The sequence below is a fragment of the Oncorhynchus mykiss genome, chromosome 8 (genome assembly GCF_013265735.2).
Source record: "Oncorhynchus mykiss isolate Arlee chromosome 8, USDA_OmykA_1.1, whole genome shotgun sequence".
NCBI lineage: Eukaryota > Metazoa > Chordata > Actinopteri > Salmoniformes > Salmonidae > Oncorhynchus > Oncorhynchus mykiss.
In genome coordinates this window covers 20,591,533-20,735,711 of record NC_048572.1, presented here as the reverse complement: position 1 = coordinate 20,735,711, position 144,179 = coordinate 20,591,533, and the positions used below count along the sequence as shown (strand labels likewise).

The following is a 144,179-nucleotide window of genomic DNA, read 5'->3' as shown; positions in this document are numbered from 1 at the left end:
GTAAATGTGATTTTTCATTTTTTTTTATACATTTGCAAACATTTCTAAAAACCTGTTTTTGCTTTGTCATTATGGGGTGTTGTGTGTAGATTAATGAGGATTTGTATTTTATTTGATCCATTTTCAAATAAGGCTGTAACGTAACAAAATGTAGAAAAAGTGAAGGAGTCTGAATAATTTCTGAATGCACTGTAAGCAATCTGACATGATATTTTTACTTTTTCTTTTGACACTAAAGTATATTTAAAACCAAATACTTTTGACTTTAACTCAAGCACTACTTTACTGGGTGACTTTCACTTTTACTTTTTCATTTTCTATTAACCCAAAATAGTCTAAGCCATGTCTAAGGCGTGAAGGTGGGATTCTACTTAGCTATATGGAATTGTTTTAAGAAGGTCATACCAAAGATAAGTTAGATATTTGAATTTGAAAACCCCTTGAATCCCCCACAAAATACGCTAAAAACATTTTAACTGCTATTAGCCCATACAAATGCATTGAATAACAGATTCATAACGTGGAACAACATAGCGTTCCTGTCCTAGAAGTGCCTGTCCTATAGCTGAGAGATATAAGAAAGATCAGGATTTTTGTTTTTATATACATATATTTTAACTTGAATTTAACCCTATATTTTTGGCACTAAACTGTCTCCATATTTACAGTACTTCCATAAATGTTTTCAACTGGTACCGGGGGACCTTCAGAGGAATCTTGTGAGGCCTGTGGGCATCCTAGAGCAAAACATGTGCGTGTTCGTGAGAGTCTCACCTTTCGACAGAGGGGTCATATTAGTGTGTACCCAAACTGTTCGGACACTACAGACGATTTTGTGAGAAGACTGATTTTCGGGATGTCTCATTGTCTGACTAACACCGTCCTAGCTCTGTAACCTTTCACCGCAGATGCAGAAGTGTGACATCAGCAAATGTGGTAGATCGAAATGCAAACAGATATCTCTAGCTTAAAGTGGATTTTTTTAGGGGCACAGACATCGATTCTAGGGGGTTTAATGTATCTTTACTTTTACTCAAGTATAACAATTGGGTACATTTTCCACCACTGCTTTTGCTGTTTTGTAGCTTGAAGCAGTATCAGTGTTTGAGAGATTAGCGAGCATATTAATGACTTCTGCCTTGTTCCCTGTTTGGGTATACTGCATGGAAAATATGCTCCTCCTTCCACAGGGCTGGCGTTATTGGCGGGCCTTAGCGGGTCTGGCCCACCCTACTGTACCTCCTTGACCATCCAAATAAAATATAGAAATGTTGATCATTTATTTGACTGAGATGCTAGCAGACAGAAAGACTCATCAATCTCAGAGAAAGTATCTGAGTGAAATAACAGTCTCAGTACGTGTAGACCATGTACTGTATCTTATGCTGTTTGGACAAAAAGAGTATGGCATGATATTGGGCGTAACTCTCCAGAATGCATGCACTCGCCTCTCCAGAATGTGACCAGCTGTCTCCTGCCAATTCTTACACATTCGTTGTTTCATTGTGTAAATTATTTGCCATTTGATTGTTTATTTTTTATCAATTCTCCATTACATACAGTGCCTTGCGAAAGTATTCGGCCCCATTGAACTTTGCGACCTTTTGCCACATTTCAGGCTTCAAACATAAAGATATAAAACTGTATTTTTTTGTGAAGAATCAACAACAAGTGGGACACAATCATGAAGTGCAACGACATTTATTGGATATTTCAAACTTTTATAACAAATCAAAAACTGAAAAATTGGGCGTGCAAAATTATTCAGCCCCTTTACTTTCAGTGCAGCAAACTCTCTCCAGAAGTTCAGTGAGGATCTCTGAATGATCCAATGTTGACCTAAATGACTAATGATGATAAATACAATCCACCTGTGTGTAATCAAGTCTCCGTATAAATGCACCTGCACTGTGATAGTCTCAGAGGTCCGTTAAAAGCGCAGAGAGCATCATGAAGAACAAGGAACACACCAGGCAGGTCCGAGATACTGTTGTGAAGAAGTTTAAAGCCGGATTTGGATACAAAAAGATTTCCCAAGCTTTAAACATCCCAAGGAGCACTGTGCAAGCGATAATATTGAAATGGAAGGAGTATCAGACCACTGCAAATCTACCAAGACCTGGCCGTCCCTCTAAACTTTCAGCTCATACAAGGAGAAGACTGATCAGAGATGCAGCCAAGAGGCCCATGATCACTCTGGATGAACTGCAGAGATCTACAGCTGAGGTGGGAGACTCTGTCCATAGGACAACAATCAGTCGTATATTGCACAAATCTGGCCTTTATGGAAGAGTGGCAAGAAGAAAGCCATTTCTTAAAGATATCAATAAAAAGTGTTGTTTAAAGTTTGCCACAAGCCACCTGGGAGACACACCAAACATGTGGAAGAAGGTGCTCTGGTCAGATGAAACCAAAATCGAACTTTTTGGCAACAATGCAAAACGTTATGTTTGGCGTAAAAGCAACACAGCTGAACACACCATCCCCACTGTCAAACATGGTGGTGGCAGCATCATGGTTTGGGCCTGCTTTTCTTCAGCAGGGACAGGGAAGATGGTTAAAATTGATGGGAAGATGGATGGAGCCAAATACAGGACCATTCTGGAAGAAAACCTGATGGAGTCTGCAAAAGACCTGAGACTGGGACGGAGATTTGTCTTCCAACAAGACAATGATCCAAAACATAAAGCAAAATCTACAATGGAATGGTTCAAAAATAAACATATGTTAGAATGGCCAAGTCAAAGTCCAGACCTGAATCCAATCGAGAATCTGTGGAAAGAACTGAAAACTGCTGTTCACAAATGCTCTCCATCCAACCTCACTGAGCTCGAGCTGTTTTGCAAGGAGGAATGGGAAAAAATGTCAGTCTCTCGATGTGCAAAACTGATAGAGACATACCCCAAGCGACTTACAGCTGTAATCGCAGCAAAAGGTGGCGCTACAAAGTATTAACTTAAGGGGGCTGAATAATTTTGCACGCCCAATTTTTCAGTTTTTGATTTGTTAAAAAAGTTTGAAATATCCAATAAATGTCGTTCCACTTCATGATTGTGTCCCACTTGTTGTTGATTCTTCACAAAAAAATACAGTTTTATATCTTTATGTTTGAAGCCTGAAATGTGGCAAAAGGTCGCAAAGTTCAAGGGGGCCGAATACTTTCGCAAGGCACTGTATGTAAAAAGTAGTAAACGTACCCTTAATCCAGTCATGTGGTTACATTCATTTCTGTTTTAAAATCTAACCTTTATTTAACTAAGCAAGTCATTAAGAAAAAAATCTTATTTACAATGACGACCTACACCGGCCAAACCCGGACGACGGTGGGCCAATTGTGCGCCGCCCAATCACAGCCGGTTATGATACAGCCTGGATTCGAACCAGGGTGTCTGTAGTGACGCCTCTAGCACTGAGATGCAGTGTCTTAGACCGCTGTGATACAGCCTGGAATGAAACCAGGGTGTATGTAGTGACGCCTCTAGCACTGAGATGCAGTGTCTTAGACCGCTGTGATACAGCCTGGAATGAAACCAGGGTGTCTGTAGTGACTCCTTTAGCACTGAGATGCAGTGTCTTAGACTGCTGTGATACAGCCTGGAATGGAACCAGGGTGTCTGTAGTGACGCCTCTAGCACTGCGATGCAGTGTCTTAGACTGCTGTGATACAGCCTGGAATGAAACCAGGGTGTCTGTAGTGACTCCTCTAGCACTGAGATGCAGTGTCTTAGACTGCTGTGATACAGCCTGGAATGGAACCAGGGTGTCTGTAGTGACTCCTCTAGCACTGAGATGCAGTGTCTTAGACCGCTGTGATACAGCCTGGAATGAAACCAGGGTGTCTGTAGTGACTCCTCTAGCACTGAGATGCAGTGTCTTAGACCGCTGCACCACTTGGGGGCCATGTATTATTTCCAGTCATTTACCGTTCTCATTCTCGGAGTTGACAACCTGCTACACTTGTGAGAAACAAGTTTTGGTTTATTTCATAACCATCATTTACGAGTTTTGTCAATTTTGTCATTGTCTTTTGCTTGGAGGGCTCCATGCGACTAATGAGCATGTGTCTGGTCTCTCTGTACTGATAAAGTTGGGGGAGCACACATAGAAGAACCTGGCCTGCTGCGTGCATATGTAGGAAAGTGCCCATTTGGGGATGTCCGATTTCTGATTATCTTAACAAAGCACGTCCACCACTGCTTCTCAGTCATTTCTTCTTCACCTCACACAGTAAGTCAACAAGGTCAGTTTTTTTTAACATCTGATTGCGAATGATAATAGTTCCTCACAGTATTTGAAAAATCTTTCCAACATTCTACCGGCCTCGGTGTGAAAGAGCTAAATATCATGATCTGATGAGCCCATATATTCAGTGGACACGTCATCAAATACCTGAACCATTTTCCCTTGTGCAAAAACAGCTGTCTGTCCCAAGCTCACTGGTGTGGGAAACTGAGGGCAGGAAATAGACTACTTGATACATTACAAGCTCGCTAGACAGCTTGAGGCCAGACCCAGTTGATTGATTTGATACGTTGCACTTAACTAGCGATAGCTCAAGTCAAGACCGATAGAAAGGCAGTCAGACAGGCGGAGTAGAGAGATGAATGTGATTGAAAGAACCTGAATTTTCGTCTGGTTATTTTCTATTGTTTTCAAATTGTGTATGTTACTTAGTTGACAATGGAACTTATAGGCCTACAGCTGTATTAGCCTATAGGCTATCTCTGAGTTCCATGCTCTCATTTCTTTAGCCGCCATTGGATCACGGTGTAACAATGTGTCCATATGGCAGAGGATGCTGCTCTCGTATTAGTTGAATATTAATTTTTATTATTTTTATTCTAATTATGTTTAACCATGTGAAAATTATTTTGAGAAACAAAAATGCGCATATGAAAATCACAACTGGTGGAGTAGAGAGATGAATGTGATTGAAAGAACCTGAATTTTCGTCTGGTTATAAATTGTAAGCTTCTCCAAACTTGAAACTCACATGCCGCCTATGGTCTTTACTATAACACCGGGCGCATACATAGGAGGTCCCGTGACAAAACATCAGTAGAAAAAGTAGGATAAATTGTAAGCTTCTCCAAACTTGAAACTCATATGCCGCCTATGGTCTTTACTATAACACCGGGCGCATACATAGGAGGTCCCGTGACAAAAAATTTGCCCCTCTATGGAAATCAAATGCCTGTCCAACTGATTAATTCTGTCCCCAGCCCTGTCCATCCCATCTATAATGAATCACTTTATGCAAGCTGGTGGGCTAGCGCCTCATACAGTACATCATATTACATGTGCTAAAACTGGCTGTGGTTATGTGTGACTATGGAAACTGAGCTTTCTGATGTTGTTTACCCCAGCCAGGGGGTTAAGTAAAGTTTGTTTCTAAGTGAAGTCATGAATGAGAGAACGGTACATTTCACCTTTAAAGTCAATGACAAGAATATTTAATTACACTGGTGTGAATACAGCCACCATGGGTGTCTCAGGAAAGTGTTTACATCTTTTTAATAACAGGCATGCCAATCATTCTCTTTCCAACATAGACAGTATTGTCATTAAATATGTAATCACTTCTTCCAGGAGACAGCTAATTTTTTCCCTCATTTTCATCACCTCTCACTTCCTAATTAAGAACAAGTCAAGTCTGTGACTTCACCATACAGAGCTGGTACAAACAAACAAATAAACAAGCACAACCAACAGCAATACTGCTACAATTGTCTCAGCAGCCTCCAATATATGTATGTTTTGTGTACATACAGTACTTGTTATTTGTGGAGAAAATTGCCTGTAATATTGAATGCCAGACATGATGAGAACCTGTCCTAATTTTTTCTAACTATAATATGTATATAATTTTTTTTACAATAAAAAATTATACATTTCAGACATAAACAACAGTGTATAATCACACTTCTAGTCAGGAGTGCTAATTATCAGTCAGGTTTCACATTCATTCTTTCATTATTCTCTCTCCAACATTTATGCAGGGTTGCTGTGCTGGTTATCTTTCATTGTGGGCTAAAGAGTGGTTAGCTAGCTGAACAACACATCATGATTGACAAGCAGATCTCTCTCTCTCTCTCTTTCATTGAGGGGTACTGTAACTAATCCACTCCCCACAATTGTGATTTCACGCTGCAGCTTCACACAGATTTAGAGTATTACCGGCAATGGGATTTTATGGAGAAGTACCCTTTCAATCAAACAGCTATTCATTTTGTACGTACTGTATATTAGTATATGTGATAAACTGCAAATCAGGAAACATCTGAAAAACGTCACCAGTTTCAGTCACTGGATGTTTTGGTGAATAGGCTAGTTGTTTTGATAAATAGTCCATAATCCACAGAGGCAAAGGGCGAGTCAGCCACAATGGCACAGGGATGTTCCCATTTGTCTGAAACATACACTGTACATCTACAGCAATAGCTAAGTGAGCACACCCGGTTTGAAATTCAGAGTGTGACACATCTAAAATATAAACACAGCCCACATAACAGCGTCCTTTCCGTGACCTGTAAAGGTGACAATATGGCTCTGTATTGTGAATGTCAGTGTTTAACTATGTGACCAGGGAAAGCGGATCTACATGGTTCCCAAATAAGTGTCCTCTTAGGAGTCATGAACCCGAAAAATATTTCTCTACATCATGTGCTCTCCTTTCCCCAGGAGAATGACAAATCGTCCCCTCTCCCCTCTCTCTACGATTCAGCCATTCTGGCAGCCACGTATTGATGAATAGCTAAATGATAGGAATGCTCAGATCTGAAAGGTGCTTGCAAAAGGAACTGTTGGAGTGTGACTTCCTCCCTCTGTCTCTGGATGTCAGTGGTACCCTGAAGGATGCTGTAACACGGGCCACCTTACAATCACTGGATGATGAGAGCTGTACATATCTGGAGCTCTGATACCTGCCTGACACCTGCTGACTTAAAAAATATCCTAATCATTATATATGTAAGGCTAATGTCCTTACTGTTGTTTCACATCACTGCTAACATAGCTACATATTTCACCACAGTCACATTTCAGAGAGGAGATAATTATGTTAGAGGTTATGAGGCCTTACAGCAGTTACCTTGGAGATTGGCCCTCAGATTAATTTAGACACGGCACAGCCTGTATATCAAGCATGCCTGGGAACCCTGAACAGAGCCTGAATCCCTTGCAAATCTAACTGTGCCTCTTTAAGTGATGCAGCCCGGTGGGGAGAGGGATCCCAAGCAGGCCCACCCTGATGAGAGACTGCTGGTAGATGGCTCACGGCTTACATCCGCCTCAGAGGAAGCGTGAAAGATTCTCTGGGCTTACTGATAGAAAGCAGCAGAGCACACAGTAACATGGAGCCCAACTGAAAACCATTCAATTAAAAAATGAATTCAGATGACAGCACATCCCCAGTGCATGGCTGATTATTGCAATGACTCCATCAGTGGGTTGAAATCATCAGTCTCACCGTCTCAATTACTGAATTATTAATTGACGATATAATGAGGAAAATTGAATACATACTGTAAACAAGGACTGAAAGGTTTGCTTTCCCTCTAAGATTTTTTTTGTAGAAATGTCTATAAATAATGTTCCCGAATTACAGGATAAATGATTTTACACCAGGGGTTGGAACCGTTGTCAGTGAACAAAACCAGGAACGAAAGGGATCTATACTGTTCTGGAACAGAACCGTTATTTAAAATGCATGGGAAGAGGTTAATAACGTTCTTTTACTTCAGGCATTTTTTTCCAGTCCCACAAAAAAACGCAACAAAGAGCCGATGAAAGGCCCTCACTCTTGTCACCTAGAAATGTGTCTGCCTGACAGCTGGAAATCTTTGCCAGTGTATGTGCGTGTGTAGACTATCTGCCCCTCCCCTTTGAAGCATAGGCTACTGTAGTTTACTGACGTTACAAGCGTGATTCAGAAATTAGGGAGAGATTTTTTATCAGAGAATAATGGATTCACTTTTTCAATGCTAATGGATAATACTATAATCATCACGTTTCACATTGGATTTATTAACTACAAAAAGGTAAGACATGTTTTTATTTTAATTCTGGTGCCACTCTGCACACACAAGCTTGTTAGCTAGCTAGATAGCTCTGGTCCAACGTCAAGCCAACTCTTGGGAAGTTGAAAGATATTAGAAGTTCCTTCATAGAAGCCGCTCCTCCGTAGGTTTAATCCTGTGGGCCTAATTCAGATAATGTATGTCATAACAAGATGCCCAGTGCTTCAAGCCATGCCTCCTCCTTCGCTCTCTCTTGCTCTCTCCCCACCTGCAACATTTCAGTTGCATCTCGCGCCCTACACTTGTCTGTCCAATGCATGTAAACAACTATAGCTTGCCCGCTCCATAGCAAGCTGCTCTATCCACACTGATTGGTGAAGTAATTCATTAAATATTTCTGAGGTTTAAAAAGGAACCAATATAAACCGTTACTTTTTTTAGTTCTAACCAGTTAAGAACTTTATTTTGCAGGTTGGAACAGTGGAACGGAACAGTCGAACAAAACCCTTGGAAAATAATTTTGGCTCCAACCCGTTTTGCACACGGATCACTGAATATGCTTTTCAATACCAAGGGCTTTGGTATATGCTACATTTATCCTTAGATAAGCACATGCAATAAGATAGATTTTGTGTCATCATTCAGATGCAGTACTACAATTTGAAGTGTATCTCAAGGCTGTCAGAGTATAATTTAGAGTATATTTTAGAAATGTTTTAAAATCCCTGCGGTAAACAGTATCTCTCTCTGTTGTCGCCTTTGAAAGGCAATTTGAATCCAGGCTTATAGTGATTATGTATTTGTGTGTTAACTTTTTACACCACTGTATGTTGATTCAAATGTATTTTAATCAAGTAACATGCAACAAGTGGAATGCTTCCTATTTAAACATGGCCATTACTGTAGCTCTCCAGGAGCGTATAAATGTATTGTATTGTATTGTTTTGGTCAGCGTTTGTGATATGTTTTACTTGAAAAACACACCTCATTAGCTTGGAAAAGAAACATACTTTTAATATCATAATGCCCCCCTCTCCTCCCCCTCTCCCTGTATATGCCAGGGTTGAGGCCCATGTTTACTTCAATAATTAATGAGTGATTGGGGACACTGATCCAATGTACAGGAAGTGGGTCTGAGTTAAGTGGGAGCAAAGCAGGAGACTGGACATGAATACCCAATGAGCTGGGTTATCACTCTGAGAGCTAGCCTCAGTAATGAAGGAGAACTAGCTGGCTGACATGGACCTGTTGTTTTACCTGACACCAGCAATATGTTTGCTCCTCACATCTCACTGCAGGCAGAATTATGCTACAGCCAACAGGCACAGGTTTTCAAAGCATGCTGTGCTGTAGGATTTGCTGAAGTTGATGTAAGTAAATTCAAGTATGAACACATTTAACAGAGATTGCATCATTCATAGGGATATTTTGTTCAAAGTAACTAAACACATCATGATGGCCGCTACTGTCGATTAGTTTTTCCTGGAGGTGCATGTAAATTACCTTGAAAAATAGGTAAGTGAATGAAGTGGAGCCCATTTAACAAGCAGCAGCTCAGTTCACCCAGATGCAGACTGACACCACGATAACTCTGTGATCATGAGGCACAACAGGGGTCTATAGCTACCTGTCAGTCTCTTTAGCCACATTAACAAACTCATACTGGCTGGCCAATTAGTAGCAGACTCAGACAGAAATAAAATAATCTCCATATATTATAACTAACATGAACCTTCAACTTTTGGAGGTGAATCTAAAGACTCTCTCCCATGCCAGGAGAGTTATCTTGGCAGGAAATAAACAGAATAATGAATCAAATACACTACTCCTCCATCACCTCCCTCTACTGTGTTCTCAATGGCAAATAATTAGTCACTTCACTCATTTTGTACTACCACCAGGTTCCAATGATTGAGAAGATACATGGTCGATAGTTTCAAGTCTAAAGTTTTAATGTCGCATGCACAAGTACAGTGAAATGCCTTTCTTGCAAACTCAAACCAAACAATTAAATAATCAATAACAATGTAATACCAGAAAGAATATGAAGAACACCATAAGTAAGTAAGCATACTATATACAGGGTTAGTTCCAATACCATATTTACAATGTGCAGAAATACTGGAGTGATGGAGGTAGATATGTATAGGGGTTAGGTGACAAGGCATCAGGATGTATGATAAACAGAGAAGCAGCAGCTTGTATGTGAGTGGGCGTGCGTGTGTGTAGATTCAGTATTAATGTATGTGCATATTATCTGTGAGAGAGCAGAGTGCGTGTTTGTGTATGAGTGTGTAGGACCCAGTGAGTGTTTGTGTATAAGTGTGTAGGACCCAGTGAGTGTTTGTGTATGAGTGTGTAGGACCCAGTGAGTGTGCATAGAGCCAAAAAATGAAAGGTCAATAAAGATAAACGGTTAACTCAGCTAGTCCGTGTAGCTATTTTGTTAGCTATTTATCACGTATTGCTTGGGGATAGAAGCTGTTCAAGAGCCTGTTGGTGCCAGACTTGATGCACCGGTACCACTTGCTGTGCGGAAGCAGAGATAATAGTTTATGGCTTGGGTGGTTGGAGTTGATTGTCCAGGCCTTCCCAACACACCACCTGATATAGATGTCCTGTATGGCAGGGAGCTCGGCCCCAGTGATGTACTGGGTTGTCCTCATCACCCTCTGTAGCGCCATACGATCGAGGGCGGTATATTGCCATAGCAGGCAGTGATGCAGCCAGTCAAAATGCTCTTAATGGTACAGCTGTATACCTTTTTGAGGATTTGACGGCCCATGCCAAACTTTTTCAACCTCCTGAGGATGAAGAGGCAATGTCGCGCCTTCTTCACGACTGTGCGCCTGTGTTTGGACAATTTTAAGTCTTCTGATTTGGACAGAGAGGAATTTGAATCTCTCGACCTGCTCCACTGCAGCCGTGGAGATGTGGATTGGGGCGTTCCCAGCCCCCATTTCCTGTAGTCCATGATCAGCTCCTTGGTCTTACTGACGTTGAGGGAGAGGTTCTTGTTCTAGCACCCCACTACCAGGTCACTGACCTCCTCAATGTAGGCTGACTCACTGTCACCAATGATCATGTTGTGTCGTCAACAAACTTCATGATGGTGTTGGAGTCATGCGGAGTACAGGAGGGGACTAAGCACACAACCCTGTGGGGCCCCTGTGTTGAAGGTCAGTGTGGCGTAGGTGATGCTGCCTACCCTCACCACCTGGAGTTGGCCCATCAGGAAGTCCAAGTTGCAGAGGGAGTTGTTCAGACCCAGAATCCTAAGCTTGGTGATGAGCTTGGTTGGGACAATGATGTTGAATGCTAAGCTGTAGTCAATGAACAGGCATTCACATAGGTATTCTTCTTATCTAGATGGGGGAGGGCAGTGTGGAGAGCAATTGAGATTGCATAATCTATGGATCTGTTGAGGCAGTATGCAAATTGGAGTAGGTCTAGGGTATATGGGATGATGGAGTTAATGTGTGCTATAGCCAGCCTCTCAAAGCACTTCATGATTACAGAAGTGAGTGCTACAGTGCGGTAGTCATTGTGGCATGAAGCCTTAGAGTTCTTCGGGACAGGAATGATGGGGGTCATTTTAAAACAAATGGGGATTACAGACTGGGACAATGACAGGTTGAAAATTACTTTGAATATGCCTGCCAGCTGTTCTGCGCATGCTCTGAGAATGCACCCAGGAATACCGTCGGAAACACGCAGCCTTGCGGGTGTTGACCTGATTAAAGACCTTTCTGACGTCAGCCTCGGAGAGCGTGATCACTCAATCCTCTGGGTTGGTGACAGCCCTCACACCCGGTGCAATGTTGTTATTGTTAAAGTGTCCACAAAATGTATTGAGTTCATCTGGTCGAGAGGCATCGTTGAGCAGATCATGGCTGGGTCTTCCTTTGTAATCTGTAATTGACTGTAGCCCCTGCCAAATGCGACAGGCAGCGATGCCTGTGTAGTATGATTCCCCTTTGTTCCTATATTGTCCTTTTGCTCATTTGATTACTCTGCGGAGGTCATAGCGGGATTTCTTGTACATATTCCTCTTCTCAGCAGTAGCCTCAGGGATGTCTAATGAAAAGTATACTCACAGCGGGCACGAGATATGTAAGAAGATTATCCTCTATCCCCCTGCACCAGTTATGTAAGAAAAGTATCCTCACAGGGGGCACCAGTTACGTAATAAAGGTATCCTCACAGGGGGCACCAGTTATGTAAGAAAAGTATCCTCACAGGGGGCACCAGTTACGTAATAAAGGTATCCTCACAGGGGGCACAAGTTATGTAAGAAAAGTAACCTCACATTGGGTACCAGCTATGAAGAGTACCTTCTTTTTATGATTAATTTAGATTGGTGCATCCAGTGTGAGGATAATGTTAACAGCAGCATGTACCGATCTATCCATATCCCCACAGCAGGTGCTGGAAATGAAGCAATGGAATGGCGGGAACAAAGTGTATGAACTGCTTTGAGGAGGTTTTTATTTGTTTTTCCTAAATATGTTTGCGAGATTAAATAGATAGAAGGTTCTACTTTTTTCCTTAACCTCTTGAACCTCTGGGGGCAGTATTTCATTTTTGGATGAAAAACGTTCCCGTTTTAAACAAGATATTTTGTCACGAAAAGATGCTCGACTATGCATATAATTGACAGCTTTGGAAAGAAAACACTCTGACGTTTCCAAAACTGCAAAGATATTGTCTGTGAGTGCCACAGAACTAATGCAACAGGCGAAACCAAGATGAAATTTCAGACAGGAAGTGAGCCAGATTTTGAATGTGCTGTGTTCCAATGTCTCCTTATATGGCTGTGAATGCGCAAGGAAGGAGCCTACACTTTCTGTCGTTTCCCCAAGGTGTCTGCAGCATTGTGACGTATTTGTAGGCATATCATTGGAAAATTGACCATAAGAGACTACATTTACCAGGTGTCCGCTCGGTGTCCTCCGTCGAAACTATTGCGTAATCTCCAGGTGCGTGCATTTTTCAATTTGGTTCAGAGGAGAAACCAAACTGCCAAGAGTGATTTATCATCGAATAGATATGTGAAAACACCTTGAGGATTGATTCTAAACAACGTTTGCCATGTTTCTGTCGATATTATGGAGTTAATTTGGAAAAAAGTTTGCCGTAATGAACAAAACGGAGCGATTTCTCCTACACAAATAATATTTTTGGAAAAACTGAACATTTGCTATCTAACTGAGAGTCTCCTCATTGAAAACATCCGAAGTTCTTCAAAGGTAAATGATTTTATTTGAATGCTTTTCTTGTTTTTGTGAAAATGTTGCCTGCTGAATGCTAGGCTTAATGCTATGCTAGCTATCAATAATCTTACACAAATGCTTGTGTAGCTATGGTTGAAAAGCATTTTTTGAAAATCTGAGATGACAGTGTTGTTAACAAAAGGCTAAGCTTGTGAGCCAATATATTTATTTCATTTCATTTGCGATTTTCATGAATAGTCAACGTTGCGTTATGGTAATGAGCTTGAGACTATAATTACGCTCCCGGATACAGGTTTGCTCGTCGCAACAGGTTAACCTCTCTGGTACAAGTGGGACGGTAGCGTCCCACCTCGACAACAGCCAGCGAAATTGCAGGGCGCCAAATTTAAAACAACGAAATTCCTCAAACATACAAGTATTATACACCATTTTAAAGATAAACTTCTTGTAAATCCAACCACAGTGTCCAATTTCAAAAAGGTTTTACTGCGAAAGCCCACCATGCGATTATGTTAGGTCAGTGCATAGTCACAGAAAACAATACAGCCATTGTCCAGCCAAGGAGAGGGCTCACAAAAGTCAGAAATAGCGATTAAATTAATCACTAACCTTTGATGATCTTCATCAGATGCCACTCATAGGACTTCATGTTACACAATACATGTATGTTTCGTTCGATAAAGTTCATATTTATATCCAAAATTCTCAGTTTACATTGGCGCGTTATGTTCAGAAATGCATTGTCTCAAACAAATATCCGATGAAAGTGCAGAAAGCCACATCAAATAACATTAATACTCATTATAAACATTGATAAAAGATACAAGTGTTAAACATATGAATAAAGATAAACTTCTCCTTAATACAACCGCTGTGTCAGATTTCAAAAAGTTTTCTTTACGGCGAAAGCACACTTTGCGATTATGTTAGATCAGCTCCTAGCCACAGAAACCTATACAGCCATTTTCCAAACAAGGGGAGGTGTCACAAAAGTCCGAAATGGCATTAAAATTAATCACGTACCTTTTTATGATCTTCATCTGGTGGCACTCCCAGGTCTCCATGTTAGACAATGTTTGATTTGTTCGATAATGTCCCTCTTTATGACCAAAAACCTCCTTTTTGTTCACGCGTTTTGTCCAGTAATCTGAACGCACTAAGTAATCTGCATGCACTAAATCCAGATGAAAAGGTTTTAAAAAGTACAATAAAATTTAGTAGAAACATGCCAAACGATGTTTAAAATCAATCCTCTGGTTATTTTTTTCATAAATAATCAATAATATTTCAACCGGACAAAAGCTTCGTCAATAGGAAAGGAGAAACAAGAAAGGCCCTTTCCCGATTAGGCGCATGGCTGATGTCTGGAAATTTCCACTGTCCACTGATTGAAAGTGCTGTATCTCCCTCATTTTTCAGAGTAAAAGCCTGAAACAATGCCTAACGACCACATGTAGAGGAAGCCAAAGAGCTCGTGAACTGGGTCCTAAGTCTTTGTATGGTGGATAGGCAGCCTTTCAAAATAATAGTACCTCCTGGTTGGATATTCCTCGGGTTTTCGCCTGCCATATCAGTTCTGTTATACTCACAGACATTATTTTAACAGTTTTGGAATCTTTAGAGTGTTTCCCATCCAAATCCACTAATTATATGTATATATCAGGCTTCTGGGCCTGAGTAGCAGGCAGTTTAATTTGGGCAAGTTTTTCATCCAAAATTCCGAATGCTGCCCCCTACCCTAGTGAAGTTAAATACATATATTTGAGAAACATTTCAAACCCTTTGACCATTCTTCTGTCTTTCATAACTGTTTTGTCCCTTATGGACTATATGACACAGTGTTATTGTGGCATATATCTTTCGAGAATGATTGTCCAAAGTTGAGAGCTGCTCTCAGAGCTGATATGGAAATGTAATAGAAATCATCATAATTTTCCATCTCAATAAGGATGAATTAATCAAGAGGTTGACAGCTTCTTTTGTGTGTTTTGCTCGACAACCAGTTAATTTTCACAATAAAAATATGAATACTCTGCTGCTCTTGGCAACCGATCAGATCCGATGTTGCTCTTGAGAATATAGTCCAATGACTTGAGCCATCTTGGATTAATATTTAATTTGTGAGCAGATGCTTCAAAGGGGGAAAACAGATTAGACTGCGTACCCCTGGGATGACTTTCAAAGGAATCCCACAATGTATCTGCTCCAACAGGGTGCCCTTCTCCACTGGTCTGGGATCAGAAATGCCAACCCTTAGGATGCTGCTACAGTCTCTGTGGGTCACAGCAGGGTTACTCTGCGTCAGTGTGGTGAAGACCACAGGTAGAACCCCGTTGACATTTTATGCTATGTTTCTCCTCATCTCTTTTGTATTATTTTTTTGGCGGGTAATTTTCTCCAATGTCCCAAGCAAAGTTCATACAGAGTTTGTAGAGTATTTGTGTTCATTGCTTCCAAAAGTCCAGAATCCAGAAAGATCTCAGATCTTATACTTGTAGGAGTGAGGAGTGAGCAGAGTGGGCAGACTGCAGTGGGTCTTGGGCCTTGTTATTCTGTGCTGTAGTCCATATCTCTGTGACTGACAGTAAGGTCTCCATTACCTCAGTGAGTTAGAGACTGAGTTAGTGACTGGGCGAGGGTGAGTGCACTCAGGAGTCTAGTGTTGGAGTGGATGAGACATCTTCTATGGCCGTGGCTTTGACTTAATCTGGCCTGAAGTTTGTCTCTCTCCTCTAACTCTTCCCGGGAGAGCTCTTCTTAAATCAGACACACCATTGTGAAAATGATCCAAGGGAACCCAGGGAAGGGGAACCGACAGCCACATCTTCACTCTCCTATCCTTTGCCTGTCCATAATATATTCCTTGTCCTGCATCCTGACTGCAGAACAATACATTACTGGATATATGAGATGGACAATTTTACATTCCCCGAATGTGTTGTTGCAGGTGATGAGGGCTGCCAAGATGCAGGCTGCGTTTTGAGAGCTTGATCTTAGTTATCAGGGCACTTTAACATATTCGGAATGTCCCATGGTTATTTTTCTTACTATGATTTTAAATGAGTTGGGAATGTTTTGGTAATGTTTTTATAGACTCACAGTAACCACTTTTTGAATATTGTCAGATTTACTGATGGAACTCATAAAACATAAACTTGCCAATGAATATGTACACTTACCTGGTGAAACCACGGCAAAGAAAATACAGGTAACTGCCAAAATAAAGGAAACACCAACATAAAGAGTAAATGGCATTGGGTCACCATGAGCTGCCAGGACAGCTTCAATGCGCCTTGGCATAGATTTGACAAGTGTCTGGAACTTTATTGGAGGGATGCGACATCATTCTTCCACAATACATTTAATTATTTGGTTGTCGATGGTGGTGGAAAACGCTGTCTCAGGCGCCGCTCCAGAATCTCACATAAGTGTTTAATTGGGTTGAGATCTGGTGACACACACACATACACACACACTCTTAAAACCCCATTATACTAATTTGAGACCCCTCTTTCAAAGTCACTGAGATCTCTTCTTCTAGCTGTGGTAGCCAAAATAATGGTCAACTGGGCATTTTATACATGACCCTAAGCATGATGAGGATGTGAATTGCTTAATTAACTAACCTGCTTTCAGTATACTTTGTATCCCTCACTTACTCAAGTGTTTCCTTAATTTTGGCTGTTACCTGTATTTTTTTGTAAATGATTCAACATTTTTTCCAATTAGATGTGGGCAAATTCACAGGAGATGCAAGAAATAAAACTCTGCAATAGTCCTATTGATACTGCATTACATTAATGTAGCTACAAGGAATACGCTTTGCCACTACAAGTGCAATAATACACAATCTAAATCAGTGCAGGACATTACAACGTGATTGTTATAAAGGCATTGGGATATTATATTGAAACTGAAAGTAGAATATTGTCAACAATCTTACGCATAAACATCTGTATCATAAGGCATGAATCATTTATGTTGTATTTGAACAATTCCCACAACTTCATATATACATCTTGACATTAAAACCTATTGGGCTGCAATTACGTTTTGTTGTTGCCTTTAAACAGTACCTTTGATGCCTACATAAATAGCCTTTGGGGGAAATCCACCTTAGCCGTCGTTTCCCTAGTATTGGTCGCCTTATAGACCTCTGGAGAATTCTCATACTTTCTAGAACGTCTGTTACAAGAAATCCATGTCTATATTTAGATTACAAATTGGGGTCAGCATGTATAGGTGAGTATTTGATGTACGTAGCTATGTGTCTTTTACATTAGTTTATATTGCATACCTCTACAGTTTATAGTATGCAGAGGATGGGATTTCCCCATGGAGAGCCAAGAGTCAGAGGATGGCTTCAGTAAAACTCTCTCTCTCTTCGCCCCCCCCCCTGGGATTTACATGAGCTGGAGGCCTTAGTATGCTTTGTGATGCATTCAGGCCGGGAAGGTACTCTGTGCTTTGTGCTAACTAGGATTTCTTCATAAGCCTGTTGCTATGCCACAAACTACTACATTCTTTAATAGTTACCCTCCAGTGTTTACTACTTTTGGATCATGATATTGCACATATCATGAGTATTACAGAGTATTGCAGTATTGGTGGTATTTTCCAGATTTATTTAGCATAGTCTTTTTATAATACCTGTGCATTCTGTTTCAGTACATACTGTACATACAAGCTGTATGCTTCAATAGGCAATTTAAATGCCTAAAACACTTTTTTGTAAATTATTTTAGTACTGCTTGATCATACTTGATGTCATACCAGTGACTGTGGACTCCACTGCTTATCTAGAACTTTCTTGTTCCCCAACACTGAAAGGAAAGTGTTGACTAAGATGGGTCCCTACTGTGAGCGTAGAAAAATCTCCTCTTTAATGAGCTTCACCGGTAGAAAAACAATGCTCACCAAAAACGTAGCTTCTCAAAGTTTCGAAAGTTAGGATTTCTAAAATGGCATATCCTCCTTTGTGAACAGGATTATTTGACAGATTCCAGCACTCCATTAAAAGTCAAAATCCTGCAGTTTAACTGACGGTTATAACACGTCGTTATCATTTTATTGGGGCTGTCTGCTTCCTGTCCTCTAGTCCTAATCTTTGTATTTTAAATGAAAATGTTAAGAAAACAATCAAAGCGACTCTAGCAGTAAATGAAGGCGGCAATTATGCTGCTGTCCACTGTTGATATTTTTTATGGCATGGTAGTCTGTGGTGTCAGAATTTCATCTTGTTGATTAAGCTGTGGATATATGCTGCACGAGCTGAACGAACAGTGGGCACCAGCCTATCAGACTGTTTGAAGGAATCCATTAAAACAGGACAGACATTCCTCCTGGGAGTGTACTGTTTCAACAGCCTTCCACCATCCCTCTCTCGCTCTGACATAAAGATATGAAAGAGACAACAGACAAACAAAATGGATACACATTTTTCAAATGGCCTCTGTCGTTGGAAAGGTCTGATTTATTTAGAACCATTATTATTGATCAGTCAAACATGACCGTTGTATGATAAGTGGGGTGTCACTTTTCATGCTGAATATGGTTTGCGGGGACCCTGGCTATGTGTGACTGTATCTGCAATACGAACGAGAGGGGAGAGTGGAAAAACAGCAAGCGACAGTCAGTTTACTGCCACATTTCCTTCCTGTTCATTCTTGATAGAGTGAATTAAATGTTAACCTTTTCCTGAACAGTGAATTAATCCACTCACTTTGACAGTTGACGTTTGAAAACACTGAAGTCTTTATGGAGGTGCTATTTCAGATTTCTCTGAAAATAATGAGGCAGAGATTGCTTCCATCTAATGATTTGACAGGACATTTATATGACTTATGAGGCTGATTGAGCCTACAAATCCTCATGTTTTCTGCTTTACCTGGCGAGCAACAAGAGAACAGAAGAATAATTAACTGCTCAATACAGGAAGCTTGAATAGTAAAACACCTGGCCTCTCATTATTACATAATGTCTCTCTTCAATTCTGTTTCAGAGGATTATATCTATTTTTTTAAACATAAACCATGTCTAGACTTGTTGACTAATCAGTCTACTGGTACATTTTCAAAAATCGCCTGATGATCTATCATTTACGCCTTACAATTTAATCATGCCACACCTCCAGTATGAAGGGCCTTTTGTATTTGAGAAGGGATTTTTATGTCTAGATGGCCATCGTTAGCTAACAAATCCACAACCTATTCAGCTGAATACACAAATCTCTGCTCTGAGCTGCCATTTTTGTATTACAGAGAACTCTGTGTGAAACGACTCACACCAATGGAAATAATGGCGTCTGTTATGCTTCCTGCGGATACTGAAATAGCTGTTGTGTTTGTGATTATTGGTCTCTTTTTCAGAACGGTGATGAGACAAGTTCAAGCGGGGCTGTCAGCCGAAGACAAAAGCTGTCGGAATTATGCCAGTGCAAATGCCCGAAGCGTGCACGCGCACACACACACACACACACCTTCCCTCTCAGAGTACCAGACACATCAGAGGAGACAGAGTGGTGGTGCTAGGGGCCCGAGGCCCTTCAATGACTGTTTTAGCCTGGGCTGGCTGGGACCCTGTCTTCCGCCTGTAACTGGACTCTGGTCTCAGGCACATTTATTGGTCCATTACTGTCACCCAGATAAATGGGAGTAATGGAGATATTCTACTCCGCTACAATAACCAGGGAACAGGGACCACTGTGTCCCCATAACTGTCACTAGGAATATATATGGTGTCCAGAAAGCCCCAGACAATCAAAAAGTTGTTCTATTTCGCCCAGCTATATACACATTTATTGGGAGTGGGGAAAACTTTCCAAATAGAGGTTTGAGTGTGACAACAGCTATGTCAGAAACAAAGGTAGTTGACTCTTGCTCTAACCCCATTAAATGATACCCTTTCAAATGACACCCATTGTTCAGAAATAAAAACACATCCTTTGGCAGATATGACTGTTCTACTGCTGAGCAGAAGGACCCTAGGCACAGTAAGCTAAATCAAAGCCTCAAGGTGATATACATGCGGCCGTCAGAAGCAGCTCAGCCTTCACAAACCGCCCATCTAATCCAATGGACAGGCATGAGTGCACAAGATCGCCTCTCCATCTACAAAGACAAGTACCACTGTCAGATTAGGTGTTGAGGTGATCATCTCCTCCAGAACCTCCAGAGGAGAGAGATAGACAGAGAAGAGAGAGGGAGGATATCATAATCTGAGCTGTTCATGATGACCCCAAGGCAGATCAATTGTGGGTGTGAAAAAAACATAACTTCCTGATCTTTACTGTGCCCATAAACCACAAACACAAAGCCACTGTCCTCTCTCAGGACGAACATATTGTCATCATGAGCATGGTGCCGTGTTTAATTGCTCCGAGACCATGGAGACCATCTGTGCCTGTCTGCTTTTTCTACATTTGGACACAAGGCTTTCTGAAGTGACAATGAAAGTTCAAGAACAGGATGCGTTGATGAAAAGCTGAAGGTAAATGGATGAGATAAATAGACACAGTATCCTTGGCTGTTAATGGGCTCCCGAGTGGCGCAGTGGTCTAAGGCACTGCATCTCAGTGCTAGAGGCGTCACCTACAGACCATGGTTTGATTGTATCACAGCTGGCTGTGATTGAGAGTCCCATAGGACGGTGCACAATTGGCCCAGCGTTGTTAGGGTTTGGCCGGGGTAGGCCATCATTGTAAATAAGAACTTGTTCTTAAATTACTTGCCTAATTAAATATAAATAAATAATATAGTTCATTTCTGTTAACAATACAGCTACTGTTAACCATAAACAGATGTCTACAGTAGTATGACTCAGGGAAATTCACTAGCTCTACAGGGTTTCATCAAACTTTCAATCTACGTGTGCTTGGATTGAATCTCTGCTCTTGTATATTTCTAAAGAGAAACACAGTGGTTCTGTGAATGTGCTGAAAGGATGCTCGGTTTGAAGTCTGAATCTCTGACTGTATGTGTCATTCCGCATGGGAAAGGCTGAAATTATTACTGGCTTGCCGTACTCGCTCTCTCTGTAATTACTGATATTGTGCAGATGCAAATTTTGGGTGATGAATATGGAATTTAAGTCAGATGAATTGCACAGTTCTCAACAGGATGCTTGTTGAGGCCTTCTGTCTTTTTCTGTGATGATAATGTGTTGCAATCAATCCATAGTTTGGTGACGAACCCTCTTGAAAGGCCACTTTTGTTATATTCTTCTCCAGTATCTATTTACTGTGATCTGTCTGGAAGGTAGGAATCATATTCAAATTGTAGTGGCTGAGGTTATGCAAATTCTTATCTACAAAAAGCTCAGGTGGTAGGATCTATAAAATCATTACGTTTGTGTGATTGCACTCAATAATGAACATGAATTCCGCTTCACTTATCCAAGTTTATATGGGGGCAATGAAGGCATACTGTGTGTGTGTGTGTGTGCATACAGAGTGTGTGCGTGCTTGTATGTGCGCTCTGTCTGTAGATATGTGAGCTCAGTGGTTGTGGAGGGTCCAGGTCCACATTGTGAGGTTGTTGGTGAATGGAAAAATGCGGAGTCAGGCGCAGGACACAGATATGTTACGGTGCGTGAATGAGGACCCAAAAGCGAATCAACTTAAACAGAGCTTCTTTAATTACCAAACATAGGTAGGCTCAGATGGACCGGCAGATTCCGACAGGACAGGACAAGGTTACAGCAAACATGACGACAGTCTGGTTCAGGCATGAATGACACAAACAAACAAGAATCCGACAAGGACAGGAGCAGAAACAGAGAGAGATATAGGGACCTAATCAGAGGGAAAAAAGGGAACAGGTGGGGAACGGGGTGAATGGGTAGTTAGAGGAGACAAGGGACAGCTGGGGGAAAGCGGGGGAGAAAAGGTAACCTAACACGACCAGCAGAGGGAGACAGGGTGAAGGGAAAGGACAGAGACAAGACAACATGACAGTACATGACAGTACCCCCCCACTCACCGAGCGCCTCCTGGCGCACTCAAGGAGGAAACCTGGCGGCAACGGAGGAAATCATCAATCAGCGCACGGTCCAGCACGTCCCGAGAGGGAACCCAACTCCTCTCCTCAGGACCGTACCCCTCCCAGTCAACTAGGTACTGATGACCACGGCCCCGAGGACGCATGTCCAAGATTTTACGGACCCTGTAGATAGGTGCGCCCTCGACAAGGATGGGGGGGGGGGGGGGGGGAAGACGAGCGGGGGCGCGAAGAACGGGCTTAACACAGGAGACATGGAAGACCGGGTGGACGCGACGAAGATATCGCGGAAGAAGAAGTCGCACTGCGACAGGATTAATGACCTGAGAGATACGGAATGGACCAATGAACCGCGGGGTCAACTTGCGAGAAGCCGTCTTAAGGGGAAGGTTCTGAGTGGAGAGCCAAACTCTCTGACCGCGACAATATCTAGGGCTCTTAGTTCTACGCTTATTAGCAGCTCTCACAGTCTGCGCCCTATAACGGCAAAGTGCAGACCTGACCCTCTTCCAGGTGCGCTCGCAACGTTGGACAAAAGCCTGAGCGGAGGGGACGCTGGACTCGGCGAACTGAGATGAGAACAACGGAGGCTGGTACCCGAGGCTACTCTGAAAAGGAGATAGCCCGGTCGCAGACGAAGGAAGCGAGTTGTGGGCGTATTCTGCCCAGGGGAGCTGTTCTGACCAAGACGCAGGGTTGCGAAAAGAAAGACTGCGTAAGATGCGACCAATAGTCTGATTGGCCCGTTCTGCTTGACCGTTAGACTGGGGGTGAAAGCCGGAAGAGAGACTGACGGAAGCCCCAATCAAACGGCAAAACTCCCTCCAAAATTGAGACGTGAATTGCGGACCTCTGTCCGAAACGACGTCTGACGGAAGGCCATGAATTCTGAAAACATTCTCGATGATGATTTGTGCCGTCTCTTTAGCAGAAGGAAGCTTAGCAAGGGGAATGAAATGAGCCGCCTTAGAGAACCTATCGACAACCGTAAGAATAACAGTCTTCCCCGCTGACGAAGGCAGTCCGGTGACAAAATCTAAGGCGATGTGAGACCACGGTCGAGAGGGAATAGGAAGCGGCCTGAGACGGCCGGCAGGAGGAGAGTTACCGGACTTAGTCTGCGCGCAGACCGAACAAGCAGCCACGAAACGACGCGTGTCATGCTCCCGGGTGGGCCACCAGAAACGCTGGCGAATGGAAGCAAGCGTACCCCGAACGCCAGGGTGGCCGGCTAACTTGGCAGAGTGAGCCCACTGAAGAACGGCCAGACGAGTAGGAACGGGAACGAAAAGAAGGTTCCTAGGACAAGCGCGCGGCGACGGAGTTTGAGTGAGTGCTTGCTTTACCTGCCTCTCAATTCCCCAGACAGTCAACCCGACAACACGCCCCTCAGGGAGAATCCCCTCGGGGTCAGTGGAGGCTACTGAAGAACTGAAGAGACGAGACAAAGCATCAGGCTTGGTGTTCTTAGAGCCCGGACGATAAGAAATCACGAACTCGAAACGAGCGAAAAACAGCGCCCAACGCGCCTGACGCGCATTAAGTCGTTTGGCAGAACGGATGTACTCAAGGTTCCTATGGTCAGTCCAAACGACAAAAGGAACGGTCGCCCCCTCCAACCACTGTCGCCATTCGCCTAGGGCTAACCGGATGGCGAGCAGTTCGCGGTTACCCACATCATAGTTACGTTCCGACGGCGACAGGCGATGAGAAAAATACGCGCATGGGTGGACCTTGTCGTCAGAGAGGGAGCGCTGAGAAAGGATGGCTCCCACTCCCACCTCTGACGCGTCAACCTCGACAACGAACTGTCTAGAGACGTCAGGTGTAACAAGGATAGGAGCGGATGTAAAACGATTCTTGAGGAGATCAAAAGCTCCCTGGGCGGAAACGGACCACTTAAAGCACGTCTTGACAGAAGTAAGGGCTGTGAGAGGAGCTGCCACCTGACCGAAATTACGGATGAAACGACGATAGAAGTTCGCGAAGCCGAGAAAGCGCTGCAGCTCGACGCGTGACTTAGGGACGGGCCAATCAATGACAGCTTGGACCTTAGCGGGATCCATCTTAATGCCTTCAGCGGAAATAACAGAACCGAGAAATGTGACGGAGGAGGCATGAAAAGTGCACTTCTCAGCCTTCACAAAAAGACAATTCTCTAAAAGGCGCTGGAGGACACGTCGAACGTGCTGAACATGAATCTGGAGTGACGGTGAAAAAATCAGGATATCGTCAAGGTAAACGAAAACAAAGATGTTCAGCATGTCTCTCAGGACATCATTGACTAATGCCTGAAAGACAGCTGGAGCGTTAGCGAGGCCGAAAGGAAGAACCCGGTATTCAAAGTGCCCTAACGGAGTGTTAAACGCCGTCTTCCACTCGTCCCCCTCCCTGATGCGCACGAGATGGTAAGCGTTACGAAGGTCCAACTTAGTGAAAAACCTGGCTCCCTGCAGGATCTCGAAGGCTGAAGACATAAGAGGAAGCGGATAACGATTCTTCACTGTTATGTCATTCAGCCCTCGATAATCTATGCAGGGGCGCAGAGACCCGTCCTTCTTCTTGACAAAAAAAAACCCCGCTCCGGCGGGAGAGGAGGAGGGGACTATGGTACCGGCGTCAAGAGCTACAGACAAATAATCTTCGAGAGCCTTACGTTCGGGAGCCGACAGAGAGTATAGTCTACCCCGGGGGGGGGTGGTTCCCGGAAGGAGATCAATACTACAATCATACGACCGGTGTGGAGGAAGAGAGGTGGCCCTGGACCGACTGAACACCGTGCGCAGATCGTGATATTCCTCCGGCACCCCTGTCAAATCACCAGGCTCCTCCTGTGAAGAAGAGACAGAGGAAACAGGAGGGATAGCAGACATTAAACATTTCACATGACAAGAGACGTTCCAGGAGAGGATAGAATTACTAGACCAATTAATGGAAGGATTATGACAAACTAGCCAGGGATGGCCCAAAACAACAGGTGTAAAAGGTGAACGAAAAATTAAAAAAGAAATGGTTTCACTATGATTACCAGAAACAGTGAGGGTTAAAGGTAGCGTCTCACGCTGAATCCTGGGGAGAGGACTACCATCCAGGGCGAACAAGGCCGTGGGCTCCTTTAACTGTCTGAGAGGAATGTCATGTTCCCGAGCCCAGGTCTCGTCCATAAAACAGCCCTCCGCCCCAGAGTCTATTAAGGCACTGCAGGAAGCTGACGAACCGGTCCAGCGTAGATGGACCGACAAGGTAGTGCAGGATCTTGAAGGAGAGACAGGAGTAGTAGCGCTCACCAGTAGCCCTCCGCTTACTGACGAGCTCTGGCCTTTTACTGGACATGAAGTGACAAAATGACCAGCGGAACCGCAATAGAGACAGAGGCGGTTGGTGATTCTCCGTTCCCTCTCCTCAGTCGAGATGCGGATACCTCCCAGCTGCATGGGCTCAGCACCCGAGCCGGCAGAGGAAGATGGTAGTGATGCGGAGAGGGAGGCGACGGAGAGCGCGAGCTCCTTTCCACGAGCTCGGTGACGAAGATCAACCCGTCGCTCAATGCGAATAGCGAGTTCAATCAAGGAATCCACGCTGGAAGGAACCTCCCGGGAGAGAATCTCATCCTTTACCTCTGCGCGGAAACCCTCCAGAAGACGAGCGAGCAAGGCCGGCTCGTTCCAGCCACTGGAGACAGCAAGAGTGCGAAACTCAATAGAGTAGTCTGTTATGGATCGATTGCCTTGACATAGGGAAGACAGGGCCCTGGAAGCCTCCTCCCCAAAAACAGATCGATCAAAAACCCGTATCATCTCCTCCTTAAAGTCTTGATACTGGTTAGTACACTCAGCCCTTGCCTCCCAGATTGCCGTGCCCCACTCACGAGCCCGTCCAATAAGGAGAGATATGACGTAGGCGACACGAGCAGTGCTCCTGGAGTAAGTGTTGGGCTGGAGAGAAAACACAATATCACACTGGGTGAGGAACGAGCGGCATTCAGTGGGCTCCCCAGAGTAACACGGCGGGTTATTGATTCTGGGCTCCGGAGATTCGAAAGCCCTGGAAGTGGCCGGTGGATCGAGGCGGAGATGGTGAACCTGTTCTGTGAGGTTGGAGACTTGGGTGGCCAGGGTCTCAACGGCATGTCGAGCAGCAGACAATTCCTGCTTGTGTCTGCCTAGCATCGCTCCCTGGATCTCGACGGCTGAGTGGAGAGGATCCGAAGTCGCTGGGTCCATTCTTGGTCGGATTCTTCTGTTACGGTGCGTGAATGAGGACCCAAAAGCGAATCAACTTAAACAGAGCTTCTTTAATTACCAAACATAGGTAGGCTCAGATGGACCGGCAGATTCCGACAGGACAGGACAAGGTTACAGCAAACATGACGACAGTCTGGTTCAGGCATGAATGACACAAACAAACAAGAATCCGACAAGGACAGGAGCAGAAACAGAGAGAGATATAGGGACCTAATCAGAGGGAAAAAAGGGAACAGGTGGGGAACGGGGTGAATGGGTAGTTAGAGGAGACAAGGGACAGCTGGGGGAAAGCGGGGGAGAAAAGGTAACCTAACACGACCAGCAGAGGGAGACAGGGTGAAGGGAAAGGACAGAGACAAGACAACATGACAGTACATGACAAGATATGAGTAATAATCAGAATTTACTCCAAATGTAAGTAATGTTTCAACAAGGAAAAAACACAATATTCCAGAGCACAAAAGAACGAACCCACATGACAAACAATAACGCACAAAACAGAGAGGGAAGCCAGAGGGTTAAATAAGGAACATCAATTAATAGAATGGAAACCAGGTGTGTATGAATAAGACAAAACAAAACGAAAATGAAACATGGATTGGTGGTGACTAGAAAGCCAGTGACATCGACCACCGTACGCCGCCCATACAAGGAGAGGGACCAACTTCGGCAGAAGTCGTGACGCACATCATTAATTAGAGCTGGTATAATCTGTGCCCCACTCTGAACTTTGCAGGGATTCCAGGGCGAGTGCAGCTGCCACCAAATTAATGTCAAAGTCTTTGGATGTAAATGAGGGTCTTCTATTTTGAAGTGCTCTCACAGATGGCAGTGGCTCTAATGCTCATTTCACGGTTATTCAAGAAGTAAAGCAACACTGATTGGGTAACCAATAGCACAACTATGTAAATACTTTGTAACTACATAAGTAGAAACACACTGTACACAAGGTATAGATTTAGCATCATACGAATACAGTTATGGTTATTGATTTGATACAGTATAAAAACAAGGACAAACTTTTACTATGACAACAGATGGGTTACAAGTCTACCTACTGCTAATGAATCCGTCAAGAAAATTTAGCTTTCTGCTACCTAGCTCCTCTGTGTGTTGTGTGAGGGCAACACACAACTCTTCTGTCTCGTTAATGCTGGTCGTGCCGATGAGATCAATAGCGGCAGGACGAGTGTGAACTTTCCAGGGCCTAGTTAATTATGAGGAAATGGACAGGCTGCAATTACCATGCATGTCAGCATCTCCACTAAATAATGAATCCCTCCATCTCCTCGCCTCTATCTCCTCCTTCACTTCAAACCCATGTGTCATCCTGACTGACTGACCAGGAGACCTTTGCACACAACATTATTGGATGATTTAGGTAAAGTATGTTATAATATACAGCTCTGGAAAAAATTAAGAGACCACTGCAGAATTATCCGTTTCTCTGGTTTTACTATGTCTAGGTATGTGTTTGGGTAAAATGAAAATGTTTGTTTTATTCTATAAACTACTGACAACATTTCTCCCAAATTCCAAATAAAAATATTGTAATTTAGAGCATTTATTTGCAGAAAAGGACAACTGGTCAAAATAACAAAAAAAGATGCTGTGCTGTCAGACCTTGAATAATGCAAAGAAAATAAGTTCATATTCATTTTTAACAACACAATGCTAATGTTTTAACTTAGGAAGAGTTCAGAAATCAATATTTGGTGGAATAACCCAGATTTTTAATCACAGCTTTCATGCGTCTTGGCATGCTCTCCACCAGTCTTTCACATTGATGTTGGGTGACTTTATGCCACTCCTGGCGCAAAAATTCAAGCAGCTTGGCTTTGTTTGATGGCTTGTGACCATCTATCTTCCTCTTGATCACATTCCAGAGGTTTTCAATGGGGTTCAGGTCTGGAGACTGGGCTGGCCATGACAGGGTCTTGATCTGGTGTTCCTCCATCCACACATTGATTGACCTGGCTGTGTGGCATTGAGCATTGCCCTGCTGGAAAAAGCAATCCTCAGAGTTGGGGAACATTGTCAGAGCAGAAGGAAGCAAGTTTTCTTCCAGGACAACCTTGTACGTGGCTTGATTCATGCATCCAGATCATCACCGATCCTCCACCACAGTGGGTGCGAGACCTGGAGAGGCCTACAAGCCACAGTGTCTCACATCCACTGTGAGATTTGGTGGAGGATCAAGAGGAAGATGGATGGTCACAAGCCATGAAACAAAGCCGAGCTCCTTGAATTTTTGCGGCAGTTGTCATTTTCTGCAAATAAATGCTCTAAATGACAATATTTTTATTTGGAATTTGGGAGAAATATGGGCAGTAGTTTATAGAATATAACAAACATGTTAATATTACCCAAACACATATCTAGAAATAGTCAATCCAGAGAAACTGATCATTTTGCAGTGGTCTCTTCATTTTTTTCCAGAGCTGTATATTAGTTCAAATGCATTGTCTGCAGGATGGTGCCAGGGGTAATTGCAGGACTTCCTTTTACAGGTATAGAGTTATCTCTTTTGTAATCAGCAGATGAGATGCTGTTGGCCGTCCGTCTGTGGTGTAAGGTCTAGCTAATAAAGCTCATGTTAATTGCATCACTGTCTGGCTCACACCAGCCCGGCTGATGTGATGACTCCCATCTCGCTCACTAACCTGTCATCTCTTCTGCCACAAGGAGGACTTCTGCACATCCCCAGGCCAAACTAATTTACTGCTGGAGTTTCATCACACCCACACACTCAAAGTAACTGCCAAACCTCACCGCTGCTCATATCCAAAGGTGAATTATCAAGCCAGTGTACAAGATGCCATGGGAAAACGCCATGGATTAGCCTTCATAGCTGTTAATATGATTACATAATTATCTGCTTTTCTTTAGCTTTAGAGATCGCCTGCCGAAGAGCTTTCAATTCAGATTTTTAGTGAGTCTGCAAAGCCTTGTCATTATCAATCTAATTTCTTTGCATGACTTGCAGAGTGGACCACTTTTGACTGGGAGCTTGCAGAGTGCACTCCCGTGACATATTATGATTAATGTTTGACTGGAACTGTCCACTGGTATATTGTCTCCAACGCCCTGAGGGGCCTGTATTGATAAATGGAGAGCACTAAGTTCAGCTTATTTAATCTGCTCAGTCAAGGCTATACAACAGAGTTGTATGCCATTTAATTTGCCTCATTTCTTTCACCCGATGTTGTTCGTCACATCCCCATCAAACCTTGTGTTTATTTCTACTGCCTTATTTCACTGGAATAAATCATGAGTCATGGAGACCAGTAAGCAAACGTTTATCTGTGATCACAATGCTATTGTATGGACACACCTGTTGGAGGATAACACAATGTTCAGTGTACACAAAGGTTTGGTTTTTATTAAACAATGAGTGACATCTGGCCCTGACCTTTAAAGGACGCACACGTGGAGCCATTGTTAGCCATCTCCCCTAACAGCAGCCGTTGACTGGTTCTAGAGTGCTCCGTTCCAAACAGCGTCTCTGGAGTTGTGACATTCAACAGCACAGAGCAGACATCACTGTTGTGAACACTCTGACACTAGCATGACATTTCCTCTCATCAGCACAAGCTGTCAGAGACAGGGCTTTCAGCTGTACACTCATTTGAACTCAAAACACTGGAGCAACAGGTCCATAATACGGAGAGTTAAGACTATGCTTTCTGCAGAGTTAGTTAACCTTTATTTTAACAGGGAGTCATGCTTAGATCTTTTTTACAGATAAGCCCTGTAATTACCAAAATATACACATCAATACAATATGAAAAGCAAAACAAAGATACTGTGCAAAACACAGTCATAGAAAACAAACACATTCTTCATTTAAAAGGCCCTCAATCTGCTATCTGAAATGTCCTAGAGGCACCAATTCATCAAATTTGAGAGTTTTGGAGATTATTCCACAAGTACTATAAGGTGCAAAAAGAATAAAAGCTGATTTACTTAACTCTGTACCCTGAAGGAATTTCCAGAGTTATCCATCCCTGAGACCCTTGTACATCCCTTGTACATCTAAAAGTTATTTTGATGCTAGGTACAGCAGAAGGTTTTGTAAAATAGCTTTATAAACAAAAAGAGAGCAATGCATCGATCTACGAGACTTCAAAGGGCCAACCTTCTTTCTGATACAGAGTGTAGTGACGTGTATTGATCTGCTTCCTACTATTAAGCTAGAGGCATGACATATATTTTTTTTATATAAAAAAATATTCAAAATTGCCCCAATTTTTGATCTTGTCTCATCGCTGCAACTCTCCAACAGGCTCAGGAGAGGCGAAGGTGGAGTCATGCGTCCTCCAAAACATGACCCACCTAACCACGCACCTTAACACCCGCCAGCTTAACTCGGAAGTCAGCCGCAACAATGTGTCAGAGGAAACACCGTTCAACTGGTGACCGACATCGGCCCGCCCACCACAAGGAGTCATTAGAGCGCAATGAGCCAAGTAAAGACCCACCGGCCAAACCCTCCCCTAATCGGGACGACGTTGGACCAATTGTGCGCCGTCCTATGGGATACCCGGCCAGGGCTGGTTGTGGCACCGCTCGGGAATGAACCCGGGTCTGTAGTAACGCCTCCAGCACTGCGATGCAGTGCCTTCGCCATTCAGGAGGTCCTACATGATCTATTTCTATAGAAGAAGCGCAGAAACAGCAGGGGTTCAAACTTTAGAACCCAGTTCCTACATTTTAATATGAACATTTATTTTATCAAAGACAACTATGCTACATTTTATCTCCAGGACTGTCAAGATGACAAATCAGAACAAGATTACTGAATGTAAGTACATTATTTACCTTCAGAGGTGAATGTATCAAACCAGTAGCTGTGAGAAAAGTTTTTTGTTGTTGTGCACTCTCCTCAAACAATAGCATGGTATTTTTTCACCGTAATAGCTACTGTAAATTGCCATTACTTACAACAAGAATTGAAGCTTTCTGTCCATATAAGACATGTCTGTGTCCGGGGAATTGTTCTTGTTACTTACAACGTCATGCTAATCACATTAGCACACATTAGCTCAACCGTCACGGTGGAGGGACACCGATCCCGTAGAAGTTTACCAGGCTTCAATACTGACCATTAAAATGAAGGATGAGGTGTTGAGAGCTCATGTCAAAATGAGAGCATCTAATCCTTATAGTCCAGTCCATGCACGCAATATGTGGAAGCAGCCTGCTGTAAGGCCCTTCTAATGATGTGTCTCAAGTGACCTTTCTCTTTGAGACGTCAGGAAGCATGTCTGAGACGTCTGCTATCATGTTGCTGTGATGTATGGTGGGGAGCTGCTCTCACTTATTACCCTTCACTCATGTAACACAGTGCCAGATAGTCAAGTACTGCCCCTTCATTTAACGGATGCCCCTGGCACAATACACCCTCTCTAGCTTCTCTAACTCTGCCACCCTCTTTATGTGGCTGATTTGGAGCTTGATTTCCTGTTTCATTGTTTTGTATGGATCAGTGCTCCTTGAGTGTGTACTGGAGACCTAGTGTTTGCGAGTGTGTGTGTGCGTGCAGTAGAGTGAGAATGTGTGTGCGCTCTTATTAGTGTGAGTTCCTCTCTGTATTGCAGTCAGGTCTGTGTTTCTTTGCCATTCCTCATCCATTCTCGCAGGGCTCTTGTTCAGTATTCTAACAGGACACACAGACAGACAACACACCAGTGCACATTGTGTGTTCTTTGAAAAGATGTGCTTCAACTGCAGGAGTATTCCAGGGGATATAACCATAGGTACTGAGAATGTTTTTGCATGCGCTACAGATGGCTATATCGGTCCGCTAATACAAGATTAGTCAAGGCCCAGTCCACTACTTTTGTGGGAAATACAGTATATACTGTATACACTGTATATACAAAAGTATGTGGACACCCCTTCAAATGAGTGGATTCGGCTATTTTAGCCCCAACCATTGCTGACAGGTGTATAAAACCGAGCACACAGCCATGTCATTTCCATAGACAAACATTGGAAGTAGAATGGCCTTACTGAAGAGCTCAGGCCCTTTCCTGTGTCAGCATGACAATGCTTCGTGCACAAAGCGAGGCCTGCACAGTAATGGTTTGTTGAGATCGGTGTGGAAGAACATGACTGGCCTGCACATAGCCCTGACCTCAACCCCATCAAACACCTTTGGGATGAATTGGAACGACTGCGAGCCAGGCCTAATCGTCCAACATCAGTTCCCGAACTGACTAAGGCTCTTGTGGCTGAATGGAAGCCCCCCAGAAGTCCCCCAGCAATGTTCTAGTGTATATATAGAGTATATTTTTACAAATATATATATATATATTTTTTTTTACCCTCAGCACCCCTACTTCCTGTGGCTATGCTTCCAGATACAACAGAGTGCAACACACTCTGGGATCGTGCGTTAAGAGTTTTAAAAATGTGCAGGTTCTGTGGCAGCATGTTTTGTGTGTGGAAGGGGAGTAATAAGAGCAAGGTAGCATGGGCGATTAATGTGCTATCGATCCACTCACCTCTCCGCCCAAAGGCAAGGAGTCTCCAAGCAATCCACAGGTCAATTTACAGTTCTCCTCCACAAGGTCTCCCAAAGGTTCAGAGTGCACCGGCTTAGATGACACGCCATGCTGCACACAGAACGAAAACCCCCTTGCAAAGCTTATTTCTCTGCTAGCCAGGGGCCACAGTTGCGCCTCTGGTCCTATCTATTTCAGTCCTCCTCCACTGACCTGGGACTTGTGAGTGGAATAAGTCCAGCGCTGTGGGAGCGTGCATCGGTTACAACTCTGACAGACACTTAGAGTGGGTGTGTTCGGTTGGGTTCTCATTTAACGTTCAGTCATCAGCTTCTATTCTTAAACCATTCTCCTCTCCCATGAGCTCTCTGTGCAAATCTCCGTACAAATGTCTACAGCTGCCTTTTCAAATAGCAACAAACAAAAATGTGGATTAACAGTAATGAAATCGAAGTGACTGTGGACTAATACAATCATGAAAGGTTAGATCATGGAGGCATTAGATTAGACGTAGAGAAAAGCATAGAGCATCCAGAGCCAACCATTTAGCCACTAAGTTGGGGACAGCAATGTCATTACAATCTTAAAAGGCCAAGCAAAATGTTGCCTCGTGAGTGTCTACCAATTCAGAGCCTGTGCCCATGAAAAATAATGTAAAGAGCGCTATCTAGAAACGTAATATCTTTCTTCAATACTTTTTTCACGTCTTCCTCCCTTCCACCTAATTGATCTCCCTATTATATTGTCCTTTACATCCTATTCCTTCTTCCACCTCTGTCCAACGAAGGGAATGGATTGTATTATTCTCTCCATCATTATATTCTCTCACAGAAGAGAAAACTGCCAAGCTAGGGGTTAAAGCAAGCAGGGTTTAGGCTGTGACTGTGGGAGTCTACCTCTTGCATTTTAATCAACATCAGTCCATTTCAAATTAAAGGAGAAGCAGCAATGGAATGGAGAGACATGCTGTGAAGTTTCTACTGCTGCTTGATGCACTTTTGGATCACTAAACAATTCGGCATTTCCATAGTCATTTCTATTGTCATTTCTATAATCAGCAAAGAGGTGGTTGTAAAATGCTAAGTTCAGATCGCTTCTTCATCTGAGATGGATCCAATGACTATACTGTGAGCTGGCTGGCCATCAATATTTATTGATGTATTGGTGTGAGGTATTGAGCCGTTATTCCCAAACCAAACTGCTCCACACGCATGCAAGGTGAACATTATACAGCACCAAAGGGACATTAGTGACCACTGACATGCTGGTGAGGAAATTCAGCCACAAGAGAATTAGTTCAGCCACAAGACATCCATTCAGCCACAAGATAATTAGTGAGGTTGGGCACTGATGTTGGGCGATTAGGCCTGGCTCACAGTTGGCATTCCAATTCATCCCAAAGGTGTTCGAAGGGGTTGAGGTCAGGGCTCAGTTCAGGCCAGTCAAGTTCCTTCACACCAATCTCGACAAACAATTTCTGTATGGACCTTGCATTGTGCACAGGGGCATTGTCATGCTGACATAGTAAAGGGCCTTCCTCAAACTGTACAGTTAGCACTATGCATTGGGGCAAGTATCGTTCTCCAGAGTCCAATGGTGGCAAGCTTTACACCACTCCAGCTGACGTTTGGCATTGTGCATGAGGATCTTAGGCTTGTGCATGGCTGCTCCATCATGGAAACCCATTTCATAAAGCTCCCGATGAACAGCTCTTGTGCTGAAGTTGCTTGGAACTCGGTAGTGAGTGTTGCAACCGAGGATGAGCTATTTTTACATGCTATGCGCTTTAGCACTCGGCGGTCCCGTTCTGTGAGCTTGTTGCTCCTAGAAGTTTCCACTTTACAATAACAGCACTTACAGTTGACCAGGGCAGCTCTAGCAAGGCAGAAATTTGACGAACTGACTTGTTGGAAAGGTGGGATCGGTACCACGTTGAAAGTCACTAAGCTCTTCAGTAAGGCCATTCTACTGCCAATGTTTGTCTATGGAGATTGCATGGCTGTGTGGACGATTTTACACACCTGTCAGCAACGGGTGTGGCTGAAATAGCCAAAATCCACTAATTTTAAGGGGTGTCCACATACTTTTGTATATTTATAATAGAAAGCCTACACAGTCTACAGTATAGGGAATCTGCTCGCTTTGCAAGGATCATGTAGCGTTGCACAGTAGCTTTATTACCACATAATCAGTGTAATTATAAGTGATTAGCCAATTGAAATTCCTTCCTGTCATTTAAAGTCTATCATTCATTTGAAATATTAGATTGATCATTACTGTAAAGGTTGCTGTTGTTATTTCTAAAATGTAATCTAACAGCAATCTCCAGAAGACGCAGCAGTGTTGGCTGATAATGCAATTTTTAACGTAATTGAAATAAACAGCTCATTAGACAAAAATGTAATGGTTTAGTACAATGACTGCACGAGTCATACCAATAAAGAAAAGGGAATGTCAGACAATCAAACTTAGAAGGTTCAATTTGATTTAACTCATGGAGATCAAAGATAAAGAAATACAAGTCTAATGACTTTTAAACCTTGCTCGAAGTGCTTACCAGGTAAACATTTTGTGGCACTGATTTCTATCACTTCTATCCACCTCTGCCCTATGTAGATGGTAAACAGTATATAATATTTAACAGCTGTTGTGTTGGAGAAACCAAAGGCTTTAATGATCTCATTAATTATTCAGAGGTTTTCATATCAGATGGTTCAGCTGAAGGAGAGAGAGGGGATGTTTATTAATGAAGGTTTTTCACAACAACAAAGCCGCCTCTCCATGGTCATCATCAACCCTCTCTATGAGGAGAGTGGTCCTGCAAGATAGAGCTACTTGGTAAGCTACACTGGTGGCACATACACAGACCCTATACTGCTCATAACGATTTGGAGCTGAAGATGTGTAATGCATTTCTGAGTAGAATTGTAATTAAAAGGGCATTACCAAACAATCATCATATTGTCTAGTGTAGGTATTAGTAGTGGTCATATCGGATAGGAGAGGTCAGTAGGTTTACAAGTAAATATTATATGCCCTTAGAGTTGTATAACTATAATGCATCCTCATAACCCTACAGAAGATCCATGAAGATGTAAAAGGCAGTACATCAAGTAGAAGTTCCTTATTATGTACACTGAACAAAAATATAAACGCAACATGTAAAGTGTTGGACCCAAGTTTTATGAGCTGAAATAAAAGATCCCAGAATTGTTACATACTGTACACACAAAAAGCTTATTTCTCTCAAATTGTGTTTACATCTCTTAGTGAACATTTCTCCTTTGCCAAAAAAAATGCATCCACCTGACGTGTGGCATATCAAGAAGCTGATTAAACAGCATGATCATTACACAGGTGCACCTTGTGCTGGGGACAATAAAAGGACACTGATAAAATGTGCAGTTTTGTCACACAACACAATGCCACATATGTCTCATGCTTTGAGGGGTTGTGGAATTGGCATGCTGACTGCAGGAATGTCCATCAGAGCTGGTGCCAGAAATTTGAATGTTAATTTCTCTACCATAAGCCAACTCCAATGTTGTTTTAAAGATTTGGCAGTATCTCCAACCGGCCTCCCAACTGCAGACTACGTGTATGGTGTCCTGTGGCGAGCGATTTACTGATGTCAATGTTGTAAACAGAGTGCCCCATGGTGGCGGTTGGGTTATGGTATGGGTAGGCATAAGCTACGGACAAAGAACACAATTACATCTTATCGATGGCAATTTGAATGTACAGGGATACTGTGACGAGATCCTGAGGCCAATTGTCGTGCCATTCAACTGTCGCCGTCACCTAATGTTTCAGCATGATAATGCACAGCCCCATGTTGCAAGGATCTGTACACAATTCCTGGAATCTTAAAAATGTCCCAGTTCTTCCAAGGCCTGCATACTTACCAGACATGTCACCCACTGAGCATGTTTGGGATGCTCTGGATCGACGTGTCTGACAGCGTGTTCCAGTTCCCACCAATATACAGCAACTCTGCACAGCCATTGAAGAGGAGTGGGACAACATTCCACAGGCCACAGTCAAAAATCTGATCAACTTTATGCGAAGAAGATGTGTCACGCTGCATGAGGCAAATGATTGTCACACCAGATACTGACTGGTTTTCTGATCCACACCCCTAACTTTTTTAAAAGGTATCTGTGACCAACAGTCATTCTCAGTCGTGAAATCCATAGATTAGGGCCTAATTTATTTATTTCAATTGCCGGATTACCTTACATGAAATGTAAATCTTTGAAATTATTGTATGCTGTGTTAATATTTTTGTTCAGTATATTTCATAACATTATTCATATCTGCTATTTAATATTTCATACATCTCTACCACTGTACATCTTTAAATATGTAGAACAATACTGACAGATCTTAGAGGTATAAACAACATTTACAGAGAGCATACACAGTATCAAACCTTTCCTCAATCCAAACAACAGGTAGTATGAGACTCCCCAGGTACACACACTGGTTAATCCTGTCACGAGAAGCCTTTACCTTGTTATTACCAGTCCCAGTCCCAGTGCAGCCTGGGGAGTGATGGCTGTGGTGTGTCAGCACTGCTAGCTGATTCTCTAAGAGATATTTTTCATGTCTGTCAGTACCATTGTTCTGTAACTGTGCTCCAGACCCTCCATGTACTCCAGGTAATGACTCACTCTGTAGCTCCTCCTGATGGGAAATGAGAGGAGAGAACACAACAACTCTGGTTAGTCTTCCAGTCCAGCCCTCTATGGGCATGTTGTGTGTGTGTGTGTTTGGTGAGGGGGTTGACATAGCAATATACAACCAACAACAACGTGGACTTTAACAACCTGTAATAGTACAGCCAGTGTGTGGGATGGCCTAATGTGCAATGACATTTTAACAACTTCAATTGGATCGAGGCCAAATTGCAAGGACAAAATACAATTTAATTTGGGCAATTTGTACAGTCAGCAATTTCATTTAAGGCGAGATAATTACTCTCGGAGTGATACATATTTTATGGTGATTCTCAAGTACACAGACAATACAAAATGAAAAACAGAGGAAATAAACTTTTATGGGTTCATTGGAAAGTCGATGTGTGCAGTGCAAGCGTATTCTGTTTGCTACCGACAGTACACAGCACCCAAAGGGGCGATACCTTAGCCAATGACACAGAACAACCCTGAGCAAACAAGTGCAATGCAAATGCCCTTATATTCACACTTTAAATTATGTAGTGGCAGGGGTTAAAGCCCCCAAAAATTACCTGATTGAAACTTAAGTCGATCTCAGATCAATTACCTGGGGCCAAGTAAACCTCCTTTTTATGTAAGAAAGTCATGACCATCATGCTTTTAGGGAAAGAGGATAGTTTTGTACATGTATTAAACCGTGAGTTTGACCAATTCCAGTCCCCTTGATTAGGGGGTCCGGGTCCTCTCTGGGATAATTTTTATGGAGAAGGACTGAAAGGCTGAGTTCTGGTGACTTTGTACTTTCTTTTTTTTTCTGTTATTTTTTTTCCTCCCCAATTTTGTGGTATCCAATTGGTAGTTACAGTCTTGTCCCATCGCTGCAACTACCGTATGGACTCGGGAGAGGCGAAGGTCGAGAGCCATGCGTCCTCTGGAACATGACCCTGCCAAGCTGCACTGCTTCTTGACACACTGCTTGCTTAACCCGGAAGCCAGGCGTACCAATGTGTTGGAGGAAACACCGTACCAACTGGCGACCGAAGTCAGCATCCGGCCCACCACAAGGACTCACTAGAGCGCGATGGGACAAGGACATCCCAGCCGGCCAAACCCTTCCCTAACCCGGATGACGCTGGGCCAATTGTGCGCCACCTCATGGGTCTCCCGGTCGCGGCAGGCTGCGACACAGCCCGGGATTAAACCCGGATCTGTAGTGTCGCCTCTAGCAATGCGATGCTATACCTTAGACCGCTGCGCCACTCGGGAGGTTGTTTACTTTTTAAAAAGGACATTCTAAAAAAAACATAATGAAAATAAAATTATGCTGACGCCATCTAAAATATAATTTCCACCTCCAGAAATGGTCGCAATAACATATTGGTGAAAATGATTGGACCATCAGTAGTGTAGTGCTATGTTTTATACAGGCGAGGGATCGTATTTTTATTTTTTTGACTTCATAACTACTAAAAGTTTGTACCGACAGATTGAATATCATAAAAAAATAGGTGCATAAAATGCATCCTCCAATTGCAACGTTTGCCTATATGCCCTCACATCTTGTCTTAAGAATGATTCATATTTTTAATACCCCCAAACACCAAGTTAGGCATACCTAATTTCAAAATAGGCCATTATCACTGTCAATAATGAATGATAATTCTTCACGTTTTACCAGTGAAATGTCCAAACTGCGTCCCCATTATTTGATCTCAAGCAGTTTCATGGGAACATGTATTTAGATCTTCTTGAATAACTGTTTCATGAGCGAATTAAAGCTGGTGTTAACAAACTATTAGCAGTTCTTGTAGGCCTATTTTGTTTCAACCAAAGCATGCGGTGCGCGCCGTTGAGTTTTGGCCGCATGAGGATTTTTTTTTGACTATTCAGCTTCAGATAAGAAATGACTGAGGAGGTGTTTTTGGTGTAACATATTATAGGTCTACTATGCTACAGTAGACTTATATGGTATTATATTACAATCTGTTAGGTAAAATACTAATGAATCATTATGTGATCTTGCGAGACATTTACTCAGCTTTATCTAACTTTACTAAACTAGCACCATTGTGAGAAGTGACATTTGTAATATAATATTAATAATAAGTGATGAGTTGGACTATTAGGCATAGGCAACATCTTGATGAGGGTGATTATAAGCGTTTTGAGCGCCCTTCGTATCGCGGTGCTAAAAGGACGGCAGTGGTCACGTATTGTTCTGGGTTCCACTACAGGGTGTCCGATGATTGTTATGAACATCAAGGCAGACACCTGGTGAATTTGGATGCTAGATCTCATTGGTGTGATGATAAGGTTCGTGCGTGTATCAGCTTGTCTTCATATGCAATAGAGGTGGTACGTTTCTGTAAACTAAGCACTCGGACAGTAGGGCGAGTTCAAGTGGGTCGTATAAGATCGTTTTGAGGACAAAAGTTTTAGCAACCCCTGGTGGAGTTTTCGGTCTGTGGCTGTTCTTGTTTCATCAGAAATAATTTTACCATGCAGCTATGTGTATTCTCAAATTGAAAAAGTGAGGTAGCGCTACATCACTGTGAACCATGTTTATAGCCTATGCGTGGTCAATATTATCAGATGTGCTATTAGCAATAAGCATTTTCACCTGTAGCCCGACTGATGCAGCATAGTGGCTATAAAATGTACCTAGGCTGAAGCAGGGGTTTGGCCATCTGCATTTTCCATTACAAAGTATGTAATTGCCCTTTAAAAACAACAATGCCCCTTTAAAAGTTCTGTTGCAACTGTCTATCTAAGCCAACTTTAGGCAACAGCTCTTACAGTGCTTTGCCCATTCATTACAACTGGTGATTAGAGATGGACTAAATAAAACCAAAAACATAAACAGTGTGATTGCTAAGGTAACTAAACTTTGCAGCTTACTACATACTACCTGTGGTCTGAACGAAGCATTTGAAGCCGAGTTCGGAGCCAATCGTAGTATCCCTGATGCTGTGTCTACCAGATGGAATTCCATCCTCCAGCTTGTTAAAGCAGTCACCAATCTGAATCAACAAAGCCTCAATACTCTACTTGAGGCCTAAGGACACAAGGAGCTCTGCTTATCACCAGGGGAATGGAGACAGCTATTGGAGCTAGTGGACATTTTGGACCCTTTTGTCCGGGCCACTGCCCTTACTCAGGGGGAGAAAGTGGTGACTCAGTGCTGTCCTTCCTTGTGTACTGTCACTCAACTATCATCTGCAAAGTATACTGAGCACAAGTCGTCACCTAGTCAGTCTAGGAAAAGCACTGCAGGAGTCACTCAAATGCTGATTCCAGGGGGTGTTTGTGAATGTCAGAATGGAGCACTTGGATGAACAGGCAACAAAACCTCCATTTGGTAAGAATGTATACATAATGGCTGCACTGCTGGACCCATATTTCTGCCTGTTCTGGCTTGATCATGATGTCCTCATACCACATGAAGATAAAGCTCAATTGAAGGAGATTCTGATTGGTCGGTACAATGCATTGCAACATGCAATGTTTTCTATGTCACTTGCATTCAAATAATACCTTTTTTTTCATATACAATGTATACTGTTATAGTCTTGATCATATACATACATCATATACATTTTTTTCAGACCTTGTTTTGGCTGAGGCACGGAAAGTCACCGTTACGGAGGGCAGTAGTGGAGAAGAAGAACAACCACCACCTGCCAAAACCTCCAGACTGTTCTCTGTCAACCGCTACAAGATCAGCAAGAAGAAAGGAGACAAAGCCAGGTCAGAGCAGAGATTATTCGCTACATTCAAGTATCTTCTGATGAAAATGAAGTTGATTGCTTGGATTTTTGGAGAATCCATGCAAAAGACTTTCCAAGGCTGCCACCAGTGCCCCAGTGGAGAGAGTGTTTAGTCATGGAGGCCTCATCATGCGCCCTCATCGTGCCAGGCTCAGTGCAAGAACGCTGACAAACTTCATCTTTCTGAAATGTAACCTGTCTGCAACATAAATGTTCTCTGTCTTAGGGCACAGGATGTAATTTGCTACTTGTTACAGGAAATTGTATTTCTGTTGTTAAGTGTCCAGGTCAGTAAGTATATTTTAGGGATAAAGGTCATTACGTTTGATATATAGGATACTTTAGTAGTGCAATTACTGAACAGTTGTCAGTCATTTTGGTTTACATTCATACTTGTCATTTATCTTCCCTCACCTACAGATTTTTTGTTTGTGTGACAGAATGAAGTGAAATATAGGCTGTCTGCCACAAACTACCATGCACTTTAAAATGTTATGTTTGCTTTTTTCCATGTCCGGTACAATTACTTTTATTAATGTAAACTGTCTACATTTTTAAAGGAAATGTATTTTGATTTATATAGTGCCTGATGTGCTTTCTTTCATAGAAGTATAGACTAATGAACAAGGGAGTCTCTTCAAATAATTTACAAGGTTTATAGACCTAACCCACAGCAGGCAGAAAGCCATTGCCAAAAGCGATTTGAGACTTGGCCCTAAAAGAGTTGAGACTTGACTCTGCATAGAAAACACAACAAGTCGACTAGGTAAATAGGTAAACCATTATAACATGGTGTTGTCTGATTTTGTTTTAATAACAACATTACATGGAAAAAATAGTAGTTCTGGAAAGTTACGTCCTGAGGGATGAAGTAAATGCTTTGAATTACTTTACCAGCAGCTACGAAAGGCAATACACCCCTGTCTGAATTGAGTGCTGCGGCGCATTATAGACTATTTCATTCCTTTAATTTGAACATCGGAGTGTCAGAAACCATCATGCATGTCAGTTCAGTGCATACAGCGTAAAAGAGAAAATAAAATATTTGAGAATACATTTATTTTAGAATTTCATAGACCAGACATGCTTCTATCTGTAATGGGCTAGGTCATATCCAAACCAGCGCCCCCAGCACCCTGCTCTAAGGCAGACCTGTTATCTATACGAGCACATTCACTTACTTGCCCTGTCAAAACAAGGAAGTGCTCTGGTGATAAATGTGGGATTAGAATGAAGAACATTGTACTTAATGGAGTGACATTTCTTCCTGCTCCTTCCTGTTCCAAGTTGATAATGGCAATCTTTGTATGAAAAGCCACCCAAATGACCAATATAATTTTCCTGATTCTTTATCACTTGTCACCCAGAAAAGAGCTGTAAACACCATCAAATGTGCAAAAAGTGAAGAGTGAACAGATAAGAATTCATACAACAAGTTAGGTATACCAACTGTACTGTAGCCTTGCTCCTATTGTTACTGTTAGAGAGAAGCAGGGACAAGAGAAAACATTTAGGAATGCACTTTAGAAAATATCTCAGAGCAGATAGTTGGCTGAGAACCTATGGCAGCATTGTGTAGTGACAGGCAATTTCTTTTGAATTTTGAGTAACAAAGAGAGGCTTTACTTACCATTTGATTCATGTAGCATTTGAGTCACCGGCAATGCTTTTTTACACTCTGTCTTCCACCTCATCGAGCTGCAGACTGACATCCAGAACAATTGTAACAAGTCATTTCCATTTAAATGTTTAATTGAGATGAAATATAGATGTACTAAGCAGCTGTGGATACTTACAAAACCCAACAAACCCATCTGTCTGTCTAAAACGGATCCCCTATTGTTCAAAGTCTGAACCTCAATGAACATTTACAAAGTAGCATGTTTCACACTGTCCAACTTGAACCAAGGACAATGAGGAAATTGCGTAAGCATGTTTCTGTCTAGCTGTATTTGAGGTAAAATGCAAGCTACAATTCATCACAAGAATATCTCCAGATAAGACCATGATATAATATTTTAGTCAAACTACTAACAATCTGTTGATGGAGCTGGGACTCAGTTGTTATCTCTCGTGGACAAATTCACTAGCTCTAGCTGTATGAATATGACTGTACTCTATGGAGAGTGACTCAGTGTGTCAGGGCTTTGCGGTGCCGCAGGTAGTGTGACTGACAGCCAGCCAGACTCACCTTAAGGAAGACCCGAAGGTCCTGGGTCTGCGTGTGCTGCAGGTGTTCCAGCACGGCCACACACATGTACACCTGGTAGGTCAGCCGCATCACCACACAGGTGGACACGTAGTGGCAGATCTCAGACCAATCCAGGTAGTTCCAGAAACACTGGCACGGCCAGTGCAGACACATCTGGAAAAACACCTACCCACATTAAGAATGTAAACCAGAAAATGACACAGATGAAGGGATGATATTAAGGGTTATGAATGTTTTAATCCAATCCACATGACTTGGAGAAATAAGTACTGAGTCTTTGAGACAGTGGTGTTGTGGAGCATGCTGAGTGGTTGTATGACGTCTATCATGTGCTTTACCTACTGGCGCTACAAAATTAACTGGAGAGCTTGACTCTAACCATAATTAACTGTCTTGTTTCTCTACCCAAGATACTGAACCACACAGAGGACAATCATTATTTTCAATGCATAATGTATTGTGATCAAGCTCCTATCTTGCCTAAATTAAAACAATGACAACTTCTAATTTGTTTTTGTAAGAACAGATTCATCCTTAAAGTCAACAGTACACTTGACACCCTTTATAGGTCTTTCTAACTGTCTTTTCAAGGTCTTCTCAATAACAGTATTTTGAAGGGAAAGAAGTGACATTCAACTTGAACTATTCAGTCAGACAGAGCTAAGGCCAGTCCCAGACTGTTCTGCTAGCTCCTCCACCCACTCACTCCACACTGCAATTTACTCTGTATGTTTACCACAGGAGGCTGGTGAAGGGAGGATGGCTCATAGTAATGACTGGAATTAAGTGAATTGAATCAAGGAAACCTTGTGTTTGATGTGTTGAGACCATTACATTTATTCCATTACAGCCATTACTATGAGCCTGTCCTCCTGAATTAAGGTGCCACCAGCTGCCTGTGATGTTTACAGTCTCTGAATATCTCTCCTAGCAACCCCAGATGATGTGGCATAGCTGCAGGTGCACAATAATATATTGCCATTCCTGATGGAGGTGACCTCACCTGAAGGTCAATTTCATTAGTGATTCCTGCTTTGTCATGTTATCAAAACGTATTATGTCATAATTTCATTCATGGCAAGAACATACTGGATTGATATATAGAGGTGTGATTGGGAAGGTGGATGCAATAGTTTGCACCCAAGGACTTTAAATCTATATTGTAAACTCTTTAGCTTTAAGATACTCAGTCCCTGTTGATACATACGAGATGACAGTCGGCCTGGAACACTGAGCCAAAAGAAGATGAGATCAAAAATAAGACTTTCAAGGTGAACTCTTTGTTCGGACATGAACGTTTACGTCAAGGGAATCAAGTGTGGCAAGCCGAACAGCAGAGGGATTCTGCAACCTCAGTTCTGAGCTTCTTTATAGAGAATATGTGTGGCTGTGACCTTGTAGAAAACGTATTACACTGTTTCATGAAAAATAATTTCTATTCCATTTCAATGGTTGAAACCAAGGTCAAAATAGTAATTACGGGTATCCATTTGATTATAATATAATCCTGTGAAAACAGTGGAAAGTGAAAGGACATAGGGTGATATTGTACCTGGGAGGGGCTAAAAACCGGACATCCTGAATCCTGTGAAAACAGTGGAAAGTGAAAGGACATAGGGTGATATTGTACCTGGGAGGGGCTAAAACCGGACATCCTGAATCCTGTGAAAACAGTGGAAAGTGAAAGGACATAGGGTGATATTGTACCTGGGAGGGGCTAAAACCGGACATCCTGAATCCTGTGAAAACAGTGGAAAGTGAAAGGACATAGGGTGATATTGTACCTGGGAGGGGCTAAAAACCGGACATCCTGAATCCTGTGAAAACAGTGGAAAGTGAAAGGACATAGGGTGATATTGTACCTGGGAGGGGCTAAAAACCGGACATCCTGAATCCTGTGAAAACAGTGGAAAGTGAAAGGACATAGGGTGATATTGTACCTGGGAGGGGCTAAAACCGGACATCCTGAAGGTAGAGAAGACCAGTGGCATTTCAGGCTTCAGCAGCATCTCTACATAGTGTGTTATACATAAGTAGACTGGATAGATGCCAGACTCAGCAATCTCCATGTGGAGGTGAACCTAAAAGGCAAATTAAATAAAACATGTACAGAGCAGAGAACTTTAACTACAAAAGCCCAGCTCTGTTGGTTAATAGGTAAACCTGTGAAAATTCAGACAGACAGCTGCTTTGTCTGATTTTCACTCCTCATTTCCCTCAAAACAACAGAATTGTCAGAGCCTGAATGCGTTCGAAGAATGCAGTATGTGTGTGTGTGTGTATGTTCACTGGGAACACAGTCAATTTGCTACTACTACTTAATTACTTGTCCCTGTTTTCTGAGGTATTGACAGGATCAATCGCATCAAATTTACAGAGGATTTATTCCAGCGCTGTTTAGAAATTCTCCTTCATTGGCAACATGGTGTGCATACTCCCATCTGTCTGCATACATCCTGATTTGCATGCACTGCTGCTCGGATGGCAGAGCTATGAAGAACTATAATCATTTGTGTAAACTAGTCCACGGTAGCATTACCATTTTCAAGACATATTCTTACCCCTGAAACTCTATTAACTTCAGAGTATTCACCAGCATCTGCAGAGAGAGATTGCCGTTTCCACATTTTATGGGGACAATAGTAATGACTATGCCACCATAATCTCATCATATTCACCATTTCCATCAAGAAAACATGAGGCATTAAGAATCCCTAGTCTGCAAAGATACAAATGATAACATAACTCAAAACGTGTATGATTTGGCTCATGTTGCATAAATTGGGGCGAGAATATTTAGTATTAAAATGCAACTCCTCTTACCAATGCACAGCCATACAAACGACAGTATTTCATAATAATCCAATTGCAGCAGGATTCAGGTCCCACCAAATGAAAGAAATGTTTATCTCCTTACATACTTTTCACATCCTCTTTCTTGATTACTCCTTAAGCTGCATGCAAATGGAAGGCAGAGAGAGACAGAGGAGAGACAGCAGAGACAACTAAGTTATATTTGTCAGACTGGAGGCCTCTTGGTATTCAGTCCCTTCCTGGGAGAGCGAGGGGTGGGCTGCTGGACTCATCGATCCGTGGAGCCTAGCAGGCCAGAGGAAGGCCAATGTGAGCAGGGTTGTAATTTCTTATTCAACTAGGCAAGTCAGTTAAGAACAAATTGTTATTTACAATGACGGCCTACCAAAAGGCCTCCATCGGGGACGGGGGCTGGGAATAAAAAATAAAATATAGGACAAAACACACATCCACGACAAGGGCGACACCACAACACTACATAAAGAGAGACCTAAGACAACATAGCATGGTAGCAACACAACATGACAACAACATGGTAGCAACACAACATGGCAGTAGCACAACATGGTAGCAGCACAAAACATTGTACAAACATTATTGGGCTCAGACAACAGCACAAAGGGCAAGAAGGTAGAGACAACAATACATCACGCGAAGCAGCCACAACTGTCTGTAAGAGTGTCCATGATTGAGTCTTTGAATGAGAGATGGAGATAAAACTGTCAGTTTGAGTGTTTGTTGCAGTTCGTTCCAGTCGCTAGCTGCAGCGAACTGAAAAGAGGAGCGACCCAGGGATGTGTGCGCTTTGGGGACCTTTAACAGAACGTGACTGGCAGAACGGGTGTTGTTTGTGGAGGATGAGGGCTCCAGTAGATATCTCAGATAGGGGGGAGTGAGGCCTAAGAGGGTTTTATAAATAAGCAGCAACCAGTGGGTCTTGCGACGGGTATACAGGGAGGACCAGTTTACAGAGGAGTATAGAGTGCAGTGATGTGTCCTATAAGGAGCATTGGTAGCAAATCTGATGGCCGAATGGTAAAGAACATCTAGCCGCTCGAGAGCACCCTTACAATTCAGGACAGGTCACTTCACTGAGCAGCCATTACGAACACAGGCTGTAAAACAGTGATCACTAAGGTCGTTACAGAAAACCCCAGACTGATACATATCAGGATTATTTGTGAGAATAACATCAAGGAGACATCAAGTAGCCTTTGCTGGGTGTTTGGAGTCATACCTTGTGGGATTGGTAATAATCTGAGAAAGATTTAGGGAGTCCCCTTGCTTTAGGACTTGGTCAGGAGGTTTAAGCATGTCCCTGTTTAGGTCACCTAGCAGGACAAATTCAGACTTAGTGTAAGGGGCCAGGAGAGAGCTTAGGGCAGGTACGGTACAGGCCGGTGCAGATGGAGGACGATAACACCCAGCAACAGTCAAAAAATAGCTATTTGAAAGTTTAATGCGTAAAACCAGCAAATCAAATTGTTTGGGGACAGACTTGGTGAAGACAACCGAGCACGGAAGGTTTTCCTTGGTAAAGATTGCTATACCCACCACCTTTGAAAGATCTGTTTAGCAGAAAAAGGTTATAACCAGAAAGGTTAACATCAGGGTTCAAAACACCCTTCCTCAACCACATCTCAGTAATGACCAACACATCTGAACTGATCCATTTTAGGTAATAAACTTCTAGTATTAATGTGCAGAAATCAGGCTTTTACGAGAGCAGAAATCAGTGAAGCTGATATCAGAGAACAAGTCAAAATTGGGGTTAGCAACACTAGATGGGCCAGGGTGCACATGTACATTTCCAGATACCATCAGCAGTAATACAATCAGGGCACGGCAGAGGACAAGGAGAGCTCTGCAGTGTTGATTTATGACATTTGAATGTGCATTAGATGGCAACAAGCAGAAAATGCCAGGGGATGGTCTCTGAACAGCAGGAGGGGGCTTCAAAGGCCTCTGGATTTAGGTGGGGTAGGCTGTGAGAATCTCCTGACATTTTTGGGCTCAAAGGATTTGACACCTCTCACTTCAGACCTCAGTGCTAATTGAAGTTGTATCTGTTCTGTCGTAGCAAGCTCGGTAGCCTTAACTTAGCATTCAGTCCTTATAAAGTAAAATATATCATTGTAATGCATTTTTCTTCTTGGCTCTCAAAATAGCTTCAGACTAAACATTACTCACTCAGTTCCAGATTGGATGGTGTTTCAGGTTTATGTTGCTTGTTTGCCAGAGTATATGCTGTGTAGCTTGGAAATAGGAATCTTTGGTTGTAGGGATCTTTCCAGGTAATTTTGTCGAAAATCAGGTTGTAGGTTTGGAGTTTTGATTTGGAGTGAAGGTTATGTTGTGGAGGGTAGTATCCTGCATATGTCCTTGCCAAAAAATCCAAGTCTATCTAACTCTAAATCTATCTTTTTGAAAAAACATGCAGAAAATTATCTCTCTTTCCATTTCTCCAGCCATGAGTCAAACCAGTCGTGGCAGGGTTAGGCTCCCTGCAGAGTGTCTGGTGGGGGGTGTCAAAGAGAAGCTCTAACAAAGTGCAACATCTGGGCCTGTCTGACTGCCCCCCCCCCCCCCCCCTCTAATGTTAGGGAGAGGTCCACTACAACAACCACAGCATCGTACCTAGCTCACCACAGGTCAGTCTCAGTAGGCAGCAGGAGAGAGGGGTTACAGATTGAGGGGGCTGAGGCTGGACCCAGTGGGCCTTCTCAATGTGATTGACAGGCACGTACTACAGGGGAGTGGAAGCGGCCAGTCATGATGCTAAACAGAGAAGTATGAATCAGAATTTAAAACAGAGCATAACCATGAGAGGTTCTTACCAGGGAATAAAGAGAGGAGTCTCGGCAGAACTACAGGTGTCACTCTGTTAAGGAAAAGGTCAGTTTCTAAAAGCCTGAGTGTTCATGATGAGTCCTTGAAAAAAGACATATCTCTTCTACTTCTGAGGGAGAATAATAGAGTTATCACTTTACTGACCCTGGAATTGTCTGTGGAGGCTAAGTCAGTCCCTTTGTGATTCGTGCGGGTGTCAAACATAGATAGCTGATAAGGATACAAAGCTCCGATGTGAGTTTAGCTCTCTGTTGAGAGAGGAGCTCTTGGTAAAGCTTCACCAAAAGACAAAGGTCCTGCTCGAATTCATTACTCAATAACTTCAGATATCTCCCATACCTACAAACAAACACAAACTGACACAAATTCGACAGGGCTCTACTGATCTTATGGTGGCCGATGCCACAAAGACATCACAAAGTACGTTAGAAAATATTCAGGATTCTAGATCACACTTTGACTCATTTATTCAACAAATTATGAGGTGTGCAATCAGAACAATTAGGGAAAATGGAAGGATATAATTAGCACAAATGAGCCTTGTTTTAATGCTCTTCTGTTCATTAGCATATTGCCCAAAGACAGTATGACCTATCTTAAAGGAGTTCATAGAAAGTTGAATTATTGTTCTAGAATGTCTCTGTAATACCGCTGATCACCGTATAATTCTGTAATCATTTTAGTTATGTTTATTGGTCGCTGAGTACCCTCTCTGAGAAAATGGCTGGTGCTTACTGGGGGGATTGAAACAAAGCTGCAAGGTTCAGTTAGACTTTGAGGATGCAGACGGCGTACCTGAGAGAGGTCTGAATCCCCAGCTGGTCCACAGATGACAGGCTGCCAGCCTTTACGCCGCTCTCCGATGCTATAAAACAAGGCAATAAAGGGATGGGAAATTACCAGGGGTTTACACAATCGTGCTCCCCAGCCATGAATAAAAATTTAAATTCAATGACTGCGGCAAAGCAAAGAGAACGTGGCTTTGCCAAAGCTCGTTCATCTGGCGAAATGACACGAACCCTAATCACACCTCTATGTGATACACTGCAGAAACGATCAGACGAGAGATCTGTATTCATCATAGAAACCAATGCATGCTTTAATTGAGAAAATGACCTTGATGAGAGTGAAGTAAACCCAGACTGACTGCTGCAGTTCTGTGGAAACTACTCTCCCCTCCGTATTAATGTCAGCGAACCCCACTTCCTGATTGCAATTACAATCTAATGGAGATGAATGACTTCTCTCTCCTGTCTGCCATTGTTGCCTCTTGATAGATGAGCCTGTGAGAAATGCCTGGGAGAGATGTGGAGGAGCTCACAGGGTTAAGGCTCCAGAAAATGGCTCTGCTCCGCACAATGGCAGCCCCTGAACTTGAGCAAATCTCTGAGCCTATTGTTGATGTCAATCACAAGCCATGACAAGAGAGGGAAAGAGAGTCAAACCACACTGGCTATGACAGCTGCTCCCCTGATGGACCATTTTGTGAGAGGAATAACTTGACAGAGGAAAGGAGAAAACAGGGCATGGGAGCGTGTGTGACTGAGGGGGAGATGGAGAGTTTTTTTCCCTTTCTCTATGATTCACCGTCCATTGTGAGCTACAGCCCAAGAGTACAGCTCCGTTCTGATGAGCATATCTCACACAGAGACTCCAGTGTTCGTTTGGCCTGAGTTAAGCAAGCGAAGCGGGGAAAGAATACATTCTGAACATATATGGTATTGATCCAGACGTCAGGACTAAAACACCTACAGGTCTCAATTAAACACGGACTGACCTCTACACCTACAGTATGTTACCAAGTCAACCATGTATTATTTCACATTGACTAACAGAATTGTACAGGAACACATAAAGGAACACACATAAGGGAAGGGGTCTCACAGGTTATAATGGTATGCTATTAGCCTTTAGGTTTCAGGGAACCATAAAACTAAGCTCCACAAAAACATGAAAACAAAGATTTTAAAATCAACACCAATGCCTTAGAAATGCCAGACCATCATTGACTGGACTGAAGTTACTGAAGCAAGCTCCCATCAATAAATAATGGGCAACATTGAGGTCTCGGTGGACCCTGGAAACATTAGTGTGTGTTGATAGCATTATGAGGCCAGTTCGGATGAAAGAGCACCAATGCACTGAGGATCCTTTGAGCTTCAAGGGAAAGTTAAATACTGTAACTAGTGATGAGATGGAGAGAATGCGCTTACAATTTTCCTGAGTGAGGCCTCCACTGAACAGTAAATAACCTGCCTTTGGATTTCTGGACAAACAGCCAGATGTCATGATGGAGCACTTTGTACAAGATAAATAATACATGCAAAATGATTATAACACTGGGTAAAATAACAATATTTGAGTTGCATTTAAAAGGTTTGGTTCTATTTAAGTGGTGGATGCTGATTTGTCCTGTCATTAGATGTCCACACAGATGAGCGACTCATCACTAATTAAAACACAGTTAATTATAGATAACAAAGCTGTGAAAGTGACGGGGATGGAAGCGTTTGTTCTATCATTTGCTCTTTACTTGTAATTAATAAAAGTGTCACCACTGGAATAACTTCAAGACAAAATTCATACAAATTTAAGATGTGATGAATTTTTAAGCAGTTTATGAATAATGAACAAGAAGTCTGCATGAAGGACTGGGAGGTCTACCGACATTTCAGTAAGGCACTTTGGGTGGGAGACTGGGAGTGGCTGTCAGGGTAATATCTCCATTGTCATTCCTTTACAAGATAAAAGGGCCCGGCGCAGGACACACACCTTTCCACATCAATTAAATGTAAAGGTCAGAGGGAGATCGTTTTCTGACATGGTATGGAAGCATGTCGACGTCATAGGGCTGCAGCATGTTCCTGCCAGGCCTGTCTTTCCTCTATGTTCCACAGACACGCCCCATGGCAGACAGTCTCTCTCTCTCTCTCTCGCCCACTAGGCCCAGGTAGACCCTGAGGGGCTGGGAGGGAGACAGTAAGCTCCTCAGCTCACCCTATCCTTTGTATTGTGCAGGGGGGAAGAAATGCTCTGACAGCAAAGCAGAGAGGTGCCTTCTCCAGTAGATCAGCCAGGACTGGTGAGGAGACAGGAAACACACAGTAGATCAGCCAGGACTGGGGCGGAGACAGGAAACACACAGTAAATCCGTCAGGACTGGGGCAGAGACAGGAAACACACAGTAAATCAGCCAGGACTGGGGCGGAGACAGGAAACACACAGTGGATCAGCCAGGACTGAGGTGGAGACAGGAAACACACAGTGGATCAGCCAGGACTGAGGTGGAGACAGGAAACACACAGTGGATCAGCCAGGACTGAGGCGGAGACAGGAAACACACAGTAAATCAGCCAGGACTGGGGCGGAGACAGGAAACACACAGTGGGTTTTAGGAACATCACAGAGGCCTTGGTAAAGCCATTTATCTTCAATGCTACATCAGGCAAGTACAAATTGTGCTGCCTTTATTATACACACAGCAGGGAAAATAGTAAGGTAATCAAGCATCTTGTTTATCTATTATATAAAGAAAGGAAGCTCTGTGTAGACATTTTTTCTTATTTCTAAGATACATCAAAAGCCTTCGTCCTGGGTGCTTATTTGTCTCTGAATGAAATAAGCAATCAGGAAGTCTCTTACTCTGTACACCGCAATCCCTTCACAACCAATAACTCAGAATGGAACTCTTTGAAGTGACATTCAGAGGAAGCAATTGAACACACAATGACATGAATAGCAACCAATCAATGACATAAACACCCTCAGAGAGTGCAACAGTACAGTACATGTTACAGTAAATTAAAATCTTATGTGGGTAAATTAGTCATCTTTACCGTCATTTACTGTTACCCAGGCAAAGTGATCATCTATACATTTGCAGTTGTAGGCAGAAAGATATTGGTTCTTCATTATATAGTAGTCTAGCAGCAAACCCAATATGGGCCTATCATTTCATCCACTGACAAATGTATCATCCATTTATTCATGGGAATGTAATGGACTATCAAATGTTAACAAACTCTGGTCCCTGTCTGTAGTTTGAATATAAAACAGATGAGTTATAACCCAACAGCGCTATAATTCTCAAATACAGTGTGGATTGTAGCATATTGGAATGGCAAGAACATTGAAACATGGATTCCCAGGTTTTATTGATAAACTATTCAAAATCATTTTTTTTCCGCTCTGACCATGTGACCTGACCAGTAATAACCTGACCAGTAATATCTTTAAAAATGTTTTTATCTACATAACATCATAATATATCACCCCCATTTGCTGAGACAATGTTGGACTTGGTGGTCATGACTTTACAGTATTGTCTTCTACAGGTATCCATCCAGCTCCCATCCTTCTCTGTGTCCTTGGTGGAGGCCAGGAAGGCACTTATCTCAGAGTCTACAGACAAAACCAAAAGACATCACTCACTCACTGACTACCAAATGCAATCATTCATATCCTACTTTACTTTCAGGAGAGCCTATAGCCTCTATTATGCAATCAGAGCCATCTTTTATTTCAGAAACCCTGACCTTTTAAACAACATTGACATTGTGTCTGAATCTAAAGTACCACCTCACCTCACAGACATTTGTTTAGAATTTCAATTAGCCTCTCTAGCCTTAATCTCTAATGTCAACTAATGCTTGATGTTCCCATTCAGGCATTACATTTCAAAATTTCTTTTTTTTCAAGGCCTCTACTGATTAAGGGGGTATTGTTTGTATTGAGTGCTTTGAATAGCCCACGTTTATATATTTACACGACAGGCAAAGCAGAACTGTAATGAAAGGAAAGGTTTTAAAGCATTAATTAACCAGGGGAGGATCCTTGGCACCAGGTGGAGGAGATCTTGTGGCTGAATGAACAGCATTGTTCAAGAGACCCTGTCCTTGCCCCCAACTCCACAGCTAATGACAGACATGCTCACCCAAACCCTTCATATGAGAACTTCAAACAACAAAATCTTGATTCACCTATCGGAAGATTATTGCTGCATAACTAATACCCTTACCATAGTTATGCAGAAATACACTACATAACCAAAAGTATGTGGACACCTGCTTGTCAAACATCTCATTCCAAAATCATGGGCATTAATAAGGAGTTGGTCCCCCCTTTGCTGCTATAACAGCCTCCACTCTTCTGGGAAGGCTTTCGGGTAGATGTTGGAACATTGTTGAGGGGACTTGCTTCCATTCAGCCACAAGAGCATTAGTGAGGTCGGGCACTGATGTTAGGCGATTAGGCCTGGCTCGCAGTCAGCCGACACTTGACATCGCACATGGTGATCTTAGGCTTGTGTGCGGCTGCACGGCCATAGAATCCCATTTCATAAAGCTCCTGACGAACAGTTATATTGCTGAAGTGGCTTCCAGAGGCAGTTTGGAACTCAGTAGTGAGTGTTGCAACCGAGGACAAACGCTTTTTACCATTCTGTGAGCTTGTGTGATCTACTTCATGGCTGAGTCGTTGTTGCTCCTAGACATTTCCACTTCACAATAACAGCACTTACAGTTGACCGGGGCAGCTCTAGCAGGGCATAAATTTGACGAACTGACTTGTAGGAAAGGTGGCATCCTATGACGGTGCCACGTTGAAAGTCACTGAGCTCTTCAGTAAGGCCGTTCTACTCCCAATGTTTGTCTATGAAGATCGCATGGCTGTGTGCTTGATTTTATACACCTGCAACTAGTTTCAGGACTTCCTCTTCTTTACGTTAAGCCAAGGGGTGTGAGTAGAAGATAACTGACCTTCTGGAGGGCCCTAGGGGGAAGTCTCCTCTCCGATAGTCCTCCAATTGCACTCATACGCACCAGGATGTGGTTCCTCTCAACAGACCATCAATGATGAAGATGGGAAAGGGGATACAAAAATGGGAGGAGAAATTAGGTGATCTCTAATTCATAAACAAAACTGCCGTGCATGCAGGCACATTTATTTCGTGACCAGACAATTCACAGCATTTCAATTCATGACCAGTCACAATATCCATTATGGAGGCATTCAAAAGACACTTTTGGAAATGGCCTTTTGTTTACGCTTTATTTCATTTTACTGTGACAAGGCAAATGATCAATTTCTCATTTTGTCGTGATTAGACTACCGGTGGAACCACAGCCTGTCATAACATTATGAGGCACAGGAAAACAAACAGCTTTTCAAATACACTTCACCAGACAATGTATCGGTGATGTTGTCCTTCTGACATTGCAACAACATGTCGTAAATGTTGTACTGTGACTTCAGATGCAGGAGGGAGTCTAGGTTGCAGCATCACACACTTAGTAATCTGAAAGTACATGAAAATACATAGATAAACAAATGTCACTTCTCAAGGACATACAATTACAGATCGTACAGACTTATAAAATGAGTTAACCATTTGATTTAGAGTGCTTGCTCTGAAAACCCATTGGGTCTAGCTGCCTACTGCCTTCAGACCTGTAATGGACGGTATGTTGTATTTTTTCCCAGGTCTTATAAAAGTTATTATTCGTTTCCGCTCGCCTGCCTTATTGCCTTGTATATCAGCAGACTCCACAGAGGGCCAAGCCAGAGTGCTTTGCATAATAGGGAGAAAGAATCTCTAACTGAATTGTGGAAATAGATTTCAACATTAACGCAGCAGTTGAGAGTAATACATCATGAAAGCGGATGCAGGCGGGATGTGACGGGGACATAACAACGGTGACATAAAACAGGCAGGTGGAAGTGAGCAGTAAAACAGGACAACCCTGCGTGTCATTGTTAAGTGACAGATATTTCCCTCCCTAATGGCTAATAATGATGGGATTTACTACAGAGCAGTCTGTTCATATCAGCCTTGTCTCTTTGCTGTGACAGTAACACAAGCCCATTTTATAGGGTTTGGGCAGCAACACAACATACTGAAGCTGTAATCAACCAAAATGTGCACAGCTGGGACCAAAGCAATCTTGGGACACCTGGAAGCAATTCAAGATAGCATTGTTTCAACACAGACACCAAACTGCAGGAATGCAAGTTATTGTAAACAGGAAAAAATACCAGTCCTAGAACAGAAAGAATTAAACTATTCTAATCATTAACTATAAGTGAAAGATTCCGTAGAAGCCAGTCAGGAGCCAGTAAACATTACACATGTTCGTCCTGCATTCAGGGAGTGAGGAGCTCCATATTTGTTCATACCATTAGAAGGCTCTGATTAGGAGTGCAGAATGAGGGCAATTCATTATCATTACTTTAAGCATGACAACTGGGAGCCAACGTGCTGCTGAAATGAAAACGGAATAAAACCGCTCAAGAAAATTACACAGCCGCATGGTTTTGTCAACAGGAAGCCTTCCTCCTCCAAAACAACAGCCTCTTAATTGATCTATTTAGCATATATGGTGGAGCTGAGCAGGTCTCTCCAAAGAGAGTGTAGCTCAGGCTCTTTCATCTGCAGTCTCCGCCACCGCGCCAACCTCCGCGAGACACCAACACTGACTTGCGCTCCCTTTGACTGAGGTGGCCATCGCTAAGGATTCCCTTTGACTTTGACATGAAGATGGAAATGTGATCTGGTTAAGCAAGGAGAGGTGCGAATTGTTGCCCTGATGGAGCATCCTGTCAAAGCAAAATTATTAATTTCTGTGATGCTGTGAACTGTCATCACGCCCCCAGTGTCATGGGCACCTTCAGTCATTCAATTTGATGTCCACTGGAAGACAGAATGGCATTGTGAGTTCTGAAGGCTGTCCATTTTCCACCTCATCCTTCACTGTTTACCATTCAGATCAAAATCTAACCTTTATGGTTTCAACTAGTTTCAGCCGGAATGAACTGTCTCTAGAGTCTACAGTTCTTTTGAAGATGTAGCTGTTGTGTTCACTTCGGGACATCAGTGCAGAGAAACCCATAACAAACTGTGAGCTAACACCCACTCAAGCCGGTCCTTCTTCCTGTGATGTCCCGCCAGCCACTCCAGCGACACACTGACAGCTTTGACAGTTTTTGGGTGAAATGAGGACGTGAGAAAGGACAGTGGCTCAGTAATGATGACCTCTCCCCAGAGAGACAAGAGAGAGGCAGAGGCCATCCAGTGACATGTCTATAACCACTGGAAGTGTGGTTTAGTTAAAGTGAAAGCACCAGCTGTGTTTACACTGAGGCAAGTTAGTGTTTGTTTGGAGTGTGTGTGGAATACATTGCCCTTTCCAAAAGTATTCTCCGAAGAGGTTTAGTGAACCAAAAATAAGTGAGCAATATAAGCTAAATAAATGTTCACATCAAATCATGTTAAGAATGAAAAAATCGCTACCTTTATGGTAGCTTTAATAGCCATGGTGGGGTCTTATCTGTTGTAAATGCATTAGTGTTATATTAATGAGTCTTCTCTGTGTCTAAAAGAGGGACTCAGTACAGCAATACTTAATTCAACTAAGAATGCTTTTCAAAGAAAAATAAAATAGACACGACTCAATTCTGAGAATAGCTCTTTTCATATAGCGGAATTATTATATCAGGCAGTCCATGTGGTTTAAACATAGCATAAAGCAAAGAGTCAATCTCATATTGATCAATGGGTGAAGGATGTATGAATGCGACACAACAGGCTAATCAGATGGTAAACCACACAATGTATGCACTGCTGTGCCTTTGTGCTCCTGCTCCCCATTCATTCTGAAAGGAAGATCGGAGAACAGAATTCATCTTAACTCAGGCCAAACGTGTGAGATTGCTCATAGCTGAACAGTGAATGAATTTTCACATTGAATTCACGGCAATCAGCCTATCAATCAAATCCTGTGGCAAAGAGGAACAAAACAGTGAAAAGGATGGAAAGATTGTGATGATGTGAAAGGTAGATAATGAATTCTTACCTAAATACTGATAACGTGCAGTAGTTATTGATTTGGCTGTCTGTAGAAGCACACGTCCTTTTTGCACACAGTGTAAGTATGCCCTCCTATGGTAGAACCTGGGACTGCAACCACACCTTATCTTTCATATTGGCTGCATAATCTCAACTAAACATTCTTCTCTTTCACATTTTCAAATATTTTAAACAACCTATGTTATTTATGGGGAGCATCCTCTGAACAAACTGATGTGAAACCGTATCCAACCTAAGAGTCATACAAGTGTATGACAAGTCAAGCATTCTCCTCGTAGTGTGTGAGGGTCAGTGTTGAGGTCAAGACTCACTGTGGGGGAGATGCGCATCTCCCTTAGGTTGTACTCAGCCTTATTGGGCAGAGACTGCTGTCCCAAGAGCTCCCACACAGCATGGGGGGGGGGGGGGGGGGACAGCAGGTTGACCATGGACAGGAACGACTGGGGAGCAGGAGGGGTCAGGGCAAATCAGTCAGACATAATTTTATTGTTCTGAAAAGCGAAGGTCAAGATTACATTAGTTTGGTTTTATGACAAGGTCTGGGTGCAGCAATTGTTTTTGTTTCTTTCCTACATTCTATCAAATCAAATGTATTTATATAGCCCTCAGCTGATAGGTCAAAGTGCTGTACAGAAACCTAGCCTAAAACCCAAAACAGCAAGCAATGCAGGTGTAGAAGCACGTTGGAAAAAGAGATTATAACAGAACATGGCCAAGATGTTCAAATGTTCATAAATGACCAGCTTGTTCAAATAATAGTAATCACAGTGAACAAGTTAGGGTTCCATAGCCGCAGGCAGAACAGTTGAAACTGGAGCAGCAGCACGGCCAGGTGGACTGGGGACAACAAGGAGTCATCATGCCAGGTAGTCCTGAGGCATGGTCCTAGGGCTCAGGTCCTCCGAGAGAGAGAAAGAAAGAAAGAAAGAGAGAAAGAGAGAGCATACTTAAATTCACAAAGGACACCGGATAAGACAGGAGAAATACTCCAGATATAACAGACTGACCCTAGCCCCCCAACACAAACTACTGCAGCATAAATACTGGAGGCTGAGACAGGAGGGGTCAGGAGACACTGTGGCCCCATCTGATGATACCCCCGGACAGGGCCAAACAGGAAGGATATAACCCCACCCACTTTGCCAAAGCACAGCCCCCACACCACTAGAGGGATATCTTCAACCACCAACTTACCACCCTGAGACAAGGCCGAGTATAGCCCACAAAGTTCTCCGCCACGGCACAACCCAAGGGCGGGGCGCCAACCCAGACAGGAAGACCACGTCAGTGACTCAACCCACTCAAGTGACGCACCCCTCCTAGGGACGGCATGGAAGAGCACCAGTAAGCCAGTGACTCAGCCTCTGTAATAGGGTTAGAGGCAGAGAATCCCAGTGGAGAGAGGGGAACCGGCCAGGCAGAGACAGCAAGGGCGGTTCGTTGCTCCAGTGCCTTTCCGTTCACCTTCACACTCCTGGGCCAGACTACACTCAATCATAGGACCTACTGAAGAGATGAGTCTTCAATAAAGACTTGAAGGTTGAGACCGAGTCTCCGTCTCTCACATGGGTAGGCAGACCATTCCATAAAAATGGAGCTCTATATGAGAAAGCCCTGCCTCCAGCTGTTTGCTTAGAAATTCTAGGGACAATTAGGAGGCCTGCGTCTTGTGACCGTAGCGTACGTGTAGGTATGTACGGCAGGACCAAATCGGAAAGATAGGTAGGAGCAAGCCCATGTAATGCTTTGTAGGTTAGCAGTAAAACCTTGAAATCAGCCCTTGCCTTAACAGGAAGCCAGTGTAGGGAGGCTAGCACTGGAGTAATATGATACATTTTTTTGGTTCTAGTCAGGATTCTAGCAGTCGTATTAAGCACTAACTGAACTTTATTTAGTGCTTTATCCGGGTAGCCGTAAAGTAGAGCATTGCAGTAGTCTAACCTAGAAGTGACAAAAGCATGGATTAATTTTTCTGCATCATTTTTTGACAGAAAATGTCAGATTTATGCAATGTTACGTAAATGGGAAAAAGCTGTCCTTGAAACAGTCTTGATATGTTCGTCAAAAGAGAGATCAGGGTCCAGAGTAACGCTGAGGTCCTTCACAGTTTTATTTGAGACAACTGTACAACCATCAAGATTAATTGTCAGATTCAACAGAAGATCTCTTTGTTTCTTGGGACCTAGAACAAGCATCTCTGTTTTGTCCGAGTTTAAAAGTAGAAAGTTTGCAGCCATCCATTTCCTTATGTCTGAAACACATTCTATCAATTCAAATGGCTTAAAAATGATTTTGAGTGGGGGAATAAGGAATTCGGACTATAGAAATTTAATCAATCAGTCTCTAGAGATTTATTCTGCATGCAAATAACCTACTTCTTCTCAACAAAAGGATGACAATTACATTCATATCTGCTACAGACAGTGTGTATTGCTGTAGGGGTATCAGAGGACTGACATATTGATAGATCACACTCAAAGTGATGCACAGAACACCAACTGTTAGACTTCAGTGCAGCTTTTGACATTGTCGATCATAGTCTGCTGCTGGAAAAACATATGTGTTATGGCTTTACCCCCCCTGCTATAATGTGGATAAAGAGTTACTTGTCTAACAGAACACAGAGGGTGTCCTTTAATGGAAGTCTCTCAAATATAATCCAGTTAGAATCAGAAATTCCCCAGGGTAGCTGTTTAGGCCCCTTGCTTTTTTACATTTTTACTAACAACATGCCACTGACTTTGAGTAAAGCCAGTGTTTTTGTATGCGGATGACTCAACACTATACACGTCAGCTACTACCGTGACTGAAATGATTGCAACACTCAACAAAGAGCTGCAGTTAGTTTCAGAGTGGGTGGCAAGGAATAAGTTAGCCCTAAATATTTCTAAAACTAAAAACATTGTATTTGGAACAAAACACTCACTAAACCCTAAACCTCAACTAAATCTTGTAATAAATTATGTGGAAATTGAGCAAGTTGAGATGACTAAACTGTTGGAGTAACCTTAGATTGTAAACTGTCATAGTCAAAACATATTGATGCAGTAATAGCTAAGATGGGGAGAAGTCTGTCTATAATAAAGCGATGCTCTGCCTTCTTAACAACACTATCAACAAGACAGGTCCTACAGGCCCTAGGAAAATTGGGCCTGTAAGGACTTAGGAAAATTGCAATTGGCTCAGAACAGGGCAGCACGGCTGGCCCTTGGATGTACACAGAGAGCTAATATTAATAATATGCATGTCAATCTCTACTATACATACACATGGATTTAGTACTGTAGATATGTGGTAGTCGTGGAGTAGGGGCCTGAGGGCACACAGTATATTGTAAGATCTGTGAATGTATTGTAATGTTTTTAAAATTGTATAAACTGCCTTAGTTTTGATGGAACCCAGGAAGAGTAGCTGCTACTTTGGCAGCAGCTAATGGGGATCCATAATCAAAACAAATACAAACTGTGAATACATGAGTAGATTACTTCCTGTAGATTAGTGAATACAAAAGACTGGATTTAAATAAAACATGAGAAAACAAGAGCTAGGATATTTATCTGGCAGACACCGTTATTTAATTTAGGGAATAAATCATACCAAAACAGATCTAAAAACCCACATTGTCATTCTTGCAGGTCTGGTGTCTGTCGTTTTTATCTATGGCTGGGCTGGTTCCTATCTTGTCTGAATATGGTATAGACCAGGGCTAGGCAATCATTTTATCTCGAGGGCCACACCGGGATTTCACAATTTCACGGACGGATTTGTTAGCCCAAATAAATTTGCGGTCCAGAAAAAGGACAGTTATTTGAAAACGTATACTGCAGGTCCATTAGAATTTCTATATACTTTTTGTATCTAGTTTTAGACGTTCAAGAGTGGCCTGAGGTGTTTTTTATCCCCAAATAATAATTTCCCAAACCAGATTGAATTGGCAGTATGTTGCCCATTCTTGGTATAGACCTACCATTCACACACAGCCTTTAACCATCCACCATGCAGAGCTAACACAAGGGCAATACTCATAACGCCAACTTCAATCAGAGCACTGCTCACTGACATCTGCCAACTCAGATCAGCCATTCATCCAGTTTTGAGCACTCTATTGGTCTCTGTAGTAAGTCCTCTCTGACCTCATAAGGAAGGCTGACTGTGTATGTCAAGGCCGAGTTGTCCTGCTGATTGTCCTCAGGAGGTATCATAAGGAAACCATGAGTGTGGAAGCACACAGAACTGTAAAAAACTGAGAAGATATTTTACCTTCACACAGCTGCTGTCAATGAAGTCCATTCGGGTGGACTTGGGGTGAACGACCCTCACATCCTCTCTCCCACACTCCAGAACCGACCACAGCTCCACCACTAAGGCCTGCACGAAAACTGCCAGAACATACTGAGCTGTAATTCATGTGTAATGTGCAATAATTGTATTTTCAAACTGCTATCAGTACTGTCATGTAGTAGCTAGTACCTGAGCTGTGTAATGCCACCACACCAGGGGTTGTTGCTGCTACCTGTGTCACCATCACACCGTAGCCAAACTTGTCACATGGTCTTGCCTGGAGGAAAGTGTGATAACTGATTAAAAGTAGGCCATGATTGTTATTAGCCAAAAGCAATTTACTATCTTGCATAATCAAGTGTGTGTGTGTGTGATTCCTCATTCTTTGTGTGCAGTATATTTGTTTATTATTAAAATGGGAACACATTAGTTAGGCCAGAGGCATTATTCTATACTCTGGGATATTGAAATGGCACTCAAGTGTATAAATATATTTATGTTAATTGACTTTATGTAAATCTCTAGCTCAAACAATTGATAGAAAATGAAGATACAAGTAAAACAATATTCCAAGCACATTTCACCACTATCGTGGATTAATCAAAGTAATGGGCATTTACAAAAAAATAGGACTACAAGCTGAAATGGAAGATTTAAAACATTTAGAAATGTAAACACTGATTGATTTAATGTGTAAAGATCCTTAATTAATTACAAAACAAAAAAAATAGATTAGTTTAATTAGAATACGGAGAAAAATGTATGCAAAACAAGGGGGGTAATTAAAAGCGCATGTAAACAATTCTAGTCATTTAAAGCAGCAGGGATTTCTGCCCAGGTTTTCAGTATAAGATGCATACACTGGGCAGTAAGGGTACTTAATGAGAGACTAATAAATCTCATTCAGTGTAATAGTGTATTATGATATACATACAGTACATAGCTGGGCGTCATAAATACTAAGTACAGAAGTAGACTTAATTTTGCCTATTCATCCCTACCACGGTGTTGATTCTCAATGCACATCACCAGTAAGCAATAAGAGTTGACTATAACATGGTAATAATACCTGTAGTTTCTTGGTGAAACTGGAGAATGCTGGAGGAGCAGCAGGCCTTTCGGAGTGGCAGAAAAGTTCAGAAGGTTCAGGTTCAGGAAAGTCTCCTCTCAAACCACTCTGTGTGGATTGACAGCAGAAGGAAAGTATAACGGGAAACCTCATTATTTCCCCATCTTATTTATCCTTCTTAATTAACAACATGCCAGAAGGGTGACTGAAAATAAAACCACAACATCATTATCATAGATCCACAAGCACCCTTTGCCTACAGAGGGAGACACTAACAAAACGAACATATTCTCCAGCTCCTGAGAGGATGTAGAAAGGATGGCTCTGGGAACCGGGGTGGGATCTCTTTCTGACAGGGAGCTCATCTATGATAGGGGGAAAAGAACTTCAGAGTGAGCCTTTGTAATTCTCCCCTGAACTCGTACACTGAACAGCAATAATGAGGAGTTCAGCAGTAATATTAGGGGCTCTGAATCTCATTCCTCCAGCCTTTCTACCTTCCTCCATAGGAGCACAGGGCTCACAGGGATTAGTTATTAGCAGAGTGGAGAAAGTTCTCTTCTGTTCTCCTCCATTGCCTGCCTGACACACTACATCCCTCACATAATAATGAACTTGGACAATATCCCACTGGGCACAAACAGGTTAAATCAATGTTGTTTTAAAGTCATTTGTAAACGTATTGTGATTTGGAATCTACATGGAAAATATATATATATTTTTTAAGTAATTAACTGTCGTTTTGAGGGTGAAATTTCAACCACAGGATTATGTCATCATGGTAACCAAATTTTAACAGACAAACCTTGTATAAAATATGTTGAGTTCGTACCTTGAAAATGTCAGATCTTAAATGTTATATCCACTATCAGAAGAAGAAAACAATAGCCTTGGCAGCAGGGTTTTAACCAAGCCCTGTTTAGCTTTTAGAATTGCCACTGACTATTACCAATGTGCTATTATGAAAATGACATTGAGAGAGCTCTTAATAACTAAATATATTCAATGTTGCTATCAATGTAACGGTTTTCTAGGTGTGAAGGAGAGTCGGACCAAAATGCGGCGTGTAGATTGCGATCCATGTTTATTAAATTGAAGCAACACGAATCTAACTACAAACACTACAAAATAATAAACGTAACGAAAACCGAAACAGCCTAATACTGGTGTACATAAACACAGAACAAGGACACTAAGGACAATCACCCACAAACACACAGTGAAACCCAGGCTACCTAAATATGGTTCCCAATCAGAGACAATGACTAACACCTGCCTCTGATTGAGAACCATATCAGGCCAGATATAGAAATAGACAAACAAGACATCCAACATAGAATGTCCACCCAGCTCACGTCCTGACCAACACTAAAACAAGGAAAACACACACGAACGATGGTCAGAACGTGACAGTACCCCCCCCCCCCCCCCCCCCCCCCCCCCCCCCAAGGTGCGGACTCCGGACGCACAACCTAAACCTATAGGGGAGGGTGTGGGTGGGCATCTCTCCGCGGTGGCGGCTCTGGCGCTGGACGTGGACCCCACTCCATAATAGTCTTAGTCCACCTCTTTAGCGTCCCTAGATAGGTTACCCTCCTTAATGACAGCTCGGGACAGAGGGGCAGCTCGGGACAGAGGGACAGCTCGGGACAGAGGTAGCTCGGGACTGAGGGGTAGCTCAGCACTGAGAGGAAGCTCAGCACTGAGAGGAAGCTCAGCACTGAGAGGAAGCTCAGCACTGAGAGGAAGAGTCTGGTTGATTGGCGGATCTGGAAGAGTCTGGTTGACTGGCAGATCTGGAAGAGTCTGGTTGACTGGCAGATCTGGAAGAGTCTGGTTGACTGGCAGATCTGGAAGAGTCTGGCTGACTGGCAGATCTGGAAGAGTCTGGCTGACTGGCAGATCTGGAAGAGTCTGGTTGACTGGCAGATCTGGAAGAGTCTGGTTGACTGGCAGATCTGGAAGAGTCTGGTTGACTGGCAGATCTGGAAGAGTCTGGTTGACTGGCAGATGTGGAAGAGTCTGGCTGACTGGCAGTTCTGGCTGCTCCATGCTGACTGGCTGCTCTGGCTGTTCCATGCTGACTGGCTGCTCCATGCTGACTGGCAGCTCTGGCTGCTCCATGCTGACTGACTGCTCTGGCTGCTCCATGCTGACTGGCGGCCCTGGCTGCTCCATGCTGACTGGCGGCCCTGGCTGCTCCATGCTGACTGGCGGCCCTGGCTGCTCCATGCTGTCTGGCGGCCCTGGCTGCTCCATGCTGACTGGCAGCCCTGGCTGCTCCATGCTGACTGGATGCTCTGGCTGCTCCATGCAGACTGGCAGCTCTGGCGGCTCCTTGCAGACTGGCAGCTCTGGCGGCTCCTTGCAGACTGGCAGCTTTGGCGGCATCCTGCAGACTGGCAGCTCTGGCGGCTCCTTGCAGACTGGCAGCTCCTTGCGGACTGGCAGCTCCTTGCGGACTGGCAGCTCAATGCAGACTGGCAGCTCAATGCAGACTGGCAGCTCCATGCAGACTGGCAGCTCCATGCAGACTGGCAGCTCTTTGCAGACTGTCAGCTCTATGCAGACTGGCAGCTCCTTGCAGACTGGCAGTTCTGAACAGGCGGGAGACTCCGGCAGCGCTGTAGAGGTGGAAGGCTCTGGCAGCGCTAAACAGGCGGGAGACTCCGGCAGCGCTGGAGAGGAGGAAGGCTCTGACAGCGCTGGACAGGCAAGGCGCACTGTAGGCCTGATGCGTGGTGCTGGCACTGGTGGTACTGGGCCGAGAACACGCACAGGAAGCCTGGTGCCGGGAGCTGCTACCGGAGGGCTGGGGTGTGGAGGTGGTACTGGATAGACCGGACCGTGCAGGCGCACTGGAGCTCTTGAGCACCGAGCCTGCCCAACCTTACCTGGTTGAATGCTCTCGGTCGCCCTGCCAGTGCGGCGAGGTGGAATAGCCCGCACTGGGCTATGCAGGCGAACCGGAGACACCGAGCGCAAGGCTGGTGCCATGTAAGCCGGTCCAAGGAGACGCACTGGGGACCAGATGCGTAGAGCCGGCTTCATGGCACTTGGCTCAACGCTCACTCTAGCCCGGCCGATACGAGGAGCTGGAATGTACCGCACCGGGCTATGCACCACCACAGCATAACACGGTGCCTGCCCGGTCTCTCTAGCCCCCCGGTAAGCACAGGAAGTTTGCGCAGGTCTCCTACCTGGCGTAGCCATACTCCCTGTGAGCCCCCCCCCCCCAATGCATTTTTGGGGCTGACTCTCGGGCTTCCTTCCGCGCCGCCGTGCTTGCTTCGCCAACTCCATTCTACGATAACCTTCCGCGCACTGCTCCATCGAATCCCAGGCGGGCTCCGGCACTCTCCCTGGGTCGACCGCCCACCTGTCTATCTCCTCCCAAGTAGTATAGTCCATTCTCCTGCTGTCCATAACGTCCTCCCATGTCCATTCCTCCTTTCGCTGCTGTTGCCCGTTACCACGCCGCTTGGTCCTGTTGTGGTGGGTGATTGTCCTTAGTGTCCTTGTTCTGTGTTTATGTACACCAGTATTAGGCTGTTTCGGTTTTCGTTACGTTTATTATTTTGTAGTGTTTGTAGTTAGATTCGTGTTGCTTCAATTTAATAAACATGGATCGCAATCTACACGCCGCATTTTGGTCCGAATCTCCTTCACATACAGAAAACCGTGGCAATCAAACTCATTCCAAAGGGTAAGTTTAACAGAGCTGCTCAAATGTATCCATACTTTATCACTCATGTATCATCAATTATACTAAAGTCATCAACAGCTACTGTTTCAATTCAACACAGGGTTCAACAAAGAATAGACAATACAATAGACCTAGGGTTTCAAGCTCAGGTTGAATTAAAAGTGTATTCCGTTGTCAATGCAACCAAATATCACCATTTGAAGGAGATATCTTCTGCTTGGATAGTTCCATCTGGCTTTAATTACTAATAATGTATATGTTGGAATCACGCCTTCATCTCAACCAGTGGCACAGATTGAAAAATCTCCTTCAAATGCTGATATTTGGTTGCGTTGACAACCAAACACAAATCAATATTCCTTTGTAATCCAGTAAACAGCCTACAGATAAGGCCATTTTACAAACTAATGTAACATTCAATTCAACCTTAACATGAGGTAAACATCCATGACCACATTGTGAGGTTACTGTAAATATACACTTCTTATGTAATCATACAAAGCGTGCATGTTGAAGATAGAATACATAGGTCGTCGCAGGTCTGTGGAGATCTTCACAATTGCTGTAATAATCTGTGCAGGATCACGAACGGCATTGATCACTTGCACCATGTACTTTTCATCTAATTTCAACTGTAATCCAAGTAATTTGGTTCTGCCATTAGATGAAGCACAGTGATAACACATTCATCTGTTGTAGAAATAAACAAAGTATCTTTGTATTCCCATTTGAACCTTGCTGTCCTTCTAAATGGCTGAAATCACAGTGATAACGCTTTTAGGTGACTTTTAGGTAACTAATCCAAACATCTGACATTGTTGTTACATTGGAATTTGGTTGTGCTTTAGATGTTTGAAAGCATAGTGATAACACATTACGAATTCAACTAACTTGTTCCTCATTTTGAGTGGGAGAAATTGAACACAGGTTTTCATCTCATTGATGTCACACCCTGATCTGTTTCACCTGTCTTTGTGCTTGTCTCCACCCCCCTCCAGGTGTCGCCCATCTGCCCCATCCCCTGTGTATTTATACCGGTGTTCTCTGCTTGTCTGTTGCCAGTTTGTCTTGTCAAGCCTACCAGCGGTTTTCCCGTACTCCTGTTTTCTAGTTTTCCCGGTTTTTACCATTCTGCCTGTCTGCCGTTCTGTACCTTGTGACACTGCCCTGGATTACTGACCTCTGCCTGCCCTGACCCTGGGCCTGCCTGTTGTTCTGTACATTTTGGACTCTGCTCTGGATTACTGACCTCTGTCTGCCCTTGACCGGTCTTTTGCCTGCCCAGTTTTTGAAATAAACTTTTGTTACTTCGAACTGTCTGCATCTGGGTCTTATCCTGAGGTCTAATAATTGACCAACATCTCAACCAAATATTACCCAATTATCCACGTTGAAATGACGTGCTGTACCTAGTGGGATGCTTATGTTCAAACATTCATGATGTTTGGTTTGTGAAGATAAACTGTTGTTCTGGGAATTGCAAGGGCAGTTGAGAAGCTCTAATTGAGAAGTGAGACCATGGATGATTGGGGCTTGGGATCAACAAAACACAGCCTATCCATCATAAAGTTTGTTTTTTGGTAAACTCTCAAAATATTATTCTAAATATTTTTGAAGGGCGACTCATGTAAAAGGAAGTGGATGTTTTTCTACACCCAATGAAATAGTTAATGTTTAATTCACATGTTTGAGAGAAGACTAGTAGGGTGGAGTTTGATATGTGAACTTAGGTTAAGGATTACATTGAATTCATATCAGTTCTCTGCTGCCAATGACTGGAACGAACTGCAAAAATCACTGAAGCTGGAAACTCATATCTCCCTCACTAGCTTTAAGCACCAGCTGTCAGAGCAGCTCACAGATCACTGCACCTGTACATAGCCGATCTGTAAATAGCCCATCCAACTACCTCATCCCCATACTGTATTTATTTATTTATCTTGCTCCTTTGCACCCCAGTATCTCTACTTGCACATTCATCTTCTGCACATCTATCACTCCAGTGTTTAATTGGTATATTGTAATTACTTTGCCACCATGGCCTATTTATTGCCTTCGCAGTTGTAAATGAGAACTTGTTCTCAACTAGCCTCCCTGGTTAAATAAAGGTGAAATAAAAAATAAATATTGATAAAGGCATAGACGATGGTTCATGATAGCCAACAGCATATCATAAGTGCTAGCTGGCAAAAAGTAATCAAAATAGTAAAACTGCCAATAAACGTACCCTAAAATATTCCTTTCCAACATGTCTTGCTAATGTAACATTGTATTGGTCGATAACTTGATATAGTAGTATACAGTGGTGTAAAGTACTTAAGTAAAAATACTTTAAAGTACTACTTAAGTAGTTTTTTAGGGTATCTGTACTTCAATATTTATATTTTTGGCAACTTTTACTTTTACTCCACTACATTCCTAAAGAAAATAATGTACTTTCTACTCCATACATTTTCCCTGACACCCAAAAGTACTCATTACATTTTGAATGCTTAGCAGGACAGGAAAATGTTCTAATTCACACACTTAAAGATAAAATTCCTGGTCATCCCTACTGCATCTGATCTGAAGGACTCACTAAACACAAATGTTTTGTTGGAGTGTTCCCCTGGCTATCTGTAAATTTAAAAGACAAGAAAATTGTGCCGTTTGGTTTGCTTAATATAAGGAATTTGAAATTATTTATACTTCTACTTTTGATACTTAAGTATATTTTAGCAACTACATATACTTTTGATTAAAACTAAATACTTTTTTAAACTTTTACTTAAGTAAGACTTTACTAGGTGACTTTAACTTGTACTTGAGTCATTTTCTATTAAGGTATCTTTACTTTTACTCAAGTATGAAAATTTGATACTTTTTCCCCCACTGCATATATTTTCCCCCCACGTAGCATATATTTATTTTTTACTGACGACAAAGCCAATGAACAGATGCTTTGAGTTACTGGGTCTGATTTAAAAGAACTGCCCATAACTGCAATTTGTATTGCAATTTGTATTGCCAAACTCACAACAAAACAAAGTACTTTAGTTTAACTGTAATATGATGGAAATATTGCTCCCTTTTTGGTAGAGTGAAGACACTACCTTTTTCAAGGCTGCAGCGATGCACTCAAGCAGGCCATAGGGCCTGAGCACCTGCAGTCCTTCAGATGTATTGTACATCTGCCGACACACAAAGATGAAGGCCCCGTTCACACCAGGGCATGTCTCTGCCTCCTGTAACAATGGCAGCTCTTTAGCCAGGAACCTCTGGGTGAACTGGAAGATCACAGATCAAATAGCCTGATTGATTACCTGATCCACCTCAAATGTTTACTTTTAAGTAACAAGCTTTGATGTTTTGGTATCAACAATCAAGAATTAAAAGGCCCAGTGCAGTCAAAAACATGATTTCACTGTTTTTTATACACTGCATTTGGAGAGTATTCAGACCCCTTCACTTTTCCACATTTTGTTACGTTACAACCTTATTCAAAAATGTATTAAATACATTTTCCCTTCATCAATCTGCACACAATACCCCATAATGACAAAGCGAAAACAGTTTTTTTGAATTTATTAAAAAGAAAATAACTGAAATACCTTATCTACATAAGTATTTAGACACTTTGTTATGAGACTCAAAATTGAGCTCAGTTGCATCCTGTTTCCATTGATTATACTTGAGATGGCACACACCTGTCTATATAAGGTCCCACAGTTGACAGTGCATGTCAGAGCAAAAACCAAGCCATGAGGTTGAAGGAATTGTCCGTAGAGCTCCGAGACAGGATTGTGTCGAGGCACAGATCTGGGAAAGGGTACCAACATTTTTCTGCAGGATTAAAGGTCCTCAAGAACATAGTGGCCTCCATCATTTTTAAATGGAGGAAGTTTGGAACCACCAAGACTCAAACTAAGCAATCGGTGGAAAATGGCCTGGGTCAGGGAAGTGACCAAAAACCCAATGGTCACTCTGACAGAGCTCCAGAGTTCCTCTGTGCAGATCGGAGAACCTTCCAGAAGGACAACCATCTTTAATACACTCCACCAATCTGGCCTTTATAGTAGAGTTGCCAGACGGGAGCCACTCCCCAGTAAAAGGCACGAAAGCCCATTCAGAGTTTGCCAAAAGGCACATCCCTACAGTGAAGCATGGTGGTGGCAGCATCATGCTGTGGGGATGCTTTTCAGTGGAAGGGACTCGGAGACTAGTCAGGATAGAGGGAAAGATGAACGGAGCAAAGTACAGAGATACTTGATGAAAACCTGCTCCAGAGATCAAAGCTCACCTTCCAACAGGACAATGACCCTAAGCATACAGCCAAGACATTGCAGGAGTGGCTTCGGGACAAGTCTCTGAATGTCCTTGAGTGGCCCAGCCGGAGCCCGCACTTCAACCCGATCTAACATCTCTGGAGAGACCTGAAAATAGCTGTGCAGCAACGCTCCCCATCTAACCTGACAGAGATCGAGAGGATCTGCAGAGAATGGGAGAAACTCCCCAAATACAGGTGTGCCAAGCTTGTAGCGTCATACACAAGAAGACTCAAGGCTGTAATCGCTGCCAAAGGTGCTTCAACAAAGTACTGAGTAAAGGGTCTGAATACTTATGTAAATGAAATATTTCCGTTTATTTTATTTGCAAACATTTCTAAAACCTTGTTTTTGCTTTGTCATTATGGGGTATTGTGTGTAGATTGATGAGGGGGCAAAAAAACTATTTCATGCATTTTAGAATAAGGAATGTGGAAAATCAGAATAACAAATCAGAATAATTTCCAAATGTACTGTGTATATTTCCACACTATGAGGTTGAAATAATACTGTGAAAATTATGACAATACCCTTTTAATGTAAAAGTTGCATTGACTCACATCAACGGCCGTCTGCACTGATAACTTGCAAACACTCATGGGATAGCGAAAAATAAGTTTGGCTACAAAATGCTGTCCCTTCGTTAGAAAATGTCAGCCACTGAACCCCCGTTCATCCTCAAAAAAATGCAGAGTTAATCTTACCAAAAACTATAAACCTGTAGCTAATATTGACTCTTTTTTTCATGAGCAAGTCTTCACTACCTATTTCTACATCTAGCTAGTAAGGTATTTTGTGGTGGTATTGATTAAAATCGAAAATTGGCAAGACAATTTGCTAGCTACAGTGGGGCAAAAAAGTATTTAGTCAGCCACCAATTGTGCAGGTTCTCCCACTTAAAAAGATGAGAGAGGCCTGTAATTTTCATCATAGGTACACTTAAACTATGACAGACAAAATTAGAAAAGAAAATCCAGAAAATCACATTGTAGGATTTTGAATGAATTTATTTGCAAATGATGGTGGAAAATAAGTATTTGGTCAATAACAAAAGTTTATCTCAATACTTTGTCATTGCCAACAAAGGGTATATAACAGAGGTCAAACGTTTCCTGTAAGTCTTCACAAGGTTTTCACACTGTTGCTGGTATTTTGGCCCATTCCTCCATGCAGATATCATCTAGAGCAGTGATGTTTTGGGGCTGTTGCTGGGCAACACGGACTTTCAACTCCCTCCAAAGATTTTCTATGGGGTTGAGATCTGGAGACTGGCTAGGCCACTCCAGGACCTTGAAATGCTTCTTACGAAGCCACTCCTTCATTGCCCAGGCGGTGTGTTTGGGATCATTGTCATTCTGAAAGACCCAGCCACCTTTCATCTTCAATGCCCTTGCTGATGGAAGGAGATTTTCACTCAAAATCTCACGATACATGGCCCCATTCATTCTTTCCTTTACACGGATCAGTCGTCTGGTCCCTTTGCAGAAAAACAGCCCCAAAGCATGATGTTTCCACCCCTATGCTTCACAGTAGGTATGGTGTTCTTTGGATGCAACTCAGCATTCTTTGTCCTCCAAACACGACGAGTTGAGTTTTTACCAAAAAGTTATATTTTGGTTTCATCTGACCATATGACATTCTCCCAATCTTCTTCTGGATCATCCAAATGCTCTCTAGCAAACTTCAGACGGGCCTGGACATGTACTGGCTTAAGCAGGGGGACACGTCTGGTACTGCAGGATTTGAGTCCCTGGCGGCATAATGTGTTACTGATGGTAGGCTTTGTTACTTTGGTCCCAGCTCTCTGCAGGTCATTCACTAGGTCCCCCCGTGTGGTTCTGGGATTTTTGCTCACCGTTCTTGTGATCATTTTGACCCCACTGGGTGAGATCTTGCGTGGAGCCCCAGATTGTGGGAGATTATCAGTGGTCTTGTATGTCTTCCATTTCCTAATAATTGCTCCCACAGTTGATTTCTTCAAACCAAGCTGCTTACCTATTGCAGATTCAGTCTTCCCAGCCTGGTGCAGGTCTACAATTTTGTTTCTGGTGTCCTTTGACAGCTCTTTGGTCTTGGCCATAGTGGAGTTTGGAGTGTGACTGTTTAAGGTTGTGGACAGGTGTATTTTATACTGTTAACAAGTTCAAACAGGTGCCATTAATACAGGTAACGAGTGGAGGACAGAGGAGCCTCTTAAAGAAGAAGTTACAGGTCTGTGAGAGCCAGAAATCTTGCTTGTTTGTAGGTGACCAAATACTTATTTTCCACCATAATTTGCAAATAAATTCATAAAAAATCCTACAATGTGATTTTCTGGATTTTTTTTTTCATTTTGTCTGTCATAGTTGAAGTGTACATATGATGAAAATTACAGGCCTCTCTCATCTTTTTAAGTGGGAGAACTTGCACAATTGGTGGCTGACTAAATACTTTTTTGCCCCACTGTAAGTGAAGTTCTAGCTAATGCACATATCAGTTTTCATGATATCTGTTCTGCCGTGATTGGTGCGCCGAGTTCTACAGCACAGCTGATTTCTCTCCGCGACATTATCACGTTGGCCAAATGCTACAAAATAGCGAGGCACAGTGGCCACTGTCAGAGTCAGATATAATACATGCTGATTTCTGAGAACAGTCCCATAATTTTGGTGCTGTACAACTTCATCAACAAGCTTGCAAACTAGCTACCGTATGGCCATTCAAACAAGCTTGCACTAGCCTGCTAGCTGGAGCAAATTTGCTCAGCTGATCGAGCATAGTTTTCCAAGTAGCCAGTACATCATAGCTTCCGAGAGCGGAGTGATTTTCATAGATTTTCAGAATATTTGTAAATGTTTTGGTGATTTTCTGAACTGGATCCTGATTGGATCCCAAAATTCTAAGGCACTGCATCAGTGCTAGAGGAGTCACTACAGACCCGGGTTCGATCCCAGGCTGTATCACACTTGCCTAGTTAAATAAAGGTTAAATAAACAAGGAACTAGTGTTAAATGGATGAGCGAAATCTCGATTTTTAGAGAGGAGTTCCATATCCTACAAGACAGATCGGTTAAGGGACGAGTGACATTATCTGACGTGAGACAATTAGAAGAGCTGTTTGAAAAGAGTGCTGAAATTTCTGCCTGTTATGGTGGGATGGAGTATGCCCTGCCTGGTGACATCAACAGGTTGTAAATTACACAATAGACCAATAAGAAAGAGTTCCAAACCTCTCTGCCAATAAATCAAATCAAATTGTATTTGTTGACATACACGTCTTTAGCAGATGTTATTGTGGGTGTAGCAAAATGCTTGTGTTTCTAGCTCCGACAGTGCAGTAATATCTAACAAGTGATATCTAACAGTTCCACAACATATACACAAAATACATGGAAATCTAAATAAGGAATGAATTAAGAATATATATACATATATATCAGAGCAGCATTGGAATAAGAGTGGCAGAGTATAGAATACAGTAAATACATATGAGATGGGTGATGCAATATTTACAAACAATTAAAATGACTAAGATACCTTAGAATAGTATAGAGTACAGTTTATACATACAGTAATTCAAGATACAGAGATATTATTAAAGTGGCTAGTGTGTCCATTCCCTTAAAGTGGCCAGTGATTCCTAATCTGTCTATAGGCAGCAGCCTCTGATGTGCTGGAGATGGCTGTTTAACAGTCAGTGATGTAATCTGGAATACAATACAGTATATACATATGAAATGGGAGATGCAATATGTCAACACAATTTAAAAGTGACTAAGATACCGTAGAACAGTGTGGAGTGCGGTTTATACATATGAGATGAGTAATGTTAGATACGGAACATTATTAAAGTGGCTAGTGATCCATTTCAATAACAGCTAGATTTCAGTTTTCTGCTCCACACTCCTAGACCACTCCTAGACAGTCCTATCAAAACACTTGCTTGAGAAATTGCTCTTGCTAAGAATCACAGTAAGGTACTTAATTGTTACCCAGAAATGATTTGGTATTGAGATATAAAAAAACCCAGCTGCAGTTGACCTTAAACAAGCCAATTTCCTAGTTGTGCTCTGTAAGAACACGAGAAAGAACTTCTACACACTTTCTTAGTATACTTAGTATGCTGAAAATGTAATATTCATAATAATAAATAAGCACCTTGTGTACTGAATAAAGTCAGTTTTAACTTACCCTTCACTCTCGGCAGAAACTAGATTTCTTTCCTCATTCCGTGGTGGCAATTCTTGTGAGTGTCTGCTATATGAGTGCAGTTTCTGAGGAGTTTAATCTGGCCTGTGACACACAAAACGAATTGAAATGGCTTTGGGCACATTGCGGAATGAATACAAAATGACACAGACAACTCATACAGTGCATATGTAACTCTTGACATACCATCAACAGATTAGACACACATCCACAGGGGTCAGTTCAGGTTCTGCAGTGTAGAATTGCAGCATAAATTCTACAGGGTAAATTCCGAAGTAACAGTTATCATTATCTGAACATAGATAACAAACGATATGGCTGTTTTTAGCTGTAAACTAGTTAGTGACAAAGCACAAACAAAGGATATCCTGTGAGACAGGGAAGGTACATTATTATTGATCTTTTGACTGGAATAAAGATAGTGTAGTGTTGGTCAAGAAAGTGAAGGGGAAATAAAAGAGGTGTTGCTGTCACCAACTGAGACCATGTTTAATGGCTCAATACAAGGTTATGGCACGCCAGTGAATCTCAGTGATTTTGTTACGTCTCATCTCAGTGAGTATCACAGTGTTCTCTAGAGTCGAGACAAAAGGTCTGACAGAATTAAAGTGGGTGTACTCTAGAACACTATATCGAGATAAAGGGCTGTCATAAAAACTAAGACACATACTACAGTATCCGTTACACCTTCTTTCATAGTTAATTAATAATCTTAATCGGAAGCTGGGCAGCATGTGTAAATGACGGCTTTGTAGTGAGTCAAGGGATGGGAGAGGCAACGTGAACCACACCTGCATGCAACGAGTCACTGTGCAGAGGCTTGGGGTGTTGGTACATGATGCTAATCAGAATGACAACCAGGTCTGTCAGACTGACTGGATCTGTAAGACAGGAAAATTACAAATTGATCAGACAGTTAGGGTGGCAACCTAGAATAATGGATTGCAGCTGCTGTACCTCAAGGATGGGGTCTACGTAACTTCTGTGAAATAACTGTCAAACTATCTAAAAGGATAAGACTTTATTTCTGCTCATACCTTTGCTTTTCCCCACTTTGATGGGAAAGAGCTTTCTCCCATTAATGTACATGAGAAGCCTTCCTAGCACACATAATGAGTGAACAAAATAAGTGTATTCCAGCTTTTTGGCAGTGTAGAGTACTTTTAGCAATGCCTGAACAGAAACAAGATCATAATTCAACAGTGGGAACATAATATATACAATGCTGTCTAGACCCAATTAACATCTGATCAGGTAAAACTGATGTATAACAAATAGCATACTGATGTAATTTCAAACAATTTCTTCACAAACCTATCTTTTAGCGTATGCTAAAACAATTACAACACACAACGGGCAGTTCTGACACTACAAAGGTTTTGTATAATTTCAGCCAGTAATTTTGAAAGTAGCACTCACGAGCCAAAACTGGTGCTCAGAATTGTGTACAGTTGTGTACATCAATTATTTTGTATATATCTTTCGTCCTGCAAAACAAAAAATGGGTTTGATGTAACAATTTGTACAATATATTACGAATGTTTAAGGGACAAAAAGCCTTTGTACAATCACTGACAATGGGTTCAGTGTATCTGTGCTCATCCAATGCAAGGTCAAGAACGCAACCTCACTCTACGCCAGATAACACGAGGCACGTTCCGGAGAAATACTCCCTCCTCTCTGACGATAACACAGCTATCTGGGCTCAGGAGACAGGCAGGGAGGGAATAACATGTTTAAAGGAGAACTATACAGCATAGTGAGGCATTAAGCGTCTCTTTTTCACTAGGCCTTCCATATCATACATGAGGCTGTGGACATTTGTACTGTATTCAGGAGAAACAACGTATGGAGAAAAATAGTGTCTCAATGGATTTAACATGAGAGAGAATAGAGAAGCTAGTCTGAATTAGAATACAGGCGTAGGATAGGTAATATGTTCCGTCCTAACCAAATGACAAAACACCTAATGGATTCTTAAATACTTTCTGCATTTCCATAACCCCATAGCCTACCACAAGTTATTTAGCAAAATTAGACTGAGCTCTAGTCCACACATAAGTCATTTGTTTTATCGTGGACTAAATGATGTATACATATTGCATGGTCATAGACAATCTGGGCTTTTCAAGACTTTTCATGAGCCCTGTACTACCTGAGCTTGACCAGTCAGTGATTCCCTCCATCCCCACCAACACTATGCAGCTCCTCCCCAGACTATACAGTATACACAGTGGTCATCTCTATCAGTGCATGTGAGCACTCCTCGACTCTGGCGATAGATAGTAGCAGAGCCATTGGGCCTGGAGAGGAGGAGGAAAGACCAAGACCACAGAGGAAAACAAACCAGCCTGATAACTCCTGATACGGTCCGCCTAAACAAGACTTGACCTATTCAGCATCTAAACACCCTCCACCACAGAGTGGGATAAGGAGGTGTGTGAACTAGGTCAATAGGGAGAGATGGAGGCAAGCTGTGAGGGGTGGCTTCTGGCGCCTGCATCGAGTTCTCAAGGGATATAGAACAGGTTAAATAAATAGACATTTTCACCTCCAACAACTAGATATGAAATTGGCCAACATGTCAATTGTTGGTGTTGTGCTACAGTAAATCTTGGTTTTAATGTAATTGAAATAGAATAGAGAAATACCCGTGTAGATTAAAGTTGAACTCACTGATGTGCTGGTTCTCGAAAGAGTGGATGACCTCACCCGTCTAGTCTATGAATGGGTCACAGGACTCAATAGATACACTGCTGAAGAGCTGCTACAATCTGGGATAGAACAGCACTCATTACAATAATCAAAGGGATGTTTTAAAAACTGAAAAAAAGACAACTGAAGACCAGGAAATTACTTTGTTTTAAGTTAATTCATTTTAAGTTCATATAATTTCCAGAATTCTACCTCAGAATATAACTATGAATAGCAAGTGTAATGTCTTCATCATCCATCAATGTCATACTGTAAGGCAAGCATTACATATATGGCAAGGTTTTAATAGCTATAAAGGAAAGGAGTTTAATATTAATCAAACTGGGAACTCATTTCTAATCACGAAGGAGGAGAATCAGAGACAGACCCTTGAGATTCCTGGAGTGGTCAATCATCAGCTCATCATCAATCTCACCACCACCCTTATTTCCAGTCCACTCTCACTGCCACAGAACAGAACCATTAAGATTAGTCATCACTCACTCACCAGAGACTTGTACTTCCTCTCCAGAAGCCTGTAGACCTCGGTCCTGCTGTAGTAACCATACTGGAAGAGACAGGACTGACATCATCTTCACTCAGCACTGACAATTGGTTAGCCTACTTATGGGCGGGGGGTGGGGGGGGGGTTGGTTTCTTGTAGTGTTAATAGAAGCTAGGTTTATATTGTGCTCACCATCCACCTATTAAACCAGGTGGCTTTGATATCCAGTAAGGCAATGAGGTGCAAGGCTTTCTCTGACCCTTGTGTCTCTAACCCGTGTTCAGGGTGTAAGGACAGGAGGGAGAAAGTACTCTATTATCTCCTCCATGTACCTAGTGAGACAAAGAAGATATCAAATTACATTTTAGACTAAACTATTACTTTGCAAGTGCTGATTACTGAATATACTGTAAAATAGAACATCTCACTTTTGTGGGTGGCGAATCCAAAAGATTGTCACTTCCTTCTGAAAATCATTCATTAGTCTCATCTGGTGGAAAAATAAATGTCAATAAAAACTATATCATATTCATATGGGTATAACTGCCATGCAAGTATCACATTACAGAGTGCATTCTTGTTTTAGAAGACGAGTAATGTCCGGTCTGTTTACCTCAATCCCAACCGATCCAGTCAGTTTATTGATTTTTTTACCTTTATTTATCTAGGCAAGTGAGTTAAGAACAAATTCTTGTTTACGCCTCAAGCACAGATCCAATGCCTTAGACTGCTCGGGAGCCCCAGTTTAAGGTACATGAAGTCAGACTCCAGACTTTTAGCTATTTGTCAGAAGGCAAAATATACATTATTCACATCATTATCCACATCAGACTTTGAATAGAAAAAGAAACAAGACATTTCAGAAACATATAGGAGAAAACGAATGAATTACCTAAACTGTTGTAGATCTCTCTTATTACATTCAGTGGAGAAGAGAATGTTTTTGATAAAAAAGCCCCGGACCTTATCCTGAATAGAGGATGAACAAAACTATAAGACTCATGTAGGTGTGATTTTTTGCAATTTCACTGTGTGACAAATGTTCATCAGACCAATAAAAAACGAAATAGATAGACAGAAATAGACAAATAGACAAATAGACAGATTTTTATGTTAATTTTTTTTATTCGATTTCCGCAGGGTGCGGAAATCGACTCTAAGGGGTTTTAAAGACCTAGTATAAAGACAGAGATTTTAAATGTCTACTCTAAGAATGCCTACAAGCGTTGTTGTCAATGTTTAATAGCGTATGAAGATGGCCTACTTTACTTTGAGTTAATCTATCAGACATCTTCAGTTGCCAAACTAAGCTGTCCAGCTCTTTACCTTTAAACATTTTGTTGTATAAGCAAAACCAGGATGACTGCATTCCTTAGAGTAGTACATTAATATTACTTTCTAAGTTACATAAGAAAGGCATTTTGCTGAGAGCATGTTATCTCCACTCATAAGTGCCAACTTTTGTGTGAGCATTTTTCAGTGACTTACACTGAGGTCAGGGTCTGGGTCAGCCAGTGCAGCTGAGAGGTTCCTATGCAGGCTGCTCCAACTCCCACAGCTCAGCACATCCGAGGTCTATGCATCACACAGACCCTGCATGGCCTCCCAGTGCACTTGCACACCACATCACTGTCACTCTCAGAGACCACACAACATTGGATGCAATTAATAACACTTTTACCAATCTAGTAATAATCTAGCAAATTATACAGAATAGAAATCATATTGAAATCCTTTTAACTCTTTAGGCCTACTAGGGTCCAACCTTTCAGCAAGTACTTGCAGCTGCTATTGTTTGATAAATACATAACCCTAAGGAAACATTTGCAACTGTAGTTAATGTGTAATTACTGTACATTCACTTTTTTGTGCTTGTGAGTTATAATTAGACAGCATAAATGACACTGATTGCAAACTCAACTCAGAGGCAACACAAACAACTTAAGCCTATAATGTAATGATTTACAAGTATATTAGTATTACTTATCCAGATCAACAAAATATATGTTTATACGGTATAATGATACTGGTCCGGTAGTGTATAAAAAGCCATTCAATGGATAGTTGGGTGGATCCTCACTTTGCAAGAGTGACTTGTAGGCTATTTCTTTAACATGGTATTACCTGATTGAAGGAAGAATGACTGTCGGCGCAGTTGTCTGTGCAATGGCTGTTTAACTGATGATGTTGGCTCTCCCTGTGCATCTCCTTCCTTCTCAGTTGGTCCTCTTCAAATGTATTCATCAATGATACCTTGTTAGTTGTACAACTGAATGCATTCAACTGAAATGTGTCTTCTGCATTTAACCCAACCCTCTGAATCAGAGGAGTGCAGAGGGCTGCCATAATCCACTTCCACGTCTTTGGTGTCATGAACAGTGGGTTAACTGCCTTGCTCAGGGAAAGAACGACAGATTTTTACCTTGCCGCTATTGCTTCAAGATTGTATTCATTGTGAAGCACACAAGCACATAGGCTTTAGACTCCCTGTAAGCAATGGCATATTCTGTGAAGTAAGTGACGAGCCATGTTGGGAATACAGTAAAGGATAAAGTTCATCAGAAGTCACTTGTGACAAGTCTTCACTGAGAATCCTTTATAGAGACACCATACATACACTCCAGATTCTCTAGTCCTCCTTGTAACAGCATGAACCAAGGTGTCCTGACCGGACCCAACAGCATGTCCCTCTCCTGTTACATCTCTCTGTCACCTCCTCGATAACGGCTCTCAGGGAGCTTTCCACATACTGCCGCAGGTACTTAACAAATTCATAACTGAAAAAGAGACGGATATTCAACAAGCGTTAGATAATAATGGATATCATTTACTACAGATTTGTAACAAATGAGAAGGTATTACATTCTGCTTACTTATGGAAGTTCTTGTCCCTCTCCTCCAGATTAAGCAATATTTCCTCTGCACATTAAATTGGTAGATGCACCTGAGATTCTGTCTTGATGCTTTTTAGCAGTTGCCTCAAGTTCAGACTCCTCCTCAGCTGAGATCTGAGACATGGTCCTAATGTGGATTCAGAAATATCCACAGAATGGAGATTATCCAGTGGCAACTCAGTTTGCTCGCTAGCTACAGTGCTACTTTAATGTAACAACTAAAATCAAATCAAATGGTATTTCTCACATGCGCCGAATACAACAGGTGTAGGTAGACCTTACAGTGAAATGCTTACTTACAAGCCCTTAACCAACAGTGCAGTTTGAAGAAGAAAACAAATAGAAATATAACAAATATAGCTAGACAAACGATGCCATTGTGTTAAAACGTGGGCATGCATTATCTTGCCATGTAACGTTACTGCAGCTAGTTGACGTTATGCTTGTTGACATGGTAGCTAACGTTAGCTTGCTAGCAACGAAGGTAATGAGATAAAGTAATTTGCATGACAGACCTTGGTTAAACATTTTCGCAAAACCATTGTAAATGTACCACATTGTAATAAACAGTGTACGACTTCCATACCGTACTGCTCATTTCGCCAATATAGTTGTGCAGTTAGCAACAATTTCCAACCTCCTGCAGAAACATGGAAACATGTAACAGTACTTTGGAAAAGGGGTGCAAACAAACACCATATTTTTTTGTTTGTTAACACTGACAATTATGATATACAATAAATTCCAGCTACTCCTGTTATTTTAAACCAAAGTGTTCATGCACTATGCTTTTTCCTGTGCCTTTAAATCCCTGTCCGTTAGATGTCACGCGGTCCCCCATGTTTACACACTCTTCCGGGAAAGGAACGTCTGTCAAAAGCCAAATCAAAAATAGAACAGTATGAAGACAGGCAAAAAAAATGGGCCAGTCTTAAACTGCTTCTCTAATCGAAATCTCCTACCATACGTCTAGGCGAGGCCATGAAGGCGTTGGCTAGCTAAGCTCATACGTAAAAACACGTCATCTGGTCTAACGGTCATCTGGCGCCGAACTGCCCATGTGTAAGCCGTCAAATCAAAGGCGCTCCTTCGATATAAAGTTGTTGGTGACGAAAATGACAACGTATCTGTTTGTCACTTTTATGAGGTTGTTGTAATAACGTTTAACTACTTAAGACATTGGCACAAATTTTTGATTTCGAGAAAATGAACAACTATGGAATACTGTTAGACTCTCATTTGGGCTCCAGAGTGGTGCATCTGTGTGCTAGAGGTGTCACTACAGGCCCTGGTTAGTGGCCCTGTATCACAACTGGTTATGATTAGGGGTCGCATAGGGCGGCGCACAATTGGCCCAGCATTGTCTGGGTTTGGTCATGGTAGGCCTTCATTGTAAATTCTTAACTAGTTAAATAAAATAAAATTGACTTCTCGAAGCCCAAGCCGGGTCTGTTGGTCTATATCACAAGTATTCCTGGAAAGCTTGCTATGTTGCGCCTCTGGGTTTAGAAACTCTGTGGCCAATCCAGAGACAGAAGAGGAAGCGAGACACAAAACTCACATTTTTTTCTGGTACAACGAATTAAGTACACTAGATCCAACTGCTATTGTATTGGTGTCTATGGGAGAGCCACCCCGTTAAGCATGGTAAACGATCATCTTTGGCAAACTAGCTCAATATTGCGCCTGTCAGAACTGCTGTGTAGCTAGATTACAAAATACTATGCACAATTTAACTTTAAGCTTTAAGTATCAAGTAAAGTATATAATCGGAAAACCGTTAGCTCCTTTATTGAGGTATCCAAGTAGTACAGATTGGCTAAGATTAGGAAACATTGTTTGTAGCTTGCTTCAGTTTAGCTAATTACCAGCCTGTGACTGCTATGGCTGGTGTTGACAGTTTTGAGCTGATGTACAGAGAAATGTCTCAGTCATGCACTTAATTTGTGGAAACCCTAGCCGTTGTGGGTGCTCTGTGTACAGCCAGCAAAGGTGTGTGACTGCTACAGCTTGGTCAGGGTGCATTTCCTTCCTCGACTGACGCAAAGCACTCACCTTGGTCACCTTTTTGATGAAGGGGGTGTCATTTATGGTAAGGTACAGTGTCAGTAACACAGCCAAGGCCATCTCTGAGACTCCTGGAGTGGATACAATGGTGCTTGTGGCTAACTTCAGTCAGAGCGACACAGGTTGCAAGCCTGTCAAAGACACCTTGAGGGGACAAAAATATAGGCTTTCTGGTTAACTGTGAGTGACTGCCTTGGCAACTCACTAAACTTGACTGGCCTGCCTGAAGACCTCCAACACACATTGCTGCCACCACACTGATGACGCGCCTGGTTCTACTTGGCATGGTAGGGAGGAGACGGGGAGCAGTGGTGAACATCTCTTCTGGGGCATGTTATAGACCCTCTCCAAGCAAAGCTCCTCTCTCATGTTCTACGGTCACTCACATACAAACACACACTGATTATCCTTGACGTGCATGTTGTTAAATGCATTGTGATCTTGTCATCCTACTGATTCGTTGTAATAAATGCCTGTGATTCTTTTCTTTTTTTTCTCGGGCTTACCTTGATAACTTTTCCTGTACTCTGCACCATGAATATGGTCATCGGGGAATCTTTGTGCAAAGTCTGGTACCTTTCGAGGGGGCGCCCCATGGAGCATCAGCAGGTGGCTCGCTAGTACCACAGTCAGTTGTTTATGCCTGTCATGCCATTTCCACCCTGGGCATCTCACACAGGACCACAGGCTATTGTCCCCGTAAACTGCAGGTACACAGATCAGTGCTGATTAAAATGGGGTGACGGAAGGGGTGACGGATAGACATTTAGTAGTCCATAGTCCATTTTAAACTTTAGGCCAACCATTACCCTTGTTTGTGTTATCTTTTCTAGTTTGGACTTGTGCAGTCAATGCCAGAATGAATTTGTGTTTTTCGGTCATGTATGCTCACAATCTCATGCTGAAAGGTCTCCTTCATACAGAAAACTGAACTCCAGTCACTAAACTCATGACAACAAAGTTATGCCCAGCTAATACAGGCATCAAACAGATGATGAGAGAATGAGTGTGTGTAATAATTGTATCTTAAAAATCTATATTTATTCAGTGAATGTAATACAAAATAATCTCCAGGAGTGTCGCTCCCAAATTATGTTGATGACGTCTTTGAAATGCACAGATATGTGAGGTCATGGAGATCTTTTTTGCAGTGATTTGAGATGTTTATTTGAGGAACTGTGGTCTTTGAGGTGTTTAACTGGCGTTCCTATGTAAAGCCAGTTGTTTTGACAACTTACAGTGTACTTGAGAATACATTTTGAAATGAGTTATTTTTTATTTACTGATGGTGCTGGGATTCTAATTATTGGTGATGTGATTGCAGAAATAAGTTGTGTGCTTGTGAATGACATTCCATCTGGTTTATGCTTGGTGAATATGCATATGTTATGCATAGCACAATACAAAATGTAGCTCAATAAAGATAATCCTTACTAAATAATGATTTGTTAATGTACTTTATGAGGATTTCATTTTTGAACAAAAATCTGTTTTTAATCAACAAAGACAAGATAGTTTAGTAAATCATTTACACTTAGAAGGACCAACACTGTTGACATATTATTTTGGAAAAATTAGGTCAGCCATTGTTATTGTGAAGATTACAAACATGTGAAGCAAAGTCTGCTGTAAAAAAAAAAAAAAAAAATTGATGGAACAATTAGAAAGTAACTATTGACAAAGAAATTACAACATGTCTAATCATTAGACACATAAAATGCATGTTGTGTATGAAAATCAATACTTGATCTATAGACAATTAAATCTTGTTGCGGGTTGGCAGTGTCTCTGACTTTTAAATCATTTGTCAAACTTCTTGAATTTCTTGAATATTGACATACTATGTTTAGTATAGCTGTACACTAGGTATCATAGGAACCTAAATGATCACTTTAAGGTTTCATCTTGGGCCACAGCACTACCACAGGTCATAGAATGGTGTCATGCCTAAGAGGTGGGATATGTAGTCTTTGTTGTGGTTTGGATGGTGCCTCGTCCATAAGAGGGGAAGGTTGAGAAGGTTCTCATCTTCACCCTGACATCACCATCCTGAGAGACTGAGCTCGGACCTTTCTTCAGGCTTGTCCCTTGGTAAATTGAAAAAGCAAACAATTCACTTATGATAATTACATGATCAAATACCAGATTTGTGAAAATTGCATTCATGACATTACAAAGTGAGATGTAATGGTTAATTGCCTCTGGTTAGTTGTTGGTATTAGACAGTCATAATGCATAGACAGTGAGGTTAATCAAATGAGCTTTACATTAGAGATATATCACCTGCTTTGTGAGGATGGATGGGATTGCTGACGTTGACAAAAAGTAATGGCAGATAATTATAACATTATGTGACCATACCAGTTTACCAATAGACTACGCATACAGCCTTGATGAAAAGTAGACTACTATCTGCAGTGGGAGGTTTTTCCTAAAGAAAACTTTGATAGGCAAAGATTTCATTTTGAGTATGTATTCAAGAAATGTTCCTGAATGAAATAGTGGCACAGCAAACTGAATGTAATGAAAAGGTAGGAAAACAATCTTCATGTGCCTTCTGAATAAAACAATCAATGTTTAGGGATTGAACAAGGTCAAGTCCTTGGTTCCCACCAGATTGGAAAGGTCTGTTATTGGAATGGCTATTGATATCTGGGCCTCATGAGCCTTCACGTATCAATGTACTCACTGGTCCAAATTAACAGATAAAGAGGGTCTTTGACTGAGCGCTCATTGGTACATTTCAATTAGTACATATTAATAATGCTGTTATGAGATCTATTCATTCTCTAAAACCTTGCTTAAAAAATGCAATATCTTATACAGTTCTTGTCATAAGTGATAATCCCCCAGGTGATAAATATATACCGTTGAAGTCGAAAGATTACATACACTTAGGTTGGAGTCATTAAAACTAGTTTTTCAACCACTCCACACATTTCTTGTTAACAAACTATAGTTTTGGCATGTCGGTTAGGACTTCTACTTTGTGCATGACACAAGTAATTTTTCCAACAATTGTTTACAGATTATTTCACTTATAATTCACTGTATCACAATTCCAGTGGGTCAGAAGTTTACATACACTAAGTTGACTGGGCCTTTAAACAGCTTGGAAAAGTCCAGAAAAGGATGTCATGGCTTTAGAAGCTTCTGATAGGCTAATTGACATCATTTGAGTCAATTGGAGGTGTATCTGTGGATGTATTTCAAGGTCTCTCTTCAAACTCAGTGCTTGCTTTGCTTTGCTTGACATCATGGGAAAATCAAAACGTGTAGACATCCACAAGTTTGGATCATCCTTAGGAGCAATTTCCAAATGCCTGAAGGTACCACGTTCATCTGTATAAACAATATTACGCAAGTATAAACACACTGGGACCACGCAGCCGTCATACCGCTTAGGAAGGAGACACTTTCTGTCTCCTAGAGATGACCGTACTTTGGTGCGAGTAGTGCAAATCAATCATGTTGTGGGGGTGCTTTGCTGCAGGAGGGTCTGGTGCACTTCACAAAATAGATGGCATCATGTGGCAGGAAAGTTATGTGGATATTTTTTTTGTTTTTATTTCACCTTTATTTAACCAGGTAGGCAAGTTGAGAACAAGTTCTCATTTACAATTGCAACCTGGCCAAGATAAAGCAAAGCAGTTCGACACATACAACAACACAGAGTTACACATGGAGTAAAACAAAACATACAGTCAATAATACAGTAGAAACAAGTCTATATACAATGTGAGCAAATGAGGTGAGATAAGGGAGGTAAAGGCAAAAAAAGGCCATGGTGGTAAAGTAAATACAATACAGCAAGTAAAACACTGGAATGGTAGATTTGCAGTGGAAGAATGTTAAAAGTAGAAATACAAATAATGGGGTGCAAAGGAGCAAAATAGTAGGGAAAGTAGGGAAAGAGGTAGTTGTTTGGGCTAAATTACAAATTGGCTATGTACAGGCGCAGTAATCTGTGAGCTGCTCTTACAGCTAGCTGGTGCTTAAAGCTAGTGAGGGAAATAAGTGTTTCCAGTTTCAGAGATTTTTGTAGTTCGTTCCAGTCATTGGCAGCAGAGAACTGGAAGGAGAGGCGGCCAAAGAAAGAATTGGTTTTGGGGTTGACCAGAGAGATATACCTGCTGGAGCGCGTGCTACAGGTGGGTGATGCTATGGTGACCAGCGAGCTGAAATAAGGGGGGACTTTACCTAGCAGGGTCTCGTAGATGACATGGAGCCAGTGGGTTTGGCGACGAGTATGAAGCGAGGGCCAGCCAACGAGAGCGTACAGGCCGCAATGGTGGTTAGTATATGGGGCTTTGGTGACAAAACGGATGGCACTGTGATAGACTGCATCCAATTTGTTGAGTTGGGTATTGGAGGCTATTTTGTAAATGACATTGCCGAAGTTGAGGATTGGTAGGATGGTCAGTTTTACAAGGGTATGTTTGGCAGCATGAGGGAAGGATGCTTGTTGCGAAATAGGAAGCCAATTCTAGATTTAACTTTGGATTGGAGATGTTTGATGTGGGTCTGGAAGGAGAATTTACAGTCTAACCAGACACCTAGGTATTTGTAGTTGTCCACGTATTCTAAGTCAGAGCCGTCCAGAGTAGTGATGTTGGACAGGCGGGCAGGTGCAGGCAGCGATCGGTTGTAGATCATGCATTTAGTTTTACTTGTATTTAAGAGCAATTGGAGGCCACGGAAGGAGAGTTGTATGGCATTGAAGCTTGCCTGGAGGGTTGTTAACACAGTGTCCAAAGAAGGGCCAGAAGTAAACAAAATGGTGTCGTCTGCATAGAGGTGGATCATCAGCAGCAAGAGCGACATCATTGATGTATACAGAGAAGAGAGTCGGTCCAAGAATTTAACCCTGTGGCACCCCCATAGAGACTGCCAGAGGTCCGGACAACAGACCCTCCGATTTGACACACTGAACTCTATCAGAGAAGTAGTTGGTGAACCAGGCGAGGCAATGATTTGAGAAACCAAGAATGTTGAGTCTGCCGATGAGGATGTGGTGATTGACAGAGTCGAAAGCTTTGGCCAGATCAATGAATACAGCTGCACAGTAATGTTTCTTATCGATGGTGGTTAAGATATCCTTTAGGACCTTGAGCGTGGCTGAGGTGACCCATGACCAGCTCTGAAACCAGATTGCATAGCAGAGAGTGTATGGTGAGATTCGAAATTGTCGGTAATCTGTTTGTTGACTTGGCTTTCGAAGACCTTAGAAAGGCAGGGTAGGACAGATAAAGGTCTATAGCAGTTTGGGTCAAGATTGTCTCCCCCCTTTGAAGAGGGGGATGACCGCAGCTGCTTTCCAATCTTTGGGAATCTCAGACGACACAAAAGAGAGGTTGAACAGGCTAGTAAAACGGGTGGCAACAATTTCGGCAGATCATTTTAGAAAGAAAGGGTCCAGATTGTCTAGCCTGGCTGATTTGTAGGGGTCCAGATTTTGCAGCTCTTTCAGAACATCAGCTGACTGGATTTGGGAGAAGGAGAAATGGGGAAGGCTTGGGCGAGTTGCTGTGGGGGGTGCAGTGCTGTTGACCAGGGTAGGGGTATATTGAAGCAACATCTCAAGACAGATCAGATTAGTCAGGAAGTAGAAGCTTGGTCGCAAATGGGTCTTCCAAATGGACAATGACCCCAAGCATACTTCCAAAGTTGTGGCAAAATGGCCTCAAGGACAACAAAGTCCAGGTATTGGAGTGGCCATCACAAAGCACTGACGTCAATCCTATAGAAAATGTGTGGGCAGAACTGAAAAGGCGTGCAAGAGCAAGGAAGCCTACAAACCTGACTCAGTTGCACCAACTCTGTCAAGAGGAATGTGCCAAAATTCACCCAACTTATTGTGGGAAGCTTGTGGAAGGCTACCCAAAACGTTTGACCCAAGTTAAACAATTTAAAGGCAATGCTACCAAATACTAATTGAGTGTATGTAAACTTCTGACCCACTGGGAATGTGATGAAAGAAATAAAAGCTGGAATAAATAATTCTGTTGTCACGTTCATCATAACAAGGAGATCAATGCACAGTGTGATAACAATACATACTTCCTTCAATGAAGAATAAAAACAGAACAAACTATACAAAACAACCCTGACGCTAATAACACAAGTGCTGACAGGCAACTACACTTAGACAATAACCCACAAAACCAACATGGAAAATGGCAACCTAAATAGAGACAACGACAAACAGCTGCCTCTGATTGGGAACCAATTCAGGCCACCATAGACCAATATATACCTAGACAAACCAAAACCCCATAGATGTACAAAAAACCCTAGACAAGTAAAACACACATAACACCCTCGTCAAACCCTGACCTAACCAAAATAATAAAGAAAACAAAGATGACTAAGGTCAGGGCGTGACATCTGTCTACTATTATTCTGACATTTCACATTCTTAAAATAAAATGGTGATCCTTACTGACCTAAAACAGGGGATATTTCCTTGGATTTAATGTCAGGAATTGTGAAAAACGGAGTTTAAATCTATTTGGCTAAGGTGTATGTAAACTTCTGACTTTAACTGTATGTATATTATTTTTTCACAGTAAACTGTCCAACTGGACAATCGAAATGGGTGAATGGGACTTGCTGGGCCAGCTGCTGGACAAAGTGCGAGAAGAATTAACAAGTACAGTATGAGAAGGCCATTAACTTCCTGAAGAAGGGCTACACAGTCCCCAAGTACAAACATCAATGAGATGATTAACCTGCATGGCCTTCTGTTATATTGTGCACATATTGGTGAAGATCCGGTTAGAGCTGGAGTTCTTTGTGGGTCAATACCACCTGTATGGATTCACCCTCCAGGCTCGCTTTGTCTGCAGCTGCTTCCCCTGGCCTCACCAGGTGAACTGCTTTCTGTCTAGACCCACAGAGAAGAGACTGTATTCATCCAGTTCATGTTCATCGAGCTCTTCTACTTGTTGGTCAAAGAGTGTGTACAGGAAGCAGGACTACACGGTGACCCTGGTCACCCCTGTCCTGGAGAGAAAGGCCTTTGAGAACAGGGACCAGATGATCCAGAACTGTAAAAAATCTGGAGTTGGAGCTGCATGGGAGGAAGCTGGGCAGTGGGGTGACGACAAGTGTGGCTTCTGAGGACAACATTGCTAATATGGAGGAAGTCTATTTCTCATAAATATTAACTGCATTTTTAAAAATGTTTTCATCGAATAGAGGATTTCTTTGAGCTTGTCCCACATATAAATAATATAAATTTGTGTATTTCTTTGGGATTTGTATTATTGGTTGTGCCATTGCTTGTATGAGTTGATGTAATGTAATTCATATATCACCATAATCTTGATTTAATAAATTACTCTTTTATAAGAATCTATTCTGGCTGTTATCATTGTGTTTGGTTTGATTCCTCTTTTGTTATTATAAATTAGTCTCAGAATGTCTGCCTCCATGATGCCTATTTCATGAACAACGCTGAGCTCTGTGTTATTAATTCAATGCAATATAAAATCATTTATGTAGATGTGTTCCTGTTTAATCTGTTGTTGGTATCTATCTGTCAATCATTACGCGGAACCTTCCAGTCAATCCCAAGGGTTAACTTTTAAAATCCCATTTCCCTATGATGACTGTGACTGTGAACCTGCAGATGGGTTACGCAATTCTTACCACCAGCCCTAAAATCTCAAGGTTCAACTTATGTTAACATCAGTTGGCCACAGTCTCCATAGGGTCAGGACAAGGTAAGAGGCAACATTTTATTTTTAAATTTAACGAAAAATGAACAGAACAGCAGTTCAATTTGTAATAATGTTTGATATAAGGATTCCACTGTAGATATTGTCTTTGAAGTTTACTGAATAACAGGCATTATCATCAAATGTTTAAATATAAATGATTCCAAAGTTATACCAACATTTTATCTCAGAATGATTACGTTTACATTTAATACTATGCATTTACTATCAAATAGACTGTCAATCAGTGGTTTCTCTACATTTGACAAACTGCTTACATTTGATTTATTTTTGATTTTAATAGTTTTTGGATACACACTGAATTAGAAGACAATGTTTTGTAACAATCATTTTCTTATTAAAGGTAAATTATAGCGATTGAAGGGATATCAGTTTTAGGCACTTGGCTTGAGGCTATTGTGTGCATTTCCCAATAGTCAGATTAATGATTAAGGCTGAAAACTGGGTGAAAAACATTGAAAACCTGACTCATTGATAAGATGGCCCTTGTGTACTGAGCCCCTCGTGCCCATTCTGCCCTCATATTCATCGACAGTAACTTGTTTCATGTCTTCTTCTTTACTCTAGATAGCCATTGAACATCAGCAAACATGGGGGACTGGGGTTTTCTTTCCAAGTTACTGGACAAGGTGCAGTCTCACTCAACAGTCATCGGAAAGATATGGATGAGTGTCCTGTTCCTGTTCAGAATCATGGTCTTGGGTGCCGGAGCAGAGAGCGTGTGGGGCGATGAACAGTCTGGTTTCATATGCAATACGCAACAACCTGGTTGTGAGAATGTGTGCTACGACCATATCTTCCCCATCTCACACATCCGCTTCTGGGTCATGCAGATCATCTTTGTCTCCACCCCAACTCTTCTATATCTGGGCCATGCCATGCATGTCATCAGCCAGGAGAACAAGCTGAGAGCCATACTGCAGAGCCAAGTTGACAATGGCACATTGAAGAAGCCCAAATACAGCAACGAAGCAGGGAAGATCAAAATTAAGGGGAATTTGCTAGGTAGTTACACGACCCAGCTGTTCTTTAAGATCATTATAGAGATCACTTTCATCGTGGGTCAGTACTACCTGTATGGGTTTGTCATGGTCCCCATGATCCCCTGCTCAAGATCTCCCTGCCCCTTCACTGTCGAATGCTACATGTCCCGTCCTACAGAGAAGACCATCTTCATCATCTTCATGTTGGTGGTGGCCTGTGTGTCTCTGGCTCTGAATGTGATTGAGGTGTTCTATCTGCTTTGTACAAGATTAAGATGCGGTGGCTCCAAAGGCCGCAGTTATCACACTACCTCAACAGCGAACCCAGCCACCCTCCCGGCTCCTGGGTGGTCTGGTCGCGTAGATACTGAAATGGACACCCTGAGACAGAACAAGATGAATCTGGAGTTTGAGAGTGGCCAGAGTTTAGGGGGTAGTCTGGATAGAGCTAAGGAAGATAAACATTTGCTGGGTGACAACCACTAAAACACTTGAAAGTTAATTTTCCTTGAATGTATCTTAATCTTTTGTATTGTTGAAAATCTGAATGAATACACTACCTTTTTTGTCTTTTTATTTGTATTTGTTTTAGGCACAGTGCACTAGTAGTGCGTATTACGTTTCTAAAATTGTCCTTAAGTTATGGCAACTACCAGCTGGGGTCTTGAATTGAGTTGTAAACTCACACTTGAATGCCTACAGTTGACATATTTTCTGTCATGTGATACAATAAATGTGTCAAGATATACAAGTGTATTAAAAAAAGAATAATCCAAAGTTAGTAGTGTTTTATTTGTATCAATGGTGCCTGAATGAAAATGAGAGACTGAAAACCCATCAATAAAATCACTGAAACATAACAAAATAACACACATTAGGAAATAGTTGATTATCTTAGGACACCATTTATGGAAATATGTCTATCAAATTAACATCACTGAACATAAGACATCTGGTCTCCAAATGCTAAAATAAAGGGGCTTGTAAATAAACTCTCATTTTTTTTACCAGAACTTTGTCAAACTACCAATCAAGACAAATGTTCTAGAAGTGAGAGTATGAAAATATGTCTATAGCGTCATTTGAAAATAAGGACCCCTCACAATAAAGAGGCATAGAAGAGTGGTATGTCTCCCAACCCATCACAATAAAGAGGCATAGAAGAGTGGTATGTCTCCCAACCCGTCACAATAAAGAGGCATAGAAGAGTGCTTTGTCTCCCAACCCGTCACAATAAAGAGGCATAGAAGAGTGCTTTGTCTCCCAACCCCTCACAATAAAGAGGCATAGAAGAGTGCTTTGTCTCCCAACCCGTCACAATAAAGGGGCTTACAGGTATAATATAACAGAAATATCCTTATTGTTTTGCCAGAACTGGATTACCTACAGCACCAACCCAGGCACATATTCTGAAAGAGTATATTGTATTAAAAAAAAAATGATTTCAGATTTCAAGACCTCATATTACCTACCTGGACCACCCACTTTTTTAATTAGAAATCCTTAGCACAGAACATGGCTTAGACTACAATGCTCTTTCATGGTTATTACTGATTCAATTGGAAATACTGATACATAATTAACTTTATCATTGTGTTGCCAATTATTAACCTTCACAATCACCCCAGGTACAGCCAAATTCTAAACAGCAGACTTCTCATTTCAAGATGTCATGCACAACGTGCCACCTTGCACAACAGGCTAATTGTGCAACTTCAAGGTAGACGGTTGTAGGCTACTACGCAGAATTGTATAATTTGTCTCTGCAGCTGGTGGCTGTTGTGTTCTGGCCAGAAACGGTCTCTTTAAAGGTAAAGCATTTTTTAAACTTATCTTTCTACTTCTTTTTATGTTGCCTATAATTATGAATAATTGTATTGTTTTCATCTAACATGAATAGACATAAGAATGAAAATCTAATATCATCAAAAAATGATTTATTGATAAGCTTGAACCATTCTAAGATGGACAACCTAAGTGAAACATAACCTACAAATTATTATCTGAAACAAGTGTAATAGTTTTTATTTAGATATTGATTCTGTGGTATTTGGGACATTTTACTTTGATAGCCTCGTGCCGTCTGTGTCCATTACTTGAAGCAAGTAAATCATTGATGCAGACTAAACACACAGACCCCCTTTACTGGTATACTGACCTCATAAGAGCCCCGTGAGGCTTACAGCATGGAAAAAATATCACATTTACTCACTTTCCCAATGTTTTTGGGCATATCATAAAACTAAATTAATAGAATTTGTAACAAAATGTTATCACATCGAAATAGAATACATACTGTAGGTATAAATAAGTGATATACACTGAGTGTAAAAAACGTTAGGAATACCTCTATCCATGACATAGACTGACCAGGTGAATCCAGGTGGAAGCTATGATCCCTTATTGACGTCACTTGTTAAATGCACTTCAATCAGTGTAGATGAAGGGGAGGAGACAGGTTAAAGAAGGGTTTTTAAGCCTTGACCAATTGAGACATGGATTGTGTATGTGTGCCGTTCAGAGAGTTAATGGAAAAACAAAAGATGTAAGTGCCTTTGAATGGGGCATAGTAGTAGGTGCCAGGCTCACCAGTTTGAGTGTGTCAATCATTTTTTTTCACATTCAAAAGTTTCCCGTGTGTATTAAGAATGGTCCACCACCCAAAGGACACCAAGCCAACATTACACAACTGTGGGAAGCATTGGCGTCAACATGGGTCAGCATTCCTGTGGAATGCTTTCGACACCTTGTAGAGTCCATGCCCCAAAGAATTGAGGCTGTTCTAAGGGCAAAAGGGGGTGCAACTCAATATTAGGAAGGTGTTCCTAATGTTTTGTACACTCGGTGTGTTTTGCTCCCGAAATACTGAATTCCAATGTTAGATGCTGAAAGATGACACATTAGATTTAGACCAAGAAGAAACATAATCTAGTTGTTAACAGACAGCATGGGATATCTCTCCTGTTATGCGATATGTTTTATAGCTCACTTGGCTCTAGGAAATAGCCTTACTATCCCATACACAGCTTGTGTTCTTATCTCCACAACAAGGACTGTTCTCTGTTGAGCTACTTACTGTGTGTGATTCTGCTTTAGTCATTTGGTATTTCATCATTTAATTTTATCATAGATTTTTCAACTTGTACTCAACTTGTACATTTGTTTTCCCAAACATCAGCATCACATTTGTCGTTCCTATGTTCGTATTTCTTTCCAACCAGAACAATCGGCAAACATGGGAGAGTGGGGATTCCTGTCATCACTGCTGGACAAGGTGCAGTTACACTCCACGGTCGTGGGTAAAGTTTGGATGACCGTCCTGTTTATCTTTAGGATCATGGTCCTGGGTGCCGGGGCCGAGAAGGTGTGGAGCGATGAGCAGTCTAATATAATATGCAATACCAAACAGCCCGGCTGTAAGACCGTGTGCTACGACCACGCCTTCCCCATCTCCCACATCCGCTTCTGGGTCCTTCAGATCATCTTCGTCTCCACCCCAACTTTGGTGTATCTGGGACATGTCATGCACGTCATCCACAAGGAGAACAAACTGAGGCAACGGCTAAGTCAGGCAGGCAAGGAGATGGGGAAAATGCCTAAGTATTCTGATGAGAAGGGTCATGTAAAAATCAAAGGTGACTTGTTGGCCAGTTACATGGTCAATATCTTCTTCAGGATTTTGCTGGAGATAGCATTTATAGTGGGTCAGTATTACTTGTATGGGTTTGTGCTGGACCCCAAGATTGAATGCAGCAGAGCTCCCTGTCCGTTCACTGTAGAATGCTTCATGTCACGACCAACAGAGAAGACCATCTTCATCATCTTCATGCTGGTGGTGGCGTGCGCATCTCTGCTGTTGAATGTGGTGGAGATATTCTATCTGATCTGCTCCAAGTGTGGTTCTGGCTCAAGAAGACGAGCCAAAGCAGTTCCAGCCATCGCAGTCCACAGCTGTCTGGATGGAGGCAGTATGATGCAGAACGAGAAGATGAGTCTTCATGCAACTGGTCACAGCACAGCCTGAAGTCACTGATCACCAATCAACTATTGTAAACACTATTGACATTTCTGTTGATATACAGAGGAAGAATGCCACTAAAACTGTCAGCCCTACAACAATGCAGGGTCTTAAAGGCCCAGTAAAGTAAAACATGTGAATTTCCTGTGTTTTATATGTATTTTCACACTATGAGGTTTGACTAATGCAGTGAACTTGTGAGAGTAATGATATGCCCTTTCAGTGTAAGAGCTGTTTGAAATGGCTGCCTGAAATTGGAGTTCGGATGGAGTTTTGACCTTCCACAGTGACATCACCATGCGGTAATTAGTTAAATAGACCAATAAGAAAGAGAGTTCCAAACGTCGCTAACAGCTAATTTTCAGTTTTTCCCTCTCTACTCAGACCACTCCCAGACAGTCCTAGCAAAATTATTGCTTGAGAAATTGCTCTTTGCTAAGAAGTTATTTTTGTTTCTTTTTGACCATTTACATTGAAAACAATCACAGTAAGGTACCTCATTGAAGTTATTGAGATAAATAAATAATTAGATAAAAACAAATGCATTGGACCTTTAAGATTATTGTTAGGCTTGGCTTGATTCCGTAAGTTAATTTATGTTGACCTTTATTTTACTAGGCCAATCAGTTAAGAACTAATTCTTATTTTCAATGACGGCCTAAAAACAGTTGATGACAAGTAAGGGTTAATACAGTAGGTGTAGTAGGACTGATGCATTGAGCTTTGCTTCATTGTCTTGTATTTGTTCATGATGTGCCCTAGGAGCAGCCTAATTTTCAGCAGTCTTGCTGTCACTCCTCAGTGAGCTAGTCACCGCAGGGTCGTTATCTAATGAGGTGTGAACCTTGATGTAATTTGTATTTATTTTACCTTTATTTAACTAGGCAAGTCAGTTAAGAACAAATTCTTATTTTCAATGACGGCCTAGGAACAGTGGGTTAACTGCTTGTTCAGGGGCAGAACGACAGATTTGTACCTTGTCAGCTTGGGGGTTTGAACTTGCAACCTTCCAGTTACTAGTCCAACGCTCTAATCACTAGGCTACCCTGCCGATTCAGCATACATTGTTTTGGTTATTAAACCCACACTGTCCTAAAGTGACACAGAAAATGGTTTCAGAAAATATTTGTAATTTCATCATGTGAATATGTCAATTTGATTTTGTAATTTATTTATGTTTTTATAAAATAAAAAAAATGTGAGCATTGACTTGAGTGTATTTTATGTTATAAGATGAGGAAAGATGATAAATAATACAAACAGGGGACTGGTGAGATGTTTTTTTCTCTATATGTACATCATATATAAAAAAGTAAATTGTGCAGCAAAACAGGACTTTATGTGTACTGTATATTATATCAGTGATTTCATTGACTCAGACCAAAACATAAAACATATACACAGCATAGTCTTCATGAGTCAAGAGGTCAAACAAACTTGTCATGGTAATTGACCATAACAAATATGTGTACAATGAGGCTGTCCACTTGGCATACACTGGTTGAATCAACATTGTTTCCACGTCATTTCAATTAAATTACGTTGAATTGATGTCTGTGCCCAGTGGCTGTAGTCTACACACTGTATTTATATCTGCAGGAATGTACAATAATATTGAGTCAAGTATGGTTGAATTGTAGGAGATGCAATTATAAGTACTTCATCAGTTAGATTTTGATGAGGTGGCATTTTCAAAAGTGAATCACCTATGTACCATTCAGTGAAAGTTTGCTTTGACTACATCATGAAAAAATGTTAGTCTACAGCTGCGTATGTGAAGAGAAATTATGTAACATTATAAAACTCAGTGAACTCAAATTTGATGCTTGATATATGACTGCATGGATCCAGACAAGATAATCTGTGTATGCAACAAATAGACTTTGATTTGATTTGTTGTATTTGTTGAAAAGGCACGTCCTTATCAAATGCACAGCACTATTTCATGATTCATATCCCAAACAAAAAATGCACAAAAAGAACCAATTCGGTTGTCAGTAGTGCCTATGCATCTAGTCTCCTCTAGTAATCGTCAGACATCAGAGACATTTTAGTCACAACTCAGCAATGTCTTAGAATTTGTTAGAACATCCCAGTTTTTACTGCACATTAAACATATAGGCAGTACATTCAATCAATTTTACACAACAGAGTCACAGAGCAGCGGTAAAAACAACAACATATTGCATTGGGGATTTCTTGTTATAATTGTGAGGTCAATGGCTCTCGTCATACTGTACATGAGAAAACAAATTAAGATAGACAGTGATTCAACTGAATATTCAGCGGAATGACTCTTTATCAAACTGCTTGTGTTTATCATGGAGTGCATACCTCTCAGCTGCAGGAGGTTGTCTGTTACACCCCTGCCTAACCTTTGATCCAATCAGGTGGAACATCTCCACCACATTGAGCAGCAGAGACACACAGGCCATCACCAGCATGAAGATGATAAAGATAGTCTTCTCAGTGGGCCGTGATATGAAGCACTCTACATGGTCTCCCTTACATGGGTATCCACTGCATTTAATCTTACTGGGCAACACAAAGCCATACAGGTAATACTGGCCCACTATGAATCCAACCTCAAATAGAATCTTAAAAAACACATTGGACATGTAACTGACAAGCAAGGTCCCCTTTATGTGAACTTTGCCATTGTCATCAGTGTATTTGGGCACTTTCACGATTCCATTCTTTCCTTTTGATTGTTGTCTTCTCAGTTTGTTCTCCTTGTGGATGACGTGCATGACGTGTGCCAGGTAAACCAGAGTTGGGACGGAGACGAAGATGATCTGAAGGACCCAGAAGCGGATGTGGGAGATGGGGAAAGCCCGGTCGTAGCACAGATTCTTACAACCTGGTGACAGTGTGTTGCAGACCAGACGTGATTGCTCATCCCCCCATACTTTTTCTATCCCTGCCACCAGAACCAGCAGTCTGAACACAAACAGGACTGTCAGCCAAACCTTCCCAACAACTGTAGAGTGGGATTGTACTTTGTCCAACAGGGAAGCAAGAAAGGACCAGTCCCCCATTTTTCAGGTATGGCTAGATGTTCAAAGATAGATAGGATAATAGGAGATAAAACACGATTAGTGTTGTTAGTACTGTATCTACTACATATGAATCTTAGTTTGATCACTCTGTTGTTGCTGCACCAAAGGATATGCAAATAAGCTTTGTGATTTACATAAATCCACTGACACACGGTGCAGTAACTAACCACGCTAACACACGGTTATATTAACAGAGCTTTTCATGTAGCCTACTTTTGGACAGCTAATAGCCTAACCACTGATCAAGCATCATTATGGACTAAACGTTAAAATCCCTTTGCTGCAGGATTGTTTTGCTGTGAAAACATCGGTCAAATTAAGATCATACATCTGTATACTCTATGAAGATGCAGTAGTCAGCCAAGGTTCCATGTAACACGTTTTGCTGCAGCGTAAACTAAATTACATGGTAGTTTGCTGAAATGTTGAGTATATAAAGCAGCTTTCTTACCTCAGAGGTGAGCACAATCTCCCCACACCAGTTCTTCTCTACTGTGGGGAATTCTCTCTTAATGAATTGAACTCTCCCCTCTTATAGTTTGACATCAGTTTGAATCATCCGGTCAACCCCATCCAGCCCCATACTCTCTGACAACTTGCACGTCGTTCATTCCTCTTTACAATTGTTTAAACCAAGGAAGGCAGAAACTCATGACTGCCCCCCACCCCCCCCCCCCCCCCCCCCACCCCCCCACAATATGTCATCATTGGTCAGTCACCACCCAATGCCTCATCCTTGTGAAGCAATCAAATGACTGTAAAAGGTCATGGTGGATTCAGGGATGTTATCAAACACGATCCATGGCATTTGGTCCCTACCTAGAGGGGTAGACTACTATTCATCTCTATGTTTGTGTTGATGTCTCCTTTGAGACTTTCCAAAGATGCTTTACTTTAACAGATGAGTTTGCTCATGGAGAATCTCAGCTGTGTACAATCATTTAAAGTACTGACACAAAAATCCAGTAAGAAACAAACTTTCTGTAGAAAATATGTCAGAGAGGGTTGAATGACTCTGCAAAATGTGTTTGTGATAGTTCACATTTTTAGATTGGGATTTCAAGCACATCTTTTGTGCTGACAATAACGTGAGGAGGGGGGTGGGATGTCAAAAGGTCAACCCACTTTAGAGGAAGAGAGAGATGAAGTGAAATTATGAAATTGTTGCATGGAAGTCTGATTGGTGTATAAGTGTTACTACAAGCACTTTGTATAACTGTGAGTCAGGCTGACCAAACCCATCAGGTTTATAAGAATGGGCTACTCTGAGTATTTCAATATCCTAATCCCATGTTCACGAACGCTATTCCTTGCCTCTGGTTTATTGATGAAAAAAAAATCTGATCTGAGCAACATAACAAGTGAGTAAATGTGTTTATTTTTGTACAAACTGAAGATAATATCTCGTGGATATGTAGAAATAACTAGTATTTCATTTTAAAATAGTGATGTGAAGCCAATTTACTTTCCCAGTCTTTTCACAGCTCACTACTATCAAAGGCAATTAATTATCTCAGTATGTTGTCATTTTTTCTCTAAAATGGTATTCGTGAATGATATCTGACCTATGTTTTCAACAGAGATAATAATCAGTGACAATGGGGGACTGGTCATATCTTTCCAAGTTACTGGACAAGGTGCAGTCCCACTCAACGGCCATCGGAAAGACATGGATGAGTGTCCTGTTTATCTTCAGGATCCTGGTTCTGGGTGCAGCAGCAGATAGCGTGTGGGGAGACGAACAGTCTGATTTCTACTGCAACAACAAAGAACCTGGGTGTGAGAACGTGTGCTATGACTGGGCCTTCCCCATCTCACACATCCGTTTCTGGGTCATGCAGATCATCTTTGTCTCCACCCCAACTCTTCTATATCTGGGCCATGCCATGCATGTCATCCAACAGGAGGATAAAATGAGGGAGGCACTGCAGAGCCAGGTTGACAATGGCATGTTGAAGAGGCCCAAATACACAGATGACCGGGGGAAAATCAAAATCAAGGGAATTCTGCTACGTAGCTATATGACCCAGTTGTTCTTTAAGATAGTGTTGGAGCTCGCTTTTATTGTGGGACAGTACTACTTATATGGGTTTGTCATGAAACCCATGTTCCTCTGTCAACAACAGCCCTGTTCCAGACTGGGTGCTGAGTGCTTCATGTCCCGTCCCACAGAGAAGACCATCTTTATCATCTTCATGCTGGTGGTGGCCTGTGTGTCTCTGCTTTTGAATGTGATCGAGGTGTTTTATTTGATTTGCACCAGAGTAAAATGTGGAAACAAGAAACAATACCCACTGCATATCATCTCAACTGAGAACCCAACCACGCTTTACTGTCCTGCATCAGAATGGAAAGGTAACCTGGATGGACATGAAAATTGCTCACCCCTTCACAACATCCAAAGAGAAGCTGAACTAATGGAGGAAAATAAAAACACTCCTTAGGTTTGCAATAGATTTCATGTGATGATATTCTGACATGAGAATTGATGTAATCATATCCAATATGTTGGCTACACTTCCAGTAAATTAGGGAAACAAAACATTCCAGAGTGTATTGAGTTTTGTTTGTCAAATAGACTACCTTGTTACTGAATGTTGTGAATATTACAGTTTGTTTCTATGCTGACACTATGATGACTAATGTTTTGTAGGAAATGCATATCTTTGTTCAAAATAAAAGTACTGGAAAAAGAAACGTGAAAAATAACTCACGGCCGCACATTCCCAGGGCTTACACTAGATGGCAGCATAAACTTGGTGATTTCAATCACATTTTTACCAGCACCAGTGGTCCGACTTTGTTCTGCAGAATAGGCTGTAGTCTTATCTAAATGTCTTGCTCTATGCTTATAAACACATGCAACACAAGTTACCTTTCATGTCAAAGCTTCATATTATCAGCGCAACATTAAATTGTTAGGCGTCTTGATGAGTTATTCTCATCATGATTAATGCTTGACACTTTTGGTCTGCCATTACAACTAACAAGAAAAGGTGTCTGTCACACATGTTAAGCAACTATCTGTGGGCTTTGATCTACATACAACGGATATTATCTTAAACAATTAAAACATACTCCTCAACTAGGCTACTGGTTTACGGATTGGCGCACAGGACCTATCAACGGAGCGCTCTGACCTATCATATGGTGTAGACTTGGTCTCGGTGAAGCTTTGAATTCACAGTGATCTGAAAAAGTTGTTATTTAAATATTTTTTTTTTTTTACATTTTTTTAAGTACAGAAACCGAGCGTAAGGAGGTCTAAGGCTTGACGTAGGGGTCAGGTGACTCCAAACTTTTCTCTCCATCGTTTTTTTCTCTCCCCCCAGCCTGTAGGTGGACTGTTATAAGGCAAGCAAAGTTTGACAAGTCAGTCTAAGTTTCTCCCTGGTCCCAAACTTGGATTTCAAGAAAGTGGTGACTGTTTTCAAGAAGTGACAGGGAAAGTCCCTAAGGGCTCTCTTCTTACTTCTGAGTAACTTTCCAGGTAAGCGTTGCGTTAAATTCCAGTGCCAATATTGATCTGAAGAAGTATCTGGATTCACTGCATCTGGATTCTGAGCAAATTAGTTTCTATATATATATATATATATATTTGCCGAGAAACTAATTTGCTCAGAATCCAGATGCACTGTGCCAATACAGACGCATTGTATTAATATAGGCTATCTATCTGCTATAGTATGATCCATAATATATACTTTAAAATATATAATATATGTGTTTAACAAGGAGAAGTGTAAATGATCCTCCAGGAAAGATTGAGACATTAATTCATCTGTTACTTTGATGTTTTCCTTTTATAATTTGGTGTGACCATTGCTTATGAGATACACGAGTAACCTGGGTCCAATTACTCTAAAAGCAGCATGTGATGTCAAGCTTAGAGAATTGCAACTGAACAGCTTATAAACTGTAGACTGGAGATAGATTTGTTTTCTAAACTTAATCCTAACCAAGCATATTGACATGCTTATTTATACTATTTTTAAAATAAATATTGTCGAATTTTGCTACTCAGATTTGTGAAGTTCTTCCTTGCATCTGGGAAGCGCAGTTTAAAATACGCTTCCCCTGTAAGGAAACATTGAGGTTGAACTGATGTACTTATTACAATCTCATACATTGTGATATTCGCTCAACGTTTAATTTAATTGATGTAATAACATCATTACAAGATCAGAGATCTTAAGCTTTAGTGGGTTTCTTACTCTAGAACAGAATTGTCCCTGTGGACGTTTGTCTTCTTCCTCAAATCACGAAATGAATCTGTTAAATTAAATAGGCCTATAAATTACCCAGTGAAATTGATTTAAAAAAAATCTTAAATTACAAATTATTTATTTGAAAAGGCTTTTATCATGGTACCATCATTGTTGAGTAAGAAGCAGTCCTTAAATTGATGTGTTATTTTTCACTTTTACTGCAGTGCTTTAAGAAGTGGGGCCACGAGTGAGAATAATTTTGAGGTTTGGCGGGAGTTTAGAAATTTTCCTTTATGCTAAACATCAAAATTGAATGACAGTTACATATTAAAGGACAATGTTGATGTTCCTCAAGGTTAGGGTTAGGCATTAGGGCTCATGCATGTGAAACCTGCATGTGAAAGGTTGTTTGTGATGTGAAGTTGCAGACTCTAGTACAGTATGTCTACAGTATATGCAGTACATTATTAGCTAATTGAAGACACATGCTTTTGGTACACCCTCCTAACAGATGGCTTCTACTTATCCATGTTTGTTCATTGTGTAGTCATTCTCGGGAGTTTATTTGCGTACTGGCATCGTTCAGAACCTTTATTCAAAAGGTATTCGTGTTTACAAACTTGAATCTCATATGACATGCAGTGTGAGTTTAGTATATGTGAGAGTTGTGTCTCTGTAGCGGAGCTACAGTAGGCAGGTCACTAATAAGCGCACAATGAACGGGCCCTGTGCTGTAGTCTCAGAGCGCAGACGGACTGTCTGAGTGCGCTCCAGACACTCTTGCTATTGGCCCCAGCAGGAGAGCCATTGTTCCCCAATCTGAGGCATGCTCTGAGAGCAGAGAGCTATTAGGCCTTAGTAAAGTAAAGTTTGTGCCTGGATGTGGAAGTTGTTTCAATTCCATCTCCAGCTTTTAGGAACAATATTTACTGAAGATGATACTTAAAAAGAATAAAAATGATATATCCAGGATAGTCAGAATGCAAATAGATCTTGCATTCTAAAGATCTTATAGTTATTTTCTCAGCTGACTAGTGGATGTATTTTGTGAAGAACAGTAACTTTGTCTGAAACTGTGTGTGACATTTATTTGAGACTTGGGGGTATTTGCATAACAATCCTTCAATTACACTGTACAACACAAGTTAACATTGAGAAATGCTCACACACACCCTACTTGACATCTTTTTAACATCTTTTTAACAACCCTAATAAACATGAAACAATGTAGAAATAAGGCATGCGGACCAAATTAACAAACAATGGTTTGATGAGAAACAGGTCATGTTTTTATAGCCTGCCGATGAAGGGGAAACAAATGTTTGTGCTTGTGTTTCAAAAACCTGGGCTCTATCATCTACCATTACCCCATTCACTTACTCAGTTTTTTAAGAAGTACCATCAACACTTGTAGGACCACACAAAGTGACTTTCCTCTCATCACTTCCAGTAGGAAGACAATATCAATCAAATTCACTTTCTGGATTGAAGATTCATTAAGCATAACATAAGGTATTGACATATTGTGGTCAATAAGACATTGGTCTAGTCCATACAGGAAGTGGATTTCACTCCAGAGCCATGAAAGAGCTATCACAAGACTTGCGGTCATTCCACTTTTTCATAGAACGTTGAGATGTGTTTGATTATAATCAAAAATGTTACTTGAGAAAGTGATATATAAGCATGTTTACTGTATATAGGAATGTTTATTTATATATTGCATTCAATTATTTTCTGTCTAATTGCAGCCAAAGCTCCTTCGTCATGGGTGACTGGAGTGCTTTGGGGAGGCTTCTGGACAAGGTACAGGCTTACTCCACGGCTGGAGGGAAGGTGTGGCTCTCTGTCCTCTTCATCTTCAGGATCCTGGTGTTGGGAACGGCTGTGGAGTCTGCCTGGGGGGACGAGCAGTCCGCCTTCAAGTGCAACACCCAGCAACCTGGTTGTGAGAATGTGTGTTATGACAAATCTTTTCCTATATCGCATGTACGGTTCTGGGTGCTACAGATTATCTTTGTCTCGACGCCGACTCTTCTCTACCTTGCCCATGTGTTCTACCTGTTGCGAATAGAGCAGAAGATTAACCGCAAAGAGGAAGGGCTGAAAACCATCCAGAACGACGGAGGCGACGTGGACGTACCTCTAAAGAAGATTGAGTTAAAAAAGCTCAAGCATGGGCTGGAGGAGCATGGGAAGGTTAAGATGAAGGGAGCCCTCTTGAGAACCTACATATTCAGCATTTTTTTCAAGTCCATTTTTGAGGTGGGCTTCCTGGTCATACAGTGGTACATTTACGGCTTCAGCTTGGCTGCTGTCTACACCTGTGAGAGGTCCCCCTGCCCCCACAGAGTAGACTGTTTCCTCTCCAGACCTACTGAGAAAACTGTCTTCATCATCTTCATGCTGGTGGTCTCTCTGGTCTCCCTGCTTCTGAACGTCATTGAGCTCTTCTACGTGATGTTCAAGAGGATCAAGGACCGTGTGAAGGGGAAACAACCTCCCATCCACTACCCTGGCACTGGGACGTTAAGCCCCACTCCCAAGGATCTGTCCACCACTAAGTATGCCTACTATAATGGCTGTTCCTCTCCCACTGCCCCCCTGTCACCCATGTCACCCCCGGGGTACAAGCTGGCCACTGGGGAGAGAACCAACTCCGTTCGCAACTACAATAAGCAAGCCAATGAGCAAAACTGGGCCAACTATAGCACGGAGCAGAACCGCCTGGGCCAGAATGGCAGCACCATCTCCAACTCCCATGCACAGGCCTTTGACTTTCCTGACGACACCCAGGAGAGTAAGAAACTGACCCCAGGGCACGAGCTGCAGCCGTTGGCCTTGATGGACCCCAGGCCCTGCAGTCGGGCCAGCAGTCGCATGAGCAGTCGGCCGAGGCCAGATGATCTAGATGTCTAGCCCCCCCCCCCCCCCCCATTGGTGCCAGAGAACATAGAACAGGAAGCATTCTCAAAGTGCTGAAGTGGGCTGGGCATAGCCCATTCACTGTCCTCACCAGAGAATCTATTCAATAAAGAGACATTCAAATACTTACACTGTTGGAGGTACTATACATTTATTGATGACTTTCAAACTAGTGGAGCTAACAAGCTTTAAAAAGAAAACAACTAGTTGGTGAAGAACATGTGACCGTGTTCCGATAACTGTGCCCAACAGTCCCTCATTTCACTTCAGAAGAATATGCCTTGGTGATGTGTTTGGTTTAGTTATCATGTTTTTACCTGTAGGTTTCATTACGCAGGATGGCATTTATTGTCATGAATCTTGCCCTGGAGGCAGCTCTGCTGAGTGGTCACTAGCTGGTACAGCCACAAAGTCATGCAATTTAATTTTGAACTTCTTACCTTACCTTACCTGCTAACCCTAATGTCTAACCCTAACCTTAAATTAAGACCAAAAAGCACTTTTATATTTTACATTTTTTATGATATAACCAATTTTGACTTTGCACTGCTGGCCCATCTAGCAGAAATTGCTCAGTTCTGCCTCCAGTGCAAGATTTGTGACAATAAACTTCAACCTGCTTCCACCATATGGCCACACACAATGACATTACATCTAGAAAGATGACTCTTCAATATAATAGCAATGTGTCTTTTTCCAGGCCTTGGAAGTAGTTTGAAAAACACTTGGCTTTTAAGTCTCCGTCACACTCATTGTCTGTATGACTTCCAAGTATGTGTTGTCAAACTGGGTTGTGAGAAGGATGCTCAAATTCATGAATAAATATTTATTTATTAGTATGCAGGACATCCACAACTAGAAAAAGATTGACTACTATCCAAGGTCATGTCCATACACCCAACTGCATATTTATTGATAACAATCCAAATTACAGCAGTACAATTTGTTCAACAAATAAGAGGTTGATTTTTATTATTGTGGACTGTCATTTCCTGATAAACTTTGAATTTATGTGGTGTCAGTTGATTTATTTTATGTTTGTTGTTTTGGGTTTTTTGGGGAAGAGGTTGTTGTCAGATGGTGGACTCAAGCTGCTGGAAGAGAAATACAGAGCAACAGTTTTGTATTGCAATGTGTCTCGGAAGCATCTTTGAACGAAAGGCTTTATATTTTTCTCATTTTAAAGTGTGTGTTTGTTTTTTTTAATGTTGTTTCCTGTTGGATGGTAGAGGAGGGCAATAGAATAATTTTTTTGTTTAGCCTTTTGAGTGAATGATTTTTTTTTCCCAAACTCAATGTAATCATTGCTGCTTGAGAGATAGATATTTAGTACTGTAAATCAAGCTAACTGTGTCACAAATGTGAGTTTTTAGAAGACTGCTTATAGAGCCGGACTAATATTTAGTCAAATATATTAAAAGGTATATGCCAATGTAGCTCCACACCTACCATACACTTGTAAATGGATTTTCAATTGGAAATGTTCATGTTTTCTTTCCGGTTTTTTTCTCCAATTTTGCATTTATAGTATTTCGGTACTCAAACAGAGAGTTTCATGGGTTTTTCAGCTACGATGGTGTTTGCACTGAGATCTTGACTAGGGTTTAATAGGATTAAAAAAGTGGCAAGTGTTTTCGGATATGCATGTTACTAATTTATTTTACAACACCAGGCAGAAATCACTTCAGTACATACATTCAGACAATGCTTTTGTTTGACCACTGGTTTCAATGATCTTGCAAGGCTAAATCAAAGGGCCTCCATACAGAGTACAAGACAAACTTGGGTGTACATTTGTTTGATAACGTGATCAAATAACGCCATTCCATGGAAATCCACTGTTGTACAGTGTGTAAGTGCATGATAGCAAAAAACCTCATTAATCATATCTGTGAAAAGCTATTTTAACCCAATAAAGATTTTTTCTTTCTTAAGATTGTTTTCTTTACAAGTCTGTTATCATTTGCACCTCATTTTGCCTTTGTCCATCTTGATACAGGCTATGTGTCTAGTCCAGCCTCCTCAGTGAAGGACCTACTGTTTAATACGTATCAAATAGATCAATGTTATGGTTAAAAGATACATTTGTCATGTTTTGAGACTACAGTAGCTCACACTTTCCTCTTTTATAGGAAACGAACCCTAAACAATGAATCATTTATGTTAAAGTCAGCTTGGGGATATTGAGAGAATGACAAGAGTTATTCAGTATTATGTACTGAAAATGCCTCGGAGACTTTGAAAATGTCATAATATGAAAAGACTCAGCGCTTTTCTCTTATCCAAGTTTCCTATTTAACCTTTCCACAAAGCTAAATAAAACCACATGTTTGGACCCAATCTGTAGCCCACATGTGGCTGAAGCAGAATGGAAAAAAGCGATACTTTGATCCAATGCTAATTCATCTAGATTTTTAATTTAACGATGCGTTTTTATCAGGACTTTTAAACAAGACGTTACTGTAAGTACAACTGTCAACACAAAAATGGTTAAAACGCATGCCATTTCTACGAAAAATCTATATTACATAATGCATTTACATAACAGAAGATATCATAAAAATTAAGAACTGTGCTGAGTGTGAAAACTAACAACACAGCAGTTCACCTAATTAAGCTAAAGTTTTCTTAAATACGTTTTAAATGTTGATTCTCTGTGTGAGTGAAGCAAAGACATGACCCCTGATACTGTGGAATACTAAATGGTAGAAATTGTTCAAAGTCCATTAGCAAAACTATATCACAGAATTGTCCAATTTAAAATGGTAGTCCTAGTACTTTTTAAAGCATTCAGAAGGTGACGGAAAACAAAATGCGATACTACAACTTCTGTCTCTCTAGTGCAGATGCTAACCAAATAGATTACATGTCAAATAAAGGAACTGTACTTGGTGCAGTGGTTAGGTTAGAGTTTTACTGTGTTTGTGCATGCTTATTTTTAGACAACGAGGATTCAAATGAGTACAGCTTTAATTTCTCCCGAAGACTACTGGAAACCTCAATGTCTGAGTTACATTTCCGCTGTCTGTACAACCACTCAGACCACAAGGCCAGGGCGGTGCTACCAATGCATGGTAAATCTGGTAAATCTAACTAAAAATCCTTGATTAACTTTTCATCATGACGTCACCACAGAGTTAACAGAAACAGCTGGTGCTTGGTGTAGACTTCTCATCACAGAATAAGCTTTTAAGTTATTTATTCCTTTTATCATGTCAGTGGGGTGGGAAATAGTTTTATTAGGCATCTTTGACAGATTAGCCATTCCCTGTCCTCTAAAGGAAAGACAGCTTGCAAAACTACAGATAAATGAGTAGCACAACACATCAAAAGTGAATTAAACTATGGACTGTACATGGTAGATATATCATTCACCTCTCTCTGCAGAGTTTATTAGTAACTGAACTGTCCTATGGAGTCTATAGCGAGACCATTAGCGTCACTAACTTGGACCTAATTGATGTTTATTTTTTATATGCTCTTCAGTTTCCCACCTCTTGTTAGGGCAAACCTGTGGATTCATAAGACAGACTTGACCCTATTTACTTTGTGGTCACCATTACTGGGTCAGCTAACCAGTGGTGACCCGTCATTCAGGGCAGAGCCCCGACTGTTTAGAGCCGCACATTTTTAGCTATTTTTTTTAAATTCTGGGTTGCCTGTTTTGCATGTTATTTTGGCATTAATACATGTCACATATCAGTTTGCAAACAATGTAAAAAATCGATGAAACATTTTATGGGTGGCAGGTAGCCTAGTGGTTAGAGTGTTGGGCCAGTAACCAAAAGATTGCTAGATCAAATCCCTCAGCTGACAAGGTAAATAAACTGTAATTCTGCCCCTGAACAAGGCAGATAACCCACTGTAGTCTGTCATTAGAAATAAGAATTTGTTTCTGACTTGCCTAGTTAAAAAAAAAAAAAATGAAGCTGCATATAAACATGGTCTCTTTTTTTGCTTTCTTGAATAAGGCAGCTCCAAATTGCAGATATTTCAGTCTAGCTCAGTGCTTTCTGTGGTGGTGGGGCAAAATACGGAGCGTAGGAGTTGGTAATGTATTTGCGCCATGATTGGTTCAGTGTTCTGTCACTCATGGGGACACTACGTCAACGCCAAATCTAAGGGTAGAGCTAGAAAATGCAAGCCCCTTGGGTGCTGCCATAGAGTTACATTAGAAGTGCCAATCCAAGAAGGCTCAAGGTCATTGGCCACAGATAAAATGACGTCAAATCACGTTATATCTACAGTAGCTTTGATTGGACTGATCATGTCAACATCATACTTTCAAAATAGCTAGCAGTCATCATCATGAATCAAGTCAACAATCTACTGGCAAATCATTTTAAATCCTTGTTATATGTAGATAAATAATTAAGAGAAATTATAGATAAAACGTATCGGTACTCATCGGCCATCGGACATAAACATTACAGAACAAGTTGGAAATTGCAAATTCAACAATGAGTGGTTAGGAAGGAATCAGTGGCTAACTGCAAGCATTGCAAAGCAGGCACTAGTCTGATATTCAGTGGAGTGGCTCTGTGGTCCCAAGTCTGGTTTTAAGGGTCTCTTTTCCAAGCTTAAAATGATAAACATTCAACATTGGTCGTGCTGTCAATCCAGCATAATTTCTGCCACGCTCAAAACAACTGAGTTCAAGACAACTGGGAACTCGGAAGTAGCCTATATCTGCTGAACAATTAATCAAATGGCGACCGGAATATTTACATTGACACCCCCCCCCCCCTCCATTTGTTTTGTACACTGCTGCTACTCGCTGTTTATTATCTATGCATAGTCACTTCACCCTTACCGACTGGGAAAATACATTTTGAACGGTCATCCAACTAAGTCGGGAACTCAAGCCTCTTTCTAGAGCTCCGACCTGAAGATCAGTAACATCATCATGATTCAATCTTGTTTTTTTCCCGAGATCCCAGTTGTCTTGAAAGCACCATAAATCCAGAGAATGTCAGACTTTGATGACAAAGATTGATGACAAAATTTGCCCACAAAGGACCGCCGGGCCACCTTCCTGTTCAAGTGAGCACAGCACAACAAGGTGAGTCCAAGAATGCCTTGTATGCTGCTGCATAAATTATGTAATATGCCAGGGAGATATGTATACTGTAGCTAAGAAAGTAATACTAAGTGTATGTTGTGTATTAAGCTGTTAGAAGCCCATGTGCCTAACCCTAATAATTGTATCTATTTCCCCCTCTTCATTTCACCTACTGTTCTGACTTGGTGGTGCACATGTAGCCTATAACCTGTTTTAGAGAAATGTAATCATTGAATATTGAAAGCGCTTTCATTGTCTGCTTATGTGTCCCCTTTAATAATCCTACAGTTCTGACTTGATGCACAGGGAGAATACTGTAAGATGTTCTGGCCCATGTTCTGAATTCTGCCGCTGTACTGTGCTGAACAAATAGTTATATTGACTACATCCGTCCGAGCTCGCTCATTAATGTCTTAATTGAAATTACGGATTGTCTCTTATCCGCTTGTCGTTCCCTTTATGCCATATTTTGTACATCTCAATTGTCAGTAGAAACCACATTTGTTTAAGCAAGTCAGCCATATCAGCTATGTTTTTTTTAAAAGGCAGTAAATGAGGTTGAATGAACTGTTTCACTGCCAGACAAGGCTCCGCTGATAGCCAGGTGTAGCAGTAGTAAGGTGTTGGGAGTGCTGTTTGGACTCTGCTGTTGGGACAGCTTTATGTAGGCCCTAACAGTTTATGGGAACCATTTGTCACCAGTTTAGTACAATTAATGTATTGTTTAGTGTTGTGTTGTGTAATGGCTATGCTGGCATGCTTTCCCCCAAAAATGTTGGGCTTTGCCCCACCAAGATTTACCTGCTAAAATCGCTGCTGCTGCTAACCAACTTTGACAAGCAGTTCTGGCAAAATCACTGCATGGAAATATCCCACCTGTTGCTAGCTGGCAGCGGCCAGGATTATTGGTGAAACAGAACATCATATTTCATCCCTTCAAACAGATCAGACACAAATAGAGCATGGAGAGTAAGGGTAAACCCAGCCATTCCACATGTGTGTGGGAAAACATGTGGGAGATGTTATGATTCAGTGTCATATGATTCAGTGGAAACTAAAGTCAGTATGTGTGCTACATGTGAATTGTATCCACAGTTGTTCTTTAACGTGCAGCTCCACAGTGAGTGCAGATATCATGCTCAGTCATGTTTCCTGAGCGGTCTACCTGCTCCCAACTGTGTATATAAGCAGAAGTAAAGGAAAATAATCGGATACTTCCAATTTTAAATGACAAGAGTAGCAGATCTTTAAAAAAAAGAGTAGAAGATTTCAAAAGGTGTCTAAGCTTTCTTTGCGGTTACAATTAGATTCCTACCCAATCCATTTTCTTAGAATTTTGCCACTGCTGGACAGAGGCCGTCGAACTGTGGTTATATTAAACACGGGAAAGTGCCTCTAAGCATGTTTAATGAACATGAGGACTTGCGCTGAGTCAAAGTAGGTTTGTGCTAATGTACTTTTACTGTCAGTTAGACAAGCACACAGCACCATGCCCAATCTATTAGGGAAGTGCCCTGGAAGTGTCCACCATAACTGAAGCCATAGCAGGATGTCTGTGCTGAAATGTGGGGTGCCAGAGCATGGGAGCATATGACCCCAGGGTTTTCTCCCATGGAAAAGGACACAAAAACACAAGATAAACAGAAATGTATCTGAACTATGTGTTAATATTGGTAAATTGTTTAATGAACTGACATAATAAGAAAAGTTAAATTATTGTTGAAACTTTTAACCAGATTACCAATCACTGAAAGCTAAAAGCATTCTTGGGGGTTTCTTACCATAGTATCAGCCATAAAACATCACTTAATTAAACTTTAAAGCCCAGTGCAGTAAAAAATGTGATTTTTCTGTGTTTTATACATTTATATATATATTTCCACACTATGAGGTTGGAATAATACTGTGAAATTGTGAAAATGATGATAATACCCTTTTAGTGTAAGAGCTTTCAAAAAAGAGCGCCTGAAATTTCAGCCTGTTTTGGTGGGATGCTTTGGCCTGCTTGGTGACATCACCAGTTGGTAAATTAAATTAGAGACCAATCATAATTACAGACCAAACCTCTCTGCCAATAACAGCTTGTTTTCAGTATTCCCATCCCCACTCAGACCACTCCTAGCTAAATTCTTGCTTGAGAAATTTCTCTTTGCTAAGAAGATATTTTAGTTTCTTTTGACCATTTTCAAATGACTGAATTGGTCCTTAAACTCATACTTTTGTATCTTTTCATTACACACACACACACACACACACACACACACACACACACACACACGCACATGCACACGCACACGCACAAAGAGAGTCAATTCATATTTGTACGTGCCTTTATTTCAAGGCACATAAACCACTGATTGCAAAAAGCTGTGTCCCAGACAGTTTTGCTTTTGAAGTCTGTGAGCAGCACATTAGGCATATGGTTCATGAGCTTCCTTGTCCCAAACAACTGGAGCCTGAGGCAGGGAGAGACACAGAGAAGTAAGCACTGAGCAGAAAAACAGGGTCTCAGAACAGATTATGATAAAGTGCAGGGGCAGGTAACTACAGTACAGTGGTTTCTGCAACATGAAAGGTGTCCAAGTTCATTTAAGTATTATAAGCCAGTTCAAGCCACTGCCTATGAAACAAGACACTTGGATTTAGATGGATGGGACTGGAACTGTTATCATAAAACTGGTGAGGCTAAAATGACAGTTTTTGACAGCTTTTTATTCTCTGAAAGGTCATAATAAAGAAACTACGTAGCAGGCATAGAAATGTAACAGCTAATTGTACTGGCACACTAATTATTTCCACATCTTGCTAAATAATGTTCTGTGTATTTTCTTCCACATCAGCATCCACTAACAATGAAGCCTGGTCGGTGCGTTGGCAATGCCGGTTAGTCTCTATTTGGCCAGTTGGGTCCTGGTTTACCATGACAAGATCCAAATCTCAAAAATCAAGCCAGGAGTATTCTAAGAAGGGCGAGTCCTAGATTATTTTTCAGATACCTAATATGCTTGCGATTGAATCACTTGCGCAAGATTATTTTAGCAATGCTGTACATATTTGCCATAGCAGTAATTTCATCGGGAAAGGTCTGTACGCAGTTATACACTTGCTCTTGCAGAGGGAACAGAGTGAAATAACCAGAGGTAATGTGTGATGAATGGCTCAGACAGTCACTGGGTAAGGCCCAAAGTCAACCTCTCTCTTGCGTAACAAAATGAATGTAGCCATTTGATTCAAGATCCACCTGTACATACACCACCTGGCTTCTTGTGCAAATGAAAAGAAACAAGACCCCCCAAATCATAATAACATATTATTTGTATTCCCAAAGCAAGTGATAAGTTGGATGGCTGTAGTGTAGACAGTAGGAGGACAGAGCAGAACAGACTGCCAAGTGGAAACTGTTACTCACTGGTAACTGATTCAAATCTACTTTAGGAAAAAAATGGCTTCTGATTATCATTACCCACTTGGCACACACTAGTTGAATCAACGTTGTTTCCATGTCATTCCAATTCAATTACGTTGAACCAATGTGAGAAACATGTTGAGTTGACATCTGTGCCGAGTGGGTATGTTGTGATTGATGATCAGAACCAGTTAAATCTGGTGTTTAAGCTAGATCTGGATTTGCACTCGTAGCAAGAGCTAAAGCTTACCTGACCATAATGACTACAGTCCTCAGTTTGCCCCAGTATCCATCACCACAGTAGCCTATATCTGCTGAACAATTAATCAAATCGACACCGGACTATTTACATTGACAACCCTCCCCTTCCATTTGTTTGTACACTGCTGCAACTCACTGTTTATTATCTATGCATAGTCATTTCACCCCTACCTATATGTACAAATGACCTCAACTAACCTGTACCCCCGCACGCTGACTCGGTACCGGTACCCCCTGTATATAGCCTCGTTATTGTTATGTTATTGTGTTAATTTTATTGTTTTTTACTTGAGTTTATTTGGTAAATATTTTATTAACTCTTCTTGAACTGCACTGTTGGTTAAGGGCTTGTAAGTAAGCATTTCACGGTAAGGTCTATACTTGGTGTATTCAATGCATGTGACAAATAAAGTTTGATTTGATTTGATCACAAGATACAATTCACAAGAAATTACACCAATATGGGCCAACCAGAATGCAAACCCTTAAACCCTTGACATGTTTGTTTCATATTACGCTTTGAATAATTTACAGAACATGTTTGTTAGTTACTAGATCCAGTAGATCAGTGTGAAATGTAGGCTACAAATTACTTTCAGAGGCCATTACAACACGCTGGGTATAACATAGCACCCCCTTTAACAGCTGTGGACTTATTCAACAAACACGTTGAAGAACACATCCACCAATGTCAAAATATAGCCTGTTTTCATTGGTGAGCTATTTTCGCAATATAAGGCTATGTACATGAGACACCGATTATGTCAAAGATTTTTGATGCAGGGAGGACTGTGTGGTGTGTGATTACTTACTAAACTATTCCGTATGTCGAAACATATACAGTAACATTGTCTGACAAATGGTTGTTTTAAAGTTAAAAATACTTAAAGTTTCATTACTTTGCCTCAAAATCTTAGGCTCCCGTCTCTTACTGGGCATCTGAAACACACACAAGGGATGCAGTCTACTTTTTCTTCTCTCTGAATAGGTCGATTGAAATGTAAAGATGAAAGACTACTGTCTTAGCCTGATGAATACCTCTCGAGACATTTGAGATCATAGAGAGATATTGTGAGTTGTAGTAGATTTATCGGGGGCAGTGTCACGGTTACTGGTAATGAGTCTAGCATGCTTAGAGGGTACTGCTTTTCCCATTAGTGTACAAACCTGCGCAGTGGGAGTTTGGGCGTTTAGCTGGATAAAGCAGAATGAAGCAGAATGAAAAGTAGCATATGCAGCTCATGTAGAAAAGGAGACAGGCCACTGAGGAAATTGAACAGGAAGTGGAGGTATGTGTGCTTACCAACAATAGGGACTGGACAGGTTTTTGCAAAGCTGAGGATGTTGATCCTGCTTGTTCCTGGATACCATCCAGACCCTCAACATTAATTTCCCCCTTTGTTCAGTAAAAAGGGATTCTCAAAATGTTCACATTGTGATAGAAAGGAGACAATCACAAGTTTCTTTGGACAGAACAAAAATACCCAGTGTGGAACAAACTATTATGTTCAAGAGGTAGGGAAGGAGGGAAGGACGTAGCTGCACAAATGACTAGGATTGAATGGCATTTATAATAAAGGACAAAAGGTAATGTGCTGTTGCCACCACTTTGGGCCAGTGGTGGTGATGAGATATCCAAACATCAGAGATACTGACATATTTCCTCTCCATTGTCCCAGACAAATGGTAATTGTACTCAGGACTAATGTCATAATCCTTTTGGTTTATGTCCTTAACGAACTCTAAGCCATTTTCGAATATACAGCACATGTTTTGTGTACTAAAACAGATACAAATACCAAATGTTTCAATAGACAATTTGTAATCTTTTCCACAGCATCTTGATGTGGAAGTACTAAATCACTCTCACGCATCTTTGCTCGCTCCTTGTAGCATAGCGCCTCAACGAATGGATCTCCACGGTGTTGAGTCCCAGGTTGTGTAGGTCGTCCTCCAACTGGTTGGACCATTTGGCTCTCAGTCTTCCTCCTGTGCATGTCCAGTTGGGGGATGGCTCCTTGAGGATAAGGGCAGGCTCCAAAGGTGGGTTTGATCTGACCAGGTGACCAAACAGTTGGAGTCAGGAGGCCATATTGGGGAGTCAAAGGCGTCCAGATGACATGTAAGGTCCAGGGTGAGGGTCCAATCTAGAGGGGGGCAAAGGTACAGGTCGGCAGGCAGGCTCAGGGTCAGGGGCAGGCAGAGTGGTCAGGCAGGCGGCTCGGAGTCAGGACAGGCAAGGGTCAAAACCAGGAGGGTGAGAAAAGAGAGACTGGAAAGAGCAGGAGCTGAGACACAAAACGCTGGTTGACTCGAACAAACAAGACGAACTGGCAACAGACAAACAGAGAACACAGGTATAAATACAGAGGGGATAATGGGGAAGATGGGCGACACCTGGATGGGGGGTGGAGACATTCACAAAGACAGGTGAAACAGATCAGGGTGTGACAGAAGGACTGGATCTTAGTTTTGTCCCAGCTGATCATGAGGCCAAGTGGCTGGGTCTCCTCATTCAACAGCAAGGTGTATGATGTCCAAGAGCTCGGCAAGGATTGCCACATCGTCCGCATATTCCAGGTCTGTGAAGCTGAGGCTGCTATAACTGGTACCACACATGCTTCGGGTAACAGTCCTTCCCATTACGAAGTTGATGGTCGTGTTAAAGGTGGTAGGTGCCAGAACACAGCGCTGTCTAACTCCACTGTTGATATTAAAGGTGGAGGAGGTTCACCCGCTGATCCGAACTCAAGAGATGGTGTTCCTGTACAGCAAGGAAAGCAGACCGGTCAGCTTCCCTGAAACTCCTAGTATCCTTAGGAATTTCCAGAGGGCTTCCCTGTGCATCCTGCCAAAAGCCTGCTTTAGGTCAACTTAGGCAATGTATAGTGGCTTCCTGAACTCTTTTCTGCGGGAGAAGTCTGTGGGAGAAGACCTGGTCGGTAGTGGAAAGACTAGGGGTGAATCCGCTTTGTTCACAGCTCTGTTTTTGCAGAAGTAGGGGGTGTATGCATTTGAGGAGTATGTGAGTGAGTGATTTTCCTGCGACGCTGAGGAATATGATGCCTCTGTTGTTGTTGCACTGGTTCTTGGGACCCTTCTTTCAGGAAGGTAGAATGACTCCCAGGAGCCAGTCTTTGGGGATTGGTATGGTCTGCCAGATAGAGTTGCTAAAGCAGTGCAGCCAGGTGACTACGGGGGGCTCCCCTTTCACCAGAAGCTCTGGGGGGATATAGTCAGAACCTGTTGTTCGGCCTAGCTTCAGTTTCCCTATGGCCTCGTCAACCTCTGCCTCCGAGGGAGGCTCTGACATGATGGTAGAGTCTTCCACTGAGGAGGACGCCAGCTCATCTGGGATTGGAGAGGGAGGTAGAGGAGGGAGGTTAAGAAGTTTGGAGAAGTGTTTACTCCAGCACTCAAGTTGCTGTTCTGAGGTCTCTAGACCGATTGAGTGTCATATACTGACACTGTGCCAGTGAGAGGGTTTTGTCCAGAGGGTTTTGTAAAAGGCTCCATGGTTCCTACCTTAGAAGTAGCCTTGGCTTTATCAGCAATGGTGTCATGCCACTTCTATTTGTCCTTGTGGAGTTCAACCTTCATAACTCGCTCCTGAGTCCTTTGAGTCTGGCCGCTCTTCTGGCCCCGATTATATTAAAGGTTGCCTCTGAGATGAAGTCCTTCTTTGTGTCTTTTCAGCTGCTTCAGTGAAGTTGTTCTTAAAGGCAGTCCAGATCTCTTCTGGATTGGCTGGGATATTGTGGGCGAGAGCAGAGAAGTGGTTCTGCAACTTAAGTTGGAACGTGGGTGCTGCTTCAAGATGTCCACAGCAACCGCAGGGCTCTCCAGAGGATTGTGCGTTCAGCCCAACATGTTACCGGGGGCACACTGCCTGCCCCCCAGAACATCTAAAGCACCCAGTGTCACAGGAAAGCCATGCAAATCATCAAGGACCTCAGCCACTTGAGCCACGGCCTGTTCATCCGCTAATATCTAGAAGACAGAGACATTACATTAAACCTGGGACTGAGAGACTGAAAAACAGCTTCTATCTCCAGGCCATCAGGCTGTTAAATAGACACCACTAGCTGGCCTCCACCCAGTACTATGCCTAGGGCGGTTGCGGTGACCATATTACCACCACACCAGCAGTCATGTGTCATGACCGCAGTAAAATTCCATGTGCACGGTAATCTCCACTTAGTATGTACTTTAGACACGCGCTGGTAGTAACAAACTCGCTAATGATCATCAGGTCGCTAATGGCCTGGTACTCAGGGCTCTACTGTCCCTCTAACCATTCTGACATCAATGCAAATGCTGTTGAAAATCACATCAAACACCATCAAAACAGTCTGATTTTAAAACTCACCTCACTGTGATTGATCATTTTGAAGAAATAAATTCAACAACAGGATGCTGTTTCAAACCCTAACACAACACAATGGACAGTGCTTTCTAAGGTGATGATTAATTCCAAACACCCATACTCATACTAGACTTTATGCATACACATAGGCCTATATATGAGACCAAGTCCGAAAAAAAACACAAATTAAAATATTGATTGTGCTTTTAAACAATACGTAGCCTACCGCATATTACGCATGGCAGAAAACCATGACAAAAAACGGATTTTAAATGTCTTTGGTACATAATTGGTCTAGTCTGTACTCCAAAATGAAACTAATTCTAGTAATCACTTTTGACTGTGGACTGTATTATTATGCATACTGGATGGACTGGTTACCTTATGCTATGCTCCAAACGTTCTATCCGTGAGTCTGGGATAGAACATATAGGCCTAGGCGATGGTTTTGGTTCACTGACTGTGCTGGGTGGCGTACAGAGTAGTTAACAATTATAGTGAATTTGTACATTATGTTGAATAGCCTAGTAATAACACATCACCTTTAGCTACACCACCGTGCGTTTCCGTCTCCTCCCCTCTCTCCTTCATTTCTTTAGCTAGAGAATATCTCACCACCATGCGTTTCCGTCTCCTCCCCTCTCTCCTTCATTCCTTTCAAGCCCGCAGAGAGAGGGGCTGTCAACAGTTTAATGAAATATGTTTAGTTGTGAAAATGTTGATGTTCTCGAACAGATCTCTCCTGGTTTTGCAAATGAAACGCTTGGTAGCTGCAGGAAAAGGGTTGGAGAGCCCATGGCATACAGAGTACTGGGTAGCTGCAGGAAAAGGGTTGAAGAGCCCATGGCATACAGAGTACTGGGTAGCTGCAGGAAAGGGGTTGGAGAGCCCATGGCATACAGAGTACTGGGTAGCTGCAGGAAAAGGGTTGAAGAGCCCATGGCATACAGAGTTTTGGTGGAATATCACCTGTCATGCAGAGAGAGGCTGCATGCTCCTCAAACAATGGTTGATGCTTGGAGTGAAAGAGCTGGAGTAGCATGCTCAAATCATCAATAGCCTATAGTCGCATCATGCAGCCCATATACATTATGATTTCTAAAACATTCTCATATTGGCTGCTAAATGAACAAACCTACAGTCTATGGCAGGTTTCCCCAACTGGCGACCCAAGGGTGGTTTTATTTGGCCTCCCAAGTTTTCTGAGCATAAATAAATACATGTAAAAAAATAAATAAATAAGAAGAATTCATTGGGGCGGCAGGTAGCCTAGTGGTTAGAGTGTTGGGCCAGTAACCAAAAGCTTGCTGGATCGAATCCTCGAGCTGACAAGGTAAAAGTCTGTTGTTCTGTGCAAGGTAATTAACCCACTGTTCCGTGGATGTCAATTAAGGCAGCCCCCGCACTCTGATTCAGAGGGGTTGGGTTAAATGCAGGAGACACATTTCAGTTGAAGGCATTCAGTTGTACAACTGACTAGGTATCCCGCCCTCCCATTGTTGGACATAAAAGACAACACCAGGAAATCAGCTCCAAGTGATTTTCCTTTTGAAAATCTGTTCCCAAGTATTTCCACGCATAATAGGTTTGAAATTATATATTTTTTTGTCAAATATTATAAATGTTCGATCTTCTTGTGGTCAATTTGCAGTCTACAACTTATTTGTAATTATGATCTGGCCCCCCAACCATCTGCTCAAGAAAATATCTGCATAAAATAAATAATGGATTTATTGTGATGGTGTATATTAAATGGATTTATTAGGCTAGACTTATTTTAAATGTAGGCTAGATGTTCCAAAGGTGCGCATTAGCAGCGCATGAGGCTTGTATGAGGTCTGTATGTGTGGAGGCCTAGAGACACTAAACATGCTTATGCTACTTAACGGTCAATTTCCATTGGGCTGACAGTATTTTCCATGAGAATAACCAGCCCTAACCCTGCCTCAGTGGTGTATTGGTGCCTGAAGAAGTAGGTATACTTTAATTTTGCAAAACAATAATCTAAATGGCTCGCCCGCAGAAAGAAAAGTGCCTTATGTGAAATATTCTATGAGAAACAGTGACATACACTATGAATGACCTAAAATGACACATCTCATATTGGTCTTCACAGTCAGGCCAACCCGAGCTGCACTCTGCAGTAGGTTAATAGTAGGTCTACTATTGAAACAGAAAAACTGGGTCAGAAATGTTCGAGATTTCTTTTCAGGTTCTCGTTCAGTCACACTTTTTTAATATACGTATATATACGTATATATATATTGGGGGGGGCAACAAAATTGTGCGTTCTATGTCCATAACAATGCTTAAACCACATCAGGAGACCACTTTTGAGGCCTGGGAAAAACATAAGACCTTGACTTTTGAGAGTAGTTACCTTTTAATTCAAGTGTGCAGGCACCTAGCACTACTGTTTGATTAGCAGTGTTTCTGTAGCACATGAGATGGAGTTTGCAAAATAAATGGCCACTGGACTGATGCAAATAATCACCATGATATAGTTCTGACAGGTAGGCATGGGCTACTTGTAGCTAGTTAACATTTAATAGAGATGGTTTTGGGGAAAGCCTTTCCATCTACCAGAAGACGGTTAGGCTATCATCAGCATTGCTAAATTGTTCCTGTTTCTTTATTGTTTGAAACCTGGACGTTTTACTTCATGTGAAGCAATGCACCTAACTCCTATTACAGGATTCAGCGGAGACCTCAAATCCTTCACTTAGACTTGAGTACAGCCAGAGAGAGATACTTTCTCACCCAAAGAGAATTGGCACATTTCTATGTTCCACCTCAATCCCACTGCCAGAGCTAATCAACTGAAAATGCTGACAGATTCTAAATTATGCTGACAAATAAAACCAAGTCCTTAGTGAAGGGGTGGTCCATTCAAAGTCTATTTACTAACTGTTTATCCAGGCACACACTCAGGATTTATGCCTCACTTACATGAGCTCTCATTGCCCTTTGACAGTAGCATGTAAAGTAACAGACCTAATTTATTAAATAAATGCAAGTAGTTAGTCTCAATGTTTTTGACAGAAACACAACTGCAAAGACACCCTCCCACACATGCAACTAAATGTGTTTTGCTTTTTAAAAATTTCACTGCATGAGCCCAATTAAGGAATGTAGTTCCTACGCAACCCCGCCTCTGCTTCACACGCCTCCGAATGCTTGGCTGTCGGTCTTTGTGATATTGGCAACAAAGAGTAACGACACATACTTAAATGCAGTGCCATGCTCTGGAAGCTTTTAAAAGAAACAGTCCAAAAGTACTGAATGTATTTAATCAGTGTTGCCTATTTGTACAGCAATTATTATTTCTGTGGGTTGATTTAAGATATGCACAGCAGAAGCAATGATCTCACCTCATCTAGAGAAGTGGATATAATTAGGGCATGACCACATCTTTATGATTCAGTCATTGTTATGGTCAACAATCAGCTGTAGTATTACATACACTCTTAGAAAAAAGGGTTCCAAACGGGTTATTCGGCTCTCCCCATAGGAAAACCCTTTTTGGTTCCAGGTAGAACTATTTTTGGTTCCATGTAGAACCCTCTGGGGAAGGGGTTTTACATGGAACCAAAAGGATTTCTTCAAAGCGTTTTTCTATGGGGACAGCTGAAGAACCTTTTAAGGTTTTAGATAGCACCTTTCTCAGAAGAAAAACTCATTTAGGATGTGGTTATGTGAGAGTAAGATTAAGCAGTGGTGGAAAAAGTACCCAACTGTCATCCTTGAGTAAATGTAAAGATACCTTAATAGAAGATGCCTCAAGTAAAAGTCAAAGTCAAAGTCACCCAGTAAAATTCTACTTGAGTAAAAGTCTAAACATTTTTGGTTTAAAATATACTTATCAAAAGTATAAGTATAAATCATCAAACATTCGGTATATTATGCAAACTAGATGGCATCATTTTTAATTTTTTATTTACAGAAAGCCACGGGCACATTCCAACAGTCAGACATCATTTAAAAAATGAAGCATGTGTGTTTAGTGAGTCTGCCAGATCAGAGTTTTTGGGATAAGGATAGGGATAGGGATGTCCGGTTGATAAGTGTGTGAATTTGACTTCTTTCCTGTCCTGCGACACGTTCAAAATGTAACGAGTACCTTTGGGTGTCAAGGAAAATGTACGGAGTAAAAAGTATAATATTTTCTTAAGGAATGTAGCGAAGTAAAAGTAAAAATAGTCAAAAATATAAATAGTAAAGTACAGATACCCCTAAAAACTACTTAAGTAGTACTTTAAAGTATTTTTACTTAAGTACTTTACACCACTGAGATGAAGTACTATTTAACTAACAGGTAAAAGTTCACCCCAGGTCACTGGGTGGGCTCATCTCCCCCACATACTGGAGTGCAATATGCTCCTGATGTCTGCACCTCTTTGTACCAATATAGTCCACATGCAATAGAAAAGTGTGAAGAATGGTAACCATAGCAAAGCTGAGCAGCAACAGACAAGTGTTTAATTTGGCTCTCTGTCCCTTTCACCAAACGTTATGTCCTTCCTTCCTGTCTGTACAAGCACTCTTCCCAATGTTCTGATAGCCTCTAGGTTTAGCCTAGAGAAATTCCTGTCCATCTTTTTCTGATTTACTTCAGATCATAAAAATACTATTTCTCGTTAGACTGGTGAATAAGAAAGTGCACAGAGGGTGAAAATAGGATGTAGCTTATATTTAACAAATATAATACATTTATAAGAGAGTATTATGAGAATGTATTGCAATTGCAATTTAAAAAACCTACATGATCTGGTCTTAATCAGAAAATAAACACTGTATCTTGGAAAATAGGATTACTCTGCTCACACTTCGCGTAATTATCTGAAATTCAAATCCCACATGAAACCTCGGGGATTCTTGAGATTTGCTGATCTTTTGTTTTTCAAGGAGACTAAGCCCATTTTTTTGCCCACAACATTTGTTTCTAATGAAAAGAGTATGGCATTGCACTATGATGTTATGTTCATGAACTTGCTACCCAGACAAAGTTTACTCCATGATTATGAAATCATACGTTATGCTGCCAATACATCATGTGTTTCTATGTATGGTTACGGTCTGTTTTGTCTAAACATAATTATTGAGGAAATGATTATTTACACCTTTTCAGTTTGAATTTTCCCACCATTATGTTCCCATGGTGTTTCAGATGAAGTCAGTCAGGTGGGCTTGGCCAAGTCTCTTGTAAACACATTCTGTCATGTTTTGGGGGGAAATAATGTCACCCAGTCACAGTATCCTGGTTCAGTATTATACATTATTGGTTTGGAAAACCTTTTTGAACCTCTAGCATCCCTGTCACCAACATTGGAGCTGTATCAGACAGTCAGTTGAGTGGAGCAAGATGGAGGACAACCATACAGTAATTTGCATACTAGATATGTTTGTCCAACAATCTTTCGTTTTTGCTGGGCTCAGCGACAAGTAATGAAAATTAAAGCAGTTCAGCGTTTATATGCTGTAATTAGGCGTGCTGAACTGTTTGGACTGGGTCTCTCAGACATAGACAGGGCCTAATAACCCTCTTCTTGGGTTTTACTGCCCACAAAACAGCTTCATTAACAGTAGCTACCAGTATCACCTGCTGGGTGTGTTTGGCCCATGGACAGTGGGGCCAGCCAGGGGCAGTGTGGCTACGCCACAAGGGGAGCTCCCTGTGGGTCCCCTCCAACCCCCCGTCACCATCACCACAGGCCCTAGATGAGTCTCACATTTCAACCTTTTTTATTGGACCAATACGCCTGGGTGATGGTACATTGTTTATGGCGCAGCTGCGTCACTTTCTTCAAAATGGAGTGGTTGTAAAGTTGTAATAAAATCTCAAATGTATTAATAACCCATTATTAACAACCTGAAAAAAGATGTGATGATTTAGAAGTAGATTTAGTGGAAAACTATGAACTTTGTGTAAAACGGATGTACTAAAAATACAGTAGGCGTGCTTTGCACTGTGTCCCTCGCATTCAAAATGGCTTATAAGGTAGAGTAAGCACCAGTACCAGTTTTGCTTTTTTAAGTTAGTCTTCATTTTAGGAGGGTTGTATTGGCTACCTGAATACTTCTAGTGATGTGTCCCCTAAGGGGGAGTATCTCTGATTGAACAAAAAGGGGATTGACATTTGGGCTATTCCTTTCCTTCTGCAGTCTCTTGGTTGACCAAACAGACACAACGATTACTCTCTCAGAACTACTCCTTCTGAATGACATTCTACTCTACAATGTAACGTTTAAGCCATTTTCACCATACAGAAAAGAGCTCACATCCAAAATATGAATATGACATGACTCAGCTGCTGTAGAAGGGTGATATACTGTAGAGCTGTTGGACTTGTTCACTTCCTGCCTCTTATGTGTGTCAGTGAGCTCAGTTTACTAAAATAGTCTTTGGTGTAAAGTTTACATGGCTTTAAATTAGGGCTCAACCTACAGAATATGCATGTTTGCTCCTCATGTAGTGAGTTATCAAGTCTGTGAAAGGAAGAAAACCCTAGCAAGTGTATCTGTGATTGCATCATCAATATACAGATACATAGAGAGCTAAAGGTGACATTTAAACGTCCCTGCATACTGCTAACTAAGTAACTATTCTTCACTGTAAGTATATTTGACAAACTTTATAATAGAAAGTTGGTACTCTGAAGGCATCTTTTTATATTTTGTATCCAGTACGTCTTTCTCTGAGACAGAAGAACAGATCTGTTATTCGGTCCTTGGACATGTTTCCAGGAAACCAGAGTAGGCAGAGTAGGCAGGTCATCAATGAAGGGCCGATGTTAGCTTTTCACTGTTCCTTGTAGTTAGTGATGTCAATGGGTAAATCTAGTGATTGCAACTACCACGAAATCCTTATAAAGTATAAGCTTACTTCACAATAAATGATTTATACCTTGAATTGAATAGTTCATTATATGGTCATTAAAGCCTGTTGATGTAAAAAATGAAACCCCAAAAACTAAAGCCTGTGTTCATAACAAATGCTATATTATTTGATGACTGAACCTGTAAAAAAGGTCACAATGCACTGTGGGGTCCTATATACTATAGCTCTGAAATTCACCCCGTATGCCTTGTGAGATCTTTGTCTTCTGTTCTTACATAGCATTTGCCCGAGCCACTTATGTATCAGCTGGTTTTGGGACTGCTGCATCAGTTTAACATGGTTTAATACCACTATCATGAGAAAGCAGGCGGTCACACAGAGGAGATGGGCTTTTTGGTTAGCACATCAAACAGCACAGTAACTCTCATGAGTGGCCAAAGCAATCAGGCCCTGATTGCCTAAGCCATCCGAGCTCTTATTATGTGCAATCTTTTGGTAATGTTGCAGACAACCAAGAGATCTGACGTCTTCATTTTGTCCTTTCCAGCCTGGCATTAAGGAGGGTGATGGTAAAGGCCCATTCACACGCACTACGCCACACTACAATGCTGGTTCGCCAAGTGCTCATATCAGATCTACACAAAACAGATTATCGTCATAAGTCATCTGTTATATTTGAGCTAATTGAATCCTCAAAAAATGGAAATGCTTCTGAGAAATCAGACTCAACTTCACTTATCGAGACAGTGTCTGAGACTGAGTTTGTTACTTTCACTGGGGTGAATCCCATCTATGTCCGAGACCGCTTCATGCTCTCTGGTTGTGTGCAGTTCACATCTTGGGTCTCTCTGAAGTCTGAATTATGTTTAAAATAGTTGTTTTTTTGTTTCCACTGAGTGCAGCCAGCATGAAGCCGAAACAAAAAAGTATCCCTTTAACACTAAGTGCTCTTGGCTGTTGTGTCCATAAAGCTTTCTCCCAATGTTACTGGTTTTCAAAGAGCTGCTTCTAAAGACATACAAACCATCCATCACTCTGTCAGAAGTGTTTATCTTCACACCTAAGGAAGGACACTTATCTGAAGGGTGCTACATTAGCATGGTTGCTCTGCACATACTGCTCAGAATAGAGGGACATACAAGTCTTTTGAAGGGAAATCAAGTGTTGAAGACACTGTAAATGGATGCTTATTGCAATTTCTGAACTGTTTTAAGTATGGGAGCACTGAACTATCTCTAGCATGGCACTAACATATTTGCCTTCACCTGGAGGCTGGAGGAGTAAGGGACAGTATGAAACTTCCATCTCTCATTCTTGGTTGGTACATAGACCTCCACCACACCACCTTAATTGCTACTGAAGGAAAGCACTCTCTAACGTTTCATCTACCGTTAAGTCAAAAAGTATACTTTAAAGGATGACCTAGATTGTTTTACATCTTTAATAGTGATATTTAGACTTGCAGTGAACTTGCCAGTGCAAATAGATATTTTATGAATAGCTCAAAGGGCATTTGGGAACAGACCACAGGCATTATGGAACCTTTCGTAGTTGATGCTGGAAAGACTTTGAAAGCTAAACTACACAGACAGCTCTTCTCAGTGCAACGACACAAAAGCTCAAACAGGTCCTATTTGGATAGTGCGGCCCTCAGAAGCATTATTGAATAACATGACAATTAAGATTTGAGGAGAACGTATGACTATATTTTGCCGAACTTCATGAGTTGAGGAATGGTCACAGTGTTTCACATAAAGCTCAGAAAAGCAGCCTTTTTTTCAGGTCAGGGGCAGAAAGCCCACGTGACATAATTGTGGCCGTGTATGGCTCCAAGAGAGCCCCACCTAGTGCACTCTATCACCCACAGACCATAAACAAGTCGTCTCAGGGTCTTGTAAAGTGTTCTGTCACAGCCATTAAAAAAGCTTTAACTTGAAGGTGTTATCCTAATTCTGTTAGGTCTCCCTTGTGGAGGAAAGAAAGAAGCTGAGGCAGAAGAAGAAGTGTGTCAGGAGGAGATAATTCACCCCTCCAACCCTCCAACGTGTAAGTATAGCATGGAACTGGACTTTCACTCTCCACAGCTGACCACCTGACCACACTCCCGTGCTATTTCAGCTAAGTTAACATCAGACCTCTGAGAAAGTAAATGGTTTAATTTTTTAAAATGTATTATCACCTACCTATCGCGCTTACTGAAGATTTGTGTAGAATACCTGAACAGTAAACTAAATGTTACAATAGATGAATCAGAAAACATTTGTATATTTCAAAACATTATTTTAGCTGTGGATGTTGGGGGGGCTTTCTCTGGCTTCATTTTATATCAGGGCATTGTTTGGCCTAAATAAAAATAAAAAGTTATTGATTCTGGTTTCAAAGCCTTAAACAGAGGAAAGAAAAGGCAGAGACCACATCAGACACAACAAACTATGCCTGCAACTTGTAATTATGTTTGAAATGCGGTAACTAGAAATCGGGATTTCCAATTATTTGCAAACTCTTTTGAGATATACGTCTGCTTCACATGGTTCCACTTTACAAGCTTGAGGAGAAACAAACAAATTGCACCTCATTTGGTTCACTAGGGTATTTTAAACTGCCTTTGGCTAGCGCGGCTGCAGGACAATCAATAACGTGCTGGAGACAAAAAGTGACTCTGCAGAAAGCTTGATACCGTGTACAGTATGTAGTTGTTAAACATCATGCAGCTAATCCACTGAGGGAGAATAGAGAGACACCATAGGCTTACCCTGACATGCCAAATGAAGACCTTGTCATCCATGACAGAGAAAGGAATGATTCATGTCTTTGAGATGATAAGCACAACTATAGTTTTAGCTCTCTTAGCTCAAGAGAGTTTGGCTCATGTCTTTACTTCATAAGTGTCCTGCTGCAGCAGCTAAGGTGTTCTTGAACCCCATATTACATTGTTCTCATTTTGGCATGGACTTCAGAAGATGTGTAGGATTTCAGAAAGCAAAGTGCTTTGTTCTTTTCATTGCTTAGAAGCATCCTCCAATAGTTCAGCTTTTATAGTGTAGCATAGTGTGGTGTTTGTTCGTTTGCTCCTCACAAGCAGAGCCAAGCTGGCGGCGTGAAGAGAGGAACCCATAAAAGGTTGCTAGCCTGGGTACAGAAAGCATGGTGTTAGTGCTCCTCTGTAAAAGGAGGCTGTGGTTCATACAGAGAGATTTGGAGAGCTGCAGACTACACTCCCCCCACCCTCTGCTAGCAGCTGAGGTGGACAGCAGACAGACACACACGCACACAGACACGCACGCACGCACACACACACACACACACACACACACACACACGCACACACACACACACACACACACACACACACACACACACACACACACACACACACACACACTGGAGAATGAGGTTTTCAATAAGAATACATTTATCACATGAATAAACAATTTATTCTTTGTCACCAAGAGGACAAGTAAAAAGTGTCATCCCTGAAAATATAATTTGCAATACTGCTATGAGAGCTGGTAGATAAGATGTTATGTGAAACAGGCAGTGTCTCAGCACAAGTCACTGATTCAGTTATGTTTGAGAAAATGTACAGTATTCCGAAATGCTACCAGGAGTCAACAAATGAACAACAGAACACAATACAGTGACTGCATTATTAACCAGGATATAACTCATGAGACAGAGATTACACATTGTTATTTCACTCCCATAAAACTGTATTAGTTTTACACAATAAATGGCCCAGTTATGCTGAAGTTTTTCATGAAAACAGAAGAGGCCTCTGCCGCCCTCTTAAAAGAAACGGTAGACACTAAGCAATTATGAAAGCAAGTGGTGGGAGGAGGAGGGGAGGGGGAGGGGGATGTGGCTAGTGATGGCGAAAGAGCTTTATCCCACTTTAAAACAAACTGGCAATAACTCTCCCGTGTTATAATGGACACTTCATGAACTGTTCACTGTATTCATTTATTTTTAAAAGCTCCTTTGTAAACAGGAGAAATGGTCGACTTCACACCAAAAACTGTCCCATCCATTTTAATTGGAGAAAAGAGTCCCCGTCAGACAAGTCAATGCCTGCCGCTCCGTTTTTGAACTAATCCCCTCTAATTAACACGTGATTCGCCAGTGAGGGAGCGTCAGGCAGACAAAGTAGTTCCGTCATTTGGAAAACTATTTGATGGTAGAAAGGAAGAAAGAAAAGTTAGACATAGACCTGTGGTGCATGTTAATAATCTAGGATGCTTGTTTATTTGTGATCTAACTGTTGATGCGGAGCATAATGAGGTACTGCGGTACTGTTTGTAACTATATATCAATCTCATAAATATAGGAATGATTAAGGAAACCTAGAGCAAACAATAGAATGATAGAAAGTTTAAAACTTGGAGAAATTCAAACAAACAGCTCCATCTCTATAAGCATACTATCTCGGTGTGTTTGAATTGGAATTCCTCTTGACAAAGTTGGCTCTGTTGACATTCTGTGGTCACACCATGCAGAAGCAGCAGCTGACTGGTCTGATAGAGAATAGAGGGAAGAATAGATGGAGAGGAGAAAGAGAAGAGAGGGAACAGCTGTTTTTTCCATAGGGATCTCAGGGCTAAGCCCTCTCATAACCACGCTTCTTGCTGGATTGTGGCCTTAAACAATTATTTCCACAAAGGCCATTCTGCTGATGGCTTGGGCGCATTGTTCCCATACTGGTGGCGTCGTGTCTAATTTGGAGGGAATGTATGGTTACAGATGCTAAGTGCTGACCCAGTGCAGTGAAGGAGAAACAGGGCCGGCCACAGACAGTAGCTGTATAGTCCCCCTTCTTGGCCAATCAGAGGAAAGGAGGTAGAGTATCCAAACCCCCACCCGCGCCCCCTCCATCTACCCACCATCCCCTATCCATGTTACCTTAACTGTGACCTTAATTAGGAAAACAACACACATTCAGTTAGAGAGTATGTGTCACATATGGTATTTAGCACAATTAGTATGCAACGCGGTCACTCACACAAGGAGAAGCATGTCTCTCCCTGTAAACAAACAGGATGCTGAATGGGACGCAGCGTGTCAGTCCAAAGTTTTTTTTCATTTTGACAAATGTCATGGAATTTATAAACGGAAACAGTTGCAGACAACGTTTTCTGCACATGTGCTGAACCTCCACCAATAACCATGAGCTTGTGTTTTCGCTGGGGACCAGCCTTCGCTGTGTTTTGGGCACTGGTGACCAGCAACGTACTGTACCAGCATATGTTGGTCACCTGCAAAAGCAGCAATAAGTCACATTATGCTGGTTTACGAAGTGATGTCTAATTCCTATTGAAATTAGGGATATCCAACAATTTGAACTTTTATTCAGCCACAAAATGCATTCAGAATGACTGCCAGGGTTAAAAAGAAAAATGAACAAAACTGACTAAACCATCTCAACTGGAACAACCATTTCAGTAACGAGAGCAATAAGTCCAACTAACAGATTGGATTAGTTTAGAAAAATGTATGTTATTTATCTTTGTGATGAATTAATCAATCAATGTACATGCAAATATATAGATATTGAAACAACTCTACAAATCAGACTGCAATAGAGCATGCTGGGAAATATGATAATGATGAGCATGGTTTTGCAGACCAGCTGGACCAGCAAACACTAAAGGTGAGGGTGATATGTGTAACCAACCATCAGGAAGGGAGGGTTCTTTACTGGTGTGATAGTTATTTCCCTCTCCACCATGTTTTCCTTTTATGCCATGAAATGCTACACTGTTAAAACGTTCCTGTAATTTTATGGTACACAACAACAAGTGACTTAATTTATACTGCTGAATTAAGATATTATTGCTGTAAAAGAACAGTATGCTGATGAATGCTGGTACTTGAGACTGTACCTCACTTGGGGTTTGACTCACAACCTAATGACCTGAATGTCCTGCTACACCACCAGGTCTGTGGGCATGACGGAGATTGGCACAGATTTAATGTCAAGAATACATTTTTGCACTATGGAAAAGGTTGATTAAGAATCAAGTCAACAATTGTCAGATTATCTGACAACACCAACATGAAAATAGCAGTGCTCAGCGACTTGATATTTTTTCATTTCTTTTTATTTTTTTTAAAACCTTTTTTAAGTAGGCAAGTCAGTAGGCAAGTATGTAAAGTGTGCATGAATGCTTTGCAGATTTGACCTTGCAGATTTGACCTTGCGGAAGTGCATTAACGTTACAGCAGTGCTAACAGACTAATCTTTATTTCCAACAACATACTGTGGGGTCTGAAATGATTGACACCCTTGATAAAGATGAGCAATAAAGACTGTATAAAATAATTCAAATACTGAGCTATATTGTATTCTCCACAATTGCTCAGAGAAAGTGATTTTGTTTAACAAGTAATGCATTTTTTAATTAAAAGGGTAGGAGAAACACATTTTGAAGAGTCCACATAAAATGCTGAAAAGGGATATTTCAGAATGCTCTCCAGAGTATCCCCACCCTGCTGGGAAAAAAAAACCCATACAGTAAAAAAGGGAAATTGAATTGAATAAATGGTGAATTTTTATCTGAACAGAGTTCCAGTAATAGCTAGTAGCAGGACTGAAATCATATAAAACTGCCTCACGTCAATGGTCGCACGAGTTAGTTCCTGCCTTAAGATAATCATCCACACCATTAAGAGTTTCATAGGTACTGCCAAGACATTTATTCTGCAGAGTTGAGAGAGAAAAAAGTCAGCCAACGCTATAAACAAATCAAGTATAAGCCTGCTCATCTTGGCAAGTCTAGGAGAAATAGTTAATTACTTAGGAGAAAGACTAATGTCTGCCGAACCATAACTGTTCAGGCTCAACACTGTTATTGAAAACACTGTTGGATGATTGCGCAATGCGGTAACCAGCTCTAAGGGGGTTTATGATAACCATGACGTAGCAGACCCAGCCATTTTTCCAAACAATGTTACATAATCTACTCTAGGATGCATTTCATGGAGGCATGAAAATAGCTCCAATGGTGCCATGTATTGATTAGGATGCTAAAATATGGCACACATACAATACTATCCATTTAGTCATTCAATTTAGTCATAGTGTATAAACTGCTTTACAATTCAGCTCTTAGAGTTCATGCATATGTTTATGAGCTGAAGTTGTGTGATTATATACATCCAGATTCCACACCCCGGTCTGAAATAACTCTCCATATAATGCATAGAGCTACAGTATTAGATAGCAAACCTGGCCAGCGATGTCAGAAGTGTAACACCAGTGCACTGTGTTCTTGGACACAAGTTCCCGTGTGTTGAAGTACGTGTCCATCACCGGAGGTTATTGGCACCTTAATTGGGGAGGACAGGCTCGTGGAAATGGCTGGAGCGGAAGTTGTGGGATTGTATGTTCTTGGTTTCACATTGGTTGGGTGAACAAAGCCACACATTTTCCACCGTTTTTAAAAAAATTCAGAGAACAGAAGTGAACCTTTTGCCTGTTCTGGGAACATTTATTTTTAGGTTGCGAAGCTGTTAATTTCAGTCTATTCAAACAGAGCCCATTTCAATGGAAACAAGCAGTCAATAAGGTCAGGTGTGGCCAATTAGTGGATGCGGCCAAGGCACCTGAATACACTTTACAAGATAGAGGATAGAGAGAGTTTTGTTGATGCTGTGAACGGAGACACCCATCTGTCAGAACCTTCCCCCCACTCAATCACAACAAATAAACCTCCTGCAGGTTGAGTTTAATCACTACTGTACATGCAGATGTATGGTGAGATGCAGGAGGAAGCTTTGAATAGGTCAGTAGCCTACAGAGTAATATGAGAATACAATTGCTGAATTCATGTAGATATTCTAAACTAAAGGTTGAGAGCCATGCGTCCTCCGATACACAACCCAACCAGACCACACTGCTTCTTAACACAGCACGCATCCAACCCAGAAGCCAGCTGCACCAATGTGTCAGAGGAAACACTGTGCACCTAGCAACCTGGTCAGCGTGCACTGTGCCCGGCCCGCAACAGGAGTCACTAGTGCGAGATCAGACAAGGATATCCCTTCCGGCCAAACCCTCCCTAACCCGGACGACGCTAGGCCAATTGTGCATCGCCCCATGGACCTCCCGGTCCTGGCAGGCTACGACAGAGCCTGGGCTCAAACACAGAGCCTCTGGTGGCACAGCTAGCACTGCGATGCAGTGCCTTAGACCACTGCGCCACCCGAGAGGCCGTTTTGATAACTTTTAAATGTAGTAACAGGTCCACGTAGAATTAAAAAAATGTTACATAATACCATAGAAGAAGTGTTCTGCTAATATAACAATGTGCATATTTTCATTTTCATTGTCATTCCTACTGTGCAAATTGGAATTTTGTCAGGTGGTAATGGGGCTGACTTGGAAAACATGTCAGAGTGGTCATACCTTCCTTTATGGTGTCCCATATACAACAGGAGTTCCCTGATCCTGGTGCAGAATACAAAGGGTTTCTCCCTCCCCATGTTGACTGATACCATTTAATTCAAGAATAAAAAAGACAATACAAGTAAAAGTTGTCTATTCCCAATGTCAAACCAGTTGGAGAACGTTCCTAGAACATTACCAACATATAAAATTCAATGTAGCCGTGTGAACTTTTAGGAAACGTTCTGTTAAAGTAATGAAATACCCCAAAATACGGCCCTGTGTTAAATGCTTAGCTGTGTTGCATGCGTAGTGAGTGACTGACTCTATTGCTCAAACTGCTTGGCTCCCACCTCCGGCAGTAATGGGTGGCTGTTAATAAAACCGCAGTCACAGAATTGAAGTGGAACGTTAATAAAGCCACAGCCACACTGAGACAGAGTTGAGTGCGACTGGAACTGAATAGGGGGAATAATTTCATTTGGATCTCAGTTTACAGCTTGTCAACACGTACGTAGGACCCTATTTCACATCCAGTATAAAAGTCAGCCAGGCACTGGAAGGGGGACTCCTATACACATCCCTTCAATGCATTAACACTTGACTGTCGGCTTAAAGTGCTGGCCTCTCCCCTGCCACGACCTGCTTGGCTTCAGCGTGTGACATTCCCGTTGTGACGTCTTTGAGCACAGCAGCAGCCACCTCTAGTAAGATCATAGGGAAAACACATGGTTTGCAGAACAGTGTTGACAACAGTTACTGAGGGGTAGGAGTGTGACAACTGCAGCAATTAGTGGGCAGAACTGATATGTTGGCACTTTTAAGTACAGTATTTACCATTGATTTAATAACCGAGACAGTGATGAATATAAAGGCAATGACTGCCTGTTGTCATTGTGTCTGAAAAGAGATGTTCCCCACTCCCAAGCATGTTTTGTTTTTTGTTTTTTTCTGGACCCATTCAATGTGTTTTCCATTTGCTTACGTTGCAGAAAGCCAGTCATGAAACATTTTGTGCTGAACTGCCCATTCACCCACACAGTTAAGGTTCTTGTTCACAAACTGACTCACCCTATTCCAATGTAGTGCAATTCTACAGTATGACTGAGTTGTTATGGGCCCTACAGGATGTCCTGTTCTTACGCTGTGAAATTCTGCCTTTCTTCACGTGATCTAAATAGTCAAATGTATGAAAAAGTAATGCCTCTGTTACTTTGGTAACTAATCTGTGTGACACAGAAGAAAACAGAGACTGCATAGGACATGCACATTAGGCCTGTATTTTTGTTTTCAAGCACTCAACAAGCAATTAGTTATGATTCCCAAATGTTATGGTGAGAAAAAGTTGTCATAAAAAGCACTGGTCACTTTCATTTAAATCTGGAGCGGCCAAACAAATATTTTAATTACATTTCCATCGCTTGTAAAAGAAGCCAAATACAGAGACAATACTTTTTGGTGGGGAAACATAATGTTTAGAATGTGCTTTGCTTGGCCTTGATGGCTGTAAAACAGTAAACACACATTTTTTTTCTCCAGAAAGTCTGGTCTGACCTCTCTAATTCCTCAATGTTAGGGAGCTTCTCCCATGGCCTTTGATCAGCCCAGAGCTATTTTTCTTCCCATAGCCATGCCACTGACGGAAGTGGAGCCATTTGAGGACATTGGGGACAAAGGAGCAACGTGCAGGGATTTAGGGAGATGTCGCAGACACACAGGGGGACATGCACGGTCACTCACACACAGGCACACAGACACACAGTTTCAATTTCATGGTTCAAGTTGTAATGTCACATGCACAAGTATAGGGAAATGCCTTTCTTGCAAACCCAAAACTCAACAATGCAATAATCAATAATGTAATACTAGAAAAAAACACGTGAGAAATAAGAAATGTGAACACACACCAGTGGAGACTGGTGACTTGAAAAATTGAGGAGGATGGGAGACCCGCGGTATAGGTGTAGAAGGCATGGAGACGACAAAGTGTGTTTCAAAAATCGTCAAAAATAATTTTAACCTAAAGCATTTAATAAAGACATTTATAGTACAATAGTATGGCGAATTGGAATGAGAGGGCTACTAACAGTGTAGGAAAGGGATCATAGCAGTAATTGAACGAGGGTATGAGGCATGAGTTGAGGTGTTTAGAGGCTTGACCAGTGGAGGACAGGATTTTACATAGAATACAAAAAACAATCATGATGTATGTTTTTGTGTATGTGATTGACTCTACATACAGTAATGAGAGAAAATTGATAGGGCTACTCCCAGTGCTTGGAGAGGAAACATGCAATGTGCCAGTGGATGAGAGGGCACATGAGACATGGCTTCAGTTCATGTCAGGAGAGAGTTGACAATGATAGTGGAGTGGAGTGGTCATCACCTCTTAATCAGGGAACAGGATAGCAGATACAGCTGCGCCATCGTAGGTTTGAACATGATGTTAAACTCAGACATCTCAAAATTCATGAAGTCAAACACAGTCAAACACTGCGGATCTCGCCCACTTGACACATCAAAGTAGCTCAAGGAACGTTCCTGAAGCCCTAATCATCCACACACCTGATGATAACTAACACCTGCAATGCAAGCAGTCTGGTGGCACCAAAGGTCCCAAAGTGGTGGGGAATTTTTTACCTCCTGGTGCCTGGAGTTTTCCCTTATCTGTTAACCTGACCAGGAAAACTGTGGACCCTATAAGGTATGCCAGTGATTGATCAGTTGTTAAAATGGTTTATAGGGGCTATGATGGGACCAGTTTTTCCTAATCAGGTCACATGGTTTAAAAAAACTCCTGGCCCTGGAGGGATGAAAACCCTGTCAAACTGCAGCTACCTTATATTTGTTCATATACATTATATTTAGACTAGAATAGTAGGGGGATTTCCTCTACCCAGCCACATAGACAACAACTGATAGACAATAGAGCTCACAGGGCTGAGCTTGTTTTTTTGCATGTTTGCAACTGTAGGCCTTGTAAAAATGTACTCACATCTGTCCACATCTGTATTATGTTGACTGATTAATTCCAGCTCATAATTTTGGATTAAAAACATATACGCAGCCTAGCCAGCCCAATCTTGAATATAAACAACATTTTATCACGTTCACATTCTCTCCTGACACACAAATGGACTATAAATACATAACATTACCAATGAGTTACCCTGACCAGATGGACAGAGCACATAGGCTGTATACAGCTGCCCTTGTTAGTAGTCTTCAGTTGATCAGACGGAAAAATTGTCTCATTTTCATCCCACACAGCATGTCAGATTTCTAATGTTTAGGTGTAACCTAGGCTACTACAACATTTATGTCATGAGTTGTTGCTTGTGTCTGTCTGGAGTGACTATGTGTCATCATCTTTGATAAATAAATACCGGAGGAAATGCGCTGTGTCAACCTCTCTTTTTAATAAAACATTTAATGGATGATGCAATGGAAGCTATCAAATCATTCGGAATTGTTTTCTACATCCTAGAAAAGACATTTGAAAGTTCGATATGTTCAGTAAGTAAAGCATAGTAACATGCAATGGCCTCTGCAAGCTCCTTGTAGTTGCCCTTGTTGGTGGAACTTTCCCTACCAAACCAACTTGTCCTACCAATGCAGCTTTTTCCCAGAATCTTGAATCTGATGTGGGCATTTATATGCTCCCTTCTTTTGTTTTGCCGTTTATCTGAACGATCGATGTTCTTCAGGTCACTGTACCCACCAAGGCTCAGACTTTCCAAAAGGCAGGCAGGGCCAGCAATACAGGCGGCTTGATGAAAGGCTCCCTGTTAACCAGCTATACTTTTTTTTTTATATCAGTTGGTATTGAACGTCCTCACCTTTCCATCCTTCTACTTGAAACTGATGTCAGGCAAAGGTCGACTCTTGCTTTTAATTCACACCTTTTCCGTGTACCTCAGAGAATGCAAGGCTAACTTAGATTTTTTTTAAATAAATTGCCCTAACTGGATACAATTTATTTATTCCAAAACCAGGGTATATGCCTACTTCATCTCCTGTAATGTGAAAAAAACTATTTGAATTGAATAATATCCCAAAAATGCTCAACTATCACTCTTCACTCTTAATCCAACAATGTCATCAAGCTTCTCGACAGATAGAACCCCCATAATGCTCTGTGGCACAGTCCCAATACAACACACTAGGATCGTTCTCTGATCCTAAATCTATGATTAGATGAACAACATGCTAGTTCTTACTGCAAAAGCTTTGATTGGTTGTAGGACGTCCTCTGGAAGTGTTCATAATTACCATGTATGTCTATGGAAGGGGGAGGCTTACAAGCCTCTTAGGTTTTGTATTGAAGTCAATGTAGCCAGAGGAGGACGGAAGCTATCTGTCCTTCTGCTACACCATGGTGCTACCCCAGAAGTTACTGTAGACCTTCATTGCAAAACAATCAGTTATTTGGTGACATACAAATATATTTAGTATAGTTTTATCGAAAAATGATAACTTTTTTAATGTTTCTAAGGTTTTTATTTTTATGAAATTTAACTGAGGTGGATGGTCCTCCCCTTCCTTCTCTGAGGAGCCTCCACTGACACACGCACGCACACACACACAAACACACACACACACACACACACACACACACACACACACACACACACACACACACACACACACACACACACACACACACACACACACACACACACACACACACACACACAGAGCACAGAGCACAGAGCACAGACACAGAGCTAAGCTCTGTCTTACTACACAAGGCTCTAAGAGGCAGACGGATAATTATGATTCCAAATGTCCACCTTGCAATTGAAACTTGTCTGGAGTAGCTCCAGAAGACAGTGCTGAAGCGCACAGCTGAGGAACTGCTGAGGCAGACTAAATCACTTTTTTGCCCGCATTGAGGACAATACAGTGCCACTGACATGGCCTGCAACGAAAACATGCGGACTCTCCTTCACTGCAGCCGAGGTGAGTAAAACATTTAAACGTGTTAACCCTCGCAAGGCTGCAGGCCCAGACGGCATCCCCAGCCGCGTCCTCAGAGCATGCGCAGACCAGCTGGCCGGTGTGTTTACGGACATATTAAATCAATCCCTATACCAGTCTGCTGTTCCCACATGCTTCAAGAGTGCCACCATTGTTCCTGTTCCCAAGAAAGCTAAGGTAACTGAGCTAAACGACTACCGCCCCGTAGCACTCACTTCCGTCATCATGAAGTGCTTTGAGAGACTAGTCAAGGACCATATCACCTCCACCCTACCTGACACCCTAGACCCACTCCAATTTGCTTACCGCCCAAATAGGTCCACAGACAATGCAATCTCAACCACACTGCACACTGCCCTAACCCATCTGGACAAGAGGAATACCTATGTGAGAATGCTGTTCATCGACTACAGCTCGGCATTCAACACCATAGTACCCTCCAAGCTCGTCATCAAGCTCGAGACCCTGGGTCTCGACCCCGCCCTGTGCAACTGGGTACTGGACTTCCTGACGGGCCGCCCCCAGGTGGTGAGGGTAGGCAACAACATCTCCACCCCGCTGATCCTCAACACTGGGGCCCCACAAGGGTGCGTTCTGAGCCCTCTCCTGTACTCCCTGTTCACCCACGACTGCGTGGCCACGCACGCCTCCAACTCAATCATCAAGTTTGCGGACGACACAACAGTGGTAGGCTTGATTACCAACAACGACGAGACGGCCTACAGGGAGGAGGTGAGGGCCCTCGGAGTGTGGTGTCAGGAAAATAACCTCACACTCAACGTCAACAAAACTAAGGAGATGATTGTGGACTTCAGGAAACAGCAGAGGGAACACCCCCCTATCCACATCGATGGAACAGTAGTGGAGAGGGTAGTAAGTTTTAAGTTCCTCGGCATACACATCACAGACAAACTGAATTGGTCCACTCACACAGACAGCATCGTGAAGAAGGCGCAGCAGCGCCTCTTCAACCTCAGGAGGCTGAAGAAATTCGGCTTGTCACCAAAAGCACTCACAAACTTCTACAGATGCACAATCGAGAGCATCCTGGCGGGCTGTATCACCGCCTGGTACGGCAACTGCTCTGCCCACAACCGTAAGGCTCTCCAGAGGGTAGTGAGGTCTGCACAACGCATCACCGGGGGCAAACTACCTGCCCTCCAGGACACCTACACCACCCGATGTTACAGGAAGGCCATAAAGATCATCAAGGACAACAACCACCCGAGCCACTGCCTGTTCACCCCGCTATCATCCAGAAGGCGAGGTCAGTACAGGTGCATCAAAGCTGGGACCGAGAGACTGAAAAACAGCTTCTATCTCAAGGCCATCAGACTGTTAAACAGCCACCACTAACATTGAGTGGCTGCTGCCAACACACTGACTCAACTCCAGCCACTTTAATAATGGGAATTGTTGGGAAATGATGTAAAATATATCACTAGCCACTTTAAACAATGCTACCTAATATAATGTTTACATACCCTACATTATTCATCTCATATGTATATGTATATACTGTACTCTATATCATGTACTGCATCCTTATGTAATACATGTATCACTAGCCACTTTAACTATGCCACTTTGTTTACATACTCATCTCATATGTATATACTGTACTTGATACCATCTACTGTATCTTGCCTATGCTGCTCTGTACCATCACACATTCATATATTTTTATGTACATATTCTTTATCCCCTTACACTGTGTATAAGACAGTAGTTGTGGAATTGTTAGTTAGATTACTTGTTGGTTATTACTGCATTGTCGGAACTAGAAGCACAAGCATTTCGCTACACTTAGCAATTATCATCTGCTAACCATGTGTATGTGACAAATAAAATTTGATTTGATTTGATTTGGTTTGATTTGGTGGACAGTGCACACTCCCCAAAGGCTTTCACAGACACGTTACGTACGTCAGCACTCAATCACAACCAGAGACGCAGGAAATCAGACACATGATTGCCATGTCTGGCGTGTTCACAGGCTGCAAAGATACCACCTGTAACGCTGGAAGAGTGATGGGTGTGGAGTCAGGCGCAGAGAGTGATGGGTGTGGAGTCAGGCGCAGAGAGCAGAGGATTCGGGAAAACGCTTTATTGTCCGTATAGTAACAGCGCACAAACGGGTAATGCCGAACACAGGTGTAAAACAACCTAATCAAGTACAAAACTGGTACATACGCTGGACAGCGATAATCCCAACAAAAACAGGAAAACTCTTAGACAAAACAGCAAACAAGCCCGCACGAACACAGGCGGGCTAATAGAACCGTTAATATTTCATTTTGCTGTAATAATGCTTCTATTCCATGGAGGTATCATTGTGAATGGCCTCCCAGGGAACTATGCAAGCCAGGAATGTTGGGAGAGTTATAACCGAGACAGAGTAAGGGTGAGAAGGTGCTCTCCCCTCCTGATAAGATCTCATGGAAATTAGTTATCAATAGTGTATACTTTCAACAGAAATATGTCATTGTCCAATTTGGTAATGCACAAAATGTCTCAACCCTCATAGAGTTATTGCAATGGTGGTGACATGTATTGTGCTAGATATTAATGCAATTAATTAAAAGCACGATGTTGTCACTAGTAAACACCATTACACATAATAACAATTCAATTCTAATACACATAGTGTGGCATATTGTTTTTACAATCATAAAATGACAGAAAATTGCTACAAAACACATCGTCGGCTGCCAAAAGTAGTTTTACAGGCACAGTAAGCACATATGATTTGAATTTATCTGGTTATTTACAGCCCAAATAATCCATTAGGGAATGAATCTCATTCTGATCTGATTTGGACTGCTAGAGACCGAAGGAGAGTTGTTGTAACAAAGACGCCCAACACGCAGAGTAAAAAGGTGCAATAGCAGCCTATGTTTATGAAACAGACTACCCTGCTGTAGGATAACTGTTTTCACAGTGATATAACGGCAGACGGGTGGATCCCACCCTCTCTTAGGCCGTACCAGGATGACTGGGGTTAGTGTTATCATGTTGATTCACATTTCTCCCTGTTATTTCATATCCCTGATGCCTGTTGGCTGCAGCACCAGGGGGCAGGGATACTGAGGGACAGATCTGCCATGCCCAGTAATATGAAACAATATTATTCAACCACATATTTCTTTTTAGAACACCATCCATTGTTCAGTCATGAGTAGGGCCAGGAGTTTTGCTGTCCACGTAACATGTAACCTGAGGACATACGCACTTTGAAAAAAAGCTGCCATCTAGAACCTAAAAGGGTTCTTCAGCTGGCACACATGTAGAACCTTTTCCCAAAAGGGTTCTACCTGGAACCAAAAAGAGTTCTACCGGGAACCTAAAAGGGTTCTGCTATGAGGACAGTTGAAGAACCCTTTTGGAAGCCTTTTTGTTGAAGAGTGTAGCCAATAGCTAATGCCCATTCTGGTCAGCTCACATGGTCAGGAAGAACTCTTTCAGTTCTGGATACTATAAAGTGACAATTAGTGGCATTGGCTGAACGTGGATGAATGTGTTCTTTTCTAGTTGCTGTTGGTCTTGTTTTGTTGTTGTTTATCTGCGTGGTTTATGGTTTGCTTCTTTTAGAAGCGATGTCCACTTCATAATCACGTTTCTCTCCCATCAAATGAGAACATGGAGCCTCCGCATCTGTCGCACCCTCCTCTTAATGTCTCCTGATCTGTTATTTGTGGCATTTCTATCTTCCGCAGGATAATTGCATCTTATGATATGGGTGACTTTGCAAAGCTTTATTTATTATTTTAAGTCCAAAATTGTCCACATGCTTTAGATTTGCTATTTATACAATTTTGGGGCTGGGTTTTGTCTCAGTGATTTGGTAAATACCATAGTCTTAGCCTTTCTGACTCTCAGACCTCACTTAGAGGGCCAGAGAATAATGATAATCATTGTGACACTCATGACAGTAATAAGTGTTTTGTACTAACATTTCAAATGACTTGGCATGTGCAGGTATTGTGGTAATTGTCGGTTTGAGTCTGAGGAAGGTAATTCATATCAAACTAGCTCTCTGGAGAGTATCACGGCCACC

At 41.8% G+C, this 144,179-nt stretch overlaps 5 protein-coding genes and 3 pseudogenes across 5 annotated transcripts; 6 read left to right on the top strand and 2 right to left on the bottom strand.

Moving 5' to 3' along the window:
• Positions 1–52,712: 52,712 nt before the first annotated feature.
• On the bottom strand, positions 52,713–80,553 carry LOC110529580 (annotated as a pseudogene).
• A 2,614-nt stretch (positions 80,554–83,167) lies between these two features.
• On the top strand, positions 83,168–85,485 carry LOC118965500 (annotated as a pseudogene).
• Positions 85,486–88,182: 2,697 nt separating this feature from the next.
• On the top strand, positions 88,183–91,056 carry LOC118965600 (annotated as a pseudogene).
• Positions 91,057–91,513: 457 nt separating this feature from the next.
• LOC110529578 (gap junction Cx32.2 protein) lies at positions 91,514–93,396 on the top strand. Its single transcript, XM_021611920.2, has 2 exons — positions 91,514–91,621; positions 92,204–93,396. Exon 2 carries the CDS (start codon positions 92,227–92,229, stop codon positions 93,103–93,105), a length of 879 nt encoding a protein of 292 aa, XP_021467595.1. The 5' UTR covers positions 91,514–91,621; positions 92,204–92,226; the 3' UTR covers positions 93,106–93,396.
• Positions 93,397–94,296: 900 nt separating this feature from the next.
• Positions 94,297–97,846, top strand: LOC110529576 (gap junction Cx32.2 protein). Its single transcript, XM_021611917.2, has 2 exons — positions 94,297–94,430; positions 95,841–97,846. The coding sequence occupies exon 2, from the start codon at positions 95,855–95,857 to the stop codon at positions 96,641–96,643; it is 789 nt and encodes a 262-aa protein (XP_021467592.2). The 5' UTR covers positions 94,297–94,430; positions 95,841–95,854; the 3' UTR covers positions 96,644–97,846.
• A 72-nt stretch (positions 97,847–97,918) lies between these two features.
• On the bottom strand, positions 97,919–100,307 carry LOC110529577 (gap junction Cx32.2 protein). Its single transcript, XM_021611918.2, has 2 exons — positions 100,148–100,307; positions 97,919–99,688 (listed from the first exon to the last, which is right to left on the bottom strand). Exon 2 carries the CDS (start codon positions 99,673–99,675, stop codon positions 98,920–98,922), a length of 756 nt encoding a protein of 251 aa, XP_021467593.1. The 5' UTR covers positions 99,676–99,688; positions 100,148–100,307; the 3' UTR covers positions 97,919–98,919.
• A 175-nt stretch (positions 100,308–100,482) lies between these two features.
• LOC110529575 (gap junction Cx32.2 protein-like) lies at positions 100,483–102,385 on the top strand. The gene is made up of 2 exons (XM_021611914.2): positions 100,483–101,057; positions 101,277–102,385. The coding sequence occupies exon 2, from the start codon at positions 101,295–101,297 to the stop codon at positions 102,138–102,140; it is 846 nt and encodes a 281-aa protein (XP_021467589.2). The 5' UTR covers positions 100,483–101,057; positions 101,277–101,294; the 3' UTR covers positions 102,141–102,385.
• Positions 102,386–103,028: 643 nt separating this feature from the next.
• LOC110529574 (gap junction alpha-1 protein) lies at positions 103,029–108,763 on the top strand. The gene is made up of 2 exons (XM_036985000.1): positions 103,029–103,186; positions 105,656–108,763. Exon 2 carries the CDS (start codon positions 105,672–105,674, stop codon positions 106,821–106,823), a length of 1,152 nt encoding a protein of 383 aa, XP_036840895.1. The 5' UTR covers positions 103,029–103,186; positions 105,656–105,671; the 3' UTR covers positions 106,824–108,763.
• The last annotated feature ends 35,416 nt before the right edge of the window (positions 108,764–144,179 follow it).

Coding starts and splice junctions, on each gene's coding strand:
- LOC110529578 (XM_021611920.2), top strand. CDS start 92,227: ATGGGGGACTGGGGTTTTCTTTCCAAGTTACTGGACAAGGTGCAGTCT.
- LOC110529574 (XM_036985000.1), top strand. CDS start 105,672: ATGGGTGACTGGAGTGCTTTGGGGAGGCTTCTGGACAAGGTACAGGCT.
- LOC110529577 (XM_021611918.2), bottom strand. CDS start 99,675: ATGGGGGACTGGTCCTTTCTTGCTTCCCTGTTGGACAAAGTACAATCC.
- LOC110529576 (XM_021611917.2), top strand. CDS start 95,855: ATGGGAGAGTGGGGATTCCTGTCATCACTGCTGGACAAGGTGCAGTTA.
- LOC110529575 (XM_021611914.2), top strand. CDS start 101,295: ATGGGGGACTGGTCATATCTTTCCAAGTTACTGGACAAGGTGCAGTCC.